General features: G+C 38.2%; 5 protein-coding genes across 5 annotated transcripts in view; 4 read left to right on the top strand and 1 right to left on the bottom strand.

Moving 5' to 3' along the window:
* LOC140855442 (peamaclein-like) overlaps nucleotides 1-720 on the top strand; it is a 722-nt gene extending 2 nt beyond the window's left edge. The window contains exons 1-2 of the mRNA XM_073251323.1: nucleotides 1-209; nucleotides 303-720. The exon at nucleotides 1-209 is cut by the window's left edge and continues 2 nt beyond it. Of these exons, the coding sequence (XP_073107424.1) occupies nucleotides 128-209; nucleotides 303-496 (276 nt within the window). The 5' untranslated portion in view covers nucleotides 1-127 and the 3' untranslated portion in view covers nucleotides 497-720. The remainder of the gene's footprint in view (nucleotides 210-302) is intronic.
* Nucleotides 721-78421: 77701 nt separating this feature from the next.
* On the top strand, nucleotides 78422-95114 carry LOC105035268 (zinc finger chaperone zpr1). The gene is made up of 16 exons (XM_010910780.4): nucleotides 78422-78672; nucleotides 78829-78873; nucleotides 78980-79020; nucleotides 79158-79239; nucleotides 81932-81976; nucleotides 82362-82418; nucleotides 87336-87395; nucleotides 87481-87608; nucleotides 89339-89618; nucleotides 89705-89771; nucleotides 90090-90160; nucleotides 90323-90412; nucleotides 92514-92622; nucleotides 93387-93478; nucleotides 94360-94465; nucleotides 94876-95114. The coding sequence occupies exons 1-16, from the start codon at nucleotides 78424-78426 to the stop codon at nucleotides 94974-94976; spliced, it is 1623 nt and encodes a 540-aa protein (XP_010909082.2). The 5' UTR covers nucleotides 78422-78423; the 3' UTR covers nucleotides 94977-95114.
* Nucleotides 95115-96008: 894 nt separating this feature from the next.
* LOC105035269 (pentatricopeptide repeat-containing protein At5g66520) lies at nucleotides 96009-100602 on the bottom strand. The gene is made up of 2 exons (XM_010910781.3): nucleotides 100353-100602; nucleotides 96009-97861 (listed from the first exon to the last, which is right to left on the bottom strand). Exons 1-2 carry the CDS (start codon nucleotides 100477-100479, stop codon nucleotides 96273-96275), a joined length of 1716 nt encoding a protein of 571 aa, XP_010909083.2. The 5' UTR covers nucleotides 100480-100602; the 3' UTR covers nucleotides 96009-96272.
* A 3116-nt stretch (nucleotides 100603-103718) lies between these two features.
* LOC105035270 (FAD-linked sulfhydryl oxidase ERV1) lies at nucleotides 103719-105330 on the top strand. The gene is made up of 4 exons (XM_073251835.1): nucleotides 103719-104094; nucleotides 104395-104472; nucleotides 104616-104771; nucleotides 105105-105330. Exons 1-3 carry the CDS (start codon nucleotides 104030-104032, stop codon nucleotides 104728-104730), a joined length of 258 nt encoding a protein of 85 aa, XP_073107936.1. The 5' UTR covers nucleotides 103719-104029; the 3' UTR covers nucleotides 104731-104771; nucleotides 105105-105330.
* A 13545-nt stretch (nucleotides 105331-118875) lies between these two features.
* LOC105035272 (QWRF motif-containing protein 2) lies at nucleotides 118876-131103 on the top strand. The gene is made up of 6 exons (XM_010910785.4): nucleotides 118876-120647; nucleotides 125993-126112; nucleotides 127699-127815; nucleotides 127899-127988; nucleotides 130384-130491; nucleotides 130591-131103. Exons 1-6 carry the CDS (start codon nucleotides 119358-119360, stop codon nucleotides 130657-130659), a joined length of 1794 nt encoding a protein of 597 aa, XP_010909087.1. The 5' UTR covers nucleotides 118876-119357; the 3' UTR covers nucleotides 130660-131103.
* The last annotated feature ends 13076 nt before the right edge of the window (nucleotides 131104-144179 follow it).

Genomic DNA, 144179 nt, shown 5'->3' with positions numbered 1-144179 from the left:
CTCCAGTCTCTCACCAAACCCCTACCTCAAACCCTCGGTCTCTTTCTTTCTCTGCTATAAATAGCCACCCCAAACTCCTCCGACTCTTCATCACCTTAAGTTCCTTCTTACGGTCTGAGCAAACGTCATGAAGCCCCTCCACGCTGCCTTAGCCCTTCTACTGATCCTCTTGGCCTCTTCCTATCTCCAAGCCACTATGGCCGGCTCACGTAAACACTAATCTCAGATCTACTTCCTTTTTCTCTCTCATTTTTTTCCTTAGTCGTATTGAGAGTGCTCTTTTATATATGTTTTGGTGCTAGCTTTTTGCGATTCCAAGTGCAAGGTTAGGTGCTCCAAGGCGAGCTATCAGGACCGCTGCCTCAAATACTGCGGGCTGTGCTGCGAGGAGTGCCGCTGCGTGCCTTCTGGGACTTATGGCCACAAGGATGAGTGCCCTTGTTATAGGGACAAGTACACTGGCTTTGGGAAGAAGAGGAGGCCAAAGTGCCCCTAAGCCTCGACCGGGCCCGAACATCTTTTATATGATCTCCTTAGTTTCTTCCACACTCGGCAGTGGTTACTAGTGGGTTGTCATGTTATGGTGCGTCTATAAAAGTTGATATGGTGTGAGAGTGGTGATGGGTGTTTGGAGAAAATAAGATAGAAAGATGATCGGCCAGTTGGGACTGTTTTGTTACATTGTATTTTCCCATATATACTGCTTTTATATTTGCCCTCTGTGATCGCATTGAGAGTTTTGTCATGATGTTCCAACTTTGGATTTTGATGGGTTTCTATTATGTGCCTATATTATTAACCTACCATTAATCTTTGTTTTGCAGCTAGGTTTCAGACTTTCACCACGTAGGCACCAGTTTATAAGCTTGTCTATATTAATTAAACGTATAAATATGTGCGTAATAGACGGTGACATATTATGACGTCCCTAACGTTCTACCATTGGATACAACTGATCGGCAGCCCTGAGTACGGATGCAAATGGGTCATGTTCGATCGAATTTTGAGTGATCCCGAGTGTATTTGATTTTTTGATTGGATTCTAATGTTGGATCTAGATTCAACCTAATAAAAAATTGGATGGGTTTTGTGATAAGAAATTGTTTCAATGGGTTATTTGGATTGGATCCACGTATAATCTGCAACTAATTGAAAAAATTGAATTTGGTTGGAGTTTGATTAGGTTTGATTTGGGTTCCACACAAGTTGTAAGCAGGACCAATTTGGGTTCAACACAAGTTGTAAGTGGGAATTGCTAATAATTTAAATCAAATTCGACGTGACTTATCGAAGTGCTTGGTATGGGCTACGACTGGATCTATTTCTTGCTACAATGTCATCTTTGCTCCAACGTATTCAATTTTCAATGTCATGTTGTCAAGTAGGCTTGCTTGTCGCTCAGTGTCCAATTAAACGAAAGTCTATATTCAAACAGTCTATCTTCAAATAGTTATATGATTTTGTGTGCATTTTTTCTTAGTCTAATAGTGTTTATTGTTAAAAAGCACATTTTACTATTACTATGCAGCAACAAAAAATGAAGAAAATTTAGGAATTTAATTTGAGCATATATAATTTGGATCCTATTGTGCATAAGATCTAAATTAATCCATAAAACTAAATGGGTTGGATAAGAATTTTATCATATACGTTCTGAAAATAGAATATTTCTAATGTTAGAATCAGATCATATTTTATGAATCTTCTAAAATGATTTGATCATAGGGATCTTCTAAAATGGTTTGAAATAGACTTCAGTGGGTCGGGCCGGACTAAAGTGGTTTGCATCTTTAATCCTTCCTATTTCTGAAAAAAAAAAAAAGAAAGAAAGAAAAAAAAAAGGAGGACTATTCGGCAAAATTTATCACAGATTAGCCATCTTAAATGATAGACTGACCCATGCGTCGAGAATAGTTAGCCATCCTGTATTAAATGCCAATCTCCAAAGTAACAGGTTCTCAACATCAACGCGTAGTAACATCACTGTGCGATAGGGGTCGACGCGATCATTAAAGCATCGGTATCTTGTTGAATCTCGGGGGAGTTTGGGTGGCAACTAAGTAGGGCTTGATGTGGTTTGAACATGGTGTTTTTTTTTGGCCACAATGCATGAGTGAATGTGGTTTGGAATTATTTGAGCAATTGAAGTGCATGATGTTGAGTGCAAGAACTCTTTCAGACGGGAACATAAATTCATCTCTTTATATTGTATGCAAGTCATGCATCCAAGCACTCAGTGTTTGGAGCTGATGCTTCAACAATCAAACATCATCTTGCTTTCTCTCTCCTAATTCTTGATTACTATTTAGAGAGCTCAAAGGGAATCAAAGTGGCTGTGCTTCTCATGAAAGAGAGAGTGATAGCACATTTAAAGACAATATTTAGACTGGGTCACGTGAAACAAGAATAAATGTCCCAAGCACGGACATGTTCCAATTTAAACGTTCTGACGCTCGTATTGGCAGCTCATATGGTGCCCGTACGACAGTAGGCTAAGGGTCCCACTCTAAGCCTCTGTCTCACGTGATTTGTTCCCTTGTGAAAGCCAAGGCCTCGGATGCCGGTTGCACTCTTGTGACCAGGCTGCCAACCATAGAGAAAGCCAAAGAGCAAACTGTACGTCCCTTTACAGAGAATCCGAGCCAATTGGAGTACTGGGATCATATGGCTTCCTTTCGTGGCACCGGCATCCTTCTTTCCATTGCCTCACGCACTGGTGGCATGGGGCGTTGCGACTGGTGAATTATTTTCAGGTTACGTAGCTTGCAATAAAGAAAAGCTAAAGTGCTGAAGTGGCACCTCCTGAATGGAAATGTGGCTCACATGATTTACCAACAAACCAAATTTTGAAAGCTTGAGCCGAGCTTCACAGATGAAAAGAAGAAATTAATCTTAAAGTGGTCGAGGGCTTCCACATTGTACATGAGGATTAGTGTTACTCAATGGTCCGGAGCATTCTTCTATCTGGCAAATAAATTGTTATTTATCACTACACAAAATATATACGTGCATGCCTCATCCAACTAAAAAACAAGGAAAAAGGTTTTATGCTTATTGACACATATCTAGACCGGTAAAAAATTGGAATTGGCGAGGCGCATTGGTGTGTCCATATTTTCATGTTGCATACATTTAAGTGTTTAAGTGGATAGGAGAAAATTTAAAATTCAAACTGATCTAAATTGAACTAGAAAATTGGATCGGATTTTTGATTTTGATTTTAAATTTACGATCAATTTTTAAAAATTTTAGATTTTGAACTTGGATTTACATTTAATGTTATAAAATCCAAATCTAATCCAAAATCTAAATTATAGGTCCAAATCAAATTCAATCTATTCTTCTAATTTGGGCTTTTGAATTTTACACATACATATATGTGTGTGTTTCAGATTTAGTTTCTTTTAAATGTTACAGAATTTATTATATTTTGACAATATAATTTTTTTTGAAAATTTAGAACTTATGTTTTTGATATGATACTTGTTATAGCCCAAGACCGATTTAAAAGACCCAAGCCCATTCAAAAAAAAAAAAAAAAAAACAGAGAAAAAATCGGAAAGAAGACTCCCGATAGGAGTCTTCTTCTCCAGCGAGATCCAGGCGAAACGGGAGTCCTAGGACCTCTCGAAGTCCTAGGGCCCTCTATAAAAAGACCTCCCCTTTCTCTAGAAGCCGATCATCGGCCCTCTTCCTCTCTCTTTCTCCCTATTTTTCGATTTGGAGCCACGGACACTCCTCTTGTTCTCGCCGTGATTGCTCGCCGGTGGGGTCACCGGAGGCCGAGGTGAGTTTTCCTTCTCTTTCTCTCTTCCTTCTCCTTCCTCCCGTGCCCTTGTGCGTGACTGCCGGCGACGGGAGTCGCCGATTCTTGGTCGGAAAAGAAACCCCTGTTTTGGCTACTTTTCTTTGAATTTTTTCGGTGCCGGCGATCGCAATCGACCGCCGGCCATGCCTCTCCGTGTCCGGAGGAGTGGCTCCCCTTTGCCACCGGCCTCCACCGTGGCGGCCGCGGCCTGAACGGTCCGGCAAAGGAGGGGACTGCCGGTCCCCTATTTGGCCTGGAAGGAGCCTGAGAGAAGAAGAAGAAAAAAGAGAAAAGAAAAGAAAAGAAAAGAAAAGAAAAAGAAGAAAAAGAAGAAAAAAGAGAAAAGAAAAGAAAAGAAAAGAAAAAGAAGAGAAAGAGAAAAAAAAAAGAAAAGAAAAGAAAAAAAAGAAGAAAAAGAAGAAAAAAGAGAAAAGAAAAGAAAAGAAAAGAAAATAAATAATAATAATAAAAATAATAATAATAATAAAATATATATATATACATATATATATAATAAATAAATAAATAAATAAAAAATGAGAGAGAGAGAGTTTCTCTCTCTTCTCTCTCTTCTTTCAGTCTGAACCCTTACTTTTCTCTCTGGAATTGAACTTTCTCTCTCTACTTTCTTTATCTAGAATTTTCTCTCTCTAGATTGTTTCTCTCTCTTGATGGATTTCTCTCTCTCTAAAGTTATTCCTCTAGGATTAGCATAGTGTAAGGCTTCATTTGATGATTTTGATCGAGTTTAGGGAAGAGTCTGATTTTAAGTGAGGTTTTGATTTGGGACTTGTTTAGATTTAATTTTGAATTAAAATTAATGTAAAAATATAATTTTGGATAATAGGCACGGAAGAATCTCCTAGAAGTTAGTCGATCTATTCATTCAGTGCTCTGTGAAAGGTAAGTAATGAATCATCTTCTCGAGATATTTTATATTTATTCTGAAAATAAATAATTATTCTCTGAAATTATGCATGATTTATGAAACTATGTTTTGAAAGAAAAGTGCTTTTGAAATATTATGGTATGTCGATTATGCACATATTCAGTGAAAAATTATGATATATTATGATACAAAGTGTTTGATAAAGAATCAGATTTATACTCTCAGCCTAACTATGTTTCAGTGGGCCCCGTCAATGGGGATTATTCGTTGGTACTCAGTGGACCCTGCCAGTGGGGGTTGTGCGCTGGTGTTTGTGGACCCTGCCAGTGGGGGTTGTGCGCTGGTATTCTGTGGACCCCGCCAGTGGGGGTTAAATGTTGGTCATAGTCGAGGCTGTTGAGTTACGAGTGTTTTGAATCGAATCGAATTTATTATTATATTATATGTGAATATTTGAAAATATTGGATTTGCATTAAATCAGTATGAAATATATTTTTATGTTTATTTGCAATATTGTTCTTGAAAATTATATAATATCTGAAATATCTAGTTGAGATATTTGTTACTTACTGGGCTGTCTAGCTCATTACCTTTCTTTCTATTTTTCAGATTCAGATAATTAATTTCGAACGTGGGAATAAATATTGGGACAGAGCTTTTAGAGGTGAGATTTAGCATTGTCAACTTCATTGAACTTAGATCTATTGTTTTATTTTTAGTAAAATTTTATTGGATGTAAGATATTTATTTTAATTACTTGAATTAAAGTTGAATAATAATTATTTAAATTTATTCCGCTGTGATGCATTGATATCGTGATGAGATGCCTTGCATGCTTATGGAGAGAGTTTTTCATAAGTATGCGGCGGTTGCCGCGACCCTCTGCTCGCGATCTCGGGCTGGGGGCGTGATAATTAATATGGTATCAGAGCATAAGTGCATAAATTATGACACATAGAATTTGACATAGTATGAGTGTAGGTGGGTAAACATTAGGAATATTGGGACGTTAAAGTATGAGCATCATAATAAATATATCCTAACAAATAGATAAATGAATCTAATAAGGTTTTACTACTACAAGGTTACTATGCCTCTCCGTAGAATGACAAGAACTACTCAAGAAATTGCAAGAGAAACATCACAACCACGGGATGGTAGCACTCCCCATCTGATCAGTGGCACCCCTCAGGAGGAGGGAGTCGTAGATCCTAATGGGAGTACTTCGAGAGCATGTCAAGAACCAGATATGGCTCAGTTAATGCAGACCCTAATCCGAATGGTACAAGCACAATAACAAATACAGCAGCAAATGCTTGAACAACAGTAGATACAACGAGATACACAACAACATCAGCATCCACCACCACAATATGGAGAGCAACCAGTACAACGGAACAACATTTCAGAATTTAAAAAGCTTGCTCCTCCAGCTTTCAAGGGGACTACTGAACCTCTAGAGGCTGATAACTGGATAATAGAGATGGAGAAGGCTTTCGCTGTCCCAGAGTGTCTTGATGAAGAAAAGATTCGATATGCAGCTTATTTACTACAAGAAAAAGTATACAACTGGTGTCAGCGACTACAGCGCAAGTATGAACAAGACGGTGAAATACTTATCTGGGAAAGATTTCGGATTGCATTCTATGATCAGTATTTTCCTCGGAGTATAAGGATCCAGAAAGAGCAAGAGTTTATTTATTTAAAGCAAAAGGGTATGAGTGTGACTGAATATGAAGCAAAATTTATAGAGTTAGTAAAATTTGCTCCGAGATTAGTGGATGGTGAGCAAGAACGTGTTCACAAGTTTGAGATGGGACTGAGAACTGAGATTCGAAAATAAGTGGTTCCATATGAATTGACAACTTATGCAGATGTGGTAAACAAAGCACTGATAATTGAAAGAGAAGTCAATGAAGAACGCATGGAAAGGGAAAGAAAGCAAAGAAAGAGAGCAAAATCAAATGATACACAAGGGCAGAATAATAAAAACATCAAAAGATCAGCTAAGGAAGCAATAGATAATAAGACGCAACAGATTGATGGTGAGCAGTGCTCCAGATGTGGCAAAAATCATGCAGACAAGGATTGCTATTGGAATACAGGTGTTTGTTTCAAATGTGGTCAGATGGATCATAAAATTGCTAGCTGTCCGTTAAATACAGAAAATCAAGTTGGCCAAAGAACTTATGAAGGACAACATAGGGGTGGTGGACAGATTTGTAAAACCCAGGGAAGAGTTTATGCGCTTACTCAACAGAATGCACAGGCTTCCAATACAATGGTGACAGGTATGAAAAATTTCGAGGACGAAATTTCTTTTAGGGGTGAAGAATGTTATAGCCCAAGCCCAAGCCCGATTTAAAAGACCCAAACCCATTCAAAAAAAAAAATAGAGGAAAAATCGGGAAGAAGACTCTCGATAGGAGTCTTCTTCTCCGGCGAGACCCAGGCGAAACGGGAGTCCTAGGACCTCTCGAAGTCCTAGGGCTCTCTATAAAAAGACCTCCCCTTTCCCTAGAAGCCGATCATCGGCCCTCTTCCTCTCTCTTTCTCCCTATTTTTCGATTTGGAGCCACGGACACTCCTCTTGTTCTCGCCGTGATTGCTCGCCGGTGGGGTATCCGGAGGCCAAGGTGAGTTCCCCTTCTCTTCCTCTCTTCCTTCCCCTTCCTCCCGTGCCCTTGTGCGCGGCTGCCGACGACAGGAGTCATCGATTCTTGGTCAGAAAAGAGACCCCTGTTTTGGCCTCTTTTCCTTGGATTTTTCCGGTGCTGGCGATCACAATCGACCGCCGACCATGCCTCTCCGTGACCGGGAGAGTGGCCCCCCTTTGTCGCCGGCCTCCGCCGTGGCGGCCGCGGCCTGAACGGCCCGGCAAAGGAGGGGACTGTCGGTCCCCTGTTCGGCCTGGAAGGAGCCCGAGAGAAGAAGAAGAAAAAAGAGAAAAGAAAAGAAAAGAAAAAGAAGAAAAAGAAGAAAAAGAAGAAAAAAGAGAAAAGAAAAGAAAAGAAAAAAAATAAATAATAATAATAATAATAATAATAATAATAATAATAAAATATATATGTATATACATATATATATATATAATTAATAAATAAATAAATAAAATGAGAGAGAGAGTTTCTCTCTCTTCTTTCAGTCTGAACCCTTACTTTCTCTCTCTGGAATTGAACTTTCTCTCTCTAAAATTTTTTCTTTCTTGGTTGTTTCTCTCTCTTGATGGATTTCTCTCTCTCTAAAGTTATTCCTCTAGGATTAACATAGTGTAAGGCTTCATTTGATGATTTTGATCAAGTTTAGGCAAGAGTCTGATTTTAAGTGAGGTTTTGATTTGGGACTTGTTTAGATTTAATTTTAAATTAAAATTAATGTAAAAATATAATTTTGAATAATAGGCACGAAAAAATCTCCTAGAAGTTAGTCGATCTGTTCATTCAATGCTCCGTGAAAGGTAAGTAATGAATCATCTTCTCGAGATATTTCATATTTATTCTAAAAATAAATAATTATTCTCTAAAATTATGCATGATTTATGAAACTATGTTTTGAAAGAAAAGTGCTTTTGAAATATTATGGTATGTCGATTATGCACACGTTCAGTGAAAAATTATGATATATTATGATACAAAGTGTTTGATACAGAATCGGATTTATGCTCTCAGTCTAACTATGTTTCAGTGGGTCCCGTCAATGGGGATTATTCGTTGGTACTCAGTGGATCCTGCCAGTGGAGGTTGTGCGCTGGTGTTTGTGGACCCTGCTAGTGGGGGTTGTGCACTGGTATTCTGTGGACCCCACCAATGGGGCTTAAACGTTGGTCATAGTCGAGGCTGTTGAGTTACGAGTGTTTTGAATCGAATCAGATTTATTATTATATTATATGTGAATATTTAAAAATATTGGATTTGCATTAAATCAGAATGAAATATATTTTTATGTTTATTTGCAATATTGTTCTTAAAAATTATATAATATCTGAAATATTTAGTTGAGATATTTGTTACTTACTGGCTGTCTAGCTCATTACCTTTCTTTCTATTTTTCAGATTCAGATAATTAATTTCGAGCGTGGGAAGAAATATTGGGACAGAGCTTTTAGAGGCGAGATTTAGCATTGTCAACTTTATTGAACTTAGATCTATTGTTTTATTTTTAGTAAAATTTTATTGGATGTAAGATATTTATTTTAATTACTTGAATTAAAGTTAAATAATAATTATTTGAATTTATTCCGCTGTGATGCATTGATATCGTGATGAGATGCCTTGCATGCTTATGGAGAGAGTTTTTCATAAGTATGCAGCGGTTGCCGCGACCCCCTACTCGCGATCTCGGGCTGGGGGCGTGACAATACTATTATAGCACGATTTGTTAAGATCTTTGGTATTGAAATTTATATTTTTTATTTCTTATCCATTGCTATTATAATATTAGTTGTTAGATATAGGACAATATTATAGAATACCTATAAGTAGTATATATTTTGAATTCATATAACTTTGAATTATGATCCAAATTACAGTCTAATTTATGTAAAAGTCTACAAATTCAGTCCAATCCAATCCAAATTTTTTGGAAAGGATTGGATTGGACTAGTAGAATATTTGGTTCAATTTTGAAGTCAAATTTTTAAATTCAAAAATATTTTAGATTAAAATTAAATTTAGATATAATCAAATCTAATTCAGTCCATTTACATCCCTACATACATCCTAATTAGTTTGGTCGATAAGGATTCTCTCCCATCTTTGCAGCACCTTAATTCTTTTCTTACACGCCCCTTCGTCACGAATGTGTTGAGAGCTGAATGTAAAGGGGCAAAGAATAAAATTATTCAAATAATAATATAATCATAGACACTATAAAAATTTAGTCAAATAAAATTATTTTATAATAATAATAATAAGCTATGTTATTTGTATAATTTTAAGGTGGGCCTTGGGCACCATATCCAGTAATTATCATCTTTTTTCTCTTTTTTTTCTTCAAATAAAATTTTTTATGCACCACAGGTGGTGCAGAACCATACGCATTGCCCATGATGATTGGCTCACATATGAGATTGAAAAAAAAAAAAATTTCGCATGCCGTATCTCGATTCTATGTATGAGTCAATCATCGTAGATGATGTGCACGTTATAAATTTTTTTTTTTTTTAAATAAAAAAAAAAACCATCATACTATGATTGTACATATTTTAATACTTCGGAAATACACTATCCGAGACTCAAAACTTTAACATATAGTTGCTAAATCGAGGGGAGTCCCAATGCAATCTCAACGTCAAAAGCTGTATTGAGGAGGGAAGGCGTAATTACTTTGAATGGCTGCGAAGCAACATTGTTACGTGAGACTAAAATCCAATCTACAATCTTGTTCAATCAATAATGCGGATAGGTTCTAGTGACAAAAACTGAACATGTGGATGCACCGATCCACTCTTTTTTTTTATATAAAATGGATACATCAAATTAAACAAAATATGAATAAATATATCCATGATTATCAGAAATAAAATATTAACTAACTTAACAGAGAGATTAGCTATAGAAACCTATAAAATTGATCTTGTACGATTAGTCATATAAAATGTTATCCAATCAGCAGTACTATTAACTTCATGATAAACATGCGGCACATCAAAGCACTCAAAGAGTATGGTACTTTCTAATAACCTTATAATGAAGGATGTAGACTACTATCATTCAAAGTGGATTAAAAAGCCATCTGACAACCATCATAGAATCACCCTCCCATTAAATTTGTGTGACCTAGAGAATGTATATTGCATATATCAAACCTTCCATGCATCACACAACTCTACCATAGAAACCCTGGTATAGAAAATTTGAATACATGCATGTTGCCGCAATTAGCACTTCTAATAATAAAAGTAGATCCGCCAAAATTACCTTGATCCTGCACACTATCATAAAAAATAATCTTTAGGAAATAGGGGGAGTGGCTTCCAAGAAAAATATATAAGTTTAAAAGGTGTAAAGAACTCTATCTATAATCTTTGAATATATGATCAATCCTCACCAACTAGATATTATAGGCAATATAACAACTTAGAATAGCTTCTGACTTCTTATCATTGGTAAAAAAAAATTCTCTTTAACAATTTGCAAAAACTCCTCAAGCATCAAAGATGAACAAATAGATAAATACTATAATGGGACAAGTCTCTATACTTGATATGCAACTCTACAATAAAGTATAACATGAGATAAAGAGTACTCCGTATCTGTGCAAGCATCACAAAAACTAATAATATGAAAACCTCATTGAGATAATATAGCCGCATATGGTAACTGACGCGATCCTAATTTTCACATAAACAAAATAACTTTGGGATGAACCTTTAAGGGTCTCCAAACCCATGCAAAATTCAGAACACTTTCGAGTTTATCTAAAAATATGATAAAGATCAAAACTTCCACAGTCAGCCCAGGAGATAAACCCAAACTCAACCTGTCCCACACTCACGATAAGATATAGTTATAGACAAAATTTTATCTATTAACTCTGTTGCAAAAACTTGCGCTAGGATAGATTGATTCCACTTGTGTTTGCCAGATATTATAAAATTTTAACCATAATATTATTGTCATGGGCTCATGGCTCAGATGGGTCGATCTTTATTGGAACAGAGAATATATAAGAACTTGGAAGAGGGATAAAATAAATAAACTTGTATTTTACTAGATGATACATTTCTCTCTTTCTACACCCATTTTTTTTTTTATAGGCTCGGCAAACCAAGTGGATTAAGATATGCTAACAACTAAACACAAACCAGCAAACAAATTTTAATTGAGATAAAAATGCCAAACAACTAATCAAAACTAAAATTCAATGAGTTTTAATAAAGCTTATCAACTCAAAACTAAATCAAAACTACTTTCTATTTTGGATTATCACTATCATTCTCCCTTAATCCAAAATCTTCATGCTTGTCATGTCCATCTTCTTTTTGAGCTTGATGAAGATCTTGAACTTCAAATGTTTGGTCAAGATGTCGGTGATCTGATCACCCGATTTGCAGTAGTAAGCTCAATTTCTTTCTTGTTGACTTGATCTCTGAGAAAATGAAATCTCAAGTCCATGTGCTTGCTCCTCCCATGAGTGATTGGATGCTTGGCCAGGTTGATAGCAGAGACACTGTCAACATTGATCTTGGTAGGACCCTGCACTTTAAAATAAATCTGATTCAATATATTTTTCAACCAAATTGCTTGATTTGCGCATGAGGCTACTGCTACATATTCAGCCTCACAAGTTGAAAGAGCAACTACTAACTGCTTCTTAGAAGACCATGAAAATGCCGCTAAACCAAACATAAAGACATGCCCTGTAGTGCTTCTTCGATCATCTTGATCTCCTCCCGAATTACTATCAGAATATCCAGTAAGATTATTTGCAACATTTGAATGGAAGAGATCATGATCTAGAGTGCCCTTTATATATCACAGGATCCTTTTAGCAACTTGAAGATGAAATTACTTCGGTGCTTCCATAAACTTGCTAACTAGACCAACTCCATAAGTGATATCAGGTCTAATATATGTTAGGTATCTTAGACTTCCAACTATACTTTTAAAATAAGTTGAATCCATAGTAGAACCATCACCTATGTTAGATAATTTGGTGCCAACTTCCATAGGAATTTGCATAGGATTGCATTCAAACACTTTAAACTTCTTTAATATCTCAGTAGCATATCTCTTGTGACACATAAAAATCCCATCTATAGCTTAGATAACTTCAATCCCAAGAAAGAAAGACATCAAACTAAGATCCGTTATCTCAAACCCTGACTTCATAGCAAGCTCGAAGTCCTCGATCATAGAGTGATTATTTTCTATGAAAATCATATCATCAACATATAGACAGACTAATAAAATACCACTTTTGCTTTTCTTTACATAGAGGGTATATTCATTAGGACACTTCTCGAAGCCATCTTTTTGTATTGTAGAAAATCATCAATCCTCTTGATCCAGACATGGGGGCTTGCTTGAGGCCGTGAGCCGATACATCCTATCTTCACTCCCTTACTTGACATAGATTTCTTCATCAAGAGAGCCATTTAGGAAGACCAATTTCACATCCATTTGATGGATTTTTCAATAGCTCTGCATAGCAAAAGAAATAACTAATTTTACTATTTCAATTCTAGCAACAGGAGAGAATACCTCTTGGTAGTCAATTCCTGGCCACTGCTTGTAGCCCTTTGCTACTAATCTTGTCTTATATCTTTCCACTTCACCATTTGGCTTTGTTTTGATTTTAAAAACCCACTTCACTTCAATTGCTTTCTTTCCTACTGGAATATCAATTAGCTGCTAAGTGTTATTTTTCTCAATAGCCTTTATTTCTTCCTCCATTGCATTAATCCACCTATTATCTTGCACTGCTTTCTCAAACCTGATTGGATCACTATCTGCAAATATAGCATAGTGGACCAATTCTCCATCATCATTAACATTATTATCAAATATTACCTCAAAGTCTTGTAACTTTAAAGATAGTTGCTAAGCTCTATTGGGTCTTTGAATAGGAATTTGCTCATATTTTCTATATCTTGAGGTGTTTGTGTCTTTGTTATATCTTTACTTTCTTCCAGCACTATTTTTTTTTAATCTAGTTCCTTCTCCATATTCCAATCCCATGCATGTGTTTTATCAAAAATTACATCTGTACTAATAATTACCTTCTGTATGGTTGGATTATACAATTTGTATCCACCCAGCTTTCCAAGCTTATAACCAATAAAGATAGCTTTTTCACTTTTATCATCAAGCTTGGTTCTAAGTTCATCTGGAATATGAATAAAAATAGTAGAGCCAAATACCTTAAGATGCCTGACACTTGGCTTAAAGCTACTCCAAGCTTCTTTAGGAGTGACATTCTGCAAACTTTTAGTAGGTGATCTATTCAATAAATAAACTAACAAGAAACTGCTCAGCCCAAAAGTTATTAGGTATATCTTTAGCTTTTAGCATACTCTTTGCCATGTCCATGATAATCCCGTTCCTTCTTTCTGCAACCCCGATATGCTGTGGTGTATATCAAATGGTGATCTTAATACTTTAATAGAGTGTCCAATCTATTTTTTCATAGATATTTTAAACTCCTTAAATACATCAAAAACCTCTAATTTTTTTTTCAAAAAATAAGTCCAAATCTTTCTACTATAATCATCCACAAATGTTAGAAAATAAAAACTTCTTCTAAGTAAAGTAGTGTTCATTGATCCATATACATCTGAATGCACAAGTTCAAGTGGCTTACTTGCTCTCTATGTATTGTGATTTGAAAATGACCTCCTATATTATTTTCCAAACATGCATCCTTCACACAACTAGTTGGAATGATCTATAACAGGCAAACCCTTCACCATATTATTCTGAGCAAGTAATATTTTTAAACTTTGAAAATTTAAATGACAAAATCTAAGGTGCCATAGCCATGATTCATCATTTACAATTGCATTTAAACAATGGTAAACATCATTCTTAATATCTATTTTGAACTTACGATTGATTGTCAAAGGAGATTTAAAAATGATTTTACCTTTTTGGTCAAAATATTGAAATGATTGTCTCTGAGTTGCATTTTGTATCATTTCTCAAGTAATTGCCCCATGCTCAGCAAATTATTTTTCATACTCAAAATATAAAAAATATCTGAAATATATTGATGATCATCATTTTTTAACTGAATCAAAATTTTATCTTTTCCCATGACTGGCACTGTGCTGTCATCTGCAAACTTGACTGAATTTCTAACTGATTCATCTATTTCCACAAAGAGCTCCTTTCTTCCTGTCATATCGTTTGTGCAACTTGTATCAAGATACCAGGTATCATAGTTGGGCTTCTCTCTGTTTGAAGATACCATCAATAGAGTATGATCAGCTCCATCTCCTTGGATGAATTGGACTTCTTCTGCAGGTTGAATATGATTTTTTGACCTACACTCACTAACATAATGACCATACCTATTGCATTCATAACACTGAATATTAGATCTATCATACCTTCCTCTTCCATATCCATGGCCTCAGCCTCTGTATGATCTTCTGCCTCTTCCACTATAATTTTCTGATTCATTGTTAGATCTACCTTTGCCTCCATAATTTCTTCTACCACCACCATGACCTCGTCATCCTCCTCTACCATGAGATCTATTTTCAGAAGACTATTGTCTGCCATCTTCTTTCTATTCATCTTTAATTGAAACTTAGGATTGGAAGGCTTTATCTAATAGTTTTTCTTCTGACTTCTCATTAAGCCGTTGCTTATAAGCCTCTAAGGAGCTTGACAACTCATCAACAGTCATAGTAGTTAAATCTTTTGTTTCTTTAATAGCAGTGGTGATAGGATCAAACCTGAGTGTAAGAGTTCGTAGGATTTTTGCTACCAATGTGGACTTTTCCACATTCTCACCAATTGTCTTCATCTGATTTGATGAAGTTTGAACTCTGGTTATGTACTCTAATGCATGTCGTAGTACATCAAAATTAATCCTACTCACTACTATGTAGATAGGGTGAGTCGGGATCATATCTGCAGGGATCTTGATTGATTATTTCAAAAAGACAAAAGAAAAAATAATACATTGCAAGAAACTAAGAAAGAAGTATGAAAATTATAATAAAATTACTTTTCATTAATCAAATAAAGAAGCATACATAAAAAAAAAAATAAAATTATGATACAAGATAACTAAACCAAGTTGATCTTCTCAGTGTGCCCGATAGTGGATGTGTCTCCTTGATTTTTTCATCTTCCTCCATACAGACAGCGGCAGGATGGCTGGAAGGCTTGGTCTAAAAACTTCAAGAAAGAAAGATAGATGGAAGAGGATATGTAGAAGAGAAAGGGTAGTGGCACTAGGATTAGGACCTCTCTTAGATTTTTTAGGATGTGAAAAAGAGATTTATGGAGGAATATGGTGTCGTGCTAGGGTTAGTAACTCTCCAAGACTTATAGAGAAGAGAAAGAGGGAGAGAGAGAAAAGCTTGAAGAGAACTTAGGGTTGGCTTGATTCGAGAAGATGGAGATCTTGGGGTTCTATTTATAGAGTAGAGAGTGGCTGATTTCTCATGAATAAGGGCAAAAGAGAATTTAAAATTTTATAAAAAAAAGTGAGAGCGTAAATAAGGATCCTTAGATCAAGCCTCTTGCTTCTCCTCAATTGATCAATAAGTCGTGTTCACACTTGATCTTCATTTAGAGTTATCTTTTAATCTGAACTCTTGATATTTAAGTCGTGTTCACACTTGGCTCCATTTATCTTCTAATCTGGATCCCTGATTGAAAAGGTTGCTTCTTGACCCTTGATCTTTAAGTCATGTTCACACTGAAATGGGAGTTGGTTGCCTGGTTCACTCAAATCTGATCCGATTTGAGTCCAATTTGAATCATATGAACCCAAACTCCTAATTATCTATAAAATAGACTAAAGAGCATCAAATTCTTAATAAATAAAATATAATTAAATAGAATTATATACTTCTAGTGGCTTAATTCAAATATTCTTTACATCCTTTAACTTGAACTTTACTCATCCTCGAGTAAAATAGATACATTAGCATTGTGTATCAAATTATCTTTGAATCGAAAGTTATCTTAAGCATTCCTATCAGTAGTAGATGCCCAGCCAGATTATTAAAGAGGTACTTTATTGGATTATCAATTCGACTCAATTATTAGTTAAGTATTAGCCATAAAAATTTTTAGAGATCTTCTTTCACCGACTCCCTACTCTTCTCTTTAAATCTTTTAACTTAATGTGGGTTTGGTGTAGTATCTTTTTATAGTTTATTCTCCTTATTCTTTCTCTTCTTTTTTTTCTTTCTTTTTTTTGGAGAAATATTTACATATACAATCGGTGCAATGTCCTAAACCCTTAAGCTTTCTAATTGACTCTTATAGTAAGCTTTAGGCCAATGACTCCCAAATCAGTTGGCTTTAAGGCATTAGGTGTACAACACCCCTCAGACTTACTGACTCGAATCAAAAAGGCTATGAGTTAAAACTGACTATACAAGAGATTGCTTCACATTCTTACTTTTTGATGCAAACAACAATGCTTACTTAGGCGAAAGGGTCCGATTACTTAGTAAGAAATATTAATTTTTTTTTCATTAATAATTAAGGTGGACTTTTTGTATACTTTGACATTTTCACCCATATCCGCATGAAGCAGATTCTTCATTGAGATAGGTGGGAAGAAGATTCTAAAATCACTTCAAAAATTTAGTCCGATCTAAATTCTATCATTAATTGGGTGTTCTTAATAATTTTTTTCTTGATACCTCTAAAATTATCTAGACCGTTAATCACTTATTGATTAGGATGCCTAGTTAACTTCAAATCGAGATAAAGTTTAGATATACAAAACTAATTATTTCTAATCATACTTGAGGACTTAATTAAATTTATTATTCATCCTCTCTCAACTTAATTTTTATTGTCTCTAATGGAAGAAGAGAATCATAACAAAGCTAAAATAGAATGTAATAAGGAAGTATACCACCTGAGTTCGATGTGTGTAATATTGATTGAGAGGTCCTTCATTACTAGGTGTGGTGTGTTCTGGACTTCATTGATCGTGGTGCTCCCCCAACTTGGCTAATAGCATCATTTTTTCCACTCTATTGTAAAGATCCAACTTGACTAATTGTCTTTTTCAAAGGTTCCTACAAAATTAAAAGAAACTAAAAAATAATAATTACATAAGTTGGGTTGTCTCCCAACAAGCACTAAGTTTAACATTTTCAGTCAGACTGTATTCAGTTATAGATTGGATCCTGTAATTCAATTGAGTCAACTTGCTCGCCATCTCTGATTTCATCCACATAATGTTTCAATCGTTGGCCATTCACTTTGAAGATGTTTTTCTGTTTAGGATCTTTGATTTCAATTGCTCTATGAGAGAACACTTGAGTTATGATATATGGTCCATCCCAACGTGAATAGAGTTTTTCAGGGAATAGTCACAATCTCGAATTATAAAGCCACACTTTTTGATTAGGTGCGAATATTTTTTATGAAATATATTTATCATGATAAGTTTTAGTTCAAGCCTTATAAATTAGTATACTCTCATATGCTTCATTGCGTAGCTCTTCTAATTCGTTTAGTTGTAGTCTCCTATTACTACCTGTATTTTTCATGTCAAAATTGAATTGCTTTATGGTCCAAAATACGTGGTGTTCTAGTTTTATCGATAAATGATGGGCTTTTCCAAAAATGAGCCGGTAAGGAGACATTCCTATCAAAATTCTATATGCAGTGTGGTAGGCCCATAATGCATCGTCTAATCGTCCAGACCAATCTTTTCGATCAGGCCTAACCATCTTCTCGAAAATTCGTTTGATCTCCCTATTGGAGACTTCCATTTGGCCCCGAGTTTGGGGGTGGTATGGTGTGGTAACTTTGTGAGTAATTTCGTATTTCTTCATTAAACTTTCAAAGTATCTATTCGTGAAGTGTGTACCTCCATCACTAATAATGGCTCTTAGGCAATCAAATTGACTTAAGATATTCTGTTGAATAAATTTGATTACCACCTTATGATCATTCATTCTAGTTGCCATAGCCTCAACCCATTTGGATACGTAATCTACTGTAATTAAAATGTATTCGTATCTATAGGATGGAGGAAAGGGGCCCATAAAATTGATTCCCCAGGTATCAAAAACTTCCACAACCAAGATGGGGGATATGGGCATCACATTTTTTTAGAAATATTTTCCATCTACTGACAGTGCAAGCACTCAAGATAAAATTTATGTGCATCCTTAAATAGTGTCGGCCAGTAAAACTCACTTTGTAACACTTTTGCGGTCATTCTCTTCCCACTGAAATATCTCTCGCATGTATGAGAGTGGCAAAAGGTAAGTATACTTTGATACTCACTCTCAGGGACACAACGTCGAATCACTTGGTCAGGGCAATGTTTGAACAATTCGGGTTTCTCCCAATAATAATGTTTGATCTGTGAGAAGAATCGATCCTTCTCCTATTTTATCCAATGGAGAGGAACTTTTTCTATTATCAAATAGTTAATGATGTGGGCAAACCATAGAATTTGGTCGGAGGAGGTTGTAAAAAGTTGTTCGTCAGAAAATTTTTCCTTAACTTCATCTGTACCCATTGTATGATCAACTAAGATTCTAAAAATATGATCAGTGACCATATTTTTGGAACCCTTCTTATCTCAAATTTTTAGGTTAAATTTTTGAAGCAGAAGGATCCATCTGATCAATCATGATTTTGTATCTTTTTTTGAGAACAGATGTTTCAGACCCGTGTGATCAGAATACAGTAGGACCTTAGACCCTAATAGATATGAACAAAATTTTAAGGGCAAATACTATAGCTAGTAGCTCTTTTTTCGTTGTAGTGTAGTTCAATTGGACATCGGATAGTGTCTTGCTAGCGTAATAGATCACGTGTGGCTCTTAGTTGATTCTTTGACCTAAGATGGCCCTTATTGCGAAATCGAAAGCATCACACATAACTTCAAATGGGAAGGATCAATCAGAAGGTTTTATTATGGGTGCTGTTGTCAGGGCTGTTCATAACGTGTGGAAGGCTTATAGACATTTTTATTAAAGATAAATGGCATATCCTTTGCTAGCAAATTGCACAAGAATCTCGATATTTTGCTAAAATCTTGAATGAAGCATCTGTAAAATCTAGCGTGATCTAGAAAGGATCATATTTATTGAATCAAAGTGGAGGGTGGTAGTTTTAAGATGACCTCAATTTTGGCTTTGTCTACCTCAATCTCTCTTTCGGAAATAATATGTTCTAATATGATTCCTTCTCGAATCATGAAATGACTCTTTTTCCAACTTAAAATCAGATTTATTTCTATGCAGCACTTAAGGACTTTGGAGAGGTTATAGAGACAATCTTCAAAGGTGGTTCCAAACACGGAAAAATTATCTATGAAAATTTTGAGATATTTATCCATCATATTCGAGAAAATGACCAAAATGTACCATTGAAATGTAGCGGGTGTATTACAAAGCCCGAACGACATACGACGAAAAGTGAAATGCCATAGGGGGAAGTGAAGGTGGTTTTCTCTTAGTCATCTGAAAATACAGGTATTTGATTGCACCTCGAATAACCATCTAAAAAATAGAAAAAATATTGACCCGCTAGCCGTTCTAGGATTTGGTCGATGAAAGGTAATGAAAAATGATCCTTTCTAGTAACGACGTTTAGTTTTCTATAGTCAATGCATACTCGCCAGCTAGATGGTGTGTGAGTGAGAAGTAATTCACCTTCTTCATTCTCCACCACAATAATATCTGATTTCTTAGGTACTATTTGGGTGGGGCTGATCCATTTACTGTCAGATATGGGATAGATGATTTCAGCATTTAACCACTTTACCGCCTCTTTCTTCCCTACTTTCTATATGTTTGGGTTCAGTCTCCTCTGCATGTCTCGATAGGATTTGGCATTTGCCTCATAATGAATGTGGTGCATACAGATGGAGCGGTCAACTCTTTTTAAATTGGCAATAGACCAGCCGATAGCCTCTTTATTTTCCTTCAGAACACCAACCAATTGTGCTTCCTGATCCGGGGTCAAGTCTGATGCAATGAACACCAAGAGGATGTCATTAGGTCCTAGGAATGCATACTTGAGTGTGGACAAAAATAGCTTTAATTCTAGTGCAGGTGGTGATTCTAATGATGGGGCTGTGGGTGTATTAGATAGTACAGGCAATAGCTCATACTTGATTGTCCAAGAAATAGTTTCAGCATTTGATGTATCAACTAGAATGTTTACTTCTTCGCTACCTTTCTCCATATCATTATCATCCACTCCAAAGTGCATCAAGTGGGTATCTCGAGAATCATGTGCAAAAATTATTGATGTTGCTTCCTCTATGATGTCCTCGAATGTATCTATCTCGAAGCAACTATCCGTTGATGGTCCCTGGTATCTCGAAGCAACTATCCGTTGATGGTCCCTGGGATGCACTAAACACATTCAGTCTCAATTTTTTATTCCCAAATGATACATCCATGACTCTTTCCTACAGTTGATGCACGCGTTTGCCGTGGTTAGGAAGGATCTGCCTAAGATAATGAGAATTTACCTTAGATTGCCACTTAGTTCTATGTCAAGGACTAAAAAATTAACTAAAAAATAGAATTCATCTACCTTAACCAAAATATCTTTGATCATCTCACATGGTATCTTAATTAATCTATCAGCTAACTGTAAAGTGACTGATGTGGATTTTAGTTCTCCAAATCCAAAAAGTTCATATATCGAGCTAAATAAAAGGTTCACACGGGCCCCTAGGTCCAGGAGAGCTTATTCAATGTGAAAGTCTTCTATAATGCAAGAAATGATAGGGGCACCCAGATCTTTAAGCTTTGGAGGGGTAGTATGCCGGAAAATAGAGCTAGCTTGTTCGGTGAGGCATACTTTCTTCGGAAGTTGTGATCGAGATTTACGTTTCTGAGCACAGAATTTTTTCAAAAATTTTGCGTGAGCTGGGACCTATTTGATTGTGTCTAGAAGAAAAAAATTAATTTGGACTTGCTTAAATAATTTTAACATCTCATCGAGTCTTCCTCCCTTCTTATCCACAGGAGTAGGGGCTTTTAGGGCACTCAAAAATGGGGTTTTAGGCAAGTAAGTTGATTTTAGTGCAGTTGGTCCATTCTCTACTTTTGGATCCTCCTTGCTTTTCGGTGACTTAAGCTTGGTCAAAGGTATAAGATTGGTCTTATTGGTTTTACTTGTATGTTCAATGATCTTCCCACTTCTGAGAGTCATGATTAATTTAGCATGTTCAGAAAAGATTTCTGAAGCATTGGAGCTCTCAACCATGAATTGTCCTCTCGGATTGCTCTCAAGTTGGCTAGGTAATTTTTCTCCTTTCCTCCTATTGAATGCGGTTGCTAATTGACCTATTTGGGTCTTTCACTTAGCAATGGATTGCGTATGGGAGTTAAGGATCTGGGTGTTAACTTCTAATCATTTTAGTATTTTTGGAATCTTCTCCTCAAAAGCTGAGCTGTGACCAGTGGTAGACGGTTGAAGAGTATTTTGGAACTGGTGGTATGGTCCATGCCTATATATCGGGTCTTGATAGTTGGATCTAGATATAATAGGGTCAATTACTGGTTGTGATCTCTAAAAAAAATTTGGATGGTTTCTCTAGCTAGGATTATAAGTATTTGAATATGGATCATTTTCTAATTTACGAGCTTGTTGGGTTTGAGCTTGCTGGATCTGCTCGTGCATAAACTCAGAAAATTGAGATATAGTTGGGCATTCACTAACAAAATGGGTCGGGCTTGCACACAACGCACAAATAACTTGGACTGAGTTAGGTAGAATCGGAGAGTGTCCAGTATTCAGAAGATGGTCTAATTTTTGGGACAACTCATCTACCTTACTGTGGATATCTATAACATTTTCAATTTGATAGATTCTATCTTTTTTTTGTTGAGACGTGGGTTGTTCTCTAGAGGTGGCAGATGTGTGATGTAGGGAGTTCTCACTAAGTGTTTTAAAGAGTTGCCAAGCCTCATCCTCACTCTTTAGTATGAATATCCCACCACACGATGCATCGATCATTTGTCGGTATTTCTCTGATAGATCATTGTAGAAATACTGAACAAGTTGTCATTTGGGGACAGCGTGGTAGGAGCATTTACAAATAAGGTCCCTTAATCTTTCCCATATCTCATAAAAAAGTTCACTATCCAATTGAAAAAAACTAATGATGGCTTTTCTAATTTGATTTATTTTTTCAATTGAAAAGTATTTCTTGAGGAATTCTCTCTGAAGATGGTCTCAAGTTGAAATGGTTATGGAATCTAGGAAGTTTAACCAATGCTTGGCTTTGTTCTTAAGTAAAAAAGAGAACAGTTTCAACCTGATGGCATCATCGGAGAAGTTTTGAATTTTTACTATAGAGCATATCTCAAAAAATTCATCTAAGTGTTTGTACGGATCTTTGTTCGTCAGTTTATAGAATGATGGTAGCATTTGAATAATGCTGGACTTGATTTTGTATTGTGCCACCTCCACAGGAGGAGGCTGGATACATGGCGAGTAGGTATAAGATGAGGGAGTAAAATACTCCCTCAATTATTGTGGTGGGTCAATCTTTTATTTTGGATCCATAGTTTTGATTCAGTTTGTTCGAAACGTTCTTTCTAGCTCTAGGTCTAATGGGTGTAAATCAAGTTGTAATGATCGGCATCCTAGCATCCACCCAAAAGATCTCATCGAGTTTTAATTTCAATAAGTTTTTTTTTTGAAAGAGAAGAGGAGAAAAGGAGGGGGAGAGAAAAAAGTTCTAAAAAAGAGAACCTAAGGAGTTTTAAGGCTAAGAAGAGAGAGAAGAATTAATGAGGTTTGATGTTTTTAGTTAACAATCCAGTGGTTCAATCAATCCTGACTATGGATTACCTTAGATCTAGACAGCTCCTAACTGTCAAGGTCACCTTCAAACACTCCAAGTAGCAGACTAGCTGCTTAACTGGTCAGGTAAATGTAAGGTTGGTGGGGGTTCCCCCGTTGCTTTCCTTAAACACCAACTTCGTTGATCAAATAAGCGAATGGAATCAATTAATGAACCACCTTCTTTCGAGACGTAATCTCCCAACCACTTTTTTAGACACCAGTTAAACTGACTAACCTGAATCCAATCTAACTTTTAGGGTTCCTTGTCCTATTGAGCTTGAGGATCCTTAGGGGTCAATGTCTGATCAATTTTAAATTAGAGATTTAGGTCAATGCAATTGTAAGAGTTTGTGGGCCAAAGAAGGATGATGAAATTCTCACCTTATGTTGATTAGGATTTTGCCCTTAAAATTTTTTATGAAAATATGCAATGTAAAAAGAAAAGATGTCCAAACATGTTAAGTAGTTTTTAAGATTTAATTAGTTTATTTATATTAGTCAAGTATTTTGTGGTGTCTTTGTATTCTTTTTATATTATGTTATTTTTAAGCAAGAAAGAATAAGAGGTAAGTTTTAAATTAGGTAAATTATGTATGAGAAGATCTAGTGAATCTAACTAAATGAAAAGTAAATAATATTAAGATTAAAATATAAATAGGTAACCTACAAATAAAGCAACAAATCAAATCTACTTTTAGGATAATAAATTATTTTAAGCTATGGAAGGTAGTAAATCACTAGGAATAATAAGCAGTAAGAAATAAGATAACTACTTAACTATGTAAATAAGATAATCTTAAAGTTAAAAATAAAAAATAATTATATAATATAAATAAAAGATAAAAAATCTAATCTACTTAGAAAGTAAAAAATTATTAATTATATAAAGCAGTAAATTATTTTAAGCTATAGAATATAGTAAATCACTATGCTATAGAGAGCAAAAAATTTATTTTATGCATGTAAATAAAGAAATCTAGATATAAAGTAGTAAATCTACCATATACGAAAAGCAATGTGAGGCAAAACTTTTTTTAAAAAAAATAAATAGAAGATAATTAAGTAATTTAAGTAAACTTACTAACAATAAAAGATAAATTACTAATCAGTAAAGTAAAGTATGAAAAGCAAGGTGCAAAAAAAATAATAATCAATTAGAAATATAAAGCAGTAAAGCATATAAGGTAGTCAAGCAATCTAAAATAAGAAATAAAAATTTAAAAAGTAGTAAAATATTTTTTATTATTTTATAGATTTTTTTAATTTTTTTTTAAATAATCACGTCAAGATCTCCAACAACGACGTCAAAATTTAATGCGTGTCGTAGCACACCAAAATTAACCCTACTCACTATTATGTAGATAGAGTGAGTCAAATTGTATCCGCAAGAATCTTAGTTGATTGTTTCAAAAATATAAAAGAAAAGAATAATACATTACAAGAAATTAAAAAAGTAGTATAAAAATTATAATAAAATTACTTTTCATTAATCAAATAAAGAAGTATATATAAAGAAAAAAAAATAAAATTATGATACAAGATAACTAAACCAAATTGATCTTCACGTTGCATCCGATAGTGGATGTGTCTCCTTGAATCCTTCATCTTCCTCCGTATAGACAGCGGTAGGATGGCTGGAAGGCTTGGTGTAGGAACTCTAAAGAAAAAAGATAGATGAAAGAGGGTATGTAAAAGAGAAAGGATAGCGGTACTAGGATTAGGATCTCTCCTAAATTTTTTTGGATATGAAAAAGAGATCTGTGGAGGAATATGATGTCGTGCTAGGGTTAGTACCTCCCCTAGACTTATGGAGAAGAGAAAGAGAGAGAAAGAGAAGCTTTAAGAAAACTTAGGGTTAGCTTGATTCGAGAAGATGGAGGCCTTGGGGTTCTATTTATAGAGTAGGGAGTGGCTAATTTCTCATAAATAGAGGCACAAGAGAATTTAAGATTTCATAAAAAAAAATGGGAGCGTGAATAAGGACCCTTACATCAAGCTTCTTGCTTCTCTTCTATTGATCAATAAGTCGTGTTCACACTTAGTCTTTATTTAGAGTGATCTTTTAATCTGAATCCTTGACATTTAAGTCATGTTCACACTTGATTCCATTTATCTTCTAATCTGGATTCTTGATTGGAGAGGTTGCTTCTTGACCCTTGATCTTTAAGTTGCGTTTATACTGGAATGGGAGCTGGTTGCTTAGTTCACTCAAATTTGATCCGATTTGAGTTCAATTTGAATCGTATGAACCCAAACTTCTAATTATCTGTAAAATAGACCAGAGAGCATCAAATTCTTAATAAATAAAGTATAATTAAATAGAATTATATGCTTCTAGTGGCTTAATTCAAATATTCATCATACTCTACTATAGATTCTATCTTCTCCATTTGCAGCAACTCAAACTGCCTTCGTAGGTCTACAGTCTTACTCTCTGTACCCTTTCTACACCCTTGAAAGTTCGTTCAAGGATGTCCTAAGCTTGCTTTACTGTGGTAGCTCCTACAATCTTTTCAAAAATCACATCATTAACTCCTTGGTGAATAAAATAGAGAGCCTTATGATCTTTCTTCTTGGCATCTTAATGTTGCATCTCTGTGATTTATCCTCATGCTTCTGGAACTTTGTTCTCCACAATATTAAGTATAACTTGGTAGTCGAAGAGCACTCACATTTGGATACTCCATATGTTGTAGTTCTTCCCATCCAAAATGGGTAGGGACAAAGAAGGCGAGCCATTAGCAATACTTGAATTTGCCATGGCTAATCTTTAGTCACGAGCGAGATCACGGTGGCTCTCACACCTCACTATTCAAGATAGCCCTCACAACTCTCCTTAATGTGGCTCTGATACCAATTCTATTAAAACAAAAAATATATAAAGCCTTGAAAGAGAGATAAAACAAATAAACTTGTATTTTACTAGATGATACATTTCTCTCTTGCTACACCCATCTTCTTTTATAGGCTCAACAAACCAAGTGGATTAAGATCCACTAACAATTAAACAAACCAGCAAACAAATTTTAGTTGAGATAAAAATGCCAAACAATGAATCAAAATTAAAATTCAATGAGTTCTTATAAAGCTTATCAACTCAAAACTAAATCAAAACTACTTTTTGTTTTGGATTATCACTACCAATCTTTGCTCCCACATGCATGAGGTATTATCTGCTTCAACTGACTTACGGCACAGGGCTTTATGGTTTTACCCTCTAAAAGGTGCCTCATGAATAGAAGAGTGAAGAGTGTTTGTCCTAGCTCAATCAAAGTATTATTCGCTTTGGTCTATATCAAGTGTCACATGGTTTTGTCCTATATGAAGAGCATCATGGGGGGAAAGAAGGTCGCATTCTATATAACTCAAACTCCCCCTTAGCTCACAAACAATGTGAGACTAAAGATGCCATGTTCCCATAATATTAGCCCCCTTAGTCAAAGGGAGAGTATATATGCATAGGTAGGAGGCAGTTCCCATAGACGATGCTAATATTACAGTCAAGGGGTCATGGCTCGGATAGATCAGTCTCCACTTCCACATGAAGTATTATCTACTTCAGCTAGTCCATGATATGGAGCCTCATGGTTTTATCCTTTAAAAAGCACCTTGCGAAGAGAAGGGTGAGGAGCATCCATCCTAGTTCAGTCGGAGGTATTGTCCGCTTTGGCTCGTATTAGGCACTACACAATTTTGTCCCATATGAAGGGCATCGTGGGGTGAGAGAATGTCGTATTTTATATAAATTAAACTCTTTCTTGACTCACAACCGATGTGGGAGTAAAAATGCCATCCTCTTATAACACAGTATTTTCACTTGCCCAAATATCAACAAAAGTTGGTAATCGTGTTAGAGACAGAGCTTAAATAAGGATCTTAAACAACATTTATATATGCACCATTTCCCATGCACCATTTAATATTAGACAAGTAACAGAAGCATAAGAACAAATTTTCTTCCAAACTGGAGCACTCTGTGGACATGTTAGAAAAGAGCTAAATAACCAAGAAACATACTTAATCCTCATAAATGAGCTCTAAAAACATCTTGCAACAAAAGATACCTCACAATATGCTGAGTCATAAGAGCATCAGATTAAAGAAAAAAATTTCTAAACCACCATCCCGAGTAGATTGATAAACAAGATCTCAAGAAACAAGATGCAACCTTCTAGAGTTATCACTTGAACTCCAAAGAAAATTTTGCATAATATTTGAACCCCAATCCACTCTTTTCTTTATTTGAATCGAAAGCAATGCACCTTTTCCACATGTTCCTACCATCCCATGTGGATATTAGATTTGAGCTAAGCTCGGCTTATTCACGTTGTTTCTAAGTTTATGTTCATATCATTTTTAAGATTACTTTTTATAGGATATAATTTATAATGAATAATAATATAATTAAAATTTGATATAAAAATTAACTATAATTAAATTATGTGAAATTAAGAGATAAGTTTTAATATTGGTGATTGGAAATTGGGTTAAATAATTTAAAGCAATTAATGTAACATCATAATTTAACAAGCAATGGTGTGTGGAGACAATATAAGAGTGGCGGTAACATGACATCTTGGATTTGCTTTGATCCAAAATAAGCTAGAAACCTAGAATAATTATATATGCTATCATAATCCCAAATAATTAACCCAGGCAAATGTTGGGATGAGAGTCTTCCATTCATACAAGTTATAAACAATTTTAAGCCCTTCTCCTTATAGTTCCATTTAAATTCAATTTTATATTATAATTATAGCAAATTATAACGTACAAAACAGTTGAGAAGAAAAGTGTCAAGAAAAGTTCAACTCAACGAGTGCCATCTTGCAAACTAATATTCAGAATCTTCATTTGGAAAACATTTTCATTATTTTATCTTTATTAATAATTTATTATAAATATGATAATTTTTTTCCTCTTCCAGTATCAAGATACATGATGGGATGAAGGTGTTCATATACCTTGAATTGGTTTTCCTCCAATACTTTATCAACTTTAGATGCACCAAACAATCTGAAATACGATAAGGAAGCCGACGAAATAAAAGACTGTAAACCTGTGGCTTTTAATAAAGAGTAATATTATGTTTTACAAAGCTAATTATATGAGGTATAAACGTATCATTTCTTTTAAATGTCCTTTCTACATTTATTCTTCTATTAATTTAAAAATAATTAAAAAAAAAATTATATGTTTGAAATCAGTTGTAAATCATGGCAAGCATTTAAGCATTGGAAGTCGAATAGCAAATGATGTCGATACAATTTAAGTAATATTTTGCTGTTGAAATCTCCTGGCTCAATTAATTACATCGTACGTATATACGGTCAAGTAAACGGTGACACGGCCGTACAAGTCTTGTCACATCTTTGACCCAGTCGAGCCAAGTTGCCACCAAATTGAAGATCCAGCTGATCTTAGAGCCTGCCAACGAGGGAAGAGCATGGCTAGCTTTCTATATTTCCAGTGTAAACCTAACATTGCAATTCACAGCGTCCAAAACCTTAAAACTGCGCTTTCCTCCCAAATCATAATTCACATTATTTTGGACACCGGCATTGGAGAGTAGTCCCTAGTAGAGTGGTTGGTGAGTGCAAGGCATCCTATTACTCTGGGGCTACCAGGGTATTGTAAGGGTCCGGTCCATTGACAGATCCGAAAAACTGTACGGCCCAACATTGCTCCAGCATGAACTCCAATAGCAACGAAAATTAAAAAAAAAAAAAAAAAAACTCATGTGTTGGAAATATGAGATGGGAGAAGGGGACTTCTAATGGAAGTCCACCTCTTCTTCTCGATTTCCATTGGAAGAGGAGTCTTGGGGCTCGCCAACTCCGAGGAAGGTCTTGGACTTAGCCTATAAAAGATCCTCTGGCCTCTCCTCTTTCTCTAAGCATCCTGCTCTTAATTTTGATCGACCGCTGCCTTTGAATTTTTCTTGATTTTCCATTGAGTGTGCTCAACGAGTCATTATTAATGTGATAGCCCAGCCAGCTCAAACAAACTAAAAAAAAAAAAATGATGAAGACTCCTGCAGGGAGTCTTCTTCTCCCGACCGGCTCCTAATCGGAGTCGGAAACCTCACCGGAGAGGAGTCAAACTCCTCTCCTTTGGTTCTATTTAAAGGGGAGACCCTTCTCCCTTCTTCCTACCAAAGAATTCCGGAGCAAAACGGCGGCAATCGCCGGAAATTCTCACGGAGATCCGTCCTTGTGCCATCCAATTTCTCCCGGAAAACCCTCGCCGGCGTCGGAGGTAAGCTTCCTCCCCTTCCTCTCTCCTCCCCCTTCTTCCCGTGCCGATGTGCACACTCGCCGGCGACCGAAGTCGCCGGATTTTGTTGCAGAAGAATCTTCCTTTTTGCCATTTTTCCGTCGTCGGTGGTCACCGCCGACCACCGTTTGGCCTCCTCTTACCCCAGATCGTCTCTCCTCTTGCCGACGGCCGCCCCACGCCGGCTACGTCGTCGGCCGGCCAACCAACGAGGGGACCTCACGATCCCCTGTTTCGGCCCAAAAGGAACCCACGGGAGAAGAAGAAAAGAAGAAGAAGAAGGAAAAGAAAAAAGGAAAAAGAAAAGAAGAAGAAGGAAAAGAAAAGAAAAAGGAAAAGAAAAAAAAAAGAAAAAAAATAAAATAATAATAATATAATAATAATAAATAGAATTTTCTCCTCTCTCTTCCGTGAGGAAAAAGAAAAAAAAAGAGAGAAAAGAAAAGAAAAAAATCATTAAATTAATTAATAAATAATGATATAAATAATAAAATATGAGAAAGAGAGTTTCTCTCTCTTCCCTCTCTCTTCAGCCTGAACTAGTATTTTCTCTCTCTAGAATTGAATTTTTTCTCTCTACTTTCTTTCTCTAAAATCCTCTCTCTAGATTATTTCTCTCTCCTAAGATTTCTAAAATTTTGAGAAGAATGATGATAAATTTAAATGATCCTAGTGATGGATTTTTGATCTGCGATCATTGGACGGTATACCGACACCCACTTTGATCAGATTAGGTAATTTTAAGATTTTAATTTTTATAATTTTATTAAATTATCCACATAATAATCTTAGCATGATTTGATCTGATCGATCGAATTTGTTGAATCATATCGTCTGAAGAGTTCAAGATGAGTTTTCTCTCTCTAGAATTTTTTTTTCTAAAATTTTCTCTCTCTAAAATATACTCATAGAAACCTCGGTCCTATCACTTCGAATCCGATTGATCTGATAGTCAAACTTTGGATCGTTTAGGTCCTAATTAGATTTTGATTAGATGAAATTAGATGATCGGACCCAATCTAAACCGTTGAAATATGGTATTCGTATTCTTTCTAATTATTGAAATTGATTCTGTATAGGATTGTTGATGTTTGATCATGGGATATCGCGATATGATCTACGAATAGAATTTTTGGAAGAAAATTTATAGAATTATGTGGATTTATTGGAATGCATTCGAGGTAAGTAATGTTTCACTTTTTCTAGATTTATCGATAAATTATAATGTATTCTTCTGACATGATTTGTGAAACGATGCATGAATTGGATGAATGGTATTTTATTATGAAAATATCTTATTTGAAATGTTATGATGAAGCATGATTGAACATATTGATTTTATGATGTATTATATTAATTAATTTCGATACTACATGATTATATGTTTTATTATCGAAATTAGAATATAAACATGATTTATGAAGAATTATGATATAAGAAACAATAAGAATTGACAACCTGACTATGTAAAGGACCCTGCCAATGGGGGCATATACGTTGGCAATTAATTATCCTGAGGGTTTATGTCGCCAACGAGATCAGCGACATGTCGCTAGAGAGACCAACGACAAACCGCCAGTGAGACCAGCGGTTCCAAAGGACATGGATGCCAGATAATTCGCAGCCTACCGCAAGCAGATACACGGTATTATGATCCTGCCACAGAAAAAATGTTGTCATAGCTCATGGTTGACGAAAAGAATTTAAGAATGAAAGAAATTGAAATCTTGAAAGAAACTTGAATTTTCAAAAAAAAAATGAATTTGGCATGAATTATATTGCATAATTGAAATTGATTTTGAATTGATGAACTCTATATGCTTATTTTCTATAAATGATTATTTACTTAAATGCTTGATGAAATCTGTTAAGAAGTGATCATTACTTACTGGGCTGTCTAGCTCATTACCTCCTATTTTACTGTTTTTATAGATGTTGAAGAATTAAGATGATATAAGATATGAATGGAAGAGTGATCAGAAGCAGAATCTTCATACTTTTATTTTAGGTTGAAAGGCTTATTGAATTTGATGCAAAGCCTTTGAATCGTTGTTGAATTTATTGAGATATTAAAGAAAAAATTTAGGTCGTTATATTTTAGATTTAAATTGTTGACTAATTATTCCGCTGTTGTTTTAGGATAGTATGATAAGATGCCTTGCATGCTTATGGGAAGAGTTTTCTATGAGTATGCGGCGGTTGCCATGACCCTCGATTCAAAATCTCGGGTCGGAGGTGTGACAATTAATATAGTATCAGAGCATAAGTGGATGAATTATGAAATATAGAATCAGACATAGAATGGATGTAAGTGGATAGACACCAGAGACATTATAGTGTAGATCTTTGATGATTATAGTGGGAGAAATATTTATAAATTTTGATTAAATATTGGGATTATATATGAAAGGATCACAAGAGATTATAACATATAAAATTTGAAATATGATAGATGATCTATAGATCATGATATGATTAGTTAGATCTTGATCGAAAGTAATCACAAAAGGATTGACATAAAGTTTTATTGTGTATTATGGTTATTAATTTGATCATAGGTTATTCAAGTGAATCGTAAATTCAAATTCGATGTGAGAATAATACTATGATATTACTTTTAGTTGAGAAGTTGACTATTATTGACAAGATAAAGATTTGATAATAAAATGTTGTTCCAGAATGGGCTAAGAAAGTTTTTTTTTATGATGCTTGATTGGAATATTTATCGAAAGTGAATTTGGTATGTGGATTATATATAAAGTGGCATATTATGATGAATGCATATTTGAAGATATTGCAAAGAAATCTATTTCTTATTGATGAAATTGATTATGAGGTTGTAGAATATTCATTGTATTGAAAGCTTTAATCATCATCCTTAGATCTAAATAATGGATCTTATTATGTCTCTTGGAGACTACATGATGTGTATGAAATTTTAATTTAAATATTTCGTATCTAAGTTGATCAAGAGATTTTCTGATATTATTGTTGAGATTGTTAATGAAAAATTGATATCTTTAGATTAAGATAAAAGATCTGATTTATATTTATTTCAGATTAAGGGATCCATGTGAATTTACAATTTAGAAATTTGGGATTTAGGAATTGATATGGAGTTCCTTTGCTTCTGTTAATAAGATTCCTAATTGAACTACTATTAAATGGAGATTTGATTTTTTTAAAGCTTGTATGATTGTTATGAAAGGATATTTGATAGATATTGAAGATCCTGATGATAGAAATTTTAGAAAAAAATAATGATTTAAAGTTCTTATATATTAAGATTATGTCCAAATTTGGTGAAGCATCGAAGGATTTTTTTTTTCTTCATTAATTTGACTTATAAGGATTTTTGGTTTAAAAATTATCGAATCGAATTGATATGAGAATTGAGATTTGATTCATATTGATTTTAGTAAATCTATATGATGGTTAAATATGATATTGGACTCAAGGATTAATCAAGATTATTGTATACCAGTAAAAGTATGAATGAGAATCGAAAGTTAATCTTTGACTTCAATTAAATTTGAAATTTTAGATCTTTTCTATTGATAAGATAAAGAAATAATTTGATCAAACTTTTTTTTGATGAACCTAAGAAATTTTGATTGTTAGATCAGAGTGCGCAGCGGAAGCATGGTAATCTGAACTACTTTGAGTAAGTCAGGAATGTTGATCCTTTGAGTTAAAAAATTATGATAGATGATATGGTTTGATACAAGAAATTTATTGATATTAGAAAGAATAATATTTTAAAATTTTAAATTATTTTTGGATATCCCTAATATGATTTTCAAAAGTAGAGCTTCCACTTACTATGCTACAAAAATAATTAGCATCCTAATTCTAGGATGAGTGGACCTTTGATTTTTGATTTTAGATTTAGAATATTTAAAGATAATTTTTTTCTATCCTAGAATTAAATTTTATAATTCTCTAATTACTAGGAAGAATTTGAGATTATTTATTGAATGATGATTTCGATCTTAGATTATTATACTCAAATAATTATCTCCAGGGTATAATGAAATTTGAAGTTAGAACTCTTTTGATCATTATTATTTTTCTGACTGAATGGAAAAGATTGAGGTTATCTATTGATATTGATGATTGTTCTACAAAAGATGGATTGAAGTTATTTATAATTTAATTTGATAATGAATTGATTAATTAAGAGTTGTTAATATTTAGATAAAAAAATTGATATACTTACTTAGAATAGAGACATTGATTTTGATTATAAGAAAAATATAGTTTTGATTTAGATCAATTTTTGAGTTATTGATTTTATTATGGAATGACTTAATGATAAAATTTGCTTCAAGAATTAGAATATTTAAGAGTTTGACGGTTTGAGTAAGAAAATTTTGATGACTAGAAATAGTAATATTGATTCAATCTTTATGAAATGACTTAATGATGAAGTTGCATCGAGAAATAAAATATCAAAAGTTCGAGAATGAGATTGAAATGATAAATCTTTAACCTTTGAAAGTACGAATAAGAAAAAATATTTTTGAATTTTGATTGATTAGGATGTCATCATATGATTCATAAGAAGTATGTTTTTCCTATCTTATGATAGGTTGAAATTAAGAGTGGTTAATATTTTAAAATAAATAAATGAATGATGATGAATGAAGTTCTTATGCAAAAATAGAGACATTGATTTTCTTCTACCTACAAGAGATAGATTTGATTTTAATTTGAGTCATGAGATATTGAACATTAATTTTTACAGAAAATGAGATCATAATTTTGAAATCTTGAAATATTGAAAATCTTTGAGACGTGGATCTTGATAAATAAGAAGATGAATGGTTCCGTTTCAGATAGATATTTGATGTACCGACTTTTTCTTATGAAATGATTTAAGAATGAATTTATATCAAGAATTAGAATATTTGTGGATGAGATTCAAGTAAGAAACTATGAAGACTCAGGCAAGAAAAATTTCGAGGACGAAATTTTTTTTAGAGGGAAAGAATGTGATAGCCCAGCCAGCCCAAACAAACCAAAAAAAAAATGATGAAGACTCCCGCAGGGAGTCTTCTTCTCCCGACCGGCTCCTAATCGGAGTCGGAAACCTCACCGGAGAGGAGTCAAACTCCTCTCCTTTGGTTCTATTTAAAGGGGAGACCCTTCTTCCTTCTTCCTACCAAAGAATCCCGGGGCAAAACGGCGGCAATCGTCGAAAATTCCTCACGGAGACCCGTCCTTGTGCCATCCAATTTCTCGTCGGAAAAGCCTCGCCGGCGTCGGAGGTAAGCTTCCTCCCCTTCCTCTCTCCTCCTCCTTTCTTTCCGTGCCGATGTGCACGCTCGCCGATGACCGAAGTCGCCGGATTTTATTGCGGAAGAATCTTCCTTTTTGCCATTTTTTCGTCGCCGGTGGTCACCACCGACCACCGATTTGGCCTCCTCTTGCCGCAGATCGTCTCTCCTCTTGCCGACAGCCGCCCTACGCCGGCTACGCCGCCGGCTGGCCAACCAACGAGGGGACCTCACGGTCCCCTGTTTCGGCCCAAAAGGAACCCACGGGAGAAGAAGAAAAGAAGAAGAAGAAGAAGAAGGAAAAGAAAAAAGGAAAAAGAAAAGAAGAAGAAGGAAAAGAAAAGAAAAAGGAAAAGGAAAAGGAAAAAAAAGGAAAAAAATAAAATAATAATAATATAATAATAATAAATAAGATTTTCTCCTCTCTCTCTTCAGCCTGAACTAGTATTTTCTCTCTCTAGAATTGAACTTTCTCTCTCTACTTTCTCTCTCTAAAATCCTCTCTCTAGATTATTTCTCTCTCCTAAGATTTTTAAAATTTTGAGAAGAATGATGATGAATTTAAATGATCCTAGTGATGGATTTTTGATCTGCGATCATCGGACGGTATACCGACACCCACTTTGATCAGATTAGGTATTTTTAAGATTTTAATTTTTATAATTTTATTAAATTATCCACATGATAATCTTAGCATGATTTGATCTGATCGATCGAATTTGTTGAATCATATCGTCTGAGGAGTTCAAGATGAGTTTTCTCTCTCTAGAATTTTCTCTTTCTAAAATTTTCTCTCTCTAAAATATTTTCTCTCTTGATTGATTCTCTCTCTAAAAAAAGGTTAGTGAATGAAAAAAATTTTTAATAGTCTTGATCTGATTCTAATGAAGAATCCTGATCCATGATTGTCAGACAGCGTATTGGCACCCACCTTAATCAGATCATGAATCTTTAGATTTGATCATCCATGATTTCGATCTAGCCATGACTTGATTTGATCATGTTGATTTCACCAATCGAGATATTGGATCAATCGTAATGTTGGATTGTGTCACATGATCAATTCGAATTGTACCTCATGAATTCTCTCTCCTCTGATTTTCTCTCTCCACTTGATTTTATGAAATCGATAAAGAAACCTCGGTCCTATCACTTCGAATCCGATTTGATCTGATAGTCAAACTTTGGATCATTTAGGTCCTAATTAGATTTTGATTAGATGAAATTAGATGATCGGACCCAATCTAAACCATTGAAATATGGTATTCGTATTCTTTCTAATTATTGAAATTGATTCTGTATAGGATTGTGGATGTTTGATCATGGGATATCGCGATATGATCTACGAATAAAATTTTTGGAAAAAAATTTATAGAATTATGTGGATTTATTGGAATGCGTTCGAGGTAAGTAATGTTTCATTTTTTCTAGATTTATCGGTAAATTATAATGTATTCTTCTGACATGATTTGTGAAACGATGCATGAATTGGATGAATGATATTTTGTTATGAAAATATCTTATTTGAAATGTTATGATGAAGCATAATTGAACATATTGATTTTATGATGCATTATATTGATTGATTTCGATACTACATGATTATATGTTTTATTATCGAAATTAGAATATGAAACATGATTTATGAAGAATTATGATATAAGAAACAATAAGAATTGACAACCTGACTATGTAAAGGACCCTGCCAATGGAGGCATATACGTTGGCAATTGATTGTCCTGAGGGTTTATGTCGCCAGCAAGACCAGCGACATGTCGCCAGAGAGACCAGCGACAAACCGCCAGCGAGACCAGCGGTTCCAAAGGACATGGCTGCCAGATAATTTACAGCCTACCGCAAGCAGATACGCAGTATTATGACCCTGCCACAGGAAAAATATGGTCATAGCTCATGGTTGACGAAAAAAAATTTAAGAACGAAAGAAATTGAAATCTCGAAAGAAACTTGAATTTTCAAAAAAGAAATAAATTTGGCATGAATTATATTGCATAATTGAAATTGATTTTGAATTGATGAACTCTATATGCTTATTTTCTATAAATGATTATTTACTTAAATGCCTGATAAAATCTGTTAAGAAGTGATCATTGCTTACTGGGCTGTCTAGCTCATTACCTCCTATTTTACTATTTTTACAGATGTTGAAGAATTAAAATGATACAAGATATGAATGGAAGAGTGATCAGAAGCAGAATCTTCATACTTTTATTTTAGGTTGAAAGGCTTATTGAATTTGATGCAAAGTCTTTGAATCGTTGTTGAATTTATTGAGATATTAAAGAAAAAATTTAGGTCGTTATATTTTAGATTTAAATTGTTGACTAATTATTTCACTGTTGTTTTAGGATAGTATGATAAGATGCCTTGCATGCTTATGGAAAGAGTTTTCTATGAGTATGCGGTGGTTGCCATGACCCTCGATTCAAAATCTCGGGTCGAGGGCGTGACAATTAATTAACTCACCAAATCGACCCTCACTTTTCTTTTATACATATTCCCAAGTCTCTCGGCTATCATCGATAGCTTCATCAGCCCAAGTGCGGTCGGAGAATCACCGAATTGGATGCCCTATTCCTCTCCATTATTTTATTTTTTTTCTTTTCTTCTTTTGACAACCTGGCCACTGGCATCTGATTTAGTTGTGTTTGGGCTGTCGAGGATCGGGCTGCTACCGCTACCACCAGGGATAACTGCGGTGGGGGTGGTCGGTCTTGGAACCTCCTCCTTTGTTTTGAGAAGAGACCACCGTGCTTCTCTCTCTACTCTCTCTCCTGTTCTCTTTTCTCTCTTTTTATCACTCTTTCTCTCTCTTTAGATGTCTTATTGGGTCAACACCTTGTTGATTGATCTTTAGGAGGGTTCCAGACTAGCACTGTGCGATCAAGAACTCTAAGATTGCGTTTGGTAGCTGGCAATCTATCCATATGGCCGGCAATTTAAAGAGGTCCCATCAGATTACTGTATTTGATATGTTTTCTGAATGGTAATCTGGGTTGCCAAAGTAGTCCAGATTACCTCCCAAAAGATAATTCAGATTATCTGGATTACCTAAGGAAATGATGGTTATCCAAATTATCAAATATTTGATAATTTGACAAAGAAATATTTAGATGTAACTGTCCTCATCAAAAAAAATAAATTAAACCATTCTTTCTCTCTTTCCATCGCATGAAACCACTCGTGCTGTTGCCTCCGAGCCCCAACACCAAAATCTCTCCGTCTCACCTCGCCTTCGGTCGACTCGCCACCATTCAACTCATCACCAATGGCAGCTCTTCGATCAGCCGATAAGTCATATTTTTTTTTTCACTATAGGCTATCGACTTTTTGGAGATGGGTTGTCTCTGTGAGCTGGCGGGCGATGGAGCTGGATAAGGCGGCGCTAGGTGTGAGCCCGAGGAGGCCCTGGCGGCTCTCATGGGTGGCAAACAAAAGCATCTCCCTAGCGATGAGATCCTTCATCAGTGAAATCCCCCATGATGAGCTCCTCCGTCGGTGAAATCCCTGGGGCCACAGGTGGTGGTGCTGATTATCGATAGCCCTCAGTTTGTTGAAGTCGCGATCGATAGTCTTGCGGTGGGTGGTGACGAGCTTGCCAATGACGGAGATGCAATGGAGTTCCACCCAGGAGATGTACCACTGAGGGATGCTGTGGAGTTCCACTTAAAGAATTTGGGTGCGCCGCAAGGATGGCGATGGCGGGTACCGCCAGGGACATGGAAGGAAGAAGAAGGGGGAAATGGGTGGCGGAGCCATTTCTTTCTTCTCTTCGCTCTACTCCATCGGAGGGAGAGAGAGAGAGAGAGAGAAGAGCAAAGTGGAACAATGGGGAGAGATAATGATGGAAATATCATAATATATAATATATTTTTATTCTCTTATTCTAAAAAATTAAAAATTTTATGCATGGGTTGTGATCTGATTAGCTAAGCCGGCAACGGGGGCTGGTGCAAGAGCTCCAAGCTACTAGTGCTCCTACAAATCACAGAGCACCAGGTGCTCTGTGATTTTTACAATGCTCTTTTTTAACATGTACTTTGATAAAAAAAAAATTACTTAATATTTTGCTAGGTTTTTGAATACTTGTTATTTTGCTAGAAATTATTATTGAAATATATTATTTTCTTATGATAATATTGTGATTTAGATGGATCGATTGCCAGAGGAGTTGCGTCCAAAATTGGCATCTACCATTGCAGTGTACATCAACCTTCATAGGGCCATTGTTTCATTAACTGATGTATAACATACATATTGTACTTATTTGTTGATTAGGAGAAGAAACAAAAGAAGGATTGATCTTGGTGAATATGATAGACATAAGATCAAAGAAATTAGTTTTGAGGAGGATTGTATTTGATTGTGAGCTGGCATGTATAGAAAATATACGCATAGATAAAATAAGTTTTCATGCATTATATGATATATTACAAACTACTGGGAGATTGTCGAGTACCAAAAATATGTGTGCTGAGGAGATGGTTGCTATATTTTTACATATATGTGCTCACCATGCAAAGAATAGAGTAATTAAAAAATAATTTGTAAGGAATGGTGAGACAATTAGTAGACAGTTTATGGTTGTGTTGAAGTCTAATCTTCTTTGTCATAAAATATTGCTAAAGAAACCAGAACCCGTACCTGATAACTCAACTGACTACAGATGGGATGTTCGAGGTAATTTTTCTAATTATGTAGATAAATATTATGTTAATTTTAAATTATTTTAAGGAACACTTTATAATAATAATAATATAATAATAATAATATATTTATTTTATTATAAAATTATTTAGGTATCTTAGATGGGACATACATTAGACTGAGGTATAGAAATGATTTTTAAACAACCTTGCATTCGGAAATGATCATATGCAACTCATCAATAAAGGCATACCAGTGTTATATCACTAGATGGTGGAACTGAATAAAGTTTTTTAAGACTCTGTTTCCTATACTGAAGTATAAGTCCTTTTTGTGGTTGCTATAATGCTGATGCATTTCTTATGTGTTTTTTTGGTTGAAGGACACGATTCTGAAAGTAAATCCATCTTTTACAGAAATTTATAATTAATTTTTCTTTTCCTTCTCATGTAGTATGTTCATTTTCTTCAATGGAAATATTCACTTGGATCATTCAACCTCTTGGGTCACACTGCTCCTGCCCAGGCAGGATCACTGCTGCTGTTAGGGCCTTTTCTCGATTTTTGGTTTACTAACAAAAGAGTGGATGCATTTGCTTACAGTGTGGCTGCTGTGGAAAGTACTGAAATGTGTTTAAATCCTCCTAATTTTTCATATGATTTAATGCCTTCATGTTCGTAATTTAAAGAGTGGATCTTTTGATTCTGTACAAGTCCTTTTGTTAAATAAAAGAACCACGTCTATGGTAATCTATGTTTTAATTTCTAGAAGCAGATAGACGTTCAACAAATAACAGGCATCTTAACGTGTTGCAACTTTATGGTTGTGTACAGTGAAGTTGGTTCCAGTGATTCCAGTGGTAATGATTCTGGTTTATGGCTGTGGTTGGACAAGATCAGTGCCTGATAAACTCTCTAATAGCATATTCCTTGCGTAAGCATTTTGTTTTTTCCCTGGTATGTGAAAGGAGCTAATACAAATAGCATGTATGTGATGGCAGCCAGCGATGAGGGACGGTGGACAGCGGTCGACGGGCAAGTATATTACTGTCCGACAGTCATAGTGCTAGAATGATGTTGAGTATAAGTCATAATATATAAATTTTTAATAAATTTAATTTAAAAATATTTTAAAAAATTGATGTTACATTATCAGTAATCTAATTGTCATACCAAACATGTCTATCAAGATTCTCAGTAATTTTACTGCAACATTATCTGCATGTATCAAATATAGTAATCAATATTACTGATAATTTAATGGTGACAATCTATCCTGTAGGTAATCCAAATTATCTTTTAAAATTGTCTGGTGATGCACCAAATGCAACCTAAGCTATTTTTGTTTAACTGGGGATCTCAGGTCAACATTATGTGGCCCTAGAAAAGGAGTTCTAGACCAACCTTGTTATGATCATATGCTATAATCCATGGATGATTATGATTACTCTAATGATGAGATTTGGCTCTATAGGTAAGCAATTATTGTACTTGATTTGATTGTCAATAGAGGTAAAGGATCCCTATATACGATCATCTATATGTATGTCTATATTTTTGTTTTATATACGATGACTTTTGGTTTTGCACCAGATGATTATTGTTTGTCACATGATTGTTAATATGAATATATAAATATATGATCCTTTATTATATACATCTATCGTACATTGACTGTTTGGACTAAGATTTTGGCTATTTTAAAATTGGCAAGAAATATAGTATAAAATTATATTTTCTGTGACAGATAAAATTGAATGATTTGATGATCGAGTAAAAAATTTTGACTAGTCACAATATAGATTGTTAGTCACTGCTTGAATTATGATACTTTCGATTGCCAGTTATGATCAAATTATGACACCTTGATTTACCACCACATACCAAAATACTGTAGATCAAAGCATAGATATTATGGTTGCCACTGCAAGTTGAAGCAAGAATATTATAGTTTGCCACCATGGATTGATGTGTAGATATTATGGTTTGTCAGTCATAGGTTGAAGCATGATCGTAGATACCAAACTGGAAAGATAATTATTGATTAAAAATTTGGATAATAATGAAAGATAAGATATAGGAAACCATTGTTGAACAAAAGCTTTAGATTGATGATATATGAGATATGTTTTCTTGAATAAGATATATATTTGGTAATGAACATTTATCTGTGCATACTTTTATGGATTTATTTGAGCTATGTTGAATAATGGGTATGAGGTTTTATGATTTTTGCCTATATTTTGATATGGTTTATAGTTAACCTTTATTTTAAATTTATTTTATCTATATCGATGTGAGTGTGGAAGATTTTTACTAGGTTGTAAAGCTCATACGCCTCTTTGCTTTTTCTTTAAGAGCGCACAATCCTTAGTCCCAAACAGGTTGAGTGTGGAGTTCATCCGATGGAGCCATTAGCTAGTTAATTTATTTCTTGATAGCAATGAATATTTCAAAATTTTATAATTGAATAAATTTAGTTATAGTGAATTTATTTAGTTGGATTATTTGGTTATTAATTATTGTTTTAAATTTCTAGAGTTAATTAGCAGATTTGTTCATCATAAGCCTTGCATCCCTCTAAGAGTTCACACAGCTATGTCATGTAGGTGACCTAGGTAATATGTCATTGGATTAAAGTAAGGTAATAAGGTCTAAAGATCCTCTAGATTTGTATGGAGATATACTCCTCAAGAATTGAACCAAAACATCCGAAACTCCTTTGGTTCGTGGGAAGATCTTCTCAAAAAGTTATTTCCTGCAATATTATTTTCTAAGAATATGATTTTAGCATGTTTGATTGATAATGAAAAAATAGCTTATTGCAGAGTGACTTATATTTGGTTGATCGTTCTCTTTCCTAAAAAAACTGTGTAAAATATCTATTATACCCTTAATAAATATAAGACCATACTTTTTTGCTCTCAAACTTTATATGAACTACAATATTATATTTATATTAATATAAATATAGTACTAATATATTATAATATAATATTAGATCATGATAATTTATTATATTAATATAATACTAATATATATTAATATTATATTAATATAATATTAATATTTTAATATAATAAATTTATTAATATAGATATAAATATAGTATTATGTTAATATAAATGTTAATATATTAATATATTTTAATATTAATAAAAATATTATATTAGTATAAATATTAAAATAATAATAATATATTATAAATATTATTATGTTTATGGAAAAAAGGATGTTAAAAATAATTGTTATCCATATCAATAACCATCTAAATCTATTTATCTTAAGCATCCATCCGTATTTTGCAAATTTCAACCATAAATCTTAAATAGATATTTTTGAAAAAAAAGGATCGTCAATTCTCATCCCATGGAAAGTCCCAAAGCCTACCTCTTATATAGGTTTTCACTTTCCATGAAACCTAAGAAGTATCTTTTCATGAGAAGTGCCTTTTTCATTTTTCTCTCCTTTTAAAGCTTCAATCAAATAAACGGGCTCCTCCCCACATTTCAGGAATTGCCACTTACCCCCTCCATTTCCCATGAACCAAACGAGTCTATAGTTGTTAAGCACTGGGGCATGGAGAATAATTACTAAAATAGGTACTATTGGTGTGAGATTCTATACGGTATCGGGATGTCAAAATGGACAGTAAAGTGGGTCTCCTGGGGGTGTGACGTGCACAAAAGTCCTGACCTGAGGTTGCTCCAGCAAGAATCCTCCGATACTCAAGTTAGAACTCTTGTTCAACAGATGAAGGAGCGTGAGAGGCAGAATAACAGCATACCTCATTTGAGATCTTCTTCAAACTTTTTTTATGAGTAGAGAGCTGGAGCTTCAGTTGGTAAGTTGATTGGCACGATCCCATTTGATCAGGATGCGATTTGCATAGAGTGCAAGACTATCGCTTGAGATTTTTAAGATGTCACGGTTGTAGTTGCCTTATCAGTTTTGTGATAGTTGTCATCCGACAGGCGTCGAATTTTGAATTGAGTTGCTAACTAGGTATCATCGAGATGAGGGTTAGTCGGCGACGACTAAGAGTCAGTCATCTTGTGCTGTCCTTAGGTGAGGAAGTTAGGGGTCAGAGGCATGCTCGGAAGAGAGCGATTATTTGACCTAACATAATCGGCCATCAACCATCTTCTGATTGGACTGAGCTGGCCATCTGGATGCACCGTCGATTTGCCAGCCTGAGCTATTGGAGTCCGCAGATGAGAAAATATCAGCGATTATGTACGAGGGTTACCAAGCGGTAGTCGGCATGCTTTCATCTGCTCAGGGCGTGGAGCATCAATCGGGCAAACATCGAGGACTAACTTGGTAAAAATTATGACCATCATGAGTTGGTAAGGGCTTCAGCAGGCAAGCCCACCATGCTGGAACATCTTGGGTGCTTGGCTTTTTCATATCATCGGCCCATGCGGAAGTTCTCCCAACAAGTATAAATGTCAAACTCTTCAAAATAATCAATCAACAGGGGAGAGGAAGTGAGACGACGCAATTGGTGAATATGTTGTAAAATGCAGTGACAGATATCCTTGGATCAGTCTCATTTTAATTATCAGCCCTCTGATATAGAGGATATTTTGTATCAACTTCATATCCAACTACCAGTCAACAAGGAACATAATCCGCTGTCAAAACTTTGACCTAATAGAACTAGTTTTCCGAATAGATGAGGATCCAACTAACCTCAGACCTGGCTAACAAAGGAAGAGCACTGATAGATGCATCACTGAAAAATCAATCCCAAAACATCTGGTTGCTAAGCAGTTGGGTGTGCGAAGTGACTACTACAATAGGCTTGAGTTCTTGACATGCTCTTCTAGTACTATTGAACTCAGGTTTGTTCTCATAAGGTTCTCCTTTTGAGCTATTGCCTCTCAGGTTTACATATGCCGTGAGAGGCTACAATTCCTTTACGAATATGTCAAGAAATGCAATGACAAGTTCATCATCCTCGCACAAGCCTCTATTTATTTCTCAGCCCTATGATGGAGCGTTGGCTCTTCCTTTTTCTCCGAAAAAAAGGGAGAATTCCATCAGATGGTTAACAATGAACATAATCCACTGTCACAACTTTGACCTACTGGAGCCAGTTTTGCCGACCGACGAAGATCCAACTGACCTTGGACCTGGCTAACAAGGGAAGAGCATTGCTAGCTTGCTACATTTTCCCCTTCATAAAAAGGGTGTAAACATAGTATTTGAAGCAATTCACAGCATCTTTGTGTGAATCTATGTCCAAAATTCCGACACTGTCATTAGTGTTTCCTCGCAAACCATGAAATTTAAGGCTGCTCCAGGAAAGTTCTACAAAAGGTTTGACATTTTCTGTAAGAGAAAGGACTGAGAATAGGGGTTGCAATCATGAACTAGCATTCACAACGCCTGTGTATAGCCAGCCAATTTTTGGCATCCGAATATAGAGTCCAGAAGATTGGTTGAAAACCCAAATTTTTGTTCCTTACCATTAAAATTTTCTTTAGGGCTGTGAACGTGTACAAAGTATAACATGCTCCATTGCACTCTGGGTGTGAGGGTGTACAAGTAGAGCCAAAAGGGTCTAAAGATCATCTAGCCAGATTTGTTTGGCGATGCATCACTCAAAAATTGAATCCAAGGACAATCCCATTTCTTTATATGTCCTAGGACTACTGAACTCAAACTTAGTAGCAGAATACAACATAGTAGCTGGTTAACAAGGAATGGAGATCTTAGTTGCTCTATTGTAATTTCTCCTTGTAATCACCATCATCGTGTCTGATTCGACCAGATAAGGAGATAATTGGGGTGGGGAGTCGAGTAAACTCTTCCCCTTTCTAGGGAGCCTTAATTAAGCCTAATGGGACATAGTCTTCATTTTCGCTAGCAGGATTATAAGCGGGACCCTCGTGGTCCATTTGAAGGGCCAACTCTTTCTTGTCCAAACAGAAATATTGATGTCTGATTTTTTGGGATTGTGCGTCGGCTAAGAAAACATTTAATTTAATTTAACACTGTTTTTATAGCAACAATCTTGTTTCAAATAATGTTTGGGTAAATTTTCACATGAACAAATGATTGATATGCTCGTATCTTGTCACACCTCAATCTGACGATTCAAACCAGATGTGTGACAGATGGCCACACATCTTTAGGATTTAACCCTATAAGATATACAAGCCCACTATATATATATATATATCAAACTCAGGCAATTGTAATAAAAGCAAACATCTAATATATTTATTCATAAAAATGGTTCACATCTAATATATTTATTCAATAAAAATGGTTCGTAAAAACTAATAAGGATAAATAACATAAAATCCAAATCAATATTTATTCAAAAATAAAACTAAATAAATTGCATCTAATATCCTACGCCCATTGCTCGGTCTTAAGTTCCATATGCTTTTCTGGATCTAAAAAAAAGAAAGAAAGAGAGAAAAAGTGAGATTTATAAGCTCAATAAATTTTCAATATGAGGGATCAAGCATAAAATAAATTTTTTTCTTAATATAGATATTTAATAATAACAATACATATATATATATATATATATATATATATATATATATATATATATATATATATATCAACATAATTTTTTTTCGAAACATATCATGTAAAATATAAAATTCTCTCTCAGTCTTTAGTTACTATTGCCACAATCAATACAATGACAAGGCCCAGAAAAAACTACCTTCTGAATATCAAGCATGCGATCCATCAATATATACCAATGGTCAGTCCTATTGGTCAGCTTCAGAAGGAAACTAGCTCTTATTCATACAATCACGATTAACTCTATGACAGGACAAAAAGATAAGTCTTAAAAACAAACACACAATGCACCCGTGTATGTAGCAATCAACTCTGATTGGTTAGAACTAGAAAGACTAATTTTTTCAGCAATCAATTCGACTAATTGACTTAAGAGAAACTAGTTTTTAAGGTATGGCTAACAATCAGTCCTATTAGCCGGATCCAAACCATAGTCTAATTAAAGTGTTTCTCTCACTAGTTCTTGTAATATAATTATATTTATTTTCATAATAATCTTAAATTCGAAGTACTACATCTCAGCACCAAAAAGTAACAAAACAGTTTTCAAAAATTTATACAAAGATAACCATGCATAATCTCTTTCCAAATATTATATAATATTAAAATAAAGTAATCCATTTATTTCAGATGTATAGTTTATGATAATGTTGTCAGGCATCTGATGCTTGATCCATAATTTTGAATATTTTTATGAAAGCACGCATAATATAAATATTTTTAAAATTTTTTATAAAATATTTTAATACATATTTATTTGTAAATCCTAATTTGAAATATATAATATGTACTAAAAAAAATTCAAAGAATAAAAAAAAACTTACCATCTTAAGTCACTCAGATCCAAAAATCATAGCCTTTGACTCATGGCCTAATCTTTAGATCCATGCTCCTCTCGATCTAAATCAAAATATTAGATCAAATCTAATTTATTAATAAAAAAAATTAGACTAATTAGACTTCGTCTAATCAATCAATAGGGATAAAAAAGAAAGAGAAATTCTATTTGGATTTAATCAAGGCCTGATCTATAGTTCGATATGTGTCGACTTGACTGACATGAGAAGGAGAGAGATACTCGATCTAAGTCAATTGGATTTTTATGCTAAATCTACTTAATTTAGATCCAATCAGGGCCCGGCTTATTCAGAGTGAATCAGCCAATAAGGGTCTCAGTCTGAGTTTAATTTTATTATGGATCGGATCCAAGGAGATGAGACCACAATAGAAAATGGCTTCCCTTTTTATTTTTTTCTTACTTTTTGTTCTTTCTTTTTTTTCTTCTTCTCTTGGTCTTTAGCAAAGTAGGGGACTCTTGTTCCTTATTTTCCCAAAATGAAAACTCTCTAATGGTAGGGTTATGGTCAACGATGGCTGGAGCCATGACTGCATGGCTAAAGCTCCCTTAATCGGCAGCCAACAATGACAACCAGCATCGAAAAAATCAAGCAAAGAAGGTGAAAAATAAAGGGAAAACAGAGGCTTGGGTTTTTCAAAAGAACTCCGGCGCTTGTTGGACAGAAATAGAGCTCTGAGGGCTAAGAAAGATGGCAAACCAAATAAATTTGAGGATAAAAGGGTCTTACCTGGGTTCCAATGATGATTAGGCCATGAATCTGGTGAGCTCAGTGATGAAATTTCAAAAAGAAGAAGAGCAAGGTGAAGAAAAAATCTCCACCGATGGTTGACGGCCGACATTGATGGGTTTGAAGGGGGCTTGCCTTCTTTAAATAGAGATGGAGGAGAGTCCAACTCTGCCCCAACTTCAGTTCCACTAAAAAATCAGGAGGAAGATGCAGTCTTCTTCATCTTTTTTTTTTTTTTTTGAATTCAAGCTAAAGTCGACTTGGCCTACCGACTTTGGTCCAAAGCAGACCCAATTGGGCCGTGTTTCACACATATAGCAGTTTGTATATCAAGTTAATAAAAGATCATTAACCCCTGATTAGTTCATCACTATCATTCATGAGATACGGATGGTCCATGAAGCATAACAAAGCTTTATACACTATGTAGGCATAAAACTTAGCCTAAAGTCAACTTGAATATAGGTGAAAGTTAAACCTTGTGTTGTCTTCCCTCTTTTTATGAACTTTCAGAGTCTATGAAATTCACATGTTCACAGTCTTATTGCACTATCTTGAATTATGATCCATGTAATGTCCTTATATATACCAATTAGCCTTCCAGGTTTTATCCCAAGGCCCTCTCAATAAAGTTGCCTTATGTTAGCATGATTTTAGATGATGACATAATTTTAGGTGATCATATGATTTTAGAAATCACATGAAACCCATAATATTTTTTCTTTGTTGATACGATCTCATGATATTTTTTATTGTTAACATTATTTTATATCATTTTTTTTGTTAGCCTCATTCTGTATCAGTGGTTATTATTTTTAATTTATGAAGTCTGTATGCTAGTATAAATAACCTATGAGATGTACAAAATGAAACTAAAATAGAGATAATAGAATCCATTTTCTCTCTTTCTCTTTTTTTTCTTCTTTAATAAATATTCTAACATGGTACCAGAGTCATTGATCACCTAATATGCCACTGTCATCTCTTCTGCCTTTGCTGTGGCATCATTGTTGATCTATCAATCTTTGTTTCTCTGTAAATCCTCTACTCTTTAGTAAATCTATAGATCATCTATTTTTTGATAGATTAAGATTTGAAAATCTTTTATTTAGATGAATCTGCAGCTGTTCTCTATTGCTTTTCTCCTTGGCTTCAGATTTTCAATCGTCTCTTTTTATTATTGATCAATAAATTTCTCTCTATTATTGGCTTTTGACAACCTTCTTTTGGAGCATTAACCTTCTTTTATATGATATTTTTATTTACGAGAATCATCAACCTTCAGCTATCTTCTTTTTAAAAATTGATCCTTTTTCCTGTGGTATTTTTATCTATGAGGATCATCGATCTTCGGCTACCTTCTCTCTAAGTATCGATCTTCTCTCCTATGATATCTTTGTTAGCAAAAATTATCAACCTTTAGTACCTTATCTTTGGGGCTGGCTTTATTGCAACCATCACCTTTTATATCTTTTCATAGTCACGTCATCTAAATCAGCCACACTAACAAACATGTTAGTTTATCATGCTAGCTTCCTGAGTACATTTGTGATCTAAGTTTCAAACTCAAATTGGCACCTAAAGTACCATCTTGAGTTTGAGGGAGAGTGTTAGCATAATTTTAGATGATCACATGATGCTAGATGATCACGTGATTTTAGAGATCACATGACAATTCATAATATATTTTTTGTTAATGCGAATCTATAAAATTTCTTTTGTTAACATTATTCTGTATTATTTTTCTTTGTTAGCCTAATTCCATATTAGTTGTCGTTATTTTCTATTTATGGAGTCTGTACACTAGAATAAATAATATCTGAGATATATCTAATGAATTGAGATAGAGATAATAAAATCCATGAACTCTGGTGCTTGCCGGTTGGAAATAAAGCCTTAAGGGCTAAGGAAGATAACAAACCAAATAAATTTGAGGATGGAAGGGTCTTACCTGGGTTCTAGCGACGATTGGGCCATGTATTAAATGAGCCCAGTGATGAAATTTTGGAAAGAAGATGAGCAAGGAGAAGAAAAAAAATCTCTGGTGGTGGTTGATGGCCGATGTTGATGGGTTTGAAGAGGGCATGCATTTCCTTTAAATAGAGGTGGAGAAGAGGAGTCTGACTCCCCCCGGCTTCGATTTCCATCAAGAAATTAAGAAGAAGATGCAGTCTTCTTCATCAACTTTTTTTTTTTTGAATTCGAGCTAAAGTTGACTTGACATGCCATCCAAAGCAGACCTAATTGGACCAGGTTTCACACATATAGTAGTTTATATATTGAAGTTCATAAAAGATCATTAACCCCTATCAGTTCATCTAGATCATTCATGAGATATAGATGGTCCATGCAGCATAACAGAATTTTCTATACACTATGTTGGCTTAGAACTCAGCCTAAAGTCAACTTGAATATAAGCGAAAGTTCAACCTTGTGCTGTCTTCCCTACTTTTATGAACTTTTAGAGTCTATGAAATTCATAGGTTCACAACCTTATTCCACTATCTTGAATTATGATCCATGTAATGTCTTCATATATACCTATTCCGGCCTTTCTCTGGTCAGGGTAGTTGGCCCGAAGCCAACTATCCACTGTGCGTGAATATGGGCCAGCAGGATGTCGGGAGATGGAGTGCTATCGTCAGAGAAGATGCATATAGTCAAGGCCGAAGGTGAGAGCAAGGAGTCAACGGTGAATGGTGGCACTGGTCTTCGCTCGGTATCGAAGAAAAAAGATCTGCAAAGAAAGCTCTACTGAAGGTAGCTCCAGCGAGGACCCTCCGATGCTCAAGTTAATGAGACAGCTTAAGAGAAGAGAGCGACAGAGTTTCTGGATTGCAAACAGTGTGCATACCTGAAGGGGTCTCCGCTTATCTCTATTTATAGAAGGAGCAAAATGGATAGTGAGAGGATAGGTGATCGTGACAATCATGTTCTATCGTACAATGCCGTATGATGCCGCATGGATATCTTTAAATACTGACAGCGGGTTTGCCTTCTATTCGACGCGGTTAAGGTAGCAGATGCCACTATGCGTGGAGTATAATAAATGATTCTGTGGATGTATTTAATGAATTTGTAGCATCCCAATACAGTACGCAACTAGCCGGTCAGAGCATGGCTTCTGAGTGACATGACCCTGATGTGGCCTATCAGAATGGTATGGTGATCATGTTTAGTGCTCAGCTAGTCGATAGAGGTCTGCATTGTCAGAGTCGGCAAAATGAAGCTGTCGAGGAGTGGTATCCCATCTTTGACTGACGTAGTCGGTCGTATGCCAATTAGAAAGTTGGTTACAGGCCGAGCGCTGTTGAGTGTAAGCGACCGTGAGTGGCATGTTAACTCTAGTTGGCCTGATGCCAACTAAGAGTGAGCTGCCTTTAGTTAGCCAGATGTTGTTGATAGAGGCCATCATTGAGTCGATCAGATAGGACAAATTGATCTAAGTCAGAAGAAGTCATAGTGGCTTAGTCGGTGCAGCTCCTTTAGTCGATTTGAAGACGAGTAGGAAGGTAGTTGGTTAATTGATGAGGATCTATCCTAATACCTGCCTCCTAACTCTTGAATCCGATGGCACAGTTTAATCGGACGAAGGGAGTTTATAATCGTCGGGATCCGAGTTGCTTTCGCCAACTACCATTCATCTTGTCACATCGTGTACTGAATCATCGCTTTGTCACTTCGTGGGATGTGCGGCGGTGCCGTCCTATCACAAGTGGTGTGGTAATAAATACTGCAAAGCTCGAGATGATCTTTCATACTGATGGTAGGAGAGCAACTGGCAGGGCAATAATAAGCATGCGTACCTAAGCCATCTGTATGTCGGCCGCCCATTGGTCCAGCCTGTTATCACGTAGATTGAGCTGACTCAGCGAGATCTAGAAGGTGGTGTGTCGAACCAACGCTAAGATAGTCGATCGTGATTGCTGCTACATGTCGTAATCGCTGAATAAGGTGCGATACTCGACGTCAATCCTGACCATCAAAAGGATCTATAAATAAGAGTCCCTTAGTCCTTGTTTCCTATTCCATTGCCTTCGCCCTGCCTTAGGTCCTTTGCTTCCTTACCTTCACCATAGAGAAGTTAGGCTCCACCGCAGGCGAGTTGTCTCCTCCGACGTCGGTTGCCCGTTGTCGATTTTCAGTCACCACCGGCATCATTGTCGGTCATTTCTCTCTTGAGGTTCTTTCCCATGTCTTCTTTCTTTTCTTGAGTTTTGCTTTCAAGTTTTTCCTTTTTCTTTTCATGGCTTCTACTAGCAGAGAGTTCGAAGATGAGAATCTGGTCAGAGACTGGAGATCTCAAACTCCAACCATCCAGGGGGGATCAAGGAAGTTCCTCAGGGCAAGCCTGAAGAGGTATCTTCTCGATAGGGTCATTCGGACCTGGAGGAGTCAGATGAACAACCGGCTATCAAGAGCCTCTCCAGACCTCTCTTTGAGAGGTATGAATTATCGAAGGCTGCTATTGACCAGCTAAGGGGTTATTATCATATCTCTAGTCGGTATCGGATGATGGTGCCTGACGAAGAAGAATGGGTTGTGTTGGTGCAAAAATCCACTTGCGTCGGAAAAGCTGGAGTCGAGGGAGTCGCGGTCGCCACCGGGACCTGCAAAAGAAGTCTAAACCGAAGGTGGGGTTGCTCCGGCAAGACTCTCCGATGCTCAAGTCAGTTCTCTGCTTCAACAAGAATGGAGTGCTCGAACAGAAATTTTAGCAGAGTTTTGGGATAGAAAATAGAGCTTAGAGAATAACGTATCTGGGGTCCCCCTTTTATAGTCAAAAAGAGGAAACAGACTGATAGCGATGCTTGTAACCGTCTGGCAGTGGGCTGCCCAGGAGTTTATTGCGAAGAGTAGTGGAGTGGACCCATGGCTATCACCGGAGTGTGCCACGTGGAGTCTGCCACGAGGAGCGGAGCGGCGTCCGTTGTCGCAACTTGCAAGAGAATGGAAGAATCGCACGGTATCCATTGTAGAAAGTGGAGCAAGATCGTGGCCATTATTGTGGCCTGCCAGGGAGTGATGGAGCTGCATGGAATCCGTCGCAGGAAGTGGAGCAGGATCGTGGCCGTTACTGCGGTTCACCAGGGAGTGATGGGGCCGCGTAGAATCCATCGCAAGAAGTGGAGCAGGATCGTGGCTATTATTGTGGCCTGACAGGGAGTGATGGAGCCGCATGGAATCCGTCGCAGGAAGTGGAGCAAGATCGTGGCCGTTACTGCGGTCCGCCAAGGAGGCCCGGGCCTATCGGTCGAAGTTCGGCTGGGATGTATGGCGGAGAGAGGTGGCTAGCCACCCATCTGAGAGAAGCTCGGAGTCCGGCTCTCGCAGGAGCTCGGTGGGAGTCTTCCTTCAGTCAAAGTCGGGGGTGAAGTCCGGCACCCGTAGGAGTCCGGATGAAGTTTACCTGTAAGCGAAGTCGTGGGTGGAGCCCGGCTCCCGTAAGAGTCCGAGCGAAGTCCTTGTGCAGCCGAAATTGGGAGCGAGACCCGGCACCCGTAGGAGTCCGGGCGGAGTCTACCCACAACTGGAGCTGGAGATGAGATCTGGCTCCCGTAGGAGTCCGGACTGAATCTACCTGCCATCAAAGTCAAAGATGAAGTCCGGCTCTCTTAAGAGTCCGGACGAAGTTTACCTGTAAGTGAAGTCGTGGGTGGAGTCCGACTCCCGTAGGAGTCCGGGCGAAGTTCTTGTGCAGCCGAAATTGGGAACGAGACCCGGCACCCGTAGGAGTCCGGGCGAAGTCTACCCACAACTGGAACTGGAGATGAGATCTGGCTCCCGTAGGAGTCCGGGCTGGATCTACCTGCAATCAAAGTCAGGGATGAATTCTGGCTCCCTTAGGAGTCCGGACGAAGTTTATCTGTAAGCGAAGTCGTGGGTGGAGCCCGGCTCCCGTAGGAGTCCGGACAAAGTCCTTGTGCAGCCGAAATTGGGAACGAGACCCGGCACCCGTAGGAGTCCGGGCGGAGTCTACCCGCAGCTAGAGTTGGAGATGAGATCTGGCTCCCGTAGGAGTCTGGGCTGAATCTACCTGCAATCAAAGTCAGGGATGAAGTCCGGCTCCCTTAGGAGTCTGGACGAAGTTTACCTGTAAGCGAAGTCGTGGGTGGAGCCCGGCTCTCGTAGGAGTCCGGACGAAGTCCTTGTTCAGCCAGAATTGGGAACGAGACCCGGCACCCGTAGGAGTCCGGGCAGAGTCTACCCGCAGCTGGAGCTGGAGATGAGATCTGGCTCCCATAGGAGTCCGGGCTGAATCTACCTGCAATCAAAGTCAGGGATGAAGTCCGGCTCCCTTAGGAGTCCGGACGAAGTTTACCTGTAAGCAAAGTCGTGGGTGGAGCCCGGCTCCCGTAGGAGTCCGGGCGAAGTCCTTGTGTAGCCAAAATTGGGAACGAGACCCGGCACCCGTAGGAGTCCGGGCGGAGTCTACCCGCAGCTGGAGCTGGAGATGAGATCTGGCTCCCGTAGGAGTCCGGGCTGAATCTGGTAGTTGTAGTAATCTACCGTTGGAGAAGTTCAGCCATTGGCGAAGTCCGGGGTAGTTCGGATTGGAGTTGAACCTGGCTGAAAGAAGTTCGGAAGGGATTCGGGGAGCAGCTGACAGTCGTAGAAAGTCGGCTGGCGGCAGAGCTTAGTGAGCGCTTAGGGCAGTTTAATAGATAACTAGGAGAACTCATGTTGAAGAAGCTCGGGTGGTGTAGTGGGAGTTCGTCCGTCGAGGAAATTCAGTCAGCACTGTGAGAATCCAGCTGTTGGAGAAGTTCGGGGAGGTACCGCCTGCGGTCGAAAGCCAGAGGAGTCTTGGGAGGGTCAATCCTGTTAAGAACTTCGGCTGAGGGTATTTTATACCTAACACCAATCCCCCTACTTCCGAGTTCGAATTTCGAATGAAGAAAGTACAGAAAGATTGTCACAGCCGAAGTTCCTCCCTCAATGTCCGCGCGCGGTCGTTCCCAGATATTTTGGCATTTAATACGCGCATGCTGGAGCCTTTTTCCGATTAGGGCGATCCGAAGAGTCTTTTCGGAACTCCCACCGGGATGTGACCCTAAGCATCGTGCCATGAAAGTCCGTGAATGGTCAACCCTAGGTCGCGGTGAGTGGGACACGCGGGACATGCGGTAGGCACTGGTAGGCCTAAGGACACCTGCCACCATAACTGCGCCAGGCTCCGTTGCCTATTTAAGCCCCCACCTTTCCTCCAGGGGCTTCATGACATCTTTCTTTCATCTGAGAGCGTAGCCACTCAGCCACTCTATCGGTGCCCCTTCCGACTCCGAACGTCCTTCGCGTCGGTCTTCGCCATCTCCGTCGGCTTTCCGCCGTTTCCCGTCCCCCGAGTCTCTCCAAGGGGTTCCCCCGCCGGGGCCTCCACCCCGGAGGCCAATCTCAAGATGATGACACGGATTAGGAAGAGTGCAAGGAGGAGAACAGCAGTCTGCGAGTTCTTCGGTTGTCAAACTGCCGCTGAGGGTTCTTGCCGCCTTAAATGGGGCTCAAGGGAGAATTTCTTCAACAACAGGGGTTTAATAACGGGGACAACCGGTGAAGACGTTCCGCCTGAGAACTTCGGAGTAGCCGAATGGGGTGACATCGGTCAAGGGGGCAGAGCTTTCGTCACAAGCCATGGCGGGATCCTTGATGTCGTCGGGGCTGAGGGATCAGATGCGGTCGGTGCCGACGGTGGGGCAGTAGAACTTGTTGCGGGGACAGTGGAAGTAGCGCATGCCAACCTTACCAGAACACCTAGGACGGCGGTTGTCATGGAGCACATGGCGGTGGTGCATGTCTTCGGCGCCACCGCTGCCTCCGGGGTAACTCCAGTTCTTCTTGAAATAGGTCGTCATTGCCACTGCCGTTGCCCTTGCTGCCCCCTGAAATCTATCCCATCCTTTTCCCCTAGGGTTGGGATTTTGGAGGTGGAGCAGAACGAGGCGGGGGGCGAGAGCCGAGAGGCTTGTCACACGTACTGAAAAATACTACTGGGAATGACAGAACCGGGAAGAGAAGTCTACAGCTCAAAGTAGCCTCCGGTGTATCCCTTTCGAGTCTTGTAATAATATTTTTTTTTCTGGCCCTCCGGGTCTTGTAACGTACATCTTGTTAATCGAGAAATGAGAAGAAGATTTTGTTACTTCGTTCGCGCTTTGCGTCGAATTGTTGTCTGCCGAACTTCTTTCCTTTACCATTGTTGTTGTTGTATTCCCTTCTCTCTATTTCTCTTCTTTTCTTCTTTTCTTCCTTTTCTTCTTCTTTTTCTTTTTTTTTTTGACGTCGTCCGTAGGTCGCCGGTAGTTGTCACGTCAGCTCACCTTTCAGTCGTTCTTCTCCCTTAACCTCAATGGCTCTACGATGTATATTTGACGAATAATATGAGAAGAAAATTTTCTGCTACTTCTTTTACTCGTGTGTTGAATTGTCACTTGCCGAGCTTCTTTTCGGCCTTTGCATCATTCGGAGGTATCCGATTGTCGTCGTATCGACTCATCTTTTTCATCCGTGGCCGCAGATTCATTTGGGGCCGCTCGAGTTTGGCGCCCCCCATCAGGACTCGAGCTCGGAGGTCTGAGCTTCCGTCACCCTGAGGAAGTCATCTCATCTCAGGCTTGCATTGAAAGCTTCCTTGAAAGCTGGGGTTCTTGATAAGAACCCCAACCCTTGCTGAGACGAGGTCCTCTACATCTTTGACGCTGTTTGTCTTCCATTCGTCGTTGACGTAGTCTATCGCTTTCCCTTTTAACTCCTCTCCCATTTTTCCTTTTTGAGTGGGATTTTTCCCTCCACTCTTGGTGGGGCTGCGGGAGTCCGGCTCCCGTAGGTGAAGTCGGGGCGAGGTCTGGCTCTCGTGGGAGTCCGAACGGAGTCTACCTACAGTTGAAGTCAGAGGCGAAATTTGGCTCCCGTAGGAGTCCGGACGGAGTTTACCAGCAGTCGAAGTCGAGGATGAAGTCCGGCTCCCGTAGGAGTCCGGACGAAGTTTACCTGTAGTTGAAGTTGGAAATGGAGTCCGGCTCCCATAGGAATCCGGAAGAGGCTTGTCTGCAGTTGAAGTTGGAGATGGAGTTCAGCTCCCGTAGGAGTCCGGAAGAAGTTTTATTGCGAAAGGGCCGCTGGGGAAGGTCCCCCTTTTTCTCATCTAGTCTTGAATGACCAGACCTTAATTGATGTCGGGGCGAGGTTCTTTTCCTATTTCTGTCGTAACAGGTTTCAGCTCTGGTTAGGGCGAGGTTCGCCTCTTGTCTCTAACACGGCTGTAGGGGCACATATGGGCGTCGCTGGGCCCTTCCCCCCGTCCGGTCTAAAGAGAATCGGATCTTCGACTTTGCTCAAGTTAGGGTGAGGTTCTCTTCCTGTCCCTAACGGGGCTGTAGAGGCGCATATGGGCGTTGCAGGGCCTCTCCCCCCATCCGATCTAAAGAGAATCGGGCCTTCAACTTTGTTCAAGTTAGGGCAAGGTTCTCCTCCTGTCCCTAACAGGGCTGTGGGGGCGCATATGGACGTTGCAAGGTCTCTCCCCCCATCCGGTCTAAAGAGAACCGGACCTTCGACTTTGCTCAAGTTAGGGTGAGGTTCTCCTCCTGTCCCTAACAGGGCTGTGGGGGTACATATGGGCGTTGCAAGGCCTCTCCCCCCATCCGGTCTAAAGAGAACCGGACCTTCGACTTTGCTCAAGTTAGGGCGAGGTTCTCCTCCTGTCCCTAACAGGGCTGTGGGGGCGCATATGGGCGCTGCAAGGCCTCTCCCCCCATCCGGTCTAAAGAGAACCGGGCCTTCGACTTTGTCGAGACGAAGTTTCCCTCCTGCTTCCGACATAGTTTGTTTTGATTGCCCTGTCGACATAAGCTAGCGCCAAGAGGGGAGATATGTAGATATGCAACTTTTTATTTAAGATAGAGTTATCGATAATACATTCGTAGGTTTTTCGAGCTCCATGGTCGTGGAAGGTCTGCTCCTCCGAGCTCCTTGAGGTAATAAGTTTCGGGCCGGACTACTTCTTTGACCTCATACGGGCCTTCCCAGTTTGGGGCGAGCTTCCCTCGATCTTGAGGTTGCGAGACAGCGGCTCGTCGAAGCACTAGATCTCCTGCTCTAAAGATTTTATTCTTGACCCGAGAATTGTAATAGCGGGCGACTTTCTATCTGTAGGCTGCCATCCGAACTTAAGCTACCTCCCATTTTCTTCCAGCAAGTCAAGGTTGGCTTTAAGACCTTGTGAATTTTGATGTTCGTTGAATGACACGACTCGTGCCGACGGGAGTTTAAGCTCAATTGGGATGACGGCCTCCGTTTCGAAGGCTAAAGCAAAGGGGGTCTCCCCCGTGGGCAGTCTTTGGGTAGTTTGATACGCCCACAGCACATGATAAAGTTCGTCTGCCTAGGTTTCCTTCGCCTTTTCAAGCCTCGTCTTGATCCCTTGCAGCAGGATTCTGTTGGTCACTTCAGCTTCATCGTTCGCCTGAGGATGGGCTACTGATGTGAAGTTGTAGGAGATATTTAGATCTTCACAAAATTCGGTGAATCTTGCTCTCGCGAACTGCCATCCATTATCAGTGATTAGGGTTCTCGGCAGACCGAACTTGCAAATGATTGACTTCCAGATGAAATCTTGTACTTTAGCTTCCGTGATTTTAGCCAGTGGTTCAGCTTCGACCTACTTGGTGAGTAGTCAATCGCTACCAGGAGGAACTTCCTCTGCCCCGACGCCACGGGAAAGGGTCCAAGGATGTCCATCCCCCATTGCGCAAAAGGCCATGGGGCACTCAAGGATGTAAGCTCGGTGGTGGGCTGTCTCTGGATGTTGGCATATCTCTGACATCGGTCACATTTTCTGACGTATTCAATCGAGTCATGGTGCATCGTCGGCCAGTAATATCCTTGGCGGAGCAACTTATGGGATAAAGATCTAGCCCCCAGATGGCTTCCGCAGATTCCTTCATGCACTTCCCACAAGACGTAGTCAGCTTCCGAAGGCCGAAAATATTTTAAAAGGGGCAAAGAGTATAATCTCTTGTACAACTTGCCCTCATAAAGGATGTATCGGGAGGCTTGATTTCGGAGCTTCCGAGCTTCTTTCGTATCCTGGGGGAGAACCCCGTCTCTGAGATATGTTATCAGTGGGTCGATCCAGCTGGACTCGTGGTCAATTTCCATCACGGGCCGTGATTCTTCCGTACTCGGGCACTTGAGCACTTCAAAGAGAACACCTTTGGGTAATTCGGCCGGAGCCAGCATTGCCAGCTTGGAGAGAAGGTCGGCCCTGGTATTTTTCAACCTCGAAATCTGCCTGATGTCAAAGCTGCTGAAGGCGGAGACGAGCTCCTTTACCTTTTCAAGATATTTAGCCATGCTGTCCTCCCGCGCTTCGTAGTTTCCATTGACATGTCCCACTACTAGTTGACCCGGAGCCGATCTATTCCCAGCTCTTTGGCGATCCTCAGTCCTGCAATCAGAGCTTCATATTCCGCTCCGTTGTTCGTTGCGGGAAACTCGAAGCGCAGAGCGTACTCCACGACGATTCCCTCCGGACTGATCAAGATCAGGCCCGCACCTGTGCCTGACATGTTGGAAGACCCGTCCACGTAGAGGGCCCACAAGCAATCAGAGGATCTGCTTCTTCTTTGGGGGAGTTCGGTTGGGGCTTCAGGCCGTTAATTTTGCCTTGTTCAGGTTCGGCCTCCTTTGGGATAGTACACTCCACTATGAAATCTGCCAATATCTGGACCTTCACTGCTGGTCTGGGTCGATAGTTGATGTTGAATTCTGTGAGCTCGATCATCCATTTTGCCATCCTCCCGGAGGCATCCACCCGGTGTAGAATCGCCTTGATCGGTTGGTCGGTGAGCAGCATTATGGTGTGCCTTTGGAAGTAGGGTCGGAGTCTCCGGGCTGCAATCAATAGGGCGTAAGTCAGTTTTTTTAATTTAGTATACCTGGTCTCGACGTCTCTCAATGCACGACTGACGTAGTAGATTGGTCGTTGGACTTTCGCTTCTTCTTTGACAAGGACTGTCGTGAGAGCCATGGGAGAGACCGCCAGGTAGAGAAACAGTTCCTCCCTAGGCTCTGGCTTTGCTAACAGCAGGGGTGAGCCGAGGTAGCTCTTTAGTTCTTCGAACACCTGTTGGCACTCAGGGGTCCAATAAAAGTTCTTCGGCTGCTTGAGGGTTTGAAAGAAGGGTAAGTACCGTTCGACCGATCTTGCGATGAAGCGATTCAGGGCTGCTACCCTCCCTGTAAGGCGCTGAATCTCTTTTATCGACTTTGGGGCGGCCATCTCCTGGATGGTGCGAATTTTTTTTGGATTGGCCTCAATCCAGTGCCCCGACACCATGAAGCCCAGAAACTTTTTCGAGGTCACTCCGAAAGCGCATTTAGTCGGGTTCAGCTTCATTTTATATTTTCGAAGGGTGTCGAAGGTCTCCTCGAGGTCGGTGACGTGGTCCATGGAAGATTTACTTTTTACGAGCATGTCGTCCACATAGACCTCCAAGTTGCGGCCGATCTGCTCCTTGAAGATTTTGTTCACCAACCGCTGGTAGGTTGCGCCTGTATTTTTGAGACCAAAAGGTATGATCCTGTAACAGTAAATGCCACGATTGGTAATGAAAGCAGTCTTTTCTTCGTCCTCCGGTACCATCCTGATCTGATTATAGCCGGAGAATGCATCTATGAAGGTGAGGAGCTCATGGCCCGAGGTCGCGTCCACCAGTTGATCGATTCTGGGAAGGGGGTAGCTGTCCTTTGGACAGGCATTATTCAGCTTTTTGAAGTCTATGCACATCCTCCACTTGCCGTTTGTCTTTTTGACTAGGACAACGTTGGAAATCCAATCAGGATAATTGACTTCTCTAATGAATCCGACTTTCAGAAGTTTGTCCACTTCCTCGGCTATCGCCTTTTGCCTCTCTGGTGCATGACCTCGAATTTTTTCTTTCATCGATCGGTGCTTTGGATCGACGGCTAGTCGGTGCTCTATGACTTCCGTGTCAATCCCCGGCATGTCTGCTGGAACCCAAGCTAAAATGTCTGCGTTCTTTCATAGAAAATCGATGAGACGCATCCGCACCTCTTCCCCCAGATTGGAGCCGATCATTGTCACATGCTCAGCATTCCTGTCATTCAAAGGGATAGGTACCAGATCTTCGATTGGGCCGCCCCTCTCTTCAGTGAGGTCGTCGCGAGCATCCAGCCCATCAACTGGACAGGGGTCGAATTGATCGCTTCTTTGCAAGGCTATGTTGTAGCAGTGTCTGGCCAAGGCTTGGTCTCCTCTGACCTCTCCGATCCCCTGGTTGGTAGGGAATTTCAACTTCAAATGGTAAGTTGACACGACGGCTCGAAGAGCATTGAGGCCAGGTCGGCTGAGGATTGCGTTGTAGGCTGACGGCACCTTCACCACCAGAAAATTCACCCGAGCCCTGGTTTGCCTTGGATATCGACCTGCAGCTACAGTCAAAGTTACCATTTCCTCCACCGAAACAGCATCGCCGGTAAACCCTACTAGAGGGGAGCTAATCGGCCTCAAATGGCCGTCAAGGATGGATATTCTTGAAAAGACATCGTAGAACAAAATATCGGCCGAACTTCCATTATCGACGAGAATGCGGCGGACGTTGTAATTTGCTATATTCAAGAAAATTACAACCGCATCGTTATGAGGGAATTGAACTCCCTGAGCATCTTCTTCAGTAAAGGTTATGGGCTCCTCAATCTTTTGTCGCTTGAGGGGTACGGCCAATACGTTGGTCGCTTCCCGTCGGGATCCTCCCGAGATGGTGCTGGCGAAATCCGTCGGAGGCCGATTGTCCGACCGCTCCATGCCGGCCACCTTGTCGGAGGATGCGGGGCCTGAAAAATTGGAGGCGAGGTCGGAGCCTGAGATCCGACCGCGGAGGCCATGGGTTGTTGTGTGGACGCCTTGCGGGGAGGCATCGGGCAAAGACCAAATGGAGGGAGGAGGAGAGGACGTCGAAAAAGATGTCCGGAGGCGGTCCCGTTGAGCGCTCCTTCAAGAACAAGGGTATTGCGAAGGTTCAGGCCCTTCCTCTAGCGCCAATCCTGTTGGTGCAAAAATTCACTTGCGTCGGAGAAGCTGGAGTCGAGGGAGTCGCGGTCGTCGTCGAGACCTGCAAAAGAAGTCTAAATCAGAGGTGGGGTTGCTCCAGCAAGACCCTCTGACGCTCAAGTCAGTTCTCTGCTTCAATAAGAATAGAGTGCTCGAACGAAAATTTTAGCAGAGTTTTGGGATAGAAAATAGAGCTTAGAGAATAACGTATCTGGGGTCTCCCTTTTATAGGCAAAAAGAGAAAACAGACTGATAGCGATGCTTGTAACCGTCTGGCAGTGGGCTGCCCAGGAGTTTGTTGCAAAGAGTAGTGGAGTGGACCCGTGGCTATCATCGGGGTGTGCCACATGGAGTCTGCCACGAGGAGCGAAGCGGCGTCCGTTGTCGCGACTTGCCAGAGAATGGAAGAATCGTGCGGTATCCATCGCAGGAAGTGGAGTAGGATCGTGGCCATTATTGTGGCCTGCCAGGGAGTGATGGAGCCGCATGGAATCCGTCGCAGGAAGTGGAGCAGGATCGTGGCCGTTACTGCGGTTCACCAGGGAGTGATGGGGCCGTGTAGAATCCGTCACAAGAAGTGGAGCAGGATCGCGGCCATTATTGTGGCCTGACAGGGAGTGATGGAGCCGCATGAAATCCATCGCAGAAAGTGGAGCAGGATCGTGGCCGTTACTGCGGTCCGCCAGGGGGGCCCGGGCCTATTGGTTGGAGTTCGACTGGGGTGTATGGCGGAGAGAGGTGGCTAGCCACCCGTCTGAGAGGAGCTCGGAGTCCGGCTCTCGCAGGAGCTCGGGGGGAGTCTTCCTTCAGTCAAAGTCGGGGGTGAAGTCTGGCTCCCGTAGGAGTCTGGATGAAGTTTACCTGTAAGCGAAGTCGTGGGTGGAGCCCGGCTCCCGTAGGAGTCCGGGCGAAGTCCTTGTGCAGTCGAAATTGGGAACGAGACCTGGCACTCGTAGGAGTCCGAGCGGAGTCTACCCGCAGCTGGAGCTGGAGATGAGATCTGGCTCCCGTAGGAGTCCGGGCTGAATCTACCTGCCATCAAAGTCAGGGATGAAGTCCGGCTCCCTTAGGAGTCTAGACGAAGTTTACCTGTAAGCGAAGCCGTGGGTGGAGCCCAGCTCCCATAGGAGTCCGGACGAAGTCCTTGTGCAGCCGAAATTGGGAACGAGACCCGGCACCCGTAGGAGTCCGGGCGGAGTCTACCCGCAGCTGGAGCTGGAGATGAGATCTGGCTCCCGTAGGAGTCTGGGCTGGATCTACCCGCAATCAAAGTCAGGGATGAAGTCCGGCTCCCTTAGGAGTCCGGACGAAGTTTACCTGTAAGCGAAGTCGTGGGTGGAGCCCAGCTCCCGTAGGAGTCCGGGCGAAGTCCTTGTGCAGCCAGAATTGGGAACGAGACCCGGCACCCGTAGGAGTCTGAGCGGAGTCTACCCGCAGCTGGAGCTGGAGATGAGATCTGGCTCCCGTAGGAGTCTGGGCTGAATCTGGTAGTTGTAGGAATCTACCGTTGGAGAAGTTCAGCCATTGGCGAAGTCCAGAGTAGTTCGGATTGGAGTTGAACCTAGCTGGAAGAAGTCCGGAAGGGATTCGGGGAGCAGCTGACAGTCGTAGAAAGTCGGCTGGCGGCGGAGCTTAGTGAGCGCTTAGGGCGGTTTAATAGATAACTAGGGGAACTCATGTTGAAGGAGCTTGGGTGGTGTAGTGGGAGTTCGTCCGTCGAGGGAATTCAGTCAGCACTGTGAGAATCCGGCTGTTGGAGAAGTCCGGGGAGGTACCACCTATGGTCGAAAGCCGAAGGAGTCTTGGGAGAGTCAATCCTGTTAAGAACTTCGGCTGAGGATATTTTATACCCAACAGGTTGTTTGCCCTCCTGATGGCTACATTGCCATCTATGAAGAGTTCCTTCGATCGGGACTCTGATTTTCTCTTCATCTATTCTTTGTCAACATTCTCGACCTATACGAGGTCGTTTTCGCTCAGCTCACTCCCAATGCTTTTCATATCCTTGCTTGTTCTATCATCCTTTGCCATCTTCTTCGGGTTGAGCTCCGAATTTCTTTGTTTCAAACAATTTTTCTATTAAAGAAGCATCCCCAAGAGTGGGGGTGATGGTTCTTCTATCCTTGACCCCACCAACAAATTTTTAAGAGTCTTTCCTCTTCCATCCATGGATAGAAGAGTAAATTTTTCTACATTGCGGGTGACCATCCGTGGGGCTTCGACTAGATCTAGATGACTTCCAATCTGTCTTCGAATAGAAACGACACCATCCTAGAGGAAGATTGGTAGGCGTACAAGAAGCTCTTCGGAGTCCAAATCCCTCCGCATCAAGAGCTGCTCAAGGAGCAGTCCCTTTATGACACCAGGATAAGCCCACTAATCATCTCTGTAGTCTTCACTCCTATAAGTTTTTATAGTTCTTTGTTCTGCATGTAGACTAACTTATTCATTATCGTATTCATGTAGGCATGAGAGTTATGGCTGAATCTCTCAAGCAAGCGGTCAAGAAGAAGAAAGTAAAGGCATTGTCTGGGCCTAGTGGTTCTTCTCAGCCGTCGAAGAAGTCAAGAGTGGAGTCCTCTCCTCGGATGCCAAGGAGCACACAGCCACCATCGCCATACTGACCATTGTCGGAGCGTTCTTCACTGCTGGCCACTGCCAAAGTCATCATGGTGGCAGCTCCACCTCCTCCTTCAATCGATGATGATGTGATAGTCGTCAAGCCACCGACTAGGGTGGCTGATCCAGTCCAAGCTCTCCCAATTCAAGCTGGGATAGGAGGAGTCCGAGCTCCTAGTCGGGTGGAGGTCGACAAGGGGAAAGCTCCTGCTGACAAGGGGAAGGCCCCCGCCTTCATGGCCGACTACAGCCCAGACACTTCTTCAGGGAAGCCCACCATTACCTTGGGGCTCCACATCAAGGTGATGGATCAAGCACTCCTAGATCGTCGGCTCATTAAGGAACTGGTGAAGATGGTTATGCTTCCCACTGACTGAAAAGTTAGGAAGACTCACCCAGTCGATGAGATTTTGTCGGGTTCATATACGTCGCTGCTCGCAGTAAGTACCCGACTATCCTTCTCTAGCTTTTTATCTAAATACCGATTAGCCGATTAACTTAACCAATTTTTCTTCTATAGATGATGCATGACATGATAGTTTTGCATGATGGATTGATCAAGTTCGTTGAGATCAACATCAAGTTGAAGGACCAGGCCCAGACTTTCCAGACTTAGGCTGAGGTCACTGAAGAGCTCCTCCATGTAGCCGAGGAGAAAGAGAGAAAGAGCAGGGAGAAGATTACTCTACTAGAGGCCGAGTTGGCGGCTTTGGAGACCCAGCAGAGAAAGAAGAAAGATGAGTTCGACAAGCTAAAGATCGACTACCAGAAAAAAAGGGAGTCGACTGAAAGTGCCCTCTCTGAGGAGAGGAGGAAGAGACAGGAGGCTAAAAAGGCAGCTGTAGAGGCCGAGAGGAGCGCCAAGGAGGCCGAGAAGGCTATCAAGGAGACTGAGAAGGCCATCATCGAATTGAAGGAGAAGCTGACAGTAGTAGCAACTCAGGCCGAGGAGGCTGCTTCTTGGGCCCTGGCTGAATTTCAAAAATCAAAAGAGTACGAGAGGAGCTTGCGGATGCGGGCTCAGATGCATATGTGCTTGGGTTCGAGGAGTGCAAGAAGGAGGTCCACCGACTTGCACCCTCACTTGATCTGAGCTCGATACGAGCCGACAAAGATGAGTCCGACGATGAGGGAGTGGAGGCCGAGGAGGATCATCCCCCGCCTTCCTCTTAGAGTCTGCTTTTGTACTCCTTTTCTTTCTGATTTTTGATCATGTATCTTCTTGTGGTGCCTTCATTTTGTAGTGAACTTTATTGAAATGGAATGGAATAACCTTTCTCTTCAATTTTTGAGTTGTCCGAGTTGGCCTGTATGCATGCTTTTCGCCTTTACTCATTTGCTTATCTTTTTGTAAAATTGACTAAGTAGCGAAGTCGGCAAGTCCAAGTAAAATAGTTAGTTGGGGAGTTACAAATTGAGTAATTGATAACTGAACATGTAGATTTGAGAAAAATTTTTCAAGTCATATAGTCAATTTTTGTAGACAAAACTTGATCGGATTGAAGTCGCAGTCCTAGTTTGTTCGCCATAGGATATTTCGTTGAGTAAGAACTTAGAGAAATTTTTTATTTCTGTTTCAAATCAGTGGATCCTTAGATTGTCGGTGCCATACCAACTTACCACACTATTTTTGCTAGGTGTTATGGCCCCGTGGCTCATGGACCTTTTCAGACCCATAGGCACTCAGACTGGTACAACATCGGGCATCAAACCTCGCAGCTTCATTAATCGGATACTAGCCAAATAATGCAATGATTTCATCTAGGTCTCATGCTCAACTCGACGCTATGGCTCTTGAGCCTTAGCAAACACACTTATGGTCAATGGACCCATCCATGTAAAAATGGGCCCATTCTTGATTTCATTAATCAGGTATCAACCGACTAATGCATGGTCGAATATTTACCAACTAGGGAATATTTTTCTCATAGATTTTTGAATACTTCAATAGCAGGCACAGAATTATAGAAAGAAGACCTTTTTATTGATGAAGATATCTTTTATTGATAATACATCCATAGATTCTCGACATTCTAAGTCCAAAAATTTTTTCTGCCGTTCAAGTTCTTGATTTTGTAGGCTCCTAGTTACAGAACTATTGAAATTTTGTAGAGACCTTCCCAATTTGGGGACAACTTTTCTTGCTCAACTGATTTTGAGATCTCAACTCTTTTGAGGACTAAGTCTCCTACTCGAAACATTTTGGGTTTGACTTGAAAATTGTAGTACAGAGCTATCTGGTGTTGGTAGGAGGCCATCCTTAGTTAAGCATGTCTTCGAGTTTTTTTGAATAGATCCAGATCAGCTCATCGTTTGTCTGAATTAGTTGATTCATCATAGTGTTCTACCCAAGCTGAAGGCAGATCGATTTTGACTGGGATCATGGCCTCTATTCCAAATGCCAATTTGAATGGAGTCTCTTCGATCGGGATTCAAGAAGTCATTCGATAAAATTAGAGGACATTGTAGAGTTCATCGGCATGGCTTCCTTTGGCACTACCAATTCTCATCTTTAGGCCTTATAAAATCATCCTATTGGTCACCTCATTTCTTCGTTGGATTGCGGATGTCTGACTGAAGTGAGTTTGTGGATAATATGATATTTTGCACAGAATTCTTTGAATTTAATATTGTTGAATTGTCGGTTGTTATCAGTGATGATTACTAGGGACAGATCGAATCAACAAATGATCGACTTCTAAAGAAAGTCGATAGTCTTTCACTCTGTTATTTGTGCCAATGGTTCGGCTTCAACCTACTTGGTAAAATAGTTTATGATGACTATGAAGAATCCTCATTATCTACTGACAAATAGAAATGGACCGAGTATATCGACTCTCCATTGGTCAAATGGCCATGGTGCCAAAATGGTTGTCAAATGACTGGACAGAAATCTTTGGATGTTGGCAAAACTTTGACACTGGCCACATTTTTGCATCAAGTCGTAGACATCCTTCTGCATAGTCAGCCAATAATATTCTTGCCAGAGAATTTTGTAAGACAGTGACTTGCCTCCCAAGTAATTGTCGCAAATATCTTTGTGTACCTCCTAAAGTGCGTAGTTGGCTTTGAATGGCCGGAGACACTTGAGCAGGGGTAAAGATACAGACCTTCTGTAGAGTTGACCATTGATGATCATGTACCAAGTTGCCAATCTTTTTAGTTGGCATGCCTCAATAGGATCGACCGATAGAGTTTCGTCCATCAAGAAGTTGAGGAATGGGTTGATCCAACTTGGTTCATTTCTGACTTGAACTTGGTGAACTTCTTCTTCTTCTGAATCAATCCATGGGCTTTCAAGATGCTCAATGAAGACCTTTCCAAGTTTGCGCAACCAAAAGTAGCGAGATGAGACAAGAAGTCGGCTCGAACATTCTCTGAGTGAGGAATATAAAATTTTTTGAAGTAGTCAAAATGTATCTGTAAAGACTTGAACTTCTACAGATACATGGAGAGAATGAGATCTCGGGCCACATATTCTCTTATGGACTATTCGGTCATGAGTTGTGAATCGATGAATACCTGTAGATGCTTCACATCGAGATATTTGGCGATCTTCAATCCGACTATTAGAGCTTCATACTCTACTTAATTGTTAGAAGCTTTGAAGCTGAATCGAAGTGCATACTCAATCACCACCCCATCAATGTTGGTCATAATCAGGCCCACACTGCATCTTTGGGTATTAGAAGCTTCCTCCACATGCAAAATCCATGTAGGCTCATGAGTCCCTTCCTGGAAAAGATCACCGACTTGGTCTTCATCGATTGGAGTGCACTTGATTATAAAATCGATGAGAATCTGGGCCTTGATCGAAGTCTGTGGGACAAAAGAAAGATCGAACTCGATGAGTTCTATCGCCCACTTGGCCATTCTTTTCAAAGTATCTGATCGTTGAAGTAGAGTCTTCAAAGAGAGATCGATCAAGATTTTGATTGAATGAGCCTGGAAATAAGATTGTAGTCATCGAATAGTTGTTATGATTGCAAAGATGACCTTTTGAATCCGCGAATCTCTTATTTCGACGTCATGCAACACTCGACTCACATAGTAGATGGGCTTCTGCCTTTTGCCTTCTTCTCGAACCAACATCGAGCTAACGGCTTCAGAAGTTGTTGCCACGTGCATAAATAGTTCATCGCCAATGCTTGGCTTTGTCAAAAGTGGTGGAGAGCCAAGGTATTACTTCAAGTCGTCAAAGGCTTTTTGGCATTCCTCTGTCTAAGTGAAGTCTTTCATCTACTTGAGGATCTTGAAGAAAGGAAGACACCAATCTACAGATTTGAAAATGAACCGGCTCAAGGATGCGACATGCTCGATTAATTTTTGAATATCTTTTTGAGAAGTCAGGGGCTTCATATCAAGAACCGCTCTAGTCTTCTCGGGGTTAGCTTCGATGCCTCTCTTCGTCACCAAAAAGTCAAGAAACTTCTCCGACGTAATGCGGAAGGTGCATTTAGTCGGATTTAGCTTCATTTGGTGTCTTCTCAGAGCATCGAAAGCTTCAGCCAAATCATGGATATGGAGGGTAGCTTTAGTGCTTTTCACAAGCATGTCATCGATATAGATCTTCATATTTCAATCGATTTGACCCTTAAAGACTTTGTTAATCAATCTATGATATGTGGCTCTAGCATTTTTGAGACGAAGGGCATGACTTTGTAGTAGTATAGACCCTTGTCGGTGATAAATATCATCTTCTCCTCATCCTCGGATGCCATCCGAATCTAATTGAAACCAAAAAAGCATCTATGAAGCTGAATAGCTAGTGGCCAAATATTGTGTCGACTAGTTAATCGATTCATGGAAGTGGAAAGCTGTCCTTGGGACAGATTTTATTCAAGTCAGTGTAGTCGATGCAAATTCATCATTTTTTGTTTGCTTTCTTGACCATCACAACATTCGCAAGTCAATCCGGATTGATTGTCTCATGGATGAAGTCGGCCATCAAAAGTTTATCAACCTCTTCACCAATGGCTTTCTGTCGCTCTGGAGCGAAGTTTCTCTTCTTTTATCTCACTGGCTTGTGGTCGGGATCGACGTTTAGTCAGTGGATAATGACTTCTGAAGGGATACCTAGCATGTCTAAGACAGATCAAATGAAGACGTCAGTATTTTTCCTTAGAAAATCGACAAGCTTCTCCTATAGTTCCTCGCTCATTGAGGATCTGATTTGAACAATTTTAGTTAGGTCTCTACTGTCAAGAGGCACTGAGACAAGCTGTTCTGCGGGTTCTCCATGGCTTTCAACTTCTCTCTGATCCAGTTCATCATCAATGAGAAGAGTTTCAACTAGCCTCTTTTCCTTGAGAGTGGTTAAATAATATTGTCGGGCTAACTATTGATCTCCACTCATCTCACCGACTCCTTTCTTTATCGAGAAGCGCATGCGTAGATGGTACATTGAGACTATCACTTGAAGCGTGTTTAGTCTGGGCTGCCCTAAGATAACATCGTAGATGGATGGGACCTGGGCTACAAAGAAGTTAAGGCGCACGGTTGACTGGCGAGGTGATTATTTGGTCGTGACAGGGAGTTCGATCTCGCCCTCCACCTTGACTGAGTCGTCTGTGAACCCAACTAGAGGAATACTGATTGGTTTGAGAAGGTTAGCATAAAGTTTTATCTAGGAGAAACAGTCGTAGAAAATCACGTCAGCGAAAGTTTTATTATCAACAAGACATCGCTTTACATGATAGTTGGATATTGCTATTGATACAACTACAACATCATCGTAGGGAGTCTGAACTCCTTGCAGATCTTCTTCAGTAAAAATGATATCATTGTCTGCCTGCTACCATTTGGGAGTGTTGTCGAAGTCGTCTGCCCCTTGGAGCCATGGTCCTGTCGAGATAATGTTGATCACACCCACTGTCGATTGGATGTGAGTCTCTTCTTCGAATTTCAGATGAGGTGGATCAGAAGGTAGCTGCGTAGGTCGCTTGTGTGCATACTTTCTGAGATATCCCTATCTTATCAGGTCCTCGATCTCGTTCTTCAACTGACGGCACTTCTTTGTGTTATGTCCGTGGTCACGATAGAATCGGCAGTAGTGCTTTCGATCATGAGATTTTATCTTCATCAGTGGAGATCGATGAAGAAAGTTCTTCCTCTCTATCTCCATAAGAATCTATGATCGAAAAGTAGTCAGAGGGGTGTAGGAGTCATACCTACTCATAGAGTTCTTGGGCTTCTGTCTTAATTGAGAAGGTGGAGCCTCCTTCTTGATACAGATCTGACTAGGCTCCCCGGAGACTCTTCTTTTCTTTGCCTTCTTCTTTTGGCCCCTTCTCTTGAACTGACATCGGTCAGTCGCAGCCTCTTGGCACGGATGTACTTTTATGTGCTCTCAAAGAGTTTGACATAGGATTGATGGAGTATCTTGTCCAAAAAAATAGGTGAACCTGAAGCTCCACAGTCCCCACTTCATGGCTGCGATGGCCGTTGATTTGTTGAGGTCCTTAACTTCCAGAGTGGCAATGTTAAAATGCACCACGAAGTCATGCAGTGATTCTCTATCCTACTACTTGATGGAGAAAAGACTATTAGTGATCTGTGGCACCCTTTGATTGGTACTGAAGTGTGCCACGAATAGTTGCTTAAACTATTCGAAAGAGTTGATGCTCTCTGGTTGTAGTCTGGAGTACCATGCTCGCATGATTTTTTGGAGAGTAACTAGGAAGGCAATGCAAAGAAGGGCTTCAGATGCCCTCTGCAAAAGCATGAGAGCTTTATAGCTCTCAAGATGGTTAAGTGGATCAGTGGAGCCATCGTACGGCTCCACTTGTGGCATTTTGAATCGATTAAGAATTGATTTGCCGAGAATCCATCTAGAGAAAGGCATACTTGTACTGATGCCGAATTCATGAGTGGCATCCCGATGATTTGTCTGGAGCTATTCCAGATGGCAATTTATCTCCTTCAACTTTCAGTCGTACTCATACATCCACTGCTGTGACACGTCAGGATGCCATGAATAACCTGGGGTTGAACCTTCTCCAGAAGAAGAAGATTTTGACAGACATTGTGGCCTCTTCCCCTTGTGTGGAGCTCGCCAAGGGAAAGGAGTTCGACGATCACTGGAGTTGGTGCATGGAGCGCATCGAGAATTTGGATGTGGTGACCATCGGACGGGTCGAGAACTCACCCGATGGGAATGTTGAGTTGAATGGCAAGTCAGAGATCGCGACTGCTGGGTGTGCCGGGAGGGCACATCACATGGTGGGATCTCCTCCTGCCACCACCACCACTGCTGCTATTGCTGGAGACCATGGATGGCCTCCGTCAGATTTCTCACCTGCTACATGAGGGTAACGAATCCAGGATCTGCTGTCACTGGCGGTCGTAAAGCACTCGGCTCTCCGAGAGTCACCGGAGGTGCATCATGCTGTGATAAACATCGAGCGAAGCCTACAAAAGCATTTTGCACCCTCATCTTAGCCATGGAGGTCCTTGAGAGAGAGGATTTTTCTCTACTCATTCTCCCTACCTGGCATGCCAAATTGTTGCAGCCTTTCTTCTATCAGGGAAGTCGGCCTAGAGTCGACTAGCTGTTCTATGTGAATATGGGCCGGTGAGATACCGAAAGATGGAGTGCCGTCGTCGAAGAAGGTGCACACAGTCAAGGTCGAAGGCGAGAGTGAGGAGTCAACGGTGAACTATGGCACTGGTCTCCACTCAGCATCGGAGAAGAAAAACCTGCAAAGAAAGCCCCACCGGAGGTAGCTCTGGCGAGGATCCTCCAATATTTAAGTTAGTGAGATAGCTTGAGAGAAGAGAGCGATGGAGTCTCTGAGTTATAAACAGTGTGCGTAACTGGAGGAATCCCCGCTTACCTCTATTTATAGAAGGAGCAAAATAGATGATGAGAGGACAGATGATCATGACAATCACATCCTATCATACGATACTGCATGGTATGCATGGGCATCTTTAAATATTGACGGCGGGCGTGCCTTCTATTCGATGCAGATAAGGCGGTGGACACCACCACGCATGGGGTATAATAAATGATCCTGTGAATGTATTTAATAAATTCATAGCATCCCGTCACGGCGCATAGCTAACCGATCAGAGTATGGCATCTGAGTGACATGATCCTGATATGGTCTGTCAGAATGGCGTGGTGGTCATGTTTGGTGCTCAGCTAGTCGGGAGAGGCCTATGTTATCAGAGTTGGCAAAATGAAGCCGTCAAGGAGTGGTATCCCATCGTCGACTAGCGTAGTCGGCCGTACGTCGAATAGAAAGTCGGTTACAGGCTGAGCACTATTGAGTATAAGCGGCTGTGGGGTGGCATGTTAACTCTAATCGGCCTGGTGCCGACCAAGAGTGAGCTGCCTTTAGTCGGTCGGGTACTGTTAGAGGCTGTCATTGAGCCGATTGGACAGGACTCATTGATCTGAGTCGGAAGAAGCCACAGTGGCTTAGTCGGTGCAGCTTCTTTAGTTAGCTTGAAGATGAGTAGGAAGGTAGTCAGTTAATTGATGAGGATCTACCCGAACAATACCAATTTACTTTCCAGGTTTTATCCCACGGCCCCTCTCATGGAACATTATTTGCACCAATTTTTGGAAGATTATCATGAAGTTGCTATCATCCATCTTGCTGGAAAAATTATTGAATGGTGCTGATGGTGATGGTGATGGCAATATTTTATTCATGAAGCCAAATAATAAAGTGCAACTGATTGTTTTTTTTTTTTTTTTTGGTAGATGCTAATATGTTATGAAATTAGATGATGCGAACAAAGATGCTCTAACTCTTTCTTCCTCCTTTATGGCTATAGTTTTTACTTCCCATTTTGCTCTATTGTCGCATCTAGTAAAACTCCCTACCACCGACATCTCTGCCTACGCCATTACTAGCTCCAAACCCTTCATGGTGCCTTTCACCACCACCAAAACTGCCTCCACCACCACCACAAAATCAGTCGCCACCACCACCCCCAAAGCCGTTGCCACCATTATTGCCACAAGTATAATATGGTAGCAGCGGTGACAATGGTGGTAAGCATGGTGCTTGAGTACACTCTAGCATCCCTCATCTTTATCCACATCTTTTGCATGATTCTATAGTTTTTTCTTGTTTGTGTTGATGTATTTGGTGCTCTCTCAATAGTGGTGGTGGCTGTGCTGCTCGGAGGACTGCTCCTTCTTCTTCTTCCCCCATTCCTTGATGGACCCACCACTTTGTAGTGTGAAATCTTAATGGTTGGTGTAACTACATGTGTTATATTGTTATCAAGTTACTAAAGAGTGAATAGAGTGTGATCAGCTCAAGGGCCTCACTTTACCTCACTCCCATCAAATTCATGCATTATCATCAAGTAACCATTATTGCTCATGCCCATTGTATACACAATCGCAACTTCCCTAAGGGAAATGGTGGTGCCTAATCGGTTTCAATTGGTAAATGGACATATTTAAGAGAAATTCTACCTTGTCTCAGTTGTCTAGATGCCTCCAGGCAGGAATCCTACCACGTTCAAATAAATTGGATGAGTTTTCGATGTATGGTTGCAACTAGCCATCCATTCATGGCTAGTATGCTGAGATTTTAACACATGAATCTCACATAGCTAATGATACTTTATATTATTTTCTATCTTTTAAGCCTTCCACTTTGATAACATTACCACTTTTTGTGGGTGCAGCGGTGGTTTTGGTTAGGGCCAGTAGTGCTGGTAATTTTAGAGGCGGCATTGAAGGCATGTTTCGTAGCGACAATGATACCGATCTTGGTGGCAGCGGTGGGCATGGTGGAGGTTTGGAGCTGGTGAGCGTATGTAGAGGTGCCGATGGTGATAGAGGAGATAGTGGGGGTTTTGGAGGAGATAGTGGTTGAAGATAATGGGAAGCATAAATCTTAGCCAAAATAGAGGAAAAGGGGGGACGAGTTTAGGATAATCTTTTCCAGATCAACCATCACGTGCCACATCAATATCCATTAAGTATTATATAATAGCATGTGATTATTTCCATCATAGCCATTAGATGAAAATAATGACCCAAAAAAATTATAATATTTAAAAGTTAGATAATTTGATTGCAATGAATTGAGGTTCAGGACAAAAATAAAATTTTTCAAAAAATACAGAATTTTTTATATAACTAACTTTATTTTAATTAACTATCCAATTCTTTTACCACCTGATGCATAGAAATGGTAAGAGTTTTTGTAAGCAGTTTATATTATATCAAATCTAATAGCTCAGATCTTTAATGTAGGGTCTCCATCATCAAATCAAAACTTGTCTGGATTTAAGTGGAGATTCATCCAAATATAACCAAGTCAATTTCTCTCTACGTATAATATATTACATATCAAAATGATTCTCTTTTAAATTTATCCTATTTCCATCTCTGAAAACAAAACTAGCTTAACAATCAAGTGCGGCACCTTTGGAGCCTGTTAGGCTCCCTTCACTACAAAGAAATTGCAGTAGCCTTGGGCAATTCATAAAGAAATATGCTTGATCACTTTATTTTCTTGTAAGTTTCCTCATTGTTAATGCTGTCAACACAAGAGGATGCACCTCAATCTAGAAGAAAAGCTTCCACATGATTTAGAAGGCCATAAGAAAAGGTTGGTGGGTGAGGCGTGCCAGGAACCTGCATTTACCGCTCCATAAATCACCTGGCTGCCAACTTTGGAAAGCAGAGACTATAATAATGCCAAAAAGCTTAAGGCGCTGTTTAGTATATAACCAATGATATGATCATCGGGGTGATGTGATCATTGAGATGATATGAGCATTAGGATGATGTACAAATACTAGGATGACGTATGATCACGGTATTTAGTATATCAATGAAATATCACTGAAAATAGAATTTCACCGTGTTAGGTATATCACCAAGTAGAAATAGTGATAATGTATAAAATATCATAAATAGCCTTATATATTAGTTATGTAATAATTACTTTACCATTTAATTAAATATTATTCATTCACAACTCCGTACAAAAATGTCATCGTCGTAGTAGTAATAATAATATTTACAATTATTATTATAGATATCTATTTTGATTAAGCTATTAAAATGATATTACGATAATATTATGCATAATCAAGCTTGGCTAGGCTTAGCCAATTTTGACCATCAATATCAGGACTACCCATTGGTATGATTTGGCCCATCAAAATAAAATGAAGAAAAAAAAAATGAAGAGCTTAGTATGATCCATTTATGCCAATTAACCATATCTGCCTATAAAAATAAAATAGACATCTAATAAATAAATAAAAGATATCTATGCTATTTAACTAAATCTATCAATAAAAATAAAATAGGCATGTAGTAGATAAATAAAAGGAGAGTTTTGTTGAAAATGAAAGATCAGAGAAAAGAAAGACATCCTGATTTTCTTTTATAGGGGGTGTTATTGAAGATGAAAAGTTAAAAGAAAGAAAAAAGAGATGATGAGAGTTTTTCTTTTCTCCCTAATTTAGTGACTAGGGACATTTTTATCTTAAATAACTTCAGCACATCACTAATACTCAATGATGTGCTATCACTTGGAGTATATATGGTAATAGCATCATTGCACAATATAGTGATGTTATCACCAAATTTATCACTAGATTCTTCACCATCAGATGGAATTTTGTAATGCCAAATAAGATGATTACATCACCTAACTTACATCACTGGAGTGATGTGAAACATCACCTCCTACCAAATAGTACCCAAGGAGAATCCTGGTATTGAGATTTTCATAACTTCGATATTGAATTCTTCCTCAATGCACAGTGATTCAATTGATATCATGCCTCTCGCACCACTTGAAGTAAGGATGGTAATGATAATCTGTTTAACCTATTTAACTTGCTTCAAATCATTATAGATCAGATTATATTAAATGGCTAAGTTTATATATAGATTTTTTAATCAATTTAATTGGATAGATAAATTTTTTATCTATCTTATATCCAATCCGATCCATGTCTGATTTGATCAAACTTGATTGTCACTCCTATCTTAAAGCACTAATTCAAAGTGTCATAGTTGCATTTCATCTTGGGCTTCAAAGACATGTTCTGCACATTTGTTACAGGAAAAAAATCACAAATACAAGGAGCCCATTAGTTTGTATATTTTGTAAGGCACATGTAATGCAAATGATGCAAAAGAAATCAATATTTATGACCAGATGTGATCTCATGTTTGGTTGAAGAGGATGGAGTTTTTGTTGTATGATTATAACCTCATCAACTGATCTAGAAAGAAGGATGATAAGGATGACATATTTATAGACCAGCCTTAGGACAGATTTTTACCTCAGATTTCAAACTAGGTTAAGGATACCAAGCCTGAGCATGACCCAATGGATAATATTTTGGGCTAGGTGAAGCAAAAATCAAGCCCAAGTTTACTTCACATCCATTAAGATTTCTTCATGTTGTGGTATAGATGGAAAGAACATTTTTAGTCCCACATTGATTTGAGTCAAGAGGGAGTATGATCTATATGGATTAGAATCTTCTCTTCTATATAAGGCACTTTTAAAGGACAAAACCGACTTCAGAGATCAAAGCGAATAAGACCTCACGTATGCAGATGTGGAGTCAACCTAGCCATCTGAGTCATTCGACCTTTTAACCCTTAATCGTAATATTGACTCCGTCCGTGAAAAAAGCCTCACGCCCATAGGCATATACTTTCCCTTGACTAAGGGGCTACTTTATATATGTGGGTGTGGAGTCAACCCAGTCATCCAAGCCATTCGACCCCTTAATCTTTGACTGCAATACTTGGTATTAGATCAAGTTTTGATTATGTACTGACAAGTCTTAAACTTTGGTGAATATTTTGTATACATGAGTCTTCAAGCTTTTTATGTAGATTTTTTAGTTAACAAAAAATCTGATATTTTCTTACAAAACCAATATTTAAGTGTAATTATTATGCAAATTCACGATTTCTTCATCTAACTTAAACCTTTTGACCATCTCAAAGGTTGGTAAGCTATATTTTTGATCTAACACGCAATTAGTAAGGAGTGGATACGATTTTTTTTTGTTAGTTTCACTAAAACCATCGAATCCTATTTCATTTTTAACATTTTAGACTCATCAAAGACTTACTGTACCGATATATACAAATCATACCATACTATATCATATCGAATTGATATACAGTATGTAAGACATATCAACACTCATTACGTTGAACTGGATATGGTATGGAGCGTACCATATTATAATAGGATGATATCTATGGATGGCAATCGGGTCGGATCGGTCATAAATAGGTCGGGTCATAAACGGATCGGATCAGAAAATAGTCCATCCAAATCCGACCTATTTATTAAACGGATCAAAAATTCAAATCTGAATCCGATCTGTTTATTAAACAGGTAATCCAACCCGACTCATTTAACCCATTTATTAAATAGATCAAATTAGGTTAAACGGATTAAATAGGTTAAACGGGTTAAATAGATTAAATAGGTCGAGTTAAATGGGTCAGAAACATGTTAAATAGGTTTTAAACAGGTTAAACGGATCTTAAATGGGTTAAACAGGTCAGGTTATATGGGTCAGCAATAGGTTAAACAGATTAAATGGGTTATCTGACTCAACCTGATTTGAATATTAAACAGATTAAACGGGTCAGATATCTAAAATCCATATCTGATCTAATTATTAAACGGGTTAAATGGGTCGATCCGTTTATGATCCAAATTCGTTTAGTCTAAATTCAAATTTGTTTATGGCGGATCGAATTAGCGGATCGAATCATATTTTGCCAGCCCTAATGACATCAATATAGAGTCTTGTATCAATACTGCAAACCTTGTATCAGGCCGTGCTTACTTTTTCATAAAAGTAAGACTCGTAATTTATATTTTATTATTAATTTATAAAAGAACTGAATGGATGGATAGGTTTAAAGAGTAAATACATAAAATAGGGATTTATTTTTAGAGGATTTTAGAGCTAGTTCTTGCGCAAGAGCTTGTCTCGCTTTCGTGTTCCTTTGCCCCATCTGGGTCGCTCATCAGTCCGCCAACAGAGCTGAAGCGTGGATAATGTATACGCGAAAAACCAATAAAATCAGACGGATGTAATGCTTCGCCCGATAAAGATGGGCGGCAAATCTGTGTTCGCGCGAATGGCCTAAGCCGAAGCCCGTTCGCCCACCTTTCACGTGCACCGCACGTGGTCCTTCAAAGGGTCCCGGGCTAAACCCTCCTGATGCTTCGCCCCGTTCTGGAAAACGCTGGGCCAGTCGGTCATTGCGAGAGAGAGAGAGGCAAAAAGCGGCCTTGCTTCTTTCATCGATCCCTCCAGAGGGGTGCTACGAGAACAACGGCGATGGAGAACGGCGGTCCGGTTACAGACATCCGGTCGGCGGCGGAGGCGGTCTCCACCGAGGCCGAGGCTGAGGCCTCCGCGGCGCCTCTCCACCAGGTCGAATCCCTCTGCATGCGTTGCGGCGAGAATGTAATGCCTTCTCAATTCTCTCTTTTTTTTCTTTCCTGCGTCCCTCAGTTTACTGGAATAAGGAAAAAAAAAAAGGATTTTTCGATCCCCACCTCCATAAAGTTTTGAACTTTGGTCTGATATGCTTCGTTTTATTCTTCTTGTCTCTTCGTACAGGGCATAACCAGGCTCCTCCTAACGCGAATTCCTCACTTCAGGGAGGTAGGACTTCGCTACTTATTTTTTAAAAAAAAAATCATTTTTTTCAAAGATTTTTATGTATCAAACAATGATGTTTATCTGCGGTTTGATTCTTTAAATTATCCAGATTGTTTTGATGGCGTTTGAATGCCCGCATTGCAACGAAAGGTATTACTCTTTTCTTTGATAGTCCAAATTTGAGGAAACTGTAGGAATAAGAATAAATTTAATGCATTTTGGGTTGAAATCTTTTTGTTATCTTTTTTTTTCCCTTTTTTCTTTTGATGTTTTGTTTGTGTTATTAGGAACAATGAAGTCCAATTTGCTGGTCAGCTGCAGCCCCGAGGATGTTGTTACCAGTTGGAGATTCCATTGGGGAGTAGTGAGGTCTGTTATCATTGTACAAGCTTAGTTTCGGAGCAAGCTCTGATCTTCGCCTTCCATTTACCTCAGTATTATTGTCTACCATATAATTTCTTCCATTACTTATCATTATGTAGATTCAATATACTTAAGAATATTTCTGAGGTGTTAGCACTCTAAAAGTTATCACCTTTACTCACCATCTTAATGTTATCTAAAAGTGTTTGATAAGCTTTTTAATTGTAAACTGTAAGTATAAAAGTAGAAGTAGATTAGGAGCCTGCCTGGAGTGGTAACTTCTTCACCACGCAATTGATTCCAGGGCTTGGTGTGCTGTAGTTGTTACGTGACCTCTACTTTAGGCCTTAGTTTTTTCTTCTGAATGAAATTGGCATGGTTTACAATGGGTGAAGTTTATCCACCATAGTGCACTTGGTACCTCTTAATTTGCCTTTTCACAACCTTTAAATTTTTGCCATTTGAATTTGCATTCCATATGATGCACTTCCAGTGCATTATATTCTGTTTTTGTACAGTTTAGATTTATAGGATGTTTATGAGTTCCTATTTTAAATCTCCGAACTTTATCTGAGATTCTTTGGGTCAGCACCTTTTTGAAGCATCACAGCTATGTAATGCTGTTGAGCTTTCCTTTGAATGACTTCACTCTCTTCATGTGTTCTTCTCTATTCTTTTAATTTTGAAAGGAAGATGGTTGTCCATTACATGCAGGGCCAACTTCCAAAATTACTTTGTTCTCTTTTTTATTTTAAAATGACTCGTCTAACCTTTGTTGAATCATAAGCAATTAGGAAGTGAAGTATCACTACATGATTTCTTATTCATAGCTCTAAACCCTTGTGCTCTGGGCAACTTACTCTAGCCACTGCCACACTCTATACCTTTCTTGGGGAATAAGTACTGTTGCTATAAGGCTTCGGCTGATAGTATGTGAGGTCGGTTGTAGACCGATCTGAACTGCTTGCTGGTTGGAGTCGACGAAATTCACAACGATTTCTGCAAAGAAAGTCTCAAAATTGGTGGGGTACTCTTCGGTTTAAGATCCTTCGATGATTAAATCAAGTAAAGCTTAGAGAACGGATAGTGGAAATGGAGAAGTAGAAAGTAGGAAGTAGGAGATTGAAAGAAGTAGAAAGAACTCTGATTTTCTTCAATGAAAAATTTAGCAGAGTTTTATCTCTGTAAGTTCAGACTTACCTTCCATAGAGTACCTTATCCACCTTTTATATAGAGAGAGCTCGCTTAGGCCTTAAAAAAAGTTTGTTAGGCCGTTAGAGATCTGTTAGGCTGTTAGGGATAGGAAGTGAAGTATCACTACATGCTTTCTCGTTTATAGCTCCAAAATCTTATGCTGTGGGTGACTTATTGTAACCACTGCCACACTCTATACCTTTCTTGGGGAATAAGTACTGTTGCTACAAGGCTTCGGCTGATAATATGTGAGGTTGGTTGTAGACCAATCTGAATTGCTTGCTGGCTGGAGTCGATGAAATCCACAATGATTCCTGCAAAGAAAGTCTCAAAATCGATGGGGTACCCTCTGATTTAAGACCCTCCGATGATTAAGTTAGGTAAAGCTTTAAGAATAGGTAGTGGAAATGGAGAAGTAGAAAGCAGGAAGTAGGAGATTGAAAAAAGTAGAGAAAATTTTGATTTCCTTCAACGAAAAATTTAGCAGAGTTTTATCTCTGTGAGTTTAGACTTACCTTCCAGAGAGTACCTTATCCATCTTTTATATAGAAAGAGCTTGCTGAGGCTTTAAGAAAAGTTTGTTAGGCTGTTAGGGATCTGTTAGGCCGTTAGAGATCTGTTAGGCCATTAGGGATCTGCTGGGCTGTTAGTTTATTACAACAGAATGGCCAGCTGTGTGGAGATCGTGAGACATTTGCTTATGTGGTGATAAACTAGAATGTAGCTGGAAGACAATTAATGCTGAGCTGGATGACAGTTGCTAGATAACCATCTATACCTCTGATGACAAGTCGGTAATAGACCGATGTGGAATAGCTGATATTGATGACTGTTTGAACTGGATATCATGCCTTTAGCAGTAATAATCATGTCAGTCGATGATCGAAATAAGGTGTCACAGATTGGCCATAGACCGAGATGGTCATCTCACCTACCAGCAATTCTGAATTAAACCGACTAACAGGTAACCAAAGAGGCGGATCGGTAATAGGCTGATGCAATCTGAAAGTTCATTTGACTCAGATAATAATCCGCTGCCATGTGTTCGGATGGTGATGAGGTCGGATAATACAAGCCAACAAGTACTGTACAAATTAGCTGCCTTAAGTAATCTTTTCTCAAATTTAGATATTATTACTTTGCTTGTGTTGGAAATTGCATTGAAAAATCTTATGAAAATATGCATGCATTTAATGAACTGCACATTTACTGTGCATTATTGTGTGTCCATCTGCCATTTATGCTTTCTGTTAATGCTGGATAGCATATTAATTTCTCAAATTGAATTTTGCCTCTGTCTACTCCTGTTACTCACTCCAGTTGATAAATTATAGTTAATTGCAAGCCTTTGCAAATCCATCAATTCCATAATGTACAGATTTGATTAATACAGATGGTAACACTGCTGCATAAATACACTAACCATGCTATAAATATTATCTGGGTATTCTGAAAGGTTAAAAAGTTTTGTCGAGTGAGGAACTGACAAGACATCTTTCTGCAGGTACTTAATCGACAAGTGGTGAAATCTGATTCTGCAACTATTAAGGTACATTTTTTTATGCGTAGCCACCATTGTGCATTTGACTGAAGCTGGTCCAGTGGATTAAGTTAGTAGAGTACCAGACTGGCTCTGGTTGCAATTGTTAGTACCTTAGATGGTGCAGTCTGTGCTTTGCCAGGAATTCATACAGTCTGTTGCTTCTATAGCGTTATCACCCCTAAATACATGTTGCTTTTGAATAAAGTGGAATTTAAATGTTATGATGTTTTAGGTTTATATGGTAGTGCCACTCTTTAGAGTTCAGACCTATTTAAAAGTTGATTTATCACCCTGCCTTTATTAGCCCTGGTTTCTTAATTTTGAAAACTTTCATGCACATAAGTTTATGTGATAGACTTGTCATGAAACTTCTCTGTTGTTTATTTTGCAGATTCCAGAATTGGATTTTGAGATTCCTCCAGAAGCTCAACGTGGAACACTTTCTACAGTAACTTCTTTTCCTTTATGTTAGCAGTTTCCTAACATAGTTGTGCTCATTCCTTTTCTTTGAATGACAGTCCTCTGCATAATGTGTTTGATGAACATGGTTGATTGAGTTTGACAGTTCTGACTTTCTCAGCCATTTTGCTTTCACCTAGTCATGCTTACATATATTATATGGTTATAGGTACAATAAGTGAACCATGCAATATCAAAAATGAAAGATGAAATCAAAGTTTATAGAACTATATGTTGGGATAAGAATAACCAAGAGTTGCTAGGAAAATTTGTATGTTTCATTGTTCTTACAAATTTTGTGCTTCTTGAAACTGAGGGTTGATATCGTAATGGAACAAAGTTTTTGACAGTACCTTAAGCCAGTTTTTAGTACTCAAGGTATTATGGGATTCCATTATGTAGTTAGCAGATCCTTTCTCACTCAGTGATTCCTGAAGTGTTGTGTCTTCTTCTCATGCTCTTTGGAACTAGAATGTTTGGTCTTTGTTTTTGGTTTGGAACTTCAAAAATCAAAGTCTATGATTGTTATTTGATTGAAGAATTAATTATCTTCAATCATTGGTTTTCTTTGGTTTTTCCTTTTTATCTTTTTATATTTTTATTTCTAGGTTTGAGTTTGTCCTTGATCTCTGTTTCTTCACGATTGTAATCCTCAGAGACACTTGGTTTTCTTGATGAATATGCAACGTGTGCTTCAAATTCTTCTCTTTCATCATACTATATGATTTCCCTATCATGCATTTTGAGAAATGCTATTTGATTACTGACATCTGTGAAGTATGGCCTATGTATCAATATAATACCTATGTGGAATATACCCAATCAAAGAGCTTCATTGCAAAAACAGTTTGGTTTGCTAAAAGATGGTTGCCTGGTAAATCAGAAGAGAGCTCATTTGGAGTATTACTGTGGTTCTGTTCATATTCTCCCTGACTGGGTCTGAGAGGCCAATTTTTGAATTCAATGGAGTTTTAGAAGGTTGCATTCATTATGTGAGTGATTATGTCTAAACATTGAGCAATAGTTTCAGTTATGATCACCTTTTCCAATGTCTTGGAGGTCGAAGTCTGGTAAGAAATATAAGAAGGTTTGAAGTGATTACATTTTAAAAATCAGATAATATATTTTTAAAATTCTTAAGTCACTTGATCTGAAAGCTTACATCCTGTCTGTTAATTGTTTTGTATCTGCTTATTGAGTGCTGATTTTCTATGCAGTCACAAACGTGTGGGGCTTGTTCTAGCCTATCCAAAAACTGAGCTCTATAGACCATAATCAATATATTTGGAGTTCATCTTTGTATTTATAGAACAAGGGTGTCCTTGTCCTTGTGCATGAGGCTCTCGCAATTGTGGGGTCCGAGGGTTGGATGTATGCAACCTTAGCATTGACATTCAGATCAAAATTGAACAGCCTTACCATTGTGCCAAGCAAGGTTCGCTATGCTAGAATTGGACTTTGTGCTGGTTGGTGGCAGTATGGTTCGGTACATCTTGTACCATTTCGTATCAGGCCCAAACCGACATGGCAAAATAAGCGGGGAAAGGGAGAATTGGAGAAAGATAGAGAGAGAGAGAGAGAGAGAGGGAGAGAGTGGCGGAGGGAGAGGAACGGAAGGAGGGGGATCAGGTGGGGATGCCAGCTGTGGCCATTGGAGGGCCATGGAGTTTCCCAAAGGGCGGGATCTTCCTCTTCGTCCTTTGTCGGGTCGTAACAAGGGTGTTTTTTTTTTTTTTTTTGGGTCGCGATCCACAGCGAAGTCGGTAGGTGGATTGTAATAAAAAAGAAAAAAAACTATCGTGATCAAAACAAGGGTGGTCACCCCTATTTCGATTTGATGGGGAAGGGGAGGAAGATCCCGCCCTTCGGGAGCCTCCACAGCTCTTTGGCGGCCACTGTCGGCATCCTTGTCCAATCCGCCTCCTTCCACACCTCTCTCTCCCTCCCTCTTTCTCTCTATCTTTCTTTTTGTCTCTCTGTATAGAGGAGGGTAGAGCTCCGGATGCCTTGGCAGCCCTCCAATAGCCTTGGTGGGCCTCCTATGGCCTCTTTGGCCTTTCCTTTTCTTCCCTCCCCTCCTCTATCTTTTCCTCTATTTTCTTCTTCCTCCTCACCGGTGTACCATTTTTTATGCCAGAATCGTGCCGGTCAGCCGCCGGTATGGTTCGGCACGCCCTTCGGTGAATGTTGGCGCTAAGGCACCCACATCTTTGTGTTTGTCATTTCAATATTTTAGAGTCCTCAAATACTAGATATGGTCCGTCTACATATGAACTTTTAATTATGAATTATAGTCTAATGAATTTGTAGTTATGAAATGATACAGATTCTATGGGCAATATGAGTTCATGATGGTTGGTAGAAAAGTTATAACCTACTGCATTATTTCTTCCACTTGGTGCTCCATTGTATCTTCCTTTATCCATGTCACCATGACTGTGACTTAAGTGATTATCAATCATAAACCCTTGTTATCCTCATTCTTAAATTTGAGCTAATCATAATTCGAAAGGTCCTTTTGTAAACAAGAAATTATAAGCATAATAACCTTAGGACACTAAATATATGTTATTCTTCTAAAATTTAACCGATGGCTGCTGCTGTATAGGTTATGAAAAGGATTTCGAAAGATCTATTGAGTTGCAAGATTGAAGACATGCAACTTTTTGTAATGGATTTGGACGTAGTGTCTAAAATCAAAGCAAGATACCTAAAGAGGAATGACCTAATTTGACAGCAGAAAGAAAAATTGGGTGCATTCTTACTGATGTTCTTTTTTATATATTAGTTAAGAATGACTTGATTAGAGCTTAAATCAAATGATATCTCCAAGATGTGAAGGGAGAAAGTGAACCTTGAAGGAGTATTTTGGAATTGGGGGATGGAAAATCCTATATAGAATTCGCAGAGTAACTACTGCCATCGAGATTTCTCCATTGTTGCTACCAAAAGTTTGGCCTGTGTAACATGAGATGCAAGTGAGTTGTTTACATTCTAACACTGTAAAAGCAGGAAGGTTCCCAATTCTCCAATTCCCATAACAGCCCTTATTAGATTTCTCTTTAATGTCCCCGCTCTTAGCCTTGGCGCGCTCTTTCTAATCATAGGTCTTTTATTAAGATTCCTCACCAATCTTTCTGCCCAATGATGCTAATCTCTCCTAAAATATCTCTCATAAAAAATCTTTAGCTTTAACATTCAACAAACCCACAACCTCGTGCTCACAATAAACACTTCTTTTTCAAAAATTAATAATTAATTCTTTTTGTAATATTAAAATTTAGTTAAATTGTCCTATATCCAAAATCTTTAGCTGCCATGTGCATTTGCATGTGCATTATAAGTACTATATACATGTTCTCCTTGGTCCCTATGGAGGGGGGAACTTGTTACTGCCATAAAATTAAGATTGAATGTTGGATCAGTAATTGCAAACATTTAGGCATCACCCGGGCCTTTATATTAGCAATGACTTTGATGTTGCTCCCATCTTCTGAAGCTTAAGCTTCTGACTGGTACTTTCAGACAATATGTTCTTTCTGTATTAATAGGATGAAAGAGGTCATATATTTTGTGTGGAGTGAATTTTTAAGTAACAATCTTCAAACTAGGTCAACATATCATTCTTTATTTATAATATTTAGGACATCATCTTTTAAGTGGGATACAAAGTTCGTATAGCCTTGCAGGGCAATATCAGACTATACCCCATAATAACAAACCTACTTTGCAAAACCAAAATTTTAACAGTACTTTTTGAAGCTCCAATTGCTGATTGGCAAGGTCTTTTATTATTTCAATTGATTGAACCAGAACCTCGCTATTTTATTTGTAATGAGTTGAAGTATACTTGTTTTCTTTCTAAATAACCACCACTATCAATCTACACAAAGTTGAGTTGATAATATTCAAGTTGTAGAAATGTTATCTAAACATTAGCAAAAAACAGTTTTGATGAGTATCATGCTTTTTCCCATTTCCTGGGGGATATGGTAGATAATATAAAACTTGGTAATTTTTAACTATCCAGATAAATTGGAAAAAAAAATTCACTTTGACAGATTCTTTTATAACCCAAAGCAAGGTTGAGGTATCAGAAATTAAAAAACAATCCTCTCTCTCTCTCTATCTGTGCGTGTGCACGCGTGTGATGGCATAGGGATTTGTGTTTGGGACTTGGGACTGTGTGTGTGTGTGTGTGTGTGTGTGTGTGATGGCATAGGGATTTATGTTTGGGACTTGGGACTATAAGAAGGGTGATGCAGGATTTGGGGTTCAGAAGGGAGAAATAGACCATGCATGTTAAAGCATCTGTACTTTGATCATGTGCTACCAGGTGGGTTATGCATTCAATAAATGTGATAATTGGTCACTTAGCTTTAGCTAGTAGCTACTAGTTTACTAAAGTGTGAATTAATTTATGAACGAGCTGTTTGCCTGATATTGTTCAATTCTGATGAGGTAGGAGCAAGATTTATAATGATGTTTCTGACCATGTTACAAATGATTTTAATCTGTGGGATATATCTAAATTTTCTGGGCTTTTAAAGAGTTATGTAAATGATATGAGTTTTATAAAATCATAGAAGGTTTCTCTGCGCATGAAACTGCTGGCAGAGTGGTATATTGGGATGCTTCGCAAATTTTGAGTCACAATGCTACAATCTGCCACCTGCCTTGTTGTTTACCAGGATGTTGTCCATTAATTTATGACTTAAAGAAAATGGTGTTTATGGATAATGGGAAGCTTCAAATATAAATCTCCCTTAACATGTAGATCCTCAAATAATCAAATATTACAAAGATGTGGATGTGCCTATTTTGTTGGTTTGGCTATGTAACACCTTTTTCTTTCATTTTCATTTTTGGATCCTTCTTTACCAGTCTTACCATTGTCAACTACTAGGTGGAAGGGATACTTGTGCGAGCTGTGGATGAATTGCAAGCACTTCAGGAGGAACGTAAGGTGCATTAAGGAACTTGTGATTTTTGCTTGTGGTTAACCTGCTTTGCTTTTATCAAAACGTGAAGTCTTTAACATGATTTTGCAGAAGCTGGATCCTGCAACAGCTGAAGCTATAGATCAGTTCTTGATTAAACTGAAATCCCTTGCATCAGGAAATGCAGCTTTCACTTTCATACTTGATGATCCTGCTGGAAACAGTTTTATTGAGAATCCGTAAGAATATTCTTCTAACATTGCTACCTGAAGCATAAATTGTATATTTTTTAAATGCTTAATGTGCTTATATTCCATTCATGATCTAGTAACTTCCATGGAATTCATAGGAAGCATCTAATAGATGTTTGGAAGTAACTTTATTTGGTTGCTTCTCATTCTGCTGTACTTTGTATGCATGGGACTTTCTATAAGCACATACTATGTGGATTTTAGCATCAACTAATAAGTTGACTCAGTTATGAGAAGTTATTTAGTTTGGGTGAACAATGGATCCAGTAACCTTACAAGTTCTGTTTGGTTTTAGCATGACTACACGAGTGACCTGATCTCTTCTTACTCTTGGTAACCTAATAGAAGAGTTTCATTTTAGGAGTTCCACTGTTGTTTTTGTCAGTGATGTAAAAACATTAGTTTACTAAACTAACTTTATTGTTTATATCATTTTCATGGAAAAGTTATTGTTGATAAAATCTTAGGACTCATGTTTTGATCAGAGTCAGTCAGGAACATGGTATCTAGATTTATATGATGAATTACACCATCCATTGGATTGTAAGATTTGACTATATGGCTTTTAAATTACTTATCCCTAATAAGTTTTAAGTAGTAAAGATTAGCAAGCTTGTTATTGGATTTCATGGACTTATAGTTAAGAGGCAAGTTTTCTGTATTTTTATGACTTTATGTTAAAATCTTATCTTCTTCTAAATTATTCTAATTGAAACTGAATAACCGAAGACACTGTTTGTTTCACAAGATGTTCTATATATGGGCTTATGTTGGATTACTTATTTGTATGCCTTTAATCTTTATTCATCAACTATAGATTTAACTCGTGTTTCAATTTTTATACTTCTTTTATATTTTAACAAATTTTGAAATATGTCAAACGAAAAGTCTTACAATTTGCAATCTGATCCATGATCTGATATGATCTTACCCACTCAACGATTTGACTTGATCCTGATCTTGACAAATTGGGCGTAAATGAAAATTCAAACCTTGTGAATAGCTAGTTATGGTCTGATGTTCCGTCCATATGCTTCATCATCATTCCAAACTGCTTCAACATTTTTGGTCAATGATATGCTGTTATCCATCTCCACCGCTCTTCTCCGTAGCAGCAAAGACCATCTTGTTCTAGTTGGTGGGATTAAGAATTGAATCTAATCCAGTCTCATGCAGTATCACCTTATCTAATCCTATCCCAGATCAAATCAAGACTTTCAAGCTCTGTCTCCATCTCATGTTACCAAACAATGATTATCTGTTACTTGAATAAGGGGATGTCTCTTGGCCTCAGATATTCCAGTCTTCCTTTTATTTTCTTGATTATAATCTAGCCTTATTCTTGAAGATATATGACTGATGGATTATGATATTCATATGTCACTGATATGTTATTGTGTACTAATGCTTAAAAATGAGTATTGTATGTTCGTTTAGTTTCAAAAGGTAGTTTGTGCTATGCGCTCAATGAGGGGCCATATGCAGCAGATTCTAGAGTTATAGTAATTTCTTGTCATTGGTTTGAAATGTTGGTGAGGCGCATGGGATATAGGCTATTTTGTTGGTGTCTATTACAACTTAATAATTTCTTGTTGTTCTCTTGTTTGAATTTTCTGTTGGTGAGGTGCATGGGCTATTCCTTATTTAGTCTCTGACATTTAATACTGCTTATTAGATGGCCTGTCCATTTGACTCTGTAGATATCTTTTGCAGGACAGATATGCACCATCTTCAGATCCATTGTTGTCTACTAGGTTCTATGAAAGGACATGTGAGCAGCAGGCTGCATTGGGTTTTCTTGCTGAACCATCTGCAGCTGAAGAGCCCAACAGACAGATTAATGGAGATGCTTCAACTGAGAAACATAATCCTGCACTGGATGGAACAGAAAGGGTTCCCCATGGATCTGTTGGAGCTGTTGCTGGTCGCCGTGCTATTGCTCAGGGTAACACTGAGGAAGTTGCTGCAGCCTTATGTAGGTATTCAGCACCAGAAGAGGTAAGATTATTCTCCTGGGTAGATGTAGAATTTATACTTTTTACTCTTTGTCATGTACGCCTTTCCTCATTGCCCATTCTGCACAGGTTGACACTTTGCCATCAACATGCGGGGCTTGTGGGACTGCATGTGTCACTCGCTTTTATGCTACCAGTATCCTTTCTTAGCTTCTTTATCATCGGTATTACTATATCCCCATGTTCCATCTACCTGATTTCTCCATTCATTTTGTTCATTTGTAATCAAGCATTGAATATAGTGAACATTAAACACGAATCATGCACTACTTGCTGCCCTCATTGATTATGAATGAGTTTAGAAGCTAGTCTCTGAATGTTTAAAGGAAAAAAGAAGGCAAATAAGGAAAAACTAACTGATCTAAATTGCTATGTGAATTTGACCTCCTGTATTTAACATTGCTTCGTAGTGACATAATTTTGATGAGGTTTGTTCAGCCTTAATCACATGAAGAAATTCCATATTTTCGAGATGTGATTGTTATGGCGACTGCATGTGATCGGTGTGGTTATCGTAGCTCAGAGGTTCGTTATTGTCCTAGATCCCATTGTAACTAGTCGATTCACTGGTTTTTTTTTTTTTTTTCCCAACAAGTTTCTGGTGTTATTAATATATCATGTGAGTACACAATGTGATGTTGTGGCATCACTCACTGTTCTTAAACGTGCATTTCTTTTTATAAACAGTTGAAACCTGGTGGTGAAATTCCTAAAAAAGGAAAGAAGATCACAGTATATGTGCGGAATGTGCAAGATCTTAGCCGCGATGTGATAAAGGTAGGATTCTTTCTTGCTAGATTTGGGTTTTGAACATTGTGCATTACTTGAAAATTTGAAAATTTTAATTGTACCCTGTCTGCCTTAGACCAGAATTGCAGGGTTGGTAGACCTTTCACTTGGTACAAATTTAACTCGGCATGCTTATTGATTCCTTATTTGGATCATTGATTATAATCAGATGGCCTGACAAACACTTCCTCATTGAAAACAAGCTAAGTGGCTAGGTGTGATCGAACTTAAGGCTCCTTTTAGCATGGAAACTGAACCCTGCATATTTAAGTACAGAGCTAACTAAATCTAGAAGTTTTTCTCCCCTTTCACCATTTTTTGGTTTTTGGGGGGCGGGGGGGTGGGGGGGGGGTGGGTGGGGGCAAGATTTGGAGTAAAACTAGCTAGTCTGCAGGGATGTTGGCCACACATTTGGTATGGCAACCCAAAGAAAAGTTTCATTAATTATGCCCATGGTTTGCTGAACCAGACCGAACTGCCCGGTTCGGCCCATATCAAGCCAAACCGGTGCGGAAATGGTCCGGTTCAGCCCTATTTTCCCTAGCCCGAACCAGTTGGTTCGGGTCTATTTCTTTCCCTTTTTTTTTTGTTAAGAGTTTTGGTTGGTGGGATTTTTTTTTTATTGTCGGTATGGAACGGTACCATACCAACCGGCAACCAGAATGCCAGCTGGTACCGGTTTAGCCTTCCTTGATTATGCCAACTCCAGATGTCTAGAAGTGGATTGTTTGGGATTCTACAGGATCTGGGATTCTTTCAAGATAGATGGTGTGGGGGTTATGCTCTGTTCAAACAGAAGATAACTAGAAGTGGTCCGTAGCCTTCTTGAGCAGCAAGCTCCCTCCACTCCTTTGCAGCAGACTTCAAGACGGCAGGGAGGAGTATGGATAGCAATAGCAAGTGAACCCAGTCATCATTTTGATGAGTGGAGCAATATGCTGATGGTGAACAACATGGTTAAATTAGATTTCAGAAGATGAGAAAGCAAACACTTAAGATAGGAGGGTTTCAATTTACAGCTTAGATAGAGTGGCTTCTTCAATTGCAGTCCGGAATCAATAATCGTTGCCAAATCTGAAAGTCCATACATTTCAAAACAGAACAAAATACATGGCTGAACTTACGGTCCTTTTTTTGGGTTCTTGGCGGTAATATTACAACAACAAAATTGGCATCTTACATTTTTTAAAATGCTTACAATAAACTTTTACCTGGCTGCCTATTTTCATATTTTGCACAATGTGGTCATAAATTTAAGAATGTTGAAAATTTCATAGAATGAGAGGAACTTGTGGGATTTAAGAAAATGGTTTGGCTATATAGACCATAAATGAGCTCATCAATGGTGAACTTGCGGGATTTAAGAAAACATCCACTTTCATATGGCCATCTTTAGCTCATCCACAAGGGGTTCTAATATGACAATAAAACAAAGTGGGCTTATCCCAGCTGCGTAGATTTCCTGATGTTTTGTTGCTTGCTTGCTATCCTTAATCCTATACATGTTGTCCAGGCTTGGTAAGGAGAAAAAGGTGTTCCTTGGGGAGGTAAGTTAGTATCAATTGAAGTGGTGATTTCAAGAGTTAATTCAAGCAGAAGGATAGGTTAACCATCATGAGAGTAAGCAATAACTGTTCGAGGAAGAATGCTTTAGCAAAAAGCAAGGCCTGTGTAAGCTGTGAATCCATGAGACATGGTCCATCCTTTGAAATGACAACATAAGATTTCACTCTGTTGCACATGTTGATCGACTGGAAGTAGTATAATGAGCATGATTGGGATTTGGCTTGAACTTTCATACTGTTTACAAGTTACTTGCACCTTGCAATGATTAAGCTTATATTTGCAGGTGTTACTGTACCAAATTATACAGTTATAAAGTGAAAATAATGAGTTTACACTTAATGGAAATTTTTTATGTTCAGTATTCATCAAGATGCATACTTGAAGTAGTGTTTCCTTTTTGGTTTAAACATCAATTTTTTTTTTCTGAAAATGTTGTCAGTTAATTCAAATGCATCGATATCTTCCATTTGTCTAGCAAATTTAAATTTATCTCCTAATCAGCATTTGCACTGTTCTTTTCCAGTCAGATACTGCAAGTGTAAAGGTTCCTGAACTTGAGTTGGAGCTTGCAAGTGGCACATTAGGTGGAATTGTTACAACTGTTGAAGGTTTGATTACGAAAATTAGTGAAAGTAAGCTTTGTCTTGCAGCTCTCCTTCGAAAGCACATTATTCTTTGGTTGTAAACAGATTAACAAACATCTTCTTTTGGAAACACTAAGGGTGCATTTGGTTAGCAATTAAAAAAATATTTTTTTTTTGCTTTTTGATTTTTAAAAAGCAAAAATCAAAAAGCAATGTTTGGTAACACTATGAAAAGCAAAAAGCAAAAATTAAAAAAATCAAAATAATTACTTTATATGCAAAGCAAAAATTTTTTGCTTTCCAAAACTTGCTTTTCTGTTTTTTTTGCTTCCCTAAATCTAAAACGCCAAACCAAAAAGTAAAGAGCTCGAATCCTTCTCTCTCGTCGAGCTCTTCACCTTTTTTTTTCCCTTCTCTCTCGTCGAGCTCTTCACCTACCATCCCCAAATGTTACTTTTTGCTTTATAGCAACATAGTTATCAAACATATTTTTTGCTTTTACTCAATAGCAAAAATAATAAAAAATAAAAAATATTTTTTAAAAATCAAAAATCAAAAAGTGTAACCAAACGCACCCTAAATGATAACAATTCTTTATTTCTCATTTAGTGCCTTCGTAGATTTCGTCAATATGGTGTTATTATAACTCTTATGTTGAAAATTTCATCTTAATAATATTGGGTGCTATTTATATATTATCTTTTAATGGTGTTCTTGATGAATTGTTTGGATGTGTTCTGTTACTTTGTCACATAACACGGTCTCTTCAAGTTATTGTAGAGGTTGATAAATGATTCAAGTGTTGCTTGCAGGTCTTGAGAGAGTACATGGGTTTACCTTGGGCGATAGCACAGAGGAGTGGAAAAGGAAAAAGTTTCAAGATTTTAAGTCAAGGCTAAGTAAGGTATGCTATAACCCCTGGTACTGTAATCCAATGGCAAAAATACTGGTGTAATTATATTGTTATTACTTTTCTTGCAAGACCTATGAACTCTGTGTACGATATAGCTTGACAAGATGATAGCATGTTGAGCTATATATTTCCACCAAACATTTCTTGAGGAAAATTCTAAAACACTGGCCAACTTTGGTTTGCTTAAAACCAAGAAGCTTGTAAAATACTTCCAGGAAGCTCTGAGCAAAGTCTGCACATAGCAGTGGTCTGTACACGAGTTTGCAAAATGCCTCAACGTGCACAGCACTCTTTATTGTTGGGTTGAATACAGCAGCGTCAAATGGTTGAGCTGCCAAAATTTAGGATTCATGAGCAAAGTAATAAATGATTGTACAGGATCTCATTGAAAATATATTATTCGTGTTGTTGCTGTCCTCACTCAGGGACTAATAATGTCAAGCGAATAAATATATGCTTTAATGGTAATATATATGAGATCTCTTTGGTTAGATCACATAAGAAGATCTAAATCATATGCAAATGTGAGTTTTAGAAGAAAATAATAAGCAATGCAATCTGAAATAATCATCAAATTAAGGTACCGTAAATTGCCGTTCACAAAACCTACAAAATACTTATACAAATGCCTTGCACATTTTCAACCCTTTAAAGTATCCTACCATTTATAGAAAGTTTCCCTCATCTGCCGCATTTGAAATTCTAACAACCATGAATCTTTGTACAATTTTTGTCATGTGAATGGAGAATGGCGTTGTAAATTGTTCATTGTTGTATTGGTTGTGACTTGGTGAACCTACTTCTTTTGAAGAAAACAAGATGCACTTTCATCTTCTTATGAAGTTTCATATTTGTTGTCTCACTTTATGCAGCTTCTAAGTTTGGAAGAACCTTGGACTTTGATTATTGATGATGCGTTGGCGAGTTCCTTTGTTTCTCCCACAACAGACTCCATAGAAGATGACAAGCAACTCTTCCGTAAGTTTTTTTTCAAAAAAAAAAAAAAAAAATTGTGGGTATGTTGATCTCTGTTACTAATTTAAAGGGAAAGAATTAACAAAGGTGGGCGACTCACAGCTTAGCTGGTCTCAGAAACCATCCAGGGGGCTGAAACTGTTGTCTGCATCATCTTCGACCCTAGAGCCCCAAGTCACCCAAAGTAGAACCTGACCTTATGGAAGCCACTAAATTATCTTAGAAGTGGTTTAATTTTCTTTAATATGGTTCCCTACCATATGAATTTCCATACATTCATTCCCGTTGCCCCATTATACTTGAATTTTTGACAGACATAATAGATTTAGGACAGCAGTTACTGTTCTGTCAAAGTTACTAGTTGAATGAAGGTATACTTGGCTGTTATCTAACATTATGGGCATTAATCTCAGTTGAAGAGTACGAGAGGAGCTGGGAGCAGAATGAGGAGTTGGGTTTGAATGACATGGATACGTCTTCAGCTGATAATGCTTACGGCACGAACAACAAATAGTGAATTTTCTGTGATTTAATTATATCTGTTGTATTCTGTGTTTTGCAACAGAAATTAGTCCCTCTATGGGGATGATTACTAGGTTGTTTAATCCAAACATGATTCATGTTGCTGGCTAAGTTATCAGAGCTTGTTTAAGTATTGATATGCGATGCTAATTTTGCAATCTTGTTAAAATTTAATTTATTTAGGAAGACTGATTTCACCAGTTGGTGTATAGTAGCAAACTACAAGATGCAGGACATTGTTCTTCCAAACAAGGACTGAACATGTGATCTATGTAACCACTTCAAAATAATTTTTTTTTTGGGTTAACCATTTTAAAATATTTGAGATCATAAACTTCCAGTGATCTATCCTGCGGGGACGCACCATAGCTTTAGAACTTGCACTGCGAGGCACCTCAAACATACAGGGGCACCGTCAGGTTTATTTTTTTGTGGTGGGGGTTGGCGGGGGTGGGGAGTGGGATACTCATCAGATTGGTGTTACATAAACAGTAGCTTTGGTCTTGTTTAATACATTCTTCCATTAATATATGCAGTTAAACTAAGCCAGGACATCATCGGATGCTAGGTAGGATATGAATGCTGAACTCATTTCTTCATGCCACCACTTCCCTTTCCGCAAGGCTACCAAAGAGTGGCACCTTTTCTTACCAAAATAAAAGAGTGGCTCCTTTTGACTTTTATGACTAGGCATCGACCTAAGTCTCAGCCTCTCCATCCCTGTAACCATAAGCATTATTTAGGACTTTGAATGAACTTTTATTCTAGCACGATAATTGCGGTTCATTACAGTAGGGATGAAGTATAGGAAGCAAATGGAAGTGATAGAACAACGATGCTCAATTAAAATGACAATTTTGTGATTTATTAATAGGCTAGTCAATGTCCAAAAGCTTGGTTATTTATTGCTTTCAGTGACAGCATCCATGGAATCCAGACTCATAATAAAACATCGAATTCCCAATCCAAAATCATCAACCACCCTGTAAACAAAGACCAAATGCCTATAGGGTATTGATCATCATTCCCTTTGTAAATGAAGATATACAGATCTTTCTTACATATGCCATTATGATTACACACAAATAAATATTCTACCAGAAATCAGCACAAGTGCAGAATCCTTCAGCAAATCGGTGAAACCTATTCCTATCCCTTAGAATGATCTCCCTGCTGAAGGCCTTGGAAGCAAGCTTCATAACTGAATGGCAATCACTGCAAACTCTAAGGTTCTTCACAATCCGAATGGGTGCAGGATAATTGGTCTTGATAAGTCCAAATGCGAGAGCTAGTTTCTCACTGTGAGCATCAAAGCATTCATTTTCTCATGCTCCTCAATGTCTAGCAATACCTCTGAAGTATCCACCACATGTCCCATCTCGACAACCTTCATTTCAATCTCTTCCACCATTGCATGTATCTCTTCAATGTCAGGGTGTGACTTATCCCCAACAATAAACTCATGAACCACGCCATCTAATTCAACAGAGCTGCATCCTGGAGTCTTGCTTATTCCTCTAGCTTTCATCCATGTCCTAATTCTCCCAACATCTTCCCATCTATTATGGTAACCATAAATGTTTGATAGCAAGACATAAGTAGCATCATTATAAGGTTCGATCTCCATCAAACGGCCAGCCACATATTCAGCAAGCTCCAAATGACTTGGATTCCTCCTGCAAGCACTTAATAGAGAGCCCCAGAGTGCAGCATCAGGCTTCATTGGCATACTCTCTATCAAATCCAATGCCTCCTTCAACAACCCCACCCTGCTCAACAAATCGACCATGCAACCATAGTGTTCCATCTTCGGCGAAACATTGAAACACTTGCCCATGCTGTCAAAGATACGCCGGCCCTCATCAACCAATCTTGAATGAGTGCAAGCCGACAGAGCACCAACAAATGTAACATCATCAGGTGCTCCACCCTCAGAAACCATCTTGGAGAACAATGCGAGAGCCTCCCTGCCCTGCCCAAACATGGCAAGTCCTCTAATCATCACGGTCCAAGACATCACATTCCGTTCAGGCATCTCATCAAACACTCTCCTCGCAAGGTCGACGCTCCCGCACTTCGCATAAGCATCAACCAGCGCCGTGCCAACACACACATTAACCCGGACTTCATTCTTCAGAGCATACTCGTGTATCCATTTTGCCGAGTCCAACGCGCCGAGATCCGTGCAAGCGGCCAGAGCACTAACGATTGTAATCTCATCCGCCTCTAATGGAGTCTCCCTGTGACGACATTCCATTCCCAGCAGCTCGTAAAATAGCTCTAAGGCCTCCTTCGAGCGGCCACCCTTGACGAGACCCGAAATTATGGCATTCCAGCAAGCGATGCAGTCTCCGTGGGGACTAACAGCGAACAGCTTGCGCGCGGATATGACTTGGCCGCAGGAGGCGTAGAGGTAAAGAAGGGCGGTATGAGCGTGGAGGTCGGAGTGGAATCCGATCTTTAGAAGGTGGCCATGGAGGGCTTTACCAAGGAGGAGGTTGTGGAGTTGGGCGCAGGCTTTGAAGAGCAGGGGGAAGGTATGGGAGTTGGGGGGTAGAGCGGGGCGGGAGGCGAAGAAGAGGAGGGCGAGGTGGGGGGAGGAGGCCTGGAGGTAGCCATGGATAATGGAGTTGCGGGCGAAAAGGCCTGGGGAGAGGGTGTGGGCGAAGACGGAGAGGGCGTAGTCCATGAGGTTGCGGTGGGAGCAGAAAGCGACGAGCTTGCCGGCGAGGAAGGAGGAGCGGTCATGCTGGGTTTTTATCATCTGGGCGTGAACTTGGTGGAGGTCTCGGAGGGTGGCGCAGGACTGGAGGAGGGCGAGGGTGGCGGCGCCACCGTCGGACATTTTGCGGTGGCGAAGAAGGAACGGTCCGAGCTCTGCATGTTTCTTCGTCAATTAAAATGCAAGATAGAATGTTAACGTTTAAGATTAGATTTAGATGATAATGGAAAATAATAAGCTAGAATGTTAGTGAGAAAAGCGGTCTGATGACGTGCGGGGAGGCAGTGGCATTTTTTGAAGATTGTTGGAACAGGGAGGTGACAAGATTGCATGTAAGAGGGGCATCTCCGGTTACCGAAGGATATGGGGAGCCAAATCCCCGCGCAAGAAGAAGCTAATTTCCTGTTTTGAACCAGGCCACAGTAAAACAAAATTACCGCTTACACCAAGTCCCCCCCACACCTCTCCCATAACAGAGCATGTATATCATAGAGTTCGGAATGTAGGCGATTGTTGGGTCCCTGTAAATGATCTGTGAAGCAGGAAGCTTGTTTCTAGGATTTCCAAAGATGGCAAATTAGGTCTGCCAGAATGCCTTCTAAAATGAGTTACTTCGTTTCTTATCCTATATTTTGAATACAACCACATTAATTAGTCTTTCTACTTTGACCGGACAAAAAAAAAACATCTATTCTAACATTATGAGGTAAATCAGAAATACATAATTTTACCATCGCACTATCATGACACTGAAATTATAAAGAAGCAACCTTACTATTGCATCAAGATCCATCCTCTTGCATTCCTATGAAAAAAAAAAAAAAAAAAAATTGAGAATCCTATAGTTATGAATCAAGTGCATACACATTGCTAGTTTTGAAATTGAAATAATGCTACAAACACTTATCTAACAAAAGTATCATAGATTATCGGTTGCTTATATATTTTTCCAAACTTTGGGTGAGCTTTTGTTATTGATGAAAGTTCATCAATTAGTGATGATGGATGGCAGGGACTAGTAGGGCATCTAATCAATAAAAATATTTATTTTCTTCTTCCTCTTCTTTCTTTCTCTCCCCTCTTCTTCTTTACTGAGGAGATGTTCCCACACCCTCTCTTTTCCTCCACCCTCCTTAGCTCTCCCTACCCCATCTCTTTCTTCCTCTCTTCCTCACCCTTCTTTCCCTCTCTTCTCCAACATTTCTCTCTCCCTTTTTCCTACTATAGCTCTGCTTCTCTTCCTCCCCCTCTCTCCATCTTTTTTCCTTCCATCCTCCAATTTAATCTCTTTCGTCCTCCCTCTTTCCTCCTCATATTCGAGTCTATTTATGCTGTGCCTGTTTTCTATCTTGTAAAATCTCTCCATTTTTCAGGTAGTTAAGAGTCCCCTCTATTCTTGGTCTCCCCTTTCCTTCCTCCATATCTATAATATCGATGATGATAATAGTTTTTTCATCTCCAATATTTAGTGGTTCATATTAATGGAATCATGATGATAGAGATTTTCTTTTTTGTAGGTTTATCATATCTTCAATTTTTTTATGGTACACTGGGCCATGTAAAGTGCCTCAACTAAGAGGATGTCTTGGTTTGTTCATTTGAAATCTTTCCTGATTTTATCATTTGTGGGATTGTTAATGGTTGTAGATAGGATGCTTATAATTTTGCAACTTTCCAATGGATTTTTATGAGTTTCTAATGTCAAGAATTTTAGAATTTGGATTTTTTTATAAATTATAAGGAAAAAAGATTTTAATATTAATTTTGAGAAGAGTGATTTGATTTTTGAATTTGTAGTTTGATTTTTGTGGAGTTTATATGGTATCCTTAGGCTTATCTCTTGATGTATATTCATTTTCTTTGTGAAAGAGATGTGGTTGGTCCATTCCTCTGTTTAAAAATAAAAAAAAAAATATTTAAAATATGAGAATTGATGTAATCACTTAAGCTATTCTTATAAAAATATTTCAAACAATAAGAGTTCACATAAAAATAAAATAATTAAATTTTTATAAAATTCTATTTTTAGACTTCATACAAAAATAAATTTTCTAACTTTCAAATAAAATAAAATTTTTTAATATCTATATCTGCATCTAATAGAAATACATTTAGATTTTTTATTGCATGATCTTCCATCATTAGGCTTCTAGATGCTAAGTACTATCTCAATTATGAATTTGGCACGTTAAGCGAGTTGCAGGTGTATATTTGGATGTAAGATGTTCTCCAACTTTAGTCAATCATATCTTGATCCTTATAACTCCCTAACTTATCCTGTTTCAATAAATAAAAATTGAAATTTTATAGCTTAAGGTTTAAGTTACCCTTCACCTTACAAAAACAGCTTTGAGTAAAAATTTGAATGCATAAGATTAGAATCTGTAATTCATTGGACTAGTTCTGAATCATTTACTGATTATTTTTTTCTATCATAATTAGTAGAATTACATTTCAAATAATTTTATCAAAAAAAATCAAATAATTAATTATGTTTTGTTGGCAGATAAATTTAGATATTTTTGAGATTATAATAACTTCAATAGTTCTTTCCTGGGAAAAAAAAAGTTATATGTTTTCTTGCAAAATCAGTAATTAGATATGTTTTACACACAAAATTTATAAAATGGAAAACAAAAGCGATACCCGCGAGGCCTTCATCTCCAGTTATCCCTGCGTCTTTCCCTAGCTTTCGTTCTCTTCTCATCGCCGGAGCGTCCATAGCCATCTTCTCCGACACAGAGAGAACAAAAGAAAATGTCGGAAAATCCATTCGAAGCCATCCTAAAGGCCACCGAATCCCTCTCCCGCTGCGTCCAAACCCATCTCTCCCGCCTCTTTCCCGCCCCCCAAAACCACCACCACCGCTCGTCTCCGCCTCCCCTCTTTGTCTCCTCCAAGCCCTCCTGTCTTCTTCAATCCACGGATGAAGCTTCTCCCATGAAGGCACTCCCGCTCTCCCCTTTTCACCAATGGACAGCCGAAGAAGTCTTTATGTTTGGTTGTCGGTTTGACTTGCTGATTCTTGTTGGAATTTGTTCAGGAGAAGTCGGCGATTCCATTGACGAAGGAGGAGCTCGGGAGGTCTACGTGGACTCTTCTCCACACCATTGCAGCACAGGTGTTTGATTATTTCCCTTTATAAGGATCAGTTATTAACTTTGCATGGCTTATTCATATGGATGAAATATTTTTCACCTTTCTTTTGTATGGTCGTTGAGTATTTCGATAAATAGGATGCAAAACCTATGTTCGTCTAAAAGGCCATATTTTTTTCAGGCAACCGACTTAACTTTTCAGACTTTTCCATTGTTTCTGTAAAAGATCACTGGAAAAGGTGTTCAATGTAATGATACCTGTCGCTGTTAGGATCATGATGTTCCTAGTTTTTTTTATCTTTCATTGCATGTTTTAAATAAGTCTTTTCGTGAATGCTTGTGGGCAGTTTGTAAATTCCTTATCGATTGTTTATTCTTAAGAAGTTATTCAGGCATAAAGAGATAAGGACCTTAAGGATGACCGGTTAATTGCAGATTATAGGAATTTAGGTTTGGAAAAGGTAAAAACAGAAAATGTTCTACTAGACATTAAAGGGATAAGTCAATGCTTCATGCTAGCAACTTCTACAAGGATTAAATGTAAGGGATGTTTCCAGAGTCTTCATACAGCAATTTAGTTGCCCATGTTTAGTGTCCCAGCTAAAATTCATGAAATAACAGAGCAAACATGAAGAGTATTGAGTTTAGACATTACTTTGTGTGACCAAATCTTGTGTTTCCATGGTTCAAGTGTCATAATTTATACCTTTTTCATTAGTTTCAAGTTGGTATGTGTTTTATATTGAACAGTATGCCCATTTACTACTAGCATGTCCCAGCACTACTCGTAGCTTTCTCCCATCTTAATGTTATACGAACTGAATGCTGTCTTTCACCCAGAAAACTAATAAATTGATTTTGTTGTGTGCCTTTTCTCTTATAAAACTAATGATGTGACTTTTGTGTCAAACTGCATTTCAGCATTTTCATGTATGATGTTCTCATCTATGAGAACTAGTTCTGATTGCTGTCATGGCATAATGCCATATGCATCACATCTTCAACTTGAAAATAATTGTTTAACATACTCATGTACATTATGTCTCCACGTTCAACATTGTCATAAATTTCTATATAAAAAGGGTGGCCTAGTGCACGAGGCTCTAGTCATTGTGGTAGAGTCTGGGAAGGGTCAGATATGTGCAGCCTTAGCCCTGCATGTGGAGAGGCGGCTTCTATGTTTCAAAAGTGCAACCTCTAAGTCACGATGGTGCAACCTTACCATTGCTTTAAGGCTCACCTAATTGTGAAACTTTTATGTGCAGACTTTAAATGCCATCAAGAAGAACTGTCGGTAAGATCTAGTTTAGGTGTGCTCATCAGTCTAATCACAGTAATATCATGGGCTGATGAAAGGTATTTTGCATGAAAAAGGGCTTACTGAAAGTACTTGTCCAAATGACCTTTCATAGGTTTCTGCGTGAATGCATGTTTTTTGGTTAGTTATAGATGCTATTTGGTCACAGATCTTGATCAATATTGAAATAATTTTAAATTTTTTTGTCATCCCCTTTTGGATATGTACATTCAAAACTTTTAATTTTTATTTGTGTCACTTGCTAAGCTGGATCTGTTTCAGGGACCACACATAATTTTCAGTAAATCTTCTTCCACTTTCCTGTTAAAAACTATCTTGATTGTGTGAATGGTCCAAGACATAATGGTGGTGTCAATGCCATTGTCTTTTCATGACAAGATGCTGCTTGATTTCCTCCTACCAAATTCTTAAATATTAAAGTGTCATGTCAATTTTCTTTAATGAAAAAAAAAATGCTTACATTTGTGTTGACTTCTCCAATACCCAACTGATTCTGAATTTTTCAGTTTCCAGATCACCCAACAAGACAGCAAAAACATGATGTAAAAGAACTGGTATGGTTCAATAATTTGCTTGTTATGCCCCTTCAGTATGAACTTAACATAATTGCATTTAAATGTAAGTCATGTTTTCTTAAATTAATCATTCCATTTAGTTTTAATTCTCTTGCTCCTTCTTATCTCAACTTGCAATGCATTCAAATCAAACGTGCTATCAAGCACATATATGCATTGCAAGACAGGGAAATAGGCATTGCACGGAGCAGGGTGATTAGATAGGGATGAATTCGCTGTGCCATTAGCATCGCAGTGATGCCTTAGTAGTTTGAATAATTGAAAATTGACTACTTAAGGTTCACAGTCTAGTTCCCAGAAATTATAGTTGATAAAACTTGTTTTCCTGCTTGATTGCATGTCTACTGAATTTTGGCAATTATAATTGTGTAGGATTTTAAACCAACTATAGTTTAGTTGGAATTTTCATTTATATGGTGTCTCACTTTTTTTCCTTTTTTTTGTCAAGTTGCAAATAGGAATGAGCAGTAAGTGTATGATTGTCATAGTTATTATATGCTCAAAAAATGGTTTTATAACTATTCAACAGCGGCATCCAGTAAGATTAGCGTTTTACTTAGGATTAATATCCTATGGCACATGTAATCATTTAAGTATTACTTTCATTTCTTAGGATTCACATAATATCAAGCCTCGTGCATAACTTTGCATGCATGAGGATCATGTGGTAAGAAGAGTTGGCATTACTTTTGAAAAGAGTTAATAGTTATTTCATCTAATCTTTTAAAAAAACAAAAAAAAGGAAAAGTTGATATTGGCTATTAGGAAAATGAGCATCGTAATATTAATTTATTATGCGTATTTTGTGAGCAATAACAAGATCTTTCTTTTCTTCTTCCTCCACTTTGCATGAGATATTGATGCTTAAATTTATGGTATCTTTCCACAGGGTTTACATTTAGGTCCATGCAATATTATCTTGGTGCAAGTCATGTCAGTTTTATGGATCTTGTACATCTGTTCACACGATACTTGTTGTTGGATCATGCATGCCTCTATTTCATGGATCTTTCGATATGAATAGCATACAGGGAGGTTTTTGCCAATATACTTTTAAAGGGTCTTTTCTTCTTCCTTTGCATTATGCATTGGTGCTTTCTATGATACTCTTCCACAGGGCTTACATTTAATTCCATGAGATATTATCTTGGTATAGTCATCTCAGTCTGGTTGATCTGTTCTCTAGATGCTCATTGTTACATCATCGCTTCCTTTATTTTGTGGATATTTTGAAATGAATGGCACGCACCAAGTTTTTTATCATTAGAATCATGGAAACTTTTATTTGTACATGTGAAATATAGATGACATGGAGCTTGTTCCTTTATGTAGATGGTCATATTATCTCGACTTTATCCTTGTAAAGAATGTGCAGATCATTTTAAGGAAATTTTGAAGTAAGTGATACATTCATCCTTTTCTATCCTTCATGCTAGAAGACTGGCCTTGAAAAGCATATCAAGAGCATTTCTATTTATCTGAACAGTCAGATTAATAGTTAATATGATCAGTTTTTGGTGTGTCACTATGATGAATTATTTGTATACTTGATCTTTTTGGTTTTTGGCAGAAGTAGCTCAAAACCTGCTGAAGCAGAGTCAAAGTCTTGATTTTCTTAAAAAAAAGAAAAAGAAAAGAAATCAATAGTGATGCACAATGTTTTCATCTCTGCATAATCACTTTATTTTGATCGCCAGAGCGAACCCTGTACAAGCTGGATCACAAGCTGAGTTCTCTCAATGGCTGTGTCATGTGCACAACATTGTTAACCGAAGGTTCTTGGTTAAATTTTTTTCTTTTTTTTACTGTGAATATTGTCCTCTTTTTGCCTTGTCTGGTTCCTGCTAGCAGTTCCAGTAATTTTTGTGAGGTGCTCCATTACTTAAATTGATAGTTTAAGTTTTGGTTCTTTTTACAGCCTTGGAAAATTGACATTTCCCTGCAATAGAGTGAATGCTAGATGGGGAAAATTGGACTGCAAGGATCGTGCATGTGATCTGCAAGGCACTACAGACTTCAACTACCAACCATGATGACTCCAATTCCTCTTTAGAAGGAAATGCTAAGGGAAAGGGTAATGGTTTCACTTGTGCTTGTTATGCATCCCTGGGTGGAAAGCATAAATTATTATGACCATCTAATTAGTACATAACCTGAAGAATATATTTTATTCGGACCTTTTGATTCTAATCAGCTGTATTTTGCTCAGAGATTCCAATCAGTTGAATGACGCTTAACATTTTAATAATCTGTTTTGAAGAATTCAGTTAGAGTTAGGTGAAGAACTTGTTTGGGGAATGTAGTTATGATAAGCAAACTGCAACAAATTTTGCTTTTTAAAAGCTTTCATATTGTCATTGTCTTTTGTTTAATATCTGTTGATATGTAACAGTTCTCTCCTTATCAGGTCTAACATTGCTACCATTACTTTTGGATCAGCCATCTGGCTTCTTCCCAGAGAAATGTGAAAGTGTTGAACTTCAGTTCTTCCGAAGGTCTGTCATTTTCATCATGTCCTGGTGTATAATATTACAGTTGATTTATCTGGTCATCTGGACCTTGTTAGCAGTCCTCAAACTTTCCAATAAGACATGTTGGTTATTTAAATTTTAATTAATACTACATTTTATTAACTTTTTTTTGTTTTTGTGATTGGTTGATTAAGAATCTGTTGGGAATTGTGGCAAGTTAGTTGGAGTTATCTGGTTAGAAAGCTTTTGGAAATAGATCCTGTCTGAGTACTGTCATCAACCCATCCTGGAACAAAAGAATTACTCTAAAGAAGCATGGACCCAGATCAATCTAATCAGCTTCTTGAAATAAATCAGAAGTAGCCTAATCTACTTGCTATGGTCTTTGAGCTCAAATTCCAGGATACACCAGATCAGGATCTTGCTTGATGCTGCTCGATGGTGGTAATGTGGGCCTGGATTGGGTATGATATCATAGCCTGCAAGGAGAAATGAGTTTGGCTTGGCAGTGGCATCAAGGTATGTGAGATAGCAGAGATCATGCCATTTCCTTTGGTAATGTCTGATTTATGGATATCTTCCTGATGCGTGCAATATGTGCCGTGAATTGCATGTGAGCTCTTACTGAAGCAGCTAGGGAACACCGGCGAAAGCGAATTTGAACCCTTGTCTCCTGCATGACCTTCAAGAAACTTCTAGCAGAATAGCTTGCACTTTCTGTTGATGCTCCCTTCTGTTTCAGGTCAGCTTGCAGGTGATCATGAGTTTGAATTCCATTAAGGTGTTCTATGGCTATGTGCCGGCCAATATTGGAATAATTTAATGAAAGGTGTTGGTAGTGGAACAATGATTTCCCAAGATAATGGATGGACCAGGTATATGGAGACAACTGGGTCATTGTGCTGCTGTAACAACTAAGTCTCAGGCCTCTCGCATCAAAAGAGGGTTAGAAAGCAGCCTAACTCCATGGCCATCCATGTGCTGCATGGGCCATGGAGCAGATGCAATGGCTACAGTGACTTGTGACACTTCAACTTGCGCATGGAAGCAGTTGCATCTGTTTTGCTATCATAGCAATGCGGCGTTAGATGCTTGGGCAGGGTTAGGTGGACTGCTTCACGGGACAAAAAATGATGTATAATATTTTTGTTTCATTAGTTTTAATCGGCTAGAGTTATAAGTAAATAAAATTTACAATATTATTAGGTGTCGGGTTGATGTGACATTGGATTGCGCCAAAGATACATACCGAATCCATGTCAGATTTCTACAGGAGTTGTTCTATAAAGATATCTACCAAGTATTACTCCTACATAGAAATATCGATGTGATTTTCAAAACGAAAATATATTTGACTTGACCGTTGTTAATATAGCTTTCAAGGTTGAATGGTGGGAGACCTGGATCGGCCAACTCCCTTGAAAACACCCCAAACAAATGGTTTTGGATGGTGATTTTTAAATAATTAGATTAGGTGTCAATTGGTTGAGACCCAACCAGTATACATAGGTTAGATATGGTTGAGCCCTCAAATAGGTCTCATGGATTGAACAAAAATTTAAACGTGATTCTCAGACTCTTAAAATGGTGGTAATTGCGCATTGGACTATGCTCTAGTGAAGTATTGATAAGAATGATAATGATTAAGAGAAAAAACATAAGAAGAAGAATGAGAAGAAAAGTGAAGGAAAGGATAAGTTCAAGTTTTCACATGTCATTTTTCTTTTATTTTAATTTTTTCTTTCTTTTCTTCCCTACTTTATTTGAATACCAACTCTGAATACCATATTTTTAGTTATACTGGTTATAATACATGTAGAGGCGAACATGATTTCTAAAACTTTTTAGATTTGACATGATGTGATTAAAATCTAAATTATAAGAATATCCAAAAATAATTCATTCATAATTAAGTTTTTTGGTTACATTACAAAAGTCTTTTAAAAATATATCGAAATTATAGGTACATCGAGTAATTTTCAAAACTTATAGTTACATCCTTAATGTTTTAGTCAATCCTACAGTCTAATGCTGCCGTTAGACGGTCTGTTAATGTTAACTTGGATCTTATTGCCACGTCATTATAAATTTTTGAAATGACAAAAATAACCTTGAATAAAAGATTAAAAAAAAGAATGTGGGAACGTTGCCTTCTATTAAATGCCAGAATTGCCACCTATGGGGCCCATTCCCGCACCACCAGATCCCACCCGCCACCTATCCCTCAAAGCCCACTGGCACTGCTGTCAGCCCCCTCACGCACCAGACGAACCTCGCCCCCTCGCCAAGATGGATTCTCCTTCTTTGTAGGTCCGACAGAGCATGGAGAGGTGGCGCCAAGGAAAAACAAGGGAATAGATTTTCGGGAAGGAGATGAGGCAATTAGGGTTGTTAAGATTGGATCTTTGGGGCATCCGACACCAAAGGATGTGAGCAACTGCAATGGCGAGGGTATCATAGGGGGAGAAGGTGAGGTGAAAGATGCCCAACTCGATAGTGAAGTCGGTGGTCCAATCAAGGAACAAGTTAGAGATGATGGCAGTTGGGGGGTGGGGAGTAGATCGTGCCTAATGGAGGAAGGGGTTACAGAGGCCGACAATGGCATAGATGAGAGGTCGAAAGAAGGCAGGATGGAGGTCCTTGGAGTTCTCGAGACCCAAAGAGAGGGTGGGGTAATCGGGAAAGGGGAGGATCAGAGGGACGACAGCAGGTGAGTGGGAGAGAAGGGGGTCGAGGAGGAGGCGGTTCTTGGTGGTGACGGCAATGGTGAGGGTGACATGGATGTGGGAGGAGAGAAGATGAGCAAGGTCGAGGAGAGAGAGCATATGCCCTTGGGCTAGATATGGGATGACTAGCACATGGGGCCCAACGAACTCTATGATCGCCATGGATGACTATCTTTCTCTGTCTTCCTCTCTCTTTGAAGTGAAGATATATATATATATATATATATATATATATAAAAAAAAAAAAAAATATATATATATATATATATATATATATATATATGGCTTCATTAGGCGATGGATTTTGGGGATGGAAGGGGGAAGACGTCCTGGCACTTGGGGTGGTTGGCGGCGAGCTCCAACACGGCCCACACCACCATGGCTTGCACTTTCATAGCTCCTTCTTTGAGAACCTTGGTGAACACCGAGCAAACACCTATGAGCACCATCTGCTCGACGCTCTCCGAGTCACAGGCGAGAAGACTGATGGCGAGCATGGCATTCTCCTAAGCCTCCACCTAGTCATCCTTGATGAGATGGAGCAAAGGCCCCACGCCATCTTCTTCGATGATGAGCTTGCTGTAATGATTGTTGTCACAGGTGAGAGAGATGAGGGAGGCAGCGGCATTAGCATGAGCATTGAGGGAGCTAGTGAACATGATGGCAATCTGCTTCCAGATAAGGAAGAGGATGGGCTCATTTTGGGTGATAGGGGAGAGGCTGAGCTGGTCAAAATCGTCGACGGCAGTGACAGTGGAGATGCAGATGAGTCGAACTCTAGCAACTAGTAATTGGGATTCTCTCGAGGGGTGGAGATGCGAATGAGCTAAACTCTAGCAACTGGGATTCTCTCAAGGGGTAATTTGATTATTTTATAGATTTAGAATTTTTTTTGATGACACAATTATTTCTTAGGGGTGTAAGTGTAAGTTTTTCAAACTACTGGATAAAAATATAATAAACATAAACCTCGAGGGGGGATTTGTAATTTATCCTAATTTTTTATAATACATTAAAATTTATCTGTCTCTTGGTTCTTAAGTATCTTCCTCCTCCACCTCCAAGGTTTTCGAGTCTAGATATTTGAGAAATTTTTGAATCTTTTCTTTCTTGATAAATCAAATTTTCTATCATTTGTTAATTAGAAAATTCTCTATCTTGTTTCTTATTATCGAAATGTAGCAATTTCAGAATTCCTTTATTAACAAAAGACTTGCATGTTTTTTTAAGACTTCTAAGAGAGAATTAATTGAAGTTTTTGTATAAATATTTTAAATTTTTAGTAAAATAATTTGATTAGGGTTATCTTGAAGTTGAAAATTAGAAGATTAAGATATTTTTATTATAGTTTATGAAATTTATCCCAATTGACAAGTAAGATTTGATAAGTTGGATATAGGTCCGTACAAAGTAAATAAGTTGCTTGCTATAGATTATATCTAAAAATGGGTTGGGCATGGATTGAGAAGTTTTTGACTTGAACTAAAGTGAAAAAAATATTTAATCCTACTATTGAAGTAGAGGCTTGTGTATCTACTTCTCATGTCAAGGTCTAGCTATTTAAGTTGATCCTATTTAAAGTTATTTGCCCAATGAATTGGGATTCTCTCTAGCTTAGGCTTAAATTACCAAGTCACCTTTCAACCATAGCTATCCTTTTATTATGCAATAGAATGATTGAAAGATGAGACATTTGCAATTCAACCTAAGTGTTGGAGAGGATCCCAACTGTTCGCCCAAGTAGTCATGTAAGATGACCTAAGAAATATAAGTGAGATACATTGCTAAGTTCGAGTGGACCTTTATTTAAATCCAATTAGATTTAATTAGACAATGGAGGTTCTATATTAATAATACGATTTTTTAGATGCAATTTACTATCTCTAAATTGCTTATATACTAAAAAAAATATGATTTGGAGATACTAAAAGTCATAGGTTAGAAGTCTCTAAATTATATGAGTTTTAGTATATGAACAATTTAAATTTAGTAGGTCATATTCAATGGTTTGGATTATTGACGTATGATTCCCCATCATCCAATTTAGACTCGACTATGATCCACTTACAGGCAGCTAAACTCGAGTGGATCTTTACTCAAATTTGATCAAATTTATATTGGACAATGATAGCCCCATATATTAGATCGGAATCATTGGATATGATCTATTATATTTAAACTACTTATATACTAAAAATCATGTATTTTGGAGATCCCTAATCTATACATCAAATGATCAAGAAATAGACAATCTAAATAATATGAAATTATATATGTTTTTTGATTGCTTGATGCATAGACTATGAGTCTCTGAATCATATGATTTTTATCGTGTATACTATTCAGAGGTAATGGATCACATCTAATAGTTCGAATTATCAATGTATGATCCTTATTGTCTAATACAAACTTGATTGGATCTAGATATAGATCCATTCAAGTGTAGCTAATAAGTCCATACACACATATATACATACATAAATATATTTTTATATGTGAGGGAGTGTATTCTCATTAAGCCTTTGTGCTTTTGCTTTAATGAATTCCACTCTCAATTTTTAGTCTGTTATGGTTTGTTTTGCCAGACACCTTTAAGCCCCGACATTGATCAAATTTTGGTTTTAGGGTTGGAAATTTTGTTGCATTTTTTAGGGATGGCAACAAAACCCAAATCCATCGGCATCTAATCCAATCCGACCTCAATGGGTTGACTAGGTTTGGGTAAAATCCGAATGCTTAACTTTAGGTTCGGACCAAGACGGATAGCTATGCATCCGACCCAAATCCAATTCGAACTATTTTAATATTTCAATATATATATATATTAAATATATTTTTCTAATTGTACTTATTAGTTACTAAATCCTAACTTATTTATTCATTCCTCTCTTTCTCTCCTTATTCCCTTTAGCCACCACCCCACCTACTAATATAGCTTTAGAGTTGACATAAATGAAAAAAAATACTCAATATGACTTAATTAGATTCGGATCGGATAAATCTGAATTACTCGATACCCGATTGAGATGGGTTCGGACAAAAAAAATCCAGTCTCGATAGTGTTTGAGCTCGATTTGGATAGTTTATTGGATATTTAGATTTAGGTTTGGATAATTAGAGAGATGGATTCCGATCAAAAAAAAAATTCAGTTTCAATAATGTTTGAGCTGAATTTGGATAGTTTATTGGATATTTAAATTTATATTTAGATAATTAAAAATCCGGCCCGAACCCAGCCCAATGCCATCCCTAGCATTTTTTCCTTTGCCTCTATCACTCTTCTTGGGCACATTATATGACGATAGAATCAGTATTTCTTATACAGCGTGGCATGATGACCTTTTTCTTCTGCTTTCTGCGCTTAAGGCAGCCCTTGTAAATGGGATGTTACTTTCACAAATCATTACTTGGAAAAGTCCGTTTCTCACTTCTTCGGTCGCTATCTTGTATATAAACAGAACAATACTTCCTCTGTTTATAGATTTTACATTTTCTTCCACGCTGATATACATATTTTACTTTTGATAAATTTGGTGCCTTATGTAGCTCACAGCTCCTTCAACTCCTTTTCATCAACCAAAAAAAAAAAAAAAAGGTTGAGCGAGTGTGTATACGGGCCAATACAATGAATGTGCTAGCCAATCTCCAACTCTCCAACAGTCCAACCGCACAATGCCCAACTCTCCATTAGCGCAGCCATTTCTTTCCTCTCAAGATATACTCATCGTGTCGGTCTACTCTAGACAAAATTGTCCAAACGCCTCAGTCCTGAGGAATGCTTTACCTTATCCACTGCTAGTTTTATACTAGAAAAGAGGGTTCCTATTCCACCATATTCCTATATTCCTGGATACTATAGGATCCAATAATTCCTTTCCCCGAATTTGAAGCGAGCATTCAAGGCCTTCGTGGTCCCAGACAAAATCATTCCTCCTAGACTCTCTGTCTCTTTCATTGGGGAATACGTTGTTCACAAACATCCTCTGTGGACCATAATAGTCTCAAGTTACCAGGCTCAATGTTCTCCCTTCTTAATCAAACTGGTACTGTAACTAAGCCCGTTCTGCAATTCTAGCATTAGCTCGTTTCACTGAGTTGATTAACAAGTGTATTTAGGGGAAGCAGAATTCGTACAAGTCCTCGCAAACCTGACAAGAGATGCTAGCTGCTTGTGTTATCCATGGAGAGTCCATTCTTAATATTTAATTGCTATGAAAAATAACCACCTCCAAATCCCTTCAATCCTACTCAAAGATGTGAGATAAATGAATAGATGATAAAGAATGGTTGATCGATACGTAAAGCGTTGCTTTTAGATTTCATGCAAAGCATGCGAAACGAGAAGAGAATTTCTCACTTTCTTCCTTGCAAGGGAAAGTACCTATTCAGGGGCAAGTGAAGAAGGTCTCTGGCAAACTGAACAAAATTAGATTCAAACCAGATAACTTGGACAATTTCATGGAAATGAACTTTTTACCCTATGATTCAACGCTCTCATATGTTATGCTTCTCTTGCTTCAGGAGGCATTTAAATATTTATAATACGTCATTTTCTTTGAAAAAATAAATATGATAATAATGAAACATAAGATCAATCCATTTTACACAATGATTTTGATGTTTTCAAAAAGAGGTTAAAAAATGTCAAGTGCTTTCATGAAGCTGTTAATAGCATTTTTCTTTGCATTTTTTAAACATTTTTTTAGGACTAGACTAATTACTCGTACCTAGAAAGGTCCATATATGTCATCATTCTTGTAAAACTTGCCCAGGTCACAATTGGTACAAGTATGGGCAGCTTAGAAACAAAATATATGTTCTTCCTCCTTTCCATATATGCTGTCTTTGAAGCGAGTCCATAGCTACGCACAAGCCATTATCGATTTAAACTACCAAGTCAACTGAGCTGTAATTTCCCGTAATATATTATAATATATGCGTCACTCTTGTGATTTTACGAACACAGAGTAAATTCACATGGTTTTTTTTTGTTGGTCTTTAATATATAGAGCGGGTGAGTTACCCAAAAAAAAAAAAGATAGAGTGGGTGTTATTATTTTATATATCCATGATGCTGCACGCCTAAGCTAGTTGGAGCAAGTACCATCATCTTAATATATTATTCTGATACATAGTTCTCTTCTGAAGATAAATTTTAAATTGGAAGAATAAGTTGCTTCATCTGGATAAAATATGGAACTTATTTGAAACAACGTTTTATATCCTTCCAACTACCAACTCGTGTTTATGAGGAGCATTGTTTCCAAAAGTCAAGATCATATACATCAAATTTGTTATACCTATCTATATCCAACACTGTATTGACAGCAATTCTACCTGTGCATTTAAAAATGATAAAACATTATAAAATTCATATTATTATTGGATGGGAGCAATGATGAGATTGGTTGAACTGGTAACAAGTTGATCAGTTTCTCATTTGCATCTCTCCGACATGCATCACAGAATGTCCTCTATTTGGAGGGCTGGTGATACTATTGATCTTCTCAAAAATAGTCCATGCAGTTTGGCTTGTTCTAAGTTGAGAACTTTCTCTTGTTTCTCTTTATCCTAATTTTCTCTTTTAAATGTAAAAGAAGGGAAACATATCAATCCAACTTTCTCGATCGAGCTTCTTAACTCATCTGATGAGCTATTAATCATCCAAAGGAATAATCAAGGTGCTATTTTTGTAGAATTATATGAATTTTTTGTTTCAGAAAGCTGTTGGATTCCAAGCATTCCAATTAAAAATAAGCCCTTTTCGGATTCCTGTTCATCAGCTAAAATGCTTTCAGTACGGTATTATGATAGAGAAAAAGGTTTCATGGGGTGCTCCAGAGGGAAGTGGTGATGCTGTGGATTTAGACGCCATTGGAGATCATGCAATCATGTGCTGCGGACGAAGTGGTCCCTCTAATCCAACTTCTGTCGAACAATAACATCACTTTCTTACCTTTTCTCTTCCATTTGTCTTCAGCTGGGTTTTAGGTCGTTAAGTGGTAACACAACAAGCTAACCACTTTGCTTTACTGCTCCCTAGTTTATGATGCTTTCTTCCCTTTAATGCTAATGCATGCTACCCTACAAATTAACTAAAAGCAATTAACAAGGATTCCTTGCGAAGTCACTCTATCCTTGGGGTTAGGATAAGGATTCTAGGCATATCGCTTAGCTGGGCTATATAGATGATTGCAACATTATAGATGTTCTAGGAAAGTAGCTTGGCAATTCGATTGAAGTGTCAATGTTTGCGTGGAGAGAAATTTTCTACCGGTAATGACAATGCCATAATTCAAGCCTCTTCTGAAAATAATTATATTGATTTTACTAAAATTGTTGATCACATTATTGTGATGTTTGTTGCCAAGTTAAACTTGACATTCAACACAAAACAATCGATAATGTACGAATCATCGTTAGGAAATTGATTGAGCAAATGTTTGTTTGTACAATATTTGTTGTTATATTGTGAATGGTCAAAATTATATCACAAGAAGTTTGTACGTGTATTTGAATCGTGGTGGCAGTTGTAGGCTTCCATGATGAATTATTCAAGAGATGATCAATAACATACAGGAAATCACATCTCATATAAAAATTAATTTAGTAAAGGATATTTGAAATTACTTAGCCGGGGGGCACCATGTGCTTGCTGCATGGATCATCGAATACTTTTATTGTATCTCTATAAAAAAATAGGGAAAACATATCCACATGAATTTGATCTAACATGCTATATGTATCGCCTAAGACTTAATTCAATTAATAGTTGAAATTCCAAGAGAATTAGGGTTTGAAATAGAACCTAACAAATTATTATATATGCGATATCAATCAAACAATATAGTTAAGTTTCTACCCAAAAAAAAAAAAACAATACAGTTAAGAGATGTCACAAGAAAAGGACCGACGATACACCCATGAACACTTGATGTCCCATGATGATGCGATTATAAATGCCGATACTTTTTTTTTTTAATTTAATAATTAAGATCTCATGTCCCCTTTCAAGTGCGAGGTAATAATGGTGGTTGGTTGATTAGCCTTGAGTTCTCAAGTCTCAACCACTCACACCAGCTTGTTGCATAAGTTGCAGAAACCCTTTGCTGGTGTGGTGGCTCAACAAAATATCTAAGCACCAGCATATTAGGTAGACATGGAAATCCAAACGAATTGAGCTAGACAACGGGGAGTTCCGAGTTCCATCAGAGAGTTGTTATAATTTTTTTTCTCTCTTATAATGACTCGGGCAGGTACAGTGGCGTACCTAAACCTGAAAAGTGTTGTGACAGTACCATCTTTCTTGATAATCCTACTTCCAAATGCAATTATATTTATAGTTTTAAAGTATGTCTTTCTCTTTCTGAAGCCACTTTTTGTAGTGTGGATACATCACAAGTTTAATTGACTTAATCTTGAACATAACTGACGGATAATGGAGTTTATTTTTGTAAATAATAGATAAGTGGTTTTAAATAAAAGATGGAAAACTTGTGTTGATATAATGAATCATGATTAATTAAAACACATTGTACATCCAATTCTCCAAAATTTGGATTGTCCATAATTTGCTGCCATTTTTTTTCCCTTTCTTTCCCCTTTTTTTTTGTTAAAAAAGAGAAGACAGGTTCTATCCACTTAACTTAAAAAAAAGAATGATGGGATACAAAAGATCTAAACACAAATAAAAGTATATAAAAAAAATATAGGCAAAACATATGCATGCATCTTAAAACACTATGCATGCCAGGTTCATTTAGCAAATATCACAAACTTTGACGTGCACTAGCCTTCTGACATAGCATTCATCTTGCACCTAAGGATGCCAATTTGTTCAATAAGTAAAGTCATTTGATGTAGGTACTAAGGAAGTCAGTGGATATCAATGCAGTAAAACCAGGCTTTAATCATTCTAGTTATTATCTTAATAAAAATAATAAAAATCTTTAAGAGCTATTGCCAGCTGGTTTGGACAAAATGCTATCTCGGATGCGACCCAATCAATATGCTTTAATTTCAGTTGTCAATCAATAGTTCAAAACCAGAATTGGTGCACTGAAGTGGAGGGTCCATTTCCACCAAGATTTTAAATATGGTGTCATAAGTCATAACCATTCTAACAGCTGAAATAATAATTTCAATCATTCTTTTTTCATATAATAATACATATAATAACAGGTAAAAAAAAAAAGGACAATAACTATTATAATCTATTACTTACTATTATAACGGTCAGCTACAATTTATGCAATATTTATTATTTTTACTTGAACCTTACCTTAAATAAAATAAAATTTTGGTTTTTAAAATTTAAAATTTTATTAAGTTTCTTTTGTAAAAGTAATTAAAAGGTTAGAAGGAGGAAATACGTGAACGAAGTCACAGGAGTGATTGGACGTTAAAAGTGGGACCTACACATATCTGTTAAGCCTTTTTTTTTTTTTTCTCTCTCTCTGAGGAAAATCTGTTAAGCCCACTTGATGGATGATTTCGTCAACTACCTGCTATTTGAGAAATGTGAGCCATCCTTGTCGTCCGGATGTCATGTAAGCATTCGCTGTTAACGTTTGCAGCAAGACACAATGTATTAAATATAAACATCTGGGTTCCAATCACCTCCCAAAGAACTCGACTCTTCTCCTCCTCTCTCCTCATATCCACGTAAATTAAGAGTGCGCTGGGTTAGTTATTAAAAAAAATATTTTTTTATTTTTTAATTTTAAAAAATAAAAATTAAAAAATAATATTTAATAATATTATGAAAAATAAAAAATAAAAATAATTAAAATAATTACTTTATATGCAAAGCAAAAATTTTTTATTTTCCAAAACTTATTTTTCTATTTTTTTTGTTTCTCCATATCTAAAACACCAAATCAAAAAGTAAAGAACTCGAATCCTTCTCCCTCGTCAAGCTCTTCATTTTTTTATTCCCTTCTTCCTCTCTTTTCGAATTTTTCTCTTTCATCGGACTCTTCACCTGCCGTCTCAAAATATTATTTTTTGCTTTATAGCAACGTAATTACCAAATATATTTTTTATTTTTTTATTTTTATTCAATAATAAAAATAAAAAAATAAAAAATATTTTTTAAAAATTAAAAATTAAAAATAAAAAAAAGGTATAACCAAACACATCCTAAGGGTTCGGATTTTATGTTTTGTACATGTTAAACTTTGGACCGTATAATAATGGCTTCAAGATAGATAAAAAATGTTGGAGTTCTTTGCGATATATACAATATATGATCTATCGATTGATGTTGTAAAAAAAAAGTTAATATTTTTTTTATGTGAAAGATACGGTCCGAATGCTTAAATCAACTCAAACGAGTAAAAATTTTATTTAAATTATTGATTTTTAACTTGAAATGAAATATAAAAAGGAAGATTAGTTGTGAGACAGCAGCGTATTTTCTATCATAAAAACCCTAACCAATGGACCAATTAATGTTATCTCGATGAAAGAACTAATTTGTTATGTAATGTAGTTCACCAATTTTTTTAGGAATATATAACTCTATGTACAATCCTAAATAATTTTAGGTCTAGCTATATAAATAGAAATACTACGCACACCATTGTCTTTAGAATTATTCTTGACAATTTATAGTTTAATATTTATTTATTATTAACAAGTTTGGTGATGCCATATTCAAAATGCTGCAATCTGAAAGAAAAATGAGCTATAAGAGTACTTTAGCTTGTAATAGTAATTATAGCACATGCCATATTTCTGGATATCATTCTATCATGTAAGTTCAACTTGATATTTGATGGATCAATGCATAAAGTTAGAATACATATTGATGGCATGTGCACAAGGATGACATCATACACATAGCATATAGCATATATATAATGGCAATCACTTGCTGGCATGTGCATTTTAGGACATTTATCTTGAGAATAATTCCACTTGTTAAATTGTTTACATTATTTTTGCTAACTTCATCATTTAAATTCAATTTAATAGTTTACACTAAAAAAGCATATTTGTACTTAGATATTAACAATAATAAGAATGCAAGTGGGTTGATGCATCATTATCTGTCTGGTAGTTATTCTAAGATCCAACGAGGATATGATTTTTTTTTTTAATTTATAATAAATATTTAAGTAGCATGGTTGCCACCTACGCTTCATCAACCACATTTTGGCGCCATGCCATATCTGACTCTCCGTTACATCGCACAAATAAAATAAATCAAACTTGCTTTTCTTTTTGTATGTATAAAAAGAATAATAGAACGCAACTACAAGATTAATAAGCTTAGTGTAAAATGATAAATCTCCTATACAATTTTTTGTTTTTAGTCAGCATGCACATTGGTGTTCAAAAATTAGACAAGTCCGTGTTTGAGATTAACTAGCTCAAATCATTTTCATCAAGTCATCCTAGCTTGGGAGGTGATTCTAATGATCAACAATTTTTTTTTTTTTCAATAAATCAACCAGTGTGTCGTGAAACCAGACTTCTTAGTTAACTGAAAAGTATAGGGCAAGATGATGGAGAAAGTAGGACAAACTAATCCCATAATTGTTTTTTAAATCTGATCTACTCATTATCCACGAAAACTTTCGTACAAAGGTACGATTACAACATGACAAACACGCCCCCATCAACTTGTTATACAACTTAAAACATTGCCCACGGAGCTCTCATGAAACGACGTAACTTGAAATGTGACGAGGGTACCTTAGAAGGAAACAAACCTAGCTCCTCACCCAGCCGGTGACCCTAACCCGAACTTAAAACTTTTCGACTTGCTCTACTAAATAAACCCACCCTTCGTCACACCCAACAAACCACACCAGACTGACTTCGGGGCCCACATGCTGGCCGCCGTTTGCAAGTCAAAAGCTAGTGGTTTGGGTGCGGTTGGACCTGGTCTGTTCTTGTTTACCACCAATATCCATGATCCCCTTATAAAAAAGTGCATCATTTTAGCTTATTATTACACCCATACATTAAGATTAGGACCCTCAATTTTGTCCCCGAAAAAATTAAGGAAAACGACATCAACGCTGAAAAACCTTCCTCTGAACCAGCCCTCCCTGCCTTCCGCCCCTCTTGCTCCCTTCTCCGCCGCCTAAACCGCTGCCGTTACCTCCTCTTCTCTGTTCCTTCTTTTGTCCCTCCTCCCTCCTCCTTCCTTCCTCCCATCTTCTCTTTTTCTTCTCTGTTTTTTTTTTTTTACTAACTTTATACTCCCAAAGCTAATCCCAGTTCCTCCTCTACTAAATCCACCACTCCTCTCTCTTCTTCCATTTCAACAAAGCGCTCACACTGAGCTAAAAACCAGCTCTGGAACCTAAAATCCCATACCGAAAGTACAACAAATATTTTTAACTTCTTCTCCTCCTCTTCCCCCTCCCTCCCGTGATGCTCCTTACATTGTTTTCTTTCGCTCATCTTTGAAGAGAGAAACAGAGAGACTCGGACCTTGCCAGCGAGATCATGGTGGCGGCCATCCCGCCGCCGGTGGCGGCAACCCCCATCGCCGCCACCGCCACCTCCACTGTCCGAGCCCCCAAAGGGCCCTCCCCATCCCCCCACCGTCGCCGCCCCCTCGCCCCCTCCGAGAAGGACAATGCCGCCATTTCCCGGAAACCACTCTCCAAAGAGATCTCCTCTCGCTATTTGTCTCCCTCCTCTTCTTCTACTTCGACTTCGGCTTCACGGCGTTTCCTTTCTCCTCTACCCACACCGTCCAGCTCCGGCCCCAAGCGCTCCAACTCCGTCGACCGGAGCCGCCCCAGCGCGGCCGCACACGGTGGCGAAGACGTCCCTTCCGCCGCCGCCAGGGCCCTCCGCACCACCACCCGGAGCCTTTCCGTCTCCTTCCAGGGCGAGTCCTTCTCCTTCCAAACCAGCATGGCCAAGCCCGCTGCCTCCCCTTCCCCCTCTCGGAAGCCCACCCCCGACCGCCGGCGTCCCGCCGGGGCTTCGGCGAGGAGCGACCACCTGACGGAGAACTCGAAACCCTTAAACCACCGCCTCTGGCCGGCGGCGAGAGCCCAGCAGTCGAACCAGCTGCTGACGAGAAGCCTGGGCTGCTCGCCTGTTGGTGGCAAGAAAGATCCCGTCTTGGATGCTGTCCGGCTACTGCGACAGTCAATGGTGCTCGACGAGGCGCTGCGGCAGGACTCCTTCAACATCGGCGGCAATGGCAATCTCTCTGCCTCGTCCGACACCGATAGTGCCTCGTCGGAGAGCAACTCAGGCTCGCAGGAGCTGACCATTCCTCCTCGGGCACGGCCGGCACCCCGTGGCATAAGCATTCCAGCGAGATTTTTCCAGGAGACCAATAGCCGGCTACGCCGGTTGCCGGAGCCAGGCACGCCGATATCATCAACCGGCACAAGGACAGCGTCCACTCCTAAGCCTGTTACTGTGAAGAAGTCATTGATAAATGGCCCGTTGTCATCTCCTGCTTTTGCTTCTTCCCCTCGCCATGGATCTATTAGGCATCCTTCTCCATGCAAGCTTTCAGCTACTTCATCATTGAGGGAAGTGGGTAGTCCTTCACAAGTGAGGAATGGTACAGTTGCCAGCTCCTCCTCCCCTGGTCTGGGCAAAGCCCCTTCGATCCTAAGGTTCGCAACCGAAGTGAGGCGAGGGAGAAAGGGGGAGAGCCGAATTGAAGAGGCACACCTGTTAAGGTTGTGCTATAACCGGCACTTGCAGTGGCGGTATGTCAATGCACAAGCCGATGCTACCCTGTCGGCGCAGGGACTGAATGCTGAGGTAAAGTTGTGGTTCCATGTTTGCAAGTCCCTAGTTGCCGATGAATTGCCAAATTATGTTTTCCATTAGCAATAGATAACTTTATGCAAGCTGGATTTCCTAATTCTGTTACTTTGCATAGTTTGTATTAGTTACTTTTTTTTGTTCGTTTCATTTTCATTGCCTTTTCATATATCAGTTCTGAAAGCCTTTTCATATATGTGATCAAGAGGTTAGATAGCTGGGTTTGCCTCTGTGCCTGCATATGTGAGGTATTGTCCATTGTGGTTCTAACCATCTTTAAGCTTCGGTGGGCCTTGATCATTTGGAGCCTCACAATTTTGCCTTTTACAAGATACCTCACATAGAAAAGAAGATTTCAATGCATATAAGCCATACTTCTTCTTGACTCACAATCGATGTAGGACTAAAGATGCCGTCCCCTCACAACATTGCCCATATGACATATTGTTATTTGTGTTTTATAGTTTACTAGATCAAACTTTTAAAGAAATTAAAAGAATTGAAGTTATTTGTGATATGGAATGCTACAAAGGACATCTTAATGAATTGAAGTTTCATTACATATACAAACTCTAAAGAGCTTGAGCTTTTGCTCTCTCCACACATCTCTTCGACTCTTGATGGATGATACATAGGAGTTTGTAGGGGTGCAAATGGGTTAAGTCTGATCGTGTAATGAATGACCCTAATCTGACATGGTTCCACGATCAGGTCTTAATGTTGGACCCAAATCCAACCCACTAGAAAATAGGGTTTGTCGGGTTAGATCTATGGCCAAAATTTTCAACCCAATGGATCATTTGGGTCGGGTCCAAGTATAACCCGGCCCCAACTCAAAAAATTTAGATCTGGATCGATTCCAGGTTGGATCTGGATCAAATATAGCCAACTTCATTTTAATTACCCCATAACCAACTACTTTTAACCATACAAAATAGATAATAAACAATGTTGCTTTCAAAATAAATTAGGATATAAAAATAATTTTAAACTTATCTTTATGGCCTTGCTTATATAAGTCTTAAATCACAACTTAGAGGCTCAACGGGTCCTAATGGTATATCGGGTTCAGGTTGGGTCATAGACTAGAAGATCCAAAATTGATCCAAAAATCAAATGGATCATATCGGTTTGGGTCGGATCTGAATACGGTAAATCCAAACCCAACCTAGAAAATGGAATGGATCTAATTTTAGAACCCGATCCGCCCCCATAGGTCCTTTAGACTGAATTAGATTGGTTCTAAGCGGGTCGGGTTAGGTCAGATTATGGGTCAATCCAATCTATTTGCAGCCTTAGGAGTTTGCCATGAGCAATATGGTTGACCGTAAAAGTTAAAACTTGTTGATTTGAAAAGTAACAAAAAGGGTAATAGTATAACAGCAAGGGATCACCAGCTAAAAAATGGGCCAATGGGTAGCACATAGGCAACGTGCCCAGATGATGAAGGCACGTGATCATTATAAGGTTCCATAACAGATGCCATGCTTAATAGATGGATGATTACTGTCATGCAATGAAGGTAAGCTAAACTGTTTATTGTTCTGGATGATAACAATTTTGGTACCAAGGCATGTTGGCTGCCAAGCTAATTCATTTTTGAGAGGAGTTGCAAGGAGAATAGCAATAATCATGGAAACTATATGCAATGTTTCAGAACTCATGAAGAGTGTTGTCTAATCTCTAAAGGAAGCATTAAGTGGCTAATTCACTGATTTATGACTTCTAAGTGGATCACCTTTTCGGCTTGGACTATGTGATAACATGGCATGCTTTACATTAGAGTCCTTACCGTTATTGCATAAACATTATAATTCTATGAATTCTAGTAACCAGTTTTCAAGAGAAATCAAGACCGTCCAAACTTGTATGTACTTTTGTGCATCCTTTGTTATTATGTTTGCACGTTTATGCGTAGTATTGTGCATATACATGCATTCATGCTTATAGAAGTTAAATATCAGTCTCCTTATGCCTCATGCATGTGTTTAGTAACTGTTAAATGACTCTATACCTCCTATCTTTCTTGTTATATAAGTAAAAACCAAGAAGAGTTATTGTTATTTGAGTAGTCCACTAGGTATGTCATAATAACTCTTTACAAGAATAAAGTGTCACTATGATTCCACATGACTTTTTGATCCATTTAGTTGCACCCATCAAATTACCAAAAGCACCCCTTTTGCTTTTAGTTGAGAGGTATAATAGGGCATTTTTGGTCATTTTAGCATCATGCAATCCTTTCAATGCAATCCGTAAGAGTAGATGCATGCAAAGCATTTTTTTCCTAAGGTGCTTAGCTGATGCAGAACCAGTTGGAGTTGGCCTGTATTGCATGAGAGGACCCAAGGAATAAGATAGCTGAGGTTTTAATGCAGCTTTATCACTTGCTGTCCAAGGCCTGAGAACAGAGCAAAAGAGAACTAATTTTAGTTTTCTAGGTGAAGGAAGGATCAAACCCTGCTGTTGTGTTTTATGAGTGAAGGAAATGGAATATATCAAAAATCTAGGGCTTTAGGGCTTAAGTTAATATTTTTCTATAAACTAACAATCAGATTTTGACAAATATAGCGCACAGACTGAAACAAGCAGCAAAAAAAAAAAAAAAAATCAAGTTTTAGATCAAACTATCAAGAGTGAACTGTGAAACAGTATCTTGACATGTTGAAAACTGAAATTTGGTTTCAATACAGTGGTTTAGTACTAATGAAAGATACCAAAAGAAAACTAAAATCTGATTGTAAACTAGGAAACCTTAACAGCAAACAGTGAATATGACACAGAGAGTAGAGTATGGATGTAGTAGAGAAAATAGAGAGGAAAAGAAAGAAAAGAAGAAACACCAGATAGCGGGGAGAGTTTTTACTAAACCAGAATTCATTAAACTATTCTGGTGGAAATACAACCGTGAGAATCGGAAAACAAAATGTCTAACAATAGCAAAGGAAAATCAGACACCGACATCCACAATGTAGATCCAATATGGGCAGCAACATATGAAACCATCAATCCGCAGCACTATTAGCTTCTCTAAAAATATGTTTAGCTTCAAAACACTGAAATGATGCACTCATTCTTAAGCAATCCTGTCTTAAGGGATGACTGCATAATTTTAAAGAAGTTGAATGTGTCAACCACCTTATAACTGTCATGGAATCACCCTCTAGTATGATATCAGAAGCTTTCAAAGTATTTATTGCAAAAGACATGTCTTCCCATGCATCATGCAGTTCTATCATAGGAACCGTGCTATCAAACAATCTAACTCCACCGGCTGCCACTATCGCACCAATCGAATTTCTAATTAAAAACTAGCTCCACCTGACTCGCCACTATCTAAGACACTACCATCAAAATTAACCTTGAGGAAACCAAAGGAGTATGAAAACCACAAAAAGCTGGAATATGAAAACCACGGTGTTTCAAAACACCATGACATGAGAGTCGATTCCAAGCTCTCTTCCATGTAAACAATGATACCCTAGGATGCATCCCTAGCGTCCACATCCAACCAATACATTTAGATAATGGGGCTTCTTCCTTGAAGAATTTACATAGGTCCTCAACTTTAACCATTAAACAAGGGGAAGGACTCCATACTACCATATCTGCAGTATCTCTGCCCAATATAGGAATAGAACAAATTCCATCAACCAACTCGTCCAGAAAGAATTGCTGAATCAGAGAAAGATTCCACTTAATCTCACTTGCCACCATAAGATCTCTAACTCAGAGATTCTACAAAGATTGAATATCAACAGAAACAGACCAATATGCGATGGGAGTTTCTAAAATCCATGGATCCTGAATCACATCAATAGGAGCCCCATTACCCACCATCCATCTAAGATTAGATAAAACCATAGGAGCATACGGACATAACTTCCTCCAGAATGGTGAACTAACCTGTGAACACACTAGAGGGGAGCTAAATAGCCAAACTCCTTATTTTGCTCTCATAAGAGAAACCCACAGCCCCTCCTGTGACAGCATAAATTGTATCACATGTTTGGCCATCAGTGCTTCACTTTGCACTACCAAAGAATATATCCCCAAACCACTTGTTTTGAGAGGCTGGCATACACAATTCCAAGACAGCAAATATACCCATCTAGACATATCTGAGGATTCCCATAAAAAAATTCCCCATTTTGCTCTCCAGCTGTAGAAGAACACTCTTAGGAATGATGCAATGGGACATCAAATCAATAGCGAGTGCAGAAAGGACAGACTCAATCAAAGTAATTCATCCCATCATGGAAAGAATTTTCCACTTCCAACCTTCTAGTCTCTTCATAAAATGTTGGATCAGACCACAACAATTTGTTTCAGTTAATCTTTTGCCAGATATTGGACCGCGAAATAAGTCCATGTATCATCAGATTCCCTAATATGCAAATTGTTCTTAATCCTATGCCTTGATAGTGATTAACTTTAGGACTTAATCGGATAGCTGTTTTTTCAAAACTTATCTTCTGAGCTGATTTCATGCGGTAGTCCCTCAATATATTATATAGAACTGTTGCATTTGCCTGTGTAGCTCGAGCAAAAAAAAATTTACAATCATCTGCAAAAAAGAGGTGCGAAATAATGATATGTGATCCCTATCAACATATACTGCAAGTGAATTTGACAAAACCGCATCTTTGAGCCTCCTAGACAAACAATCCAAACATATGATAAATAAATATAGTCATAAAGGACATCCTTGTCTCACACCCATTGATGAATACAAGCTCTCAGGAGTTCCGCTGATTAGAATAGCATTGAGTAACTGACTCAAGGGCCTTAAATCCTTTTTTACTTACTCCCCAGACCAACTTTTTGCCTCAAAAGTTCTCTTACAGATATGGAATAAATCCCCAAAGTTTCACTAATCAACCACATAACAGACACAGGTACTTTAGCATACAATACTGTCCACTGCGAAAGTTATTTACTGTCCTAAACTAATCTAATCTTGCTTTAAAATGAAACAAAAGTACATCTAATTGAGTACTAATTGGCAGCAAATTTGTAGCCATTGGATGCACTTGTAATCATGTTCCACCTGATGAACATTAATCACAACAGGATAGGATCCCCAAATCTCAGGTGCACTATTTGATCCTACACACTCGGCCTCCATTCATTGGCATAGTGACAAGCTCGTTATTGATGCTTATTTTTGTGCCTGCTTTATCCTACCTTGATGCACAACAAGTAATTTTCAATAGCTGCTGCAATGATTAACTTATAGTGCTTGCACCAAATTTGTATTATTCATGATCTTTTCTGCATGCTTTGTAAGTCAGCATTTTTCATCCTTGAATCAGCTGATACATTCATTTCATATTTATCAGAAATATTTGTATAATGCGTGGATAACTACCTCAGAACTTCGTGACTCTATCACAACCAAAAGGCTAGAGCTACAAGTATTGACACAGAATTTAAAGCTTAATTCCATTCTCAAGGGGCAAGTAAGTCTTTTGTCTTCACCTATTTTTTCTTGTTTGTGGATGTCAAAGTGCCAATTTTTCATTCAAACGTCTTTTGAATTTTATTTTCTTGTTGTTAATGATTATAGCATAGTAATCTTTAGTGTTAAGTAGAGCTCATCTTTGTAGCAACTAAGTAGGTTGACATGAGATGTTTGCTTGTAATTAGGTATATTACCTTGGGAATGAAGATACTATTAAAAAGAATTTGTTTGGTTTAAGATTAGAAAGTGGAAATCTTCTAAATGCATGGCTTGTTCTGTCCATTTGTTAAACATCACAAACATTAAAGAAGAAGCCTTCTCTTTATTTGTATGTGATCATCTTTGTCAATCAAAGGTATGAACCATACAAATTAAGATATTTCGATCATCAGCTCTTAACACCAGACTTTTATGATAATGTTCGGTTGGTAAGAAGAAAAAAATGGTCATGAATTAGAACTAGTAGTCATCATAAACAGAGGAGATGGAGCAGAGGGTGGAGTTTGGCGGGTGGGAACAGTTAACAAAGCTTTGCCCCTCTTTATGTCGAACCTGTGCGGACAAGCTTACCATTTATAAGCTATTGGCTAACCAACAATCAATAATCATGAGGATGTGAAAGTGACTTAATTCACATCAAAGCTATTGGCTAACCAGTTATAAGCTTGTAGGAGGCATGGACATAAATAACTCCTTTGTTATTTGAATTACTTGAGAACAATAGGCAACAGAACCTTTTTGATGAACACAAAGAACATCAATTTGTTTAGGGGATATATGTAATGTTTAAAAAGAATAATATGATGAAAAGATACTCAGGTTGGCTGAATTATTTAAATTGTTGCCATTTAGGGGTGAATGAGAAGAATGCTATAACTGAGATTGGGCCAAGTAAATTTGGTAGATCACATAGTTTAGGTGATCTGAATTAGGATAAGTGCATCTGCCTCTTGCTTGCATGGGAATAAATGCTTTTGTTGGAATTCAAACTCAAGACCTCTTGCTTACAAATTAGATAATCTAACCAATCAGGCCAATGAAGCCAATGCAAAGAAAAATACATGTTTGATACAAGCTGAATCTCTTCAAATCAAAGTCGTCAGCACAAACAAGGACCAAATAATACATTGTATGGAACAATAAAAGTGGACAGCACAATTAGACCTCCAAGCCATCAGTAATATAATATGCCATTTCACTTAGTATAGAAGAATTTGATGTTTAACCATATTGTATAATTTCCATAGATATTCATCATACCTGAAAGGAGTAGTTCAGTGGTCATATACCACCCCATTTTGCCTGCACTTACATGAATTTATTTTTTGCCATAATGTTGACTTTAGAATTCCGGAATACTGTGTATAATGAGCATATTTACTTTACAGGTATATTTTATAATATTTAAAATAGAATTTACTTTCTCCACTAAAATGTTACTCTTTTGATATCAAATTAGGTCAAAAGATATGAGCTGGTAGCAGACCATCTTATGTTATAATCAACTTAAATTATACTGAATTGTAGATTGTAATTTTGTTGTCTTATACTGCATCTGAATGGGCCCACATTTGATTAATGTAGATGGCCTATCTAGAAGAATGGCCTCTTATAGATGGAGACCATTTCAGTTCTTTGTCAGGAGCTATTGAAGCATTGAAGGCTAGCACACTCCGGCTTCCAGTTGTTGGTGGAGCAAAGGTTTGCTACTTCAAGTTTCCGATAACAAATGTAAATAGATATGTTTAATATTTGTAGTAATTGAGTTTCTTTCTGCTTAACAGGCAGAATTCCAAGATGTGAAGAATGCTGTTGGTTCAGCAGTTGATGCAATGCAGGCAATAGGAAACTCAATATGCTCCTTGCTGTCTAGGGTGAACACCTTAACTCATTAAAAAGTTCAGCTTATTTTTCTCTGGTAATAGTAATATTTGTTGTTTAGGCAACATAGAATAAATCTTGATACCCTATAATATTTAGTCTTGCAATTAGAAATTTGTTAAACAATAGAATCTGGTTGTCATAAGGTAGATAAGTCATGTGTTTTAGGGAGCTGCAAACTTAATGATGAATAGTTCATCATGCAGTTTTTTATTTATACCATGAACAGTGAGAGGTGTGTGCTTTTTTGGTATTTGGCGAACATGGAATCAATCTTGATACCCTTAAATATTTCACCTTGCAATTAGAAGTTTGTAATCCATAGAATATGGTTGTCATAAGCTTGATAAACCATGTATTTTAGATAATGATGAGTAATTCATGGTGCAAATGCTTATTTATACCATGAATAATAGGAGGTGTATGCTTTACGTGTACTTGTTGGGTATTTAGTCTCATGAATGCATTTGAACGACCATGTTAAAGTAATACAAACAATTAAAGTCTCGTTTCTTGTATTTCATCATTCCAAACTTTATGCAAGAGAAGCATATAAACATATACAACTACATTCAACAAGGGCATGAGATATTCACAAATATTTCCTGTGTTGATTTTTTTTTTCCTTTGATTATTTTCCCATCTAAAATCTACATATTAATGCACTAAAGTTGCAGATGATTTGCATGTCAAATCTTTTGATGCTGAAGTGCCTAGGAGCAGTGATGTTGATCAAGGATTCAGGTCCCGACGGGACGTCCCGCAAGATACCAGGATGAGGTATCATCCCATGTATCGGGACAGGACCATCCTAGCATCCCAATTAGGATGTCTTGGGACATCCCGTCCCAAGTATCGGGACGGGGCGGGATGGTGGTGCATCCCATTCTATGAGAAAATTGGGACAGTCCCATCCTATGGGATTTAAAACCTTGATGTGGATACTAAATTATTCTGGTTAACATCAGCATCTATCATCTTTTTCTAATGTTGCATGCATGGTCAATCTAGAAGTGCTAAAATTTCATATTTTGGCACTCACTGTCATTACGGAGGAGGTGTTGGCCATGATTTCTTGAAACACCTCTGGATATGGACTAGTCGGAGGCTTCAGAGGATGCCTTAGTATGAAAAGACATAATTGCATTTAAAATGCCTCATTGCATCAAGCCAAGGACAGGCATGTCATAGCCTCATTTGTTGTTGCCTTGACCTTTTATGGTAGTCCAACAATTTTTAGAAGTCTCAACTAACTACTCCGACTAGCACTTTATGCTAGATATTCATGTATAACTCAGTATTGTGCCTTTTTTGTGCCGTCAGATTATTGAACTAGTGCTGAAGTTTTAGAAACAGCCATCAGGCATGGGAAACTGATATTTGAGACATGGAATTTTAGATGTCCTTCTCATAATCTGGCATATCTAAAGGTGTCTGATTTTGCATGTAACCTAGGTGAGGATAGCAAACATGATATACTTTGGCCAGCATGTGGTGTGGGAAAGACATTGTTTCTAGTCTTTTATGAGAGCATGTATGAACTCCTTATGCTTGAATTGGTTGAGCCCATGACCATATAAGATCAAATCCTGGAAAAATCAGTCTAATCCTCATATTTACCTTGAGAGAAATAATAAGTAAATTGTTCAATATTAATATTCCTTACATAAAAAGAAGGTAAGATATCATTGCTGCAACTGTCATTTGTGTTTAAAATGTGAAGACTAGATGAAAAATAAAAAAATTGTATCAAATTGAAGATTTTTTTTAAAAATGATTTATATATGTTGAAATTTTTTGATAGTTACTTTGTAACTCCTATTTATAAAAGATTTTCCAAGGACGGGCTCATTAATCTGACACCAAACTTCTAAAGACTAATGTCCATGAGCTCAACTTAGTGGGGCCTCACCCAGCTTGGCCTGTGGTCATCACATGTGGAGTTCGAATTGGCTTGCATAAGGCATACTTATCAGAAGGCTACATGTCCCATATTCTCAAACCTTGGGGTAAAAATTTTATCAAAGGAAAATAATATGTGTAAACAGAGATTCTGTAGTGTCCAAAACTCACTTGGGTTTAGTTTGTGTTGTTTTAAAGATTGAATTTTGTGATGCATCCATGCTCGTCCTTACTATTTACTAATACAAAACATGATACTTTGAAAAGGAAATGTGCCATTCAAAATCCTTTTTCCAATCTCTTTAATTTCTTGAGGATGTTAAGTTGGATCTTGTGGCGCAACCCCAAGGATGTTGGCAGCATAAGAGACCACCTGGCCTATTGGCTTAAACCCAAAATAAATTGTGTGAATTTCACCTAATGCCATCAAGAGTCCTCTTTGTAGCATTTGTTTTTGCTTAAATTAAAGGACACCATTATCTACAGGTAGAAGAGTCGAGTTCTGTCACGACTGAACTTGCTAAAGTTGCGGCACAAGAACGAGCTTTAATGGATAAATCCAGAGAGCTTTTATCCACAGTAGCAGCAATGCATGTAAGTGCTCCAGCTACTTCTAGATTCAAACTTGCACTTTTATGTATTCATTTTCAGAGCTCTGAACTTCTTGCTTTTGGTGTTGAAATGTTGAAACAGGTAAAACAATGTAGCCTGCTAGGGCATACAATACAACTAAGTCCAAGGCCAAGGATGATGCAAATATAGCATGATATGCTAATCATATTTGCACTCACTAACAGCATAGCGACCTTTCTTTTCGTAACTTGAGATTGCGGTGAAGGCAATAAAAATTGTTGTTTTGTCTGGTGCGAGGCAAGTGTTTTAACATAGTGCTTTCCTAGATCAGCTGATTCATACATATTTTTGTATGCATAGATTGCCGTGTGAATGGGTTGTATACTTTTTAGGGATTGCTCTGGTTGTATACGGATATCATTTTCTTTACTGATCAAAGGAAAGGTGATGTAAATATATGATGTTTTTCTTGTTTCCCTTCCTGTGTGGTTGGTTGAGGGGGAAATCAAACATCTATCAGTTAAAAGTGATTTTTGTTAATGTGTTTTTGTGGATTTTTTGAGGTAGTTGAGTGGTTTAGATTGTGCTGTGTTTTGCATCTTCAATTTGGTTATGGTCATTTTGTACCATATGATGGACTTGATTCCTACTCCCTTGTGTCTCCATAAAGCATTCTTATTCATTCTGTAAATTTTTGGCAGGAGTTGTTTAGATGTGTTTAATTTGTTCACTAATATAGAAATCTATTGTGATTATTGCCTCACTTTAGAGATGACAAATTGTTGTTCCGATAACAAAATTGATGTGGGAGATGTATGCATTATCTCCTTCCACCAGGTATATTTGAGCTAGCTTGTACATTTTTAGCTTCTTAGCCTTCTTTACTTCGGAATGCATGGATAACTCAGCAGGCAAGAAAAATAAAGGGATCATCAGCATACTTTGATAAAGACTAACAAGGCCATATATTGTAGGAAATTTTGGTCTATATATTCCGCAAAAAGTTTTATTACAGGATTTTTAAGAAATAATCCCTATTAAAAGATTCTTCTGCACCTTGGTATTATTGGACGCCAAAAGGAAACAGGTTAAAAACTTGACCAGTTGCAACCAAAAAAATGATTATTTTTAGGAAAGCCATGGTCACAAGCTTCAAGTCTTCAAAAGAACTAACATGCCTACGATGTTCGTAGGGATATGTCGAATGTGTGTTGATTCTTCAAGGAACAAACAAATAGCGAAGTAGTTACCAGCCACAACCCTTTAATATAAGCCAAGTGGAGAACAATAGGCTAGTAGGCTAGAGAGCAGAATTGGTGAAGAACTCCTGAAAGTCAGAACCTGACCCGGCCCAAATCCTCAATGTGGTGAACTCATCGCAGCCGGATGGTGGTGGTGGTCCCCTTGTCCTTATATTGATGATCGATTTTTTTTTCCTTTTCGATACGGTTACATCAATCTGATGTGAGCACAGCTCATAAAATTAGAATATTTCTATAGAGCTGACAGGTACGGAAGGATCGAACGTTTTAGACGGAGGATATTTATAAGCCACCAGAAATACTTAGGAAAATATCTTAAATAGCTCAAGTGCAAGAGAACTCTAGATTTCCTTGAGAAGTCTCGACCGTCGCAAGCGAAACAGTCAAAGAGTTTTTTTGGGAGTTTGAGCAATTCTAGACTTGGGACCCCGTTAGGTCTTTTCAAGCGATGGACCACGGTGATCTTTTATACATGCATAACCGTTCGATCACACTTTGAGATGTGCAATCACGAGCAATCATACAAGATCATACATCTCAAAGCAACCCCGAGACATGATCTGCATGCGGGAAAGAATGCATGGTCCTTTTTTTTTTGGTAATAAAGAATGCATGGTCTTTCACATGGTAGCAATTGGGTAGGGTCAAATTGGCTACAGGTCAGGTTAATACTAGTTGGATCAAAAATCTGTTGATCCAAACTCAATTCATTTATTAAATAGATTTAAAATATAAACATAAATTTATTTTTTTATTAAATAAGAAAATTGATGTAATTCATATGGTTCATTTAGTAAATGAATTGAATTAAGTTAAATGGATTAAACAAAGTTAAGCGGATTTAAAATGGATTAAGCAGCTATTAAATATGTTAAATGAGTCAGGTCATGATTCAATCAAATTATTAAATTGATCAAATTGACTAAACATGTCAGAGGTTTAAACTCATTATTGTGATCAAAGGGTCATAGTTTAGATGGATTGGTCTCCGCTTCCGCATATATGAGGTATTATCTATTTCGACCTCTAGCACTATGGCATGATGCCTCATAGTTTTGTCTTTAAAAGACACATCGTAGAAGAGAGAAGATCTCATTCAATATAAGTCATATTTCCTTTTGACTCACAACTAATATGGAAGTAATGATGTCCTCCACCTACACCACAACATAGCCCTTAAGTCAAGAAAGATTCTAGGTAAGGTTGTGGGAGGTGCATCAGTTTATCAGAGGCGCGTCAGTCCCACGGTGGGCACTAATGTTGCAGTCAAAGATGCATGGCTCGAGTGGATCGGTCTCATCTCTTGCATACGTAAGGTATTGTTCGCTTCTGGCAATATGGCATGGAGTCTCACGGTTTTGTCCTTTAAAAGATGTCTCATGAGGGAGAAAAATTTTATCCCATATGAGCTAGAGTTTTTCTTAACTCACAATCAATGTAAAACTAATGATGCTCTCCTATCTACACTATAACAGTTATAACCAACATATTTCATGAATGAATCTAGACAAGTTAATCAGTTTATAATCAAATCTCTTTATATCATATTTAAACCTACTTAAAATGGATTAAGTTGGTAGATAGAGTCTCAAATTATCACCTACTTTTGTGCAGAGACCAAATCCTGTACAATCTAGTTTCTTCCTCTTCTTCTTCTTCTTTTTTGACAATAATGATCCTTACGTTCCATGGCTAAGATTGTCAAATATGCTGGCATATCATCTAAATTGCATTCAAAATAGTTATCCTTTCTAAAAGAGCATTGCCAGTGTCAAACGAGGATCTTATCCCCCATAAAAGAAAAAAAAAAAATCAAATAACAACGGCCATTTTAGGGTGCACATAAATCATAATACGTAGAAATATAGCAACCGTTCTTTGAAGCGGCGCAGCTTGTTTTTACCATCTCCCACCGACAATGCGAGAGGACAGCTGGCAGCATCGGTGTCGTCGGCTTACGTGCATGGGAGGTGGGCCCCAACCACATGTCCCCGGAGATGGGACCCACCACGATTCTCTGCCTCCCATTGGGCGCATGCCACCGACCTTCCTCGACGTTGGAAGTCAACTATTCTATTTCGCTACGTCCACGTGAAGCGCGGCCAATTCCCTCGCAAGTCGCTCGCAAGTTGCAACAAGTCGGCGTCCTCCTTTGATTTAATATGCCGGCCGTTATAAATGCCGTAACGGCTCTCATGACAATTTACGGGGGTCGCCGTAAGATAGAAGGGCCATTGCCTTCAACATTCACTATTTGCATTAAATAAAATAATATTTTTAAAATATAAATTCTATATCAATTAAAAATGATTATTTGCGTGCCTAAACATAACTAAAAATGATAATTTTGGAGCATATATATTTGGAAATTTTTTTGTTATTTTGACATTCCACTTCAACCATCTTGCATGATTTAATGTGATTCGTGTTTGGAATAATGGATATTGATAAGTTTGCCATCTTTTTGAGAGGTGCAACACATATTATTACTTGTGCTTGAATAGAGATGATAATGGGATGGATATATACCATACCATATTTACTCCATGATAGAGAACCACACTACATCTGTTCCCAACCAATACTTGTTTCTAGATAGGTTAGGGCATCTTGAATATATAGTGCAAGTTGCTTAAATCGTTGAACTCATCTCACTCTGCCCTATATAAGATGTATGTCCTAGAAGTCAATTGTTAGCTGACACATTTTTATTCTATGATATAAATTTATACTTAAAACTATTGATTTAATTAATAAAAGATAATTTTTTTTTCATTTAAGTGTTATGTATTCTTGAATCATCATTGGAATTGATGTTACAATACACATTCTCAAATATTAAGAATTAGCGGCATGTATAATCAATTCCTAAATTACTCCCGATCATAAAATAGTTATGGAGATGATGATCAATGCAGATAGACCGGCACATGGTTTGCTTCCTTTGGGTTAGATGAGTCTCTAATCTACAGTATAGAGACACTGAGGATAAGTGTAGCTAGTTATTAGAGAATAACTAGTACTGAGCGTGACCATACGAGAGATTACATAGATTTCTATCCAATAGTCAGTGATCATCTAGATGCTATAGTTGTGTGACTGTTTCTTTAACCTGCGGTGTCACAGTTGCTCACAGTAAGACTGCTGTAGTTTGATTACACATAAGTATTGACTCAATTATGAATTTTTGTAGTGGATGTTGGTTTCAGTTGGTTGAGCTGTGGGAGCAACGTATGCATCTAGATGGATCTATCGATCTTGATAGAGAGGAATAGTTCTATGAGATTTGAAAAGTTGAGTCCATATATCTATGGCCATAGCAGTATGATTAATGAAAAAAAAAATTCATTTGGAATCACTTTGTACTTGAGCTGATCAGATCTATCATATGACTGATGATGAGATTTAACGATTTATTCATGACCTGTCATCTAGTCGGAACTCATGATAGAAGGACTGTATCATACATTAGCTACACTTAAAGGTTCTATTTCGATTTTGCTAGGTTGTTACTACATATTGCTAGATATCACTGGTGAATTACGAAAGCTCAATAGGATCGTTCTAGATCAACGATCCTTGTCGAGTTAGAGTGAAACTGTTCCAACCCACTGAAAAGGATTTCAGTTATGTCTATGATAGAAATTATGGTATGTCTCACTACCAGATAGAATTAAACATATGGGTCACATATAAAGAGATAAGATCTGGATTAGTTATAATTGGGTTATGAAGCACTAATTTATATGGATTTAGAGAAATCCTATTAGATTCATGTTAACCTTGCTAGCACCTGGATGAACTCAATTCCTCTTGTAGTTGGTTTGCTTATATGATAAGCATTAGCCAATTTATACACTTGATTTGAATCTAATTGAATTTGATTTAATGGGCTCCAATGGTTGTTTGCTCAATTTATAGCTTGAATTAAATCAAAAAAGTGTTTCTTGATTTTATTGATGGAAAATTTATCTTAATTTGATTAAGAGCCCGTAAAGTGAATTTATGAAGCCATGTGGGCTGATTTGAAAGTTTTTAATTAGGTCCCATATGATGGGACACCCAAGCCAATGTGAGCGTGAAATAAGGATGGGTGGCACCCCATTGATTTGGTCTAAGTTATTTAAGGCTAGAATTTTAATATGATTAAAAGGAGGGATCCTAATTTGATTAAGATACCCTTATGTTGTCTATTTAAAAGATCCTAGCCTTATCTCTCTTAACATCACATATTCTCTCATCCTTGTTGCCACCCTTTCTGTGCCCCATGCCTCCTCTCCTCTTCCTCTCTCTAGCCCACATCCTCTCTCTCTAGGCATCCCTTTTGAATTTAGGAGAGAGGTGGGCGATATCCTCTTCCTTGGTGTTAAGGGTTGCACCAAGGTTCTTAGTTTCTTTTTCTTCCTCTCAAATTTGTTGGGAGTTTGTTATAGCCACTTCTTGATAGTTGTTCTTCTTGATTAGTTGAGAGATCAAGAAAATTTTTGGTTTCTTTAAAATCAAAAAGAAAGATAAAAAATGGTTCAAAAGTTGATCCCTATCCAGGTTTGGTTCAAGCTTATTTAGGCCTTGAGTTCAAGCAAGCAAGATTCAAGAGAAAATAATTTAGATCGATCTTTTGGATATCCGTAGAGGCAACATACTTGTGCTGCTAATTCAGAACCTACTCAATCTCAGATCTGAGATTGAATTGGATTCAACTCTAGTTATAGATTTGAAACAAAAGAAAAACGATTCAGGTATGTAGATTGATCACAAGCTTTTCTTTATTTATCCTAAATTCAATTTATGTTAATTTCAGCATATGAAATAGATCCATAGGTGCTTTCATATAATAATGCATGCTTAGATTAAAATTATTTTAAACCAATTTTTGTTATATTTTGGATTTAGAAATTTTTTGAAACCACATGCACTAGTACCCGTAGAAAATCTAACACCCCACCTAGAGTTAGATGGGATAAGATGGAATGTTGAATCAAGTAAAATTATAAAAATTATCTTTTTTTATTTTAGCATATGAATAAATAAAAAGAAGAATGTAGTATTAAATCTCAATGGTTCGGATAGCATTAAGCAAATTAGAATTATGAGATATTGAAGATGGCAAATCAAATGGCGACAATAATACAAACAACAAACAAAAATATTGTTTTCAAAAAAATCAGAGATATCTTGAACTAAGAAAAGAAACAACTAAAAGGAACATTTTCATAAATTCAATGGGTTGCCTTGCCTTCGCTTTGAAGCTGCACAGAATTTATTAATTGGAATATTAGTCCTGCCCTTGACTCTAAATGGTCATGTAAAACCGGCTCCATTAGTTAGGATAAGGTCAAGTTGGGTCGGATAGTGTAGATGACCATCTCTAGGTATGATTAATAGTAACAACTACCAAACTATAGACTGGTTGGTGCACCCACTTTGGTATCACTCATGTTCAATTCTTCTTTGTTAAAAAATAATTTCTTGGAGGAAGGAATATGCCAGCATCCCTCCAACAAAAAAATAATTCATTTAGGCATGCGTTTAGCTCCATCAGCTAGAGCAAGCATAAAGCAACTCATGAAGAAAAATGCGAACAAAATGGTGTGTAACTTTATGCGCTTGATGAGTGATGTGTATATACACAATGGAGGGTAGCAAAGACATCCTAAGAAGAATGAAAAATGTATCCGATCAGCCATAACTAAAGGGAGCCAAACGAGAGGAGGAAGTTCTCTTTGTTCATGTTTCTATCACAAGCAAATATTTATGGGGGCAAAATCACTTCAAAATGGGCCATCATGTCATGTGAAAAGATTGTTTCCGGACCAAAGTTAAAAATACATGTTTCTACCATGCTATAATGACAAGTTTCATTGTACTTAATTATAAAACTGATATTGAAGTCCCCAGCTCCATCTAGGGATCGTTTCTTTTGGTTGAGAGTACTGTGAATATACCCTGCAAGTCAATCTTAGGCTCTAGGTTTGCGTTTGGTCGCGGAATAACTTTGGAGGACATAAGAAGAATTAAGTTATCCAAGTCCAGTAGGAGAGATGGGTCCATTCTCTCCCCTTCTGCAAGATAAGTGGCTTTTGGAGTGGCTAGAAGAAGAAGCGCGATGGGATGAGAGGAGGGAGTGGAGTGCCTTTAATGTGCTTCGAATTTCATAAAGATTTGGATTTTTGTCATGAAGATAAAATTACCTTGCATGTTATGGGCTTAAGGGGGCTAGATAAGGTGAAGCAATAATGTAGTATATGCGTAATTGGTTTATGATATAGGAGGGAATAAACTATTCCATTCCTCCCATGGATAGAGTTATCCCCAAGTGGGAGGGATATCCCTCACAGGTCATGGCGAGAGAATACTCCGCTGGGCTGAAAAGGTGTGGCATGACAAGGGAGGGAATACGGGTTATCCCCTTATTTATTCCCCATCCAAACATGGCCTAGAGGATTGCTTATGTAATCTTATCTGCACTGAAGTGGTTGAAGTTGTGGAATATACTTTGGTTGGACGTCCATTGGTACATAGCATATGGAACGAAATTGTGACTCGATATAATATCTATTTGTTAGAAGGCATTATTCAGGGAGTATCTCAAAAAAGTTTAAGGAATCGATAGATGAAGATGTTTGTATATATTAATTGTACGTTCTCTATACATATATCTCAAAAAATAAAATATATTTATTAAAAATTTTAATTTTCTATTATATCTAGATCATATTTTTATATTCATATAAAAATTAAATTATAAATAAATATATCTTGCGCCATCGTTTATGCAATGCAATGATCACGTAGCCTGTGGAATGCCTGATCTTCTCATGTGGGGCATCTGATCTTCTCTCTCTTCATCCTCTTTAATGTGGATGATCGATAAGAATGCTTCTGAGAGTTGGAGAAAAGGACAAGACATCTCTATTTATATCTGCACTTGTCTTATCTCATAAAAAAATAATTTTAATTAGAATCAAACTTTCAGTCCAAATCTTATTAGAAATAGATCTCTTTAATTAATTGGACTATCGTAATTGATTCAGTATATGTAACTAATTCAAAGAGTTAAATTTGATTAAGTGATAATTAGACTACATATTAAAATCAAATCAAACAATATTTACGGAGGCAGTAAGCAATGTGCAAGTTGGTTGCCCATGTAAGAGTGGATGAAGCTGAATATTTGGTTCATTCCTATCTTCCATCCAATCGTTGCTCTTTTTTGTGTAATATAAATTTTCTTGCCTTTTCTTCGGAGGCCTGGCCTGAGGCATTATTCAGGAGTATCTCTGAAAAGATTTGAAGAATCGATGAAGATGTTTGTACATATTAATTATTACTCCCTCTATAAATATAACTTAGAAATTAAAGCAAGATATATTAACAGAGATGCTAACCAATGTGCAAATTGGTTGCCCATTACAAGAGTGATGAAGCTGAATATTTGGCGCATTCCTATCTGCCATCTCAACCGGCATCTTATTATTGCTGCTGAAGCCTATGGTTGCTCCTTCTGTGGTAATGTAAATTCCCTTGCCTCTTCTTCTGAGGCCTGCCCTCCCCTACATATGTACCAAAAAAATGCAGTTGGCCAAGAAATGGAGTCATATTATTACGGTGGTTACTGTGAGCACTTCAGATCAGTGCTATATCATAAGAAATCTCAAGTTCTCGGATCATCAATATGACCGCTGACCGTCGTATGAACTAAGAAGTCCATCTCCATACTGAGCTGAGGCATCCCGAGATCTAATCTGTATATGAGCTGCTCAACCGACTTATCTCTTCAATGTGCGCAATAGCTGTCTATCCCAAGTAGATAAGATTTGATGCAATCGTCTCCTCTGATCTCGCGGAAGCATTGAGGGCTGAATTGTCTCATCCAGTTTGAAATGTCCAACGACCCGGTAATCTCAGAATCGTGCAATCTCACAGTTAACAACCCAGCTGTTCGACATCCTTCTATATAAATAATCAGAGCTCTGAGGATCCAAGTAAGTACAATCAAATCCGTCTCAGAGAACTCATTGCTGCTTTTTTATTCTTTATTTTTCTGACTTGAGCATCGAAAGATCCTCACCAGAGCCACAACCTTCAATTTGGGACTTGTTTTGTAGGTCACTCCAGCGCCAGCATTCCTGCACGAGGATCAGATGTCCATCATCCGATCTCGATCGATTTCAGCAGCAATAGATAGAGGAAGGACCTATATTTGCATTCATGGCTCCAAGTTGGACATCTTCCTGGCTTTCTAATACCGTCTTTTTCCAACATGCGGCCAGCCAAGCTGACAATCAAGTTCAACCGCTGGCACCAAAAATTTCTCTGTCAGTTCAATCGATCGTCCCTCCATCGGTTCAACTGGCCCAACAGACGCCGGTCACGACTGACCAATTCGGTCAGTTCTTTCAGCAAATTCAATATCTGACGATCACAATCCAAATGGTCAGACTTTTCTCACATCCTTTCAGATGGCGCCACAGCCTCCTCAGACTGTCTTTGCACCCCCTATAGCGGTGCGTCATATAATTTTTTCGATGGTGCCGTCTGTACCTTCTGTAGCAGTGCCCCCACAGAATCCTACTTTGATTGTGGCTCTGCAGCTACCACTTCAATCAGAGCCGCAGGCACCTCCTCAAAGTCCGAAGAGGAGGTTTGACTCATCAAAGTCGCCTTAGGGCCCAGCAGCCAGCCCGATGGGGATCTCCAAGCCCATAGTCGGGCCATAACTCAACCCCCAGATGCCAATCTTCTTGCGCTCCGAGGCTGGTACTATCCATAAGTTGATTTTGAAAGACGGTTTCAGGAGCTCGGCTAGCAGTTGGGCCAGAAAATAGAAAAAGCTCTCAACAATAATGGCTCCTTATTGCTGCCCTACGAAGGGTATAACAACCAGTCACCCTTCATCCTGAGGATTGTGCAGGAACCACTCCCTCTGCATTTCAAACTGCCTCAGTTGGAGATCTACGATGGGACCGCCAACTCCATCGATTATGTGGAGACCTTCAAGGCATCCATGCTCCTTCAGGGAGCATCGGATGCAATCCTCTGTCGAGTGTTCCCTCCAATCCTTAAGGGGGCTGATCGATAGTAGTACTCGAGTTTGAGACAGGCGTCTATCCATTCTTTTAAAGACTTGTGCCGTCTTTTATCGATCATTTCATCAATAGCTGACAACAGAGAAGCGGTTTGATTACCTCCATATCATCAAGCAAAAGGAGGATGAGTCAATTCGCTTTTTTATGAATAGATTCAACATGGCGACCTTGGAGATCCAAAACTTGAACTAGTCGACCATGATAGCTGCAATGATGAGCGGTGGGAATAGTGTCCCAAAGCCAATCGTCAGCCTGTTGACGGTTGTGCTCTTTCTTGTGTTAGTATATGAATTATAAATTAATAAAAGTTATTTTGATATTTTTCATCACAAATTGTTTCATCTTCTAATGAACTCCTGTGTTGTGGTGAAGTCCTTAGGACTATTTAGACTCGACAAAGGAAGATTTGTCGTTTAGTTCTTAAACTGTTCGCGACCAAATGATACGTTGTTACCAAGGACAACAACGTTTATCAAGCATAGGTCATTGTGTGCCATATGGGTTGGTTTCCTCTTAACCAAGGAGTGTGGAGACACTGGTATGGCATACAGGTGAGATGTAAGGGTACATCTATACTGAACGTGACCGACTCGGAGCTTTTTTTACTGTCAAGATTTGCTCCGATGGGATATGGGTATAACTGTCCCTCCGACCTGAGACTGCCACAGTGACTTGCAAGCAACTCACTGCACTTAGACACTGGATTACTAAATTTCTAATTCAATGACGGAAGGCTGTTGGGTGTGTCAAGTACTTGACTTGTCGGTGCATGTGTCAAGATGGGATTGACCACTCCAGTTTAAGGAGCTGTGTACAGTCGTGTTTCAATTTAGCAAAATCTTGGTCAGGGTAGTCCTAGTGAGGAGTCACAGGACTGTTTGAGTTAAGCATGATTCGGATGATCTGATCAGGGTTGACAGTTTAACCTTGAGTCGTCCTATAACAGGGGTCAAAAGGGATGAATTATATAGTAACCATATTCACGTAGGTTCTGAATGTTGCGATTGCGACTATTCGACCTATCGGACGTCGGGTACCATTGCTAGATGGTCACTTCGATTAGTACAGAAATTGATTCATATGCTACTGGCTTAGGTTCAACCTGCGGGTCACACACATTAGAGGTTCCTATCTGATCTGATGGCTAGTGAAGAGTCCCACTGGATTGGGACTCTTCGACCAAGAGTCCTAATGCTCAGGACTCTGAGTCCTACATGTCTAAATTCTGTGATCGAGAATCAGATTCTTTGATCACGAGTTCACATATTTTGGGTACCGGGGTCAAGAGTCCCACTGGTTTGGGACTCTTCGATCAGGTTCATATCGATGGACTTTGATGCCCGATTGCCCATCGATTTGGACTCAGTATTTATGAGAGGTTTAATTAGTAATTTGATCACTAATTAACTCAATTTAATTGAATAATTATTTTTGATCAAGTCCAATTGAATTGGATTCAGTTGGGTTTGACCCGATTAGGTTAAGAGTTGACCTAATCGTCGAGGTGGTTTGGTCCTGATCTAATCAAGGGTTGGGCTTAGTCAATTTTTGATTTGATTAAGATTTTATTAAGCCTGATTAAGCTAATTGTATTGGGTTTAACTTATCTAATTGTGCCTAATCTATTTTAATAAGGTTGGTTCAATTAGGTTGATTTAATATTTGAAACCATTTTGACTTATCTCCCTGCGCCACCTCACCCACCTGTGCCTATTTGAATTCATGAGAAACAAGTTCTCATGAATTTTTCCCACGCAGAAGCCTTCCCATGCCCCTCCCTTGTGCGCCATTTGAGTGGATAAAGATTGATTAGTTGGCCATTCAAATTCAAATAATGTTTGAATTTGAATGAGCAACTAATCCCATGCGCCACCTTATCCACTTGTGCGCCACTTGCTCTACATGAGAAAAAGTTTCTCGTGTAAACTCTCCATGCACAAAGAACCCACGCCCCCTTTTCTCATGCTAAGAGTGGATAAAGATTGGTTGGTTGGCATTTGAATTCAAATTTGATTTGAATTCAAGTGAGCAACCACCTAGCTTTATCCTCTCACGCAGTGAAAACGCTGTAAAGAGCGGTCTTGCACCGTTTTAAAAAGAAAAGAAGGTGGGGCATGCGAATATCTGATCCTAGAGAGAAAGGGTGGCGTGAAAAGGCCTTCTGCATGAGAAAAGAAAAAAAAAAAGAAAAGAAGAGAGAAAGGGCGAGGGTCTTTTGTGAGTACCTAGGTTTCTACCTAGGGTTCGGGAATGAGAAGGTGAGCTACGAGTGTCGTGAGCCCACCAAACTTCAGAGAGAGCTTCATCAATCTTCAATTCCTTTGCTGATGATTCAGAACATCGAAAAGTCGACAGACACTGATCGAAGGAGTTTGATCACATTGGCCATCAAAAGAGTTCTGTAAGAACTAGCATTCGTGAGGAGCTGATCAGATCGGAGCTTCGTGTGGACGATCCGTGGAGGTCAGACAATTATGTGCTGTATTGCGATGATCAGACCTTTCGATAGTGATCAGACTGCAGCGATCGACTACCTGCACGAAGGTAATGTGTTCTGAACACATAATAGTAAAATGTTTACTGTAGAATTTAAATTTCAAATTTAAATGCATGCTATATATATCATATTTAGATCTTGTGTAGGATTAATATATATTAATTATTAATTAATTAATAATTTTACTATAAAATTATTATTTTGAAAAAAATTAAAATTATCATTTTACCCCTGCATTGAAATTCACTTCAAATGGTATCAGAGCCGTTCTAAAATATGATATACATTTGCATGCGTAGATTAAGTAGTAATCTAAAAGTTTAAATTTAAAATTTAAAATTTATTTAAAATTTTAAATTTGAAATTCAAAATTTAAAATTCAAAATTTAAATTCAAAAATTTGAAATTTAAAATTTAAAATTTAAATTTTAAAATTAGTATATTTAGATATACTTGATCCAAGTAGAAGTAGTCTAATTGGGTTGGTTACCATGGTCGTCCGGTCATAAGAGAAAAGTAGGGTTTAAAGGCCCTCTCCTCCCATTCGATGGGGTTCTCCTATGGCGGTAGGGGTGTCGAGCGATTATATCCCATGCAGACAAAGCAGCGAAAGAATTAATTATAAATATTCAATTATAAAATTTATCATGAATGTGTTAGATTAGATCTAAAGGAATATTCATGATTTATTTTGATTGAGTTATTTTCTGTTATTATAGTAATAGGATTGTTGTTTATGAAATATGCTGATCAGTTTGTGAAATGAGTCAAACATTTGGTGAACAGAAAATAAAACCTTTCAAATTTAAAAATTATTTTTGAAATGCCAAACACTGACCCATCAGCCTAAATACTTAATTA

The sequence above is a fragment of the Elaeis guineensis genome, chromosome 2 (genome assembly GCF_000442705.2).
Source record: "Elaeis guineensis isolate ETL-2024a chromosome 2, EG11, whole genome shotgun sequence".
NCBI classification, from domain to species: Eukaryota; Viridiplantae; Streptophyta; class Magnoliopsida; order Arecales; family Arecaceae; genus Elaeis; species Elaeis guineensis.
The sequence above is the reverse complement of the archived record's forward strand: the minus strand, read 5'-3'. Positions and strand labels throughout refer to the sequence as shown.

What these genes read in the sequence shown, in the direction of transcription:
- LOC105035272 (XM_010910785.4), top strand. Translation starts at nt 119,358, where the DNA reads ATGGTGGCGGCCATCCCGCCGCCGGTGGCGGCAACCCCCATCGCCGCC. An exon ending in ATTCCATTCTCAAGGGGCAA is followed by an intron (nt 126,113 to 127,698) that starts GTAAGTCTTTTG and finishes TGATTAATGTAG; the next exon opens with ATGGCCTATCTAGAAGAATG. An exon ending in TATGCTCCTTGCTGTCTAGG is followed by an intron (nt 127,989 to 130,383) that starts GTGAACACCTTA and finishes CATTATCTACAG; the next exon opens with GTAGAAGAGTCGAGTTCTGT.
- LOC105035268 (XM_010910780.4), top strand. Translation starts at nt 78,424, where the DNA reads ATGCTTCGCCCCGTTCTGGAAAACGCTGGGCCAGTCGGTCATTGCGAG. An exon ending in TTCCATTGGGGAGTAGTGAG is followed by an intron (nt 79,240 to 81,931) that starts GTCTGTTATCAT and finishes ATCTTTCTGCAG; the next exon opens with GTACTTAATCGACAAGTGGT. An exon ending in TTAAGTCAAGGCTAAGTAAG is followed by an intron (nt 93,479 to 94,359) that starts GTATGCTATAAC and finishes CACTTTATGCAG; the next exon opens with CTTCTAAGTTTGGAAGAACC.
- LOC105035269 (XM_010910781.3), bottom strand. Translation starts at nt 100,479, where the DNA reads ATGGATTTTCCGACATTTTCTTTTGTTCTCTCTGTGTCGGAGAAGATG. An exon ending in TGGAGATGAAGGCCTCGCGG is followed by an intron (nt 97,862 to 100,352) that starts GTATCGCTTTTG and finishes AGAAACATGCAG; the next exon opens with AGCTCGGACCGTTCCTTCTT.
- LOC105035270 (XM_073251835.1), top strand. Translation starts at nt 104,030, where the DNA reads ATGGTCATATTATCTCGACTTTATCCTTGTAAAGAATGTGCAGATCAT. An exon ending in CATTTTAAGGAAATTTTGAA is followed by an intron (nt 104,095 to 104,394) that starts GTAAGTGATACA and finishes TTTGATCGCCAG; the next exon opens with AGCGAACCCTGTACAAGCTG. An exon ending in CACAACATTGTTAACCGAAG is followed by an intron (nt 104,473 to 104,615) that starts GTTCTTGGTTAA and finishes TTCTTTTTACAG; the next exon opens with CCTTGGAAAATTGACATTTC.